The sequence below is a fragment of the Peromyscus californicus genome, unplaced genomic scaffold, assembly GCF_007827085.1.
Source record: "Peromyscus californicus insignis strain IS unplaced genomic scaffold, ASM782708v3 Scaffold_12__1_contigs__length_115047231, whole genome shotgun sequence".
Taxonomy (NCBI): Eukaryota; Metazoa; Chordata; class Mammalia; order Rodentia; family Cricetidae; genus Peromyscus; species Peromyscus californicus.
This window is the reverse complement of record NW_026294413.1, coordinates 74,561,290-74,705,468: the sequence shown is the minus strand read 5'-3', so window position 1 is coordinate 74,705,468 and position 144,179 is coordinate 74,561,290. Positions and strand designations below refer to the sequence as shown.

Below are 144,179 nucleotides of genomic sequence, written 5' to 3'. Positions count from 1 at the left end.
TCAGAAAGCCATCACTGAGACCCTTCAGTAGTTCAGGATGCCCTCTAAAATGACTACCCCAAAGCAGTGGCCTGAGGTCATTTAAACGACAAACACAGCGTCCCCACCACACACACACCTAGGTTTAAAGCCCCACTCATCTGGTTTCTGTGGAAGAAGCTGCTAATGGCTCTGCCTTTTCCAGCTGAAGCAGAGAAGGAAAACATTTGCAGTCTGAGGAGTCCCTCCCACTGTTTGTAGATCAAACACAAACAGAAACTGTGGGAGGCTGGGCCATCTCTCACTGAGAGAATCAATATCGATGAAACAGACAAAATCCCAAAATCTCAAAATAACGAAAACAAAGATATCCAAGTCATAAAATCTGCTAGAATCACAAAGACAGCACAACTCCCATCTCAGCTGGCTCAAAGAAAGTGTCCATTAACAAGGGATTAACACAAGGGAAGTACACAACCAGTCAATGGGAAATGAAAACATTTCACACAGCCTGGTCCATTTGAGTCCGCCATAGGTGTAGAGATGGGGGTGTATTGAGATGATGGGGTTTTAACTACAGAAAGGGGTCTCAGAAACCACCGGCCATGTTTCAACTTAAAGGGACACACCGTGGGACTGAAAATTTGGGAATTTCAGCCAAGTAGATAAGAGAAAGTACTGACTAGTGGCCCCTTTTAATCTTGTCCTTGCATTTTTTTCAAGGAGGCCCTTTCAGGAAAAGACACGCAGGCTCACTACGATAGCTTTTTAAGTGTGGAGTTTAGTCAAAATCCTCACATGCCAGAGCGAGCATTGCGGGTGAAGGAAGGGCAACAAACCCCACAAGAATGAATTAAAAATAAAGTGGTGGAATGCAGCTTTCCTAGGCTATCACAGAATACATAAAATAGCATTTTCCATGCCCCATAAGAAGACACTGTAGGGGGCTGAAGAATGGCCCAGCAGTTAAGAGTGTGTGCTACTCTTCCAGAAGACTCAGGTTTGGTTCCTAGCACCTCCACTGGGCAGTTTGCAACAGCCCAGAATTACAGCTCCAGGGATCCAACACTCTTCTCTGGCCTCTACTCACATCATCGCCCTGCCCGTGCCCCCCCCCCAACACATGTACATACTCACATGCAGATACACGCAGAGATGAATAACTTAAAATAATTTTAAAAAAAGATATTGATGATGCAATGATCCAAATGCCGTATCCCTCCCAAATTTATGGAGCGCATCTGCCAGGGCATCAGTGTTAAAAATGCAGAGCCTTTTGGAAACGGAATAAACCATGAGGGCTCTGTGCTGATACATCAGATTCATGTTCTTATAAAAAACACTTTGGGACCTGGGAGATGGCTCAGCAGGTAAAGACACTCGCTGCCAAGCCTGCCAATGTGAGTTTGATCCCTAGGTCCCATGTGATACAAGGAGAGAACCAGCTCGCATGAAGTTGTCCTCTGACCTCTACGCATGTGCCGTGGTGTGTACGGATCCCCTTCCCAATAAATAAATGTAAAAAGTATTTAAATAAACAAAACACTCTGGATAGCCACCTCCCCTTCCCATGTCTTCTGCATGTGGGGACAGAGAAGTTACCATCTCCATCTCAGAGGCAGAGTCTGAGTCCTCACCACGCCCCAAATCCAAACCTCTAGAATGCTGAGAAATACATGTCTAAGACATGTTATCTGGCCTAAGGTATTTTAGAATAGTCTTGGAACAGATGGAGGTAGTGGGCATTTTTCTTTTCATTTTAAAAATATCTGCTTAGATGAGATCAGAAGCAAATACCAGAATAAATATAGCAGCCCACTGAGTGGAAAAGACTATAATAATTATGATTTTCAATAACTGTGATTTTCTTAGTAGCCAATTAACCTATAGAGTTCAATTACATACATGCCATGTCTATGGTAAAAGTCAAATGTGCCTGTAAGGGTTAACACTTATAAAATGTAAAAATTCCATTTTCCAAAATTTATGTTGCCTAAAAGTTGTAACTATATACATTTGATGAGCATATCTGTAATCAGATGCAATGATTGCAAATGAAACCATTTATTTGCTAATCATTATCAACCCCAAGAAGGTTTTGAATTTTAAAGCTGGCCCCATGGGCATAGCAACCTGGGGGATTGGACTGTGACTGGACCTGGAATCTCTCTCCCAGACTCACGTTACAAAGAACAGAAAGGAGCAGAATTAATCCTCACTTTTGTCAAATCCAAAAAACCATTTAGATGTTTGGAATAGAAAACAGTCGGCAACGACTTACAGCTTTAGGACCATACCATGGTACACATGACACGTCACCAAATATCTCATATGCTTTGGGGCAGAATATTGAAAGCTGAGACTATCCTCAAAAGTACGACCATCTGCAACAGTTTCCCATAATATGGGTTCTGTCACTGTCTTAGTTAGGGTTTCTATTGGTGTGAAGAGATACCAGGACCATGGCAACTCTTATAAAGGAAAAACATTTAATTGGGATGGCTTACATTTTCAGAGGTTTAGTCCATTATCATCATGGTGTGACTGGTGGCATGCAGGCAGACATGGTGCTGGAGCAGGAGCTGGAGCTGAGAGTCCTTACATCTTGACTCACAGGCAACAGGACGTGATCTAAGACACTGGGTATGGCTTGAGCATATATGAGACCTCAAAGCCCACCTCCACAGTGTCACACTTCCTCCAACAAGACCACACCTACTCCAACAAGGTCATGCTTCCTAATAGTGCGGCTCTCTATGGGGGCCATTTTCTTTCCAACCACCACAGACACCATCCTGGGAGAAAGTCATGCTTTAATGGCTGCCCTGGCCATCAAGGGTGCCCTGCATGAACTGTTGGCTTCAGAACTGCTGGTACCCACAGCCTCCATGACCACATAGGTACATATTTAGGCTTGCATACTTGCAGAGTCTACCTGATTTCTGACTGTCAAAATCTTCCTAAGTTCATGAACTACTAGCATCTCACTTTTCCTAAGGAAAACACGTGATTTTAGTGCAGACACAAAGCTCATAAATCTGCAATTACAGGCAGAAGATTTGATACAAATGGGGAATATAAAACACATGAGTGAAAGCTAATGTAGAGGAAGAGCCAAGGACAATCTGGAGACAGTTTTCCTGTATCTAGCTTGGAAGAAGTCTTTTCTTGAAAGGTCTTCAAGCCTTTTAAGATCACCACTTAGCAAAGCAGTAATAAGGCTCAGCCTCTCTGAGCAGAGACTGTTTTCATGTAGTGCCCCGAAGCCACTTGCCTGTGGCAGGTTGTAAGGTACTCACTCTTTAAGGGAGGCTCTCTGAGCTTCTCTATTGGGTGGGGTTTCAACACAGTTCCTAGACTCAACAAATCTTCTGTGGCAACCATATGACAGTCACCAGGCATATGTATGCCGGGGTCCTCAGGAGCTACAGGACACTTATGGCCTGAGCAAGGATTTTGGGGTCAGAGCCACTAAAATCCAGTCCCATAGTGGTAGATCCTGCTCCAGATGCTGTGATCAGAGGAAAATGCTGATTTGTGCCATTCCCTGCAAACACTAAGTCATGAGACACTGAGATGCTGAACTGGATTCTGGGAAATCTTGGATTAAGACTGGCAGCCTGTGCTGAAAGGTCCCTTTGCCCCACTGTCTCTCACTTCTTCCTCTTGAACTGTGACAGTCCATAGAAATGATGAATCCAAAGACAAGCCATCACATCACAAAGGGCAGAGTGGAAAGATATAAGGAGCCTGGGTTCCCGAGGTCTCTGATCCAGTACATCAAGCTCAGACCGCCTCTCCCAGGTCTTGTGGATTGAGCCCAATTTGCTGTATCGTCAGTGGTCAAGTACTGTCGTTTTTACCGCCAAATACATTTCTGAATGAGAAACCAGCGGTGGGTTTGCGCTTCATTTTGCTCATCCACAAAGCAGGTATCTACCCTCTACCAACTCTCGGGCTTTGCTGTCAAGACCAGTTGGTGGAGACATGGGTCCTGGTCCAACATCTGGCTCTGAGTAACAGCATCCTTCCAGCTGTTACCCAGAGCCAAGTATCTTTTTCTGTGGGAGACCTTGAAGGAAGGAGCAGAGCTTTCCCTGAGGAGAGCACTGACTTTGGGAAGTTCTGTTTTATAAAGACCTTCACCTGTGTCCCTCTACCTCCCTGCAAGAAATCCCTGCTTTACTAACCTGCGCTGGTTATTACTAACACTTGGAGAGAGCCTTTGCTCTGTTTTTGTGTAGCTAAATCCCTTGCCTGCATTTCATGCTGAGCATCAGCCATGCCAGCTTCTACTAGAGCAAGTCAATAAACTCAGACATACAGTCCTTGGATACACGAGCTTTGTCCCCAGACAGTGGGTCCCACCATCTATGTTCTCATTCTTGGTGGTTGTTGTTTTCTGAGTACACAGAAGAATCAGAATCCTGATTAATTTTATGTGATGTACAATTGTCCTTCGATTCTGCGGACAACCCAATCAGTTGTTGTTCATTTTTTAAACCTATAATTAGCTTTAGTTGAAGTCTCCATATTTCGGTCAAGGGAAAGCAATGAATATGGGCTGAAACACATATTCTGTGTAATGATTGAGAGCCTCCGCTACCACAAACAGCACACGATCTTAGAGTGCTGCCCCAGCTCAGGCCCTCTTCCTACTGTCTCTAACTCAGCTCCACAAAGAGAAAGTGGCCTGTGCACACAATGGAGCTGTATTCAGCCATACATGAATTGACTCCCAGCTGCTGCAGGTGGCACATACTTGTAATCCCAGCACTTGGGATAGGGAGTCAGGAGGGTCAGAAGTTGAAGGTCATCCACAGCTACATGGTGAGTTCAAGGCCACCTTGGGCTACCGGAGACCCTGGGGGTGGGGAGAAAGAAAGAAGAAAAATCTTGTCATTTACAGCATCCTAGATGAACCTGGAGGGTGTTGTGCTAAGTGAGGAAGCCAGGAATAAAGTGATAAATACCACTCCATGGTCTCATTCACACATGGAGACTAAATCCTAAAGGCAGTAATGCTTATCAGAGCCTAGTAAGGGAGGGGACAGAGAAGTTATCTAATGTGTAGAAAACTGCAGTTAGATGGAAGGACTAAGCCCGAGTGTTCTATAGCACCGAGAGTTAGTAATTTGTTACATACTTAAAATAACTGGAGTGGGGACTGGAGAGATGGCTCAGCAGTTCAGAACCCTTGCTGCTCTTGCAGAAGACTTGGGTTCAGTTCTCAAACATCCGTGCAACAGCTGTCGGTAACTTCAGTTCCCAGGGATCCAATACTCCTGATCTGACAGGTACCACACACAGAGTACACCTATGTACATGCAGGCACACACGTGTAACATAAACAAATCTTCAAAAAAAAAAAACTAGAAGAGAGAATTTGTTCTCGACACAATATGAAAGTATGCTAATTACCTTGGCTTACTCATTATGGATGCATACATTGCATACCACCCTGTCCCTCATAGGCATGCACAATTATTACCAACTGTAAAAGAAACACAATCTAGGAGAGATCTAGGGCCACATTAATAACAGTGAAACTTCCTTCTCTAAACTTCTGTTAAGCAAATTTACTAGTAAATGAAAACTAAGTTTCAGTCAGCAGCAGCAGGAGGTAGGGGATTGTGGGAAGGTGTTGTGGGGGCTGTTGAGGCTCATCTCCCCAGACCCTTCTCTAGTTACTTTAAATATATAATAAATCACCAACCTCACTTGTTATAGAACACTAAGGCTTCTTCCTCCCATCTAACTGTATTGAATAAGGGTGCTGGCCACTGAGCCTGACAACTGCTGTTCCAGGAGACGAGAACTTGCTCTCTGACCTCCACACATGAATCGTGTGTGTGTGTGTGTGTGTGTGTGTGTGTGTGTGTGTGTGTGTACAGTAAATAAATGATTTTTAAAGAATACACCTGACAGGGGCCCATCTAAGCAGTGATAATCAGAATAAATGGCTAAAAAACGTACCTCTTTGTGCAAGTAGACGCTTTTGTCGTTGGATTCTTACTACAAAGACTTCCATCAACTCTTCCTTTGTGTTTTGCCATTCCCAGGTTTTTGGAGGACGAAGGCCTATGCCAGTGTCGTCCAACAGAAACAGAAGGTGAACTACAAATATGAATCTTACACATTACTTTAACTTTTCTTGCAGTGACTTTTAAAATATGCCTTCCTTTTCCTTTTTCTTGACAGGGTCTTATGTACCCAGTCTATCCTCAGACTCACTGTGTAGGCAAGGATGAGTATGAACTTCTGATCCACCTGCCTTTACATTGTGAGTACTGGAATTACAGGGGTACGCTAGCCACCACATCCAGCTATGCAGTGCTAGGGCTGGCCCCAGTCAGTGTTTTGTGCGTGGTAGACAAGCACTCTAAGAGCTGAGCTGCATCCCCTGCACGAGTGACATTTTCTAAAATCTAAAAAGACGTAGGTAAAATTAAGTTCAGTAAGATATTTTTCTTATCCCCAAAATGTATCCAAAATATAATCAACTTAAAAATTAAGCCGGGCGGTGGTGGCCCACGCCTTTAATCCCAGCACTCGGGAGGCAGAGCCAGGCGGATCTCTGTGAGTTCGAGGCCAGCCTGGGCTACCAAGTGAGTTCCAGGAGAGGCGCAAAGCTACACAGAGAAACCCTGTCTCGAAAAACAAACAAACAAAAAAATTAATGAAATGCTTTTACATTCTCTTTTCACACTAAGCCCATAATTCTGCTTTACATTTAGTTGTTGTGATATTTTTGTACACTGTGAAGATGTGTCTTTTGCCAAGGTGCCTTCTGATTGGTTTAATAAAGAGCTGAATGGCCAGTAGCTAGGCAGGAGGTACAGGTGGGACTTCCAGGCACAGAGAGGACTCTGAGAAGCAGAGAGGCAGACATGGAAGGAAACAGGAGATTCAAGATGAAGGCGAGTTAAAAGCCACATGGTAGAATGTAGATTAATTTTAAAAAATGGATTGATTTAAGTTAGAAGAGCTAGTGAGACAAACTTAAGCTACAACTGAGCTTTCATATTTAATAATAAGTATCTGTGTCATTATTTGGGAGCTAGCTGGCCGGACAGAGAAAGGCTCATTACAGTTAGTATTTACAACATATCTTGGCTCAGTATTTTGTACATTTCATGATGTGTTCGATAGCTACATGTGGTCGGGGGTGATATATAACACAACTTGCTTATAAGGCCTAACATGGAATTTCATGGTCAGCCTTGGCATGTGTGATGGTTAACAATGATGCATTTGTGTGTCAAATCGACGAGAGATGACTCATAATGTGTAATCTTCACTGTCAATTTGACTGGATTTGTGAGAATGCTTCCAGGAAAACCACAGCAGAAGAGCTACCCAAAACAGAGGTGGTATCATCTCCCGGTCTAGGGTCTTAGACTGAATGGGGGAATGGGATGGCACAGAAAGTGAGCTGAGTGCCAGCATTGATCTCCCTCCACTTTCTGACGGCAGACACAATGTGACCAACCACTTCTGATTCCTCCTTCCTCTAAGCCTGTCTCGCCATAGTGGACTGTTCCACAGAACCGTGAACCAAAATTAAACTCCCAATTCCTTGTTGGCTTTGTCAGGCATTTTTGTCACAGCAGTGAAAATATGTAATCAATAAAGCATCTTTAGACTTCAGAAGCCCCCAAAGCCTGACTATGAGAACTCGGATCCACTCCCCATCCAGCTAGCGCCCCCTACTGCCAGGCCCATCACTCTCCTCTTGAATCTCACCTACGCTATTATTTTGCTGCCAGTCTGTGGGATAATTCAGCTAAACCAACCATTCATTCCCTCCTGTGAGAATCAGAAGCTGTTTCACTCTCTTGCTCCGACAAAGTCAGCCTGCCATAGGTCACTTGGCCCAAGTGCCACTGTCATACAGTTCTGCATGATGGGCGATGCCCCCCCCCCCACATCCTCAGTGTATACCTATGAGTCCGTTGTCAATCTCGTACATGGAACGCCCTGAATGCTGTATGCATCCAGTCTTCCTCTAGGATGGGACTCCTTTCCCATCTGCAGGGTAAAAAGACAAACAAGACCCTAGTGTGGTCTATATTTGATTTTGAGTTTCAAAAAGATCTGGAAAATTTTGGTCTCGTCTCTTGTTGTTCCTACATGTAACGCTGTCGAAGAGTTCGGCAGTAGCTCCGTCAGTGACTCATTTTCTTATTTTGTTGGGGCTCTTAGTCTTCCGCGATGTTTATTTTTTGGCTCAGCTTTGTAGCTGACCGGTTCACTGGACGTTCTCATTCATTTGGGGATGGTTTTAAAGTTACAGACCCCTGAGACGGCCAGAAACCTCTGTACCTCTCACCAGGTCTTACCAAGCACTGTGCCTTTGTCTCCGGAGAGGTGGCCAGCCACAGTTCCTTGAGATATGAGCATCTCAGACAAGACAGAGACAGGTTTCACTCATCCAAGATGCATCTTCACAAATCCAGGAACAAGATTAAAGAGGAACATCCCCTCTCCCACCTCCAAAAACATGGTTCTTCAGAGTATTTATCTGAATCAATAATAAATAATTTCTTTTTTTTAATATTTATTTATTTATTATCTATACAGCATGTATCCCTGCAGGCCAGAAGAGGGCACCAGATCTCATTACAGATGGTTGTGAGCCACCATGTGGTTGCTGGGAATTGAACTCAGGACCTCTGAAAGAGCAGTCAGTGCTCTTAACCTCTAAGCCATCTCTCCAGCCCCAATAAATAATTTCTTTAAAGATAGAGAAGTTAGGTTGTTAGCTAGTTACATGAGTGACTACTTAATTAAAAGCACTAAAGCAAACTTCTGCTTCCCGGGTACTCGTCTGCACATTCCTTAGGCGAAGCTCTTCGGCGAGCCCCCAACCCGGCTGAGTTCATCCACTAGCCATGTAATCAACCCTTTAAGTCAGCTGCACCAGCAGCCATAAGTCTGTACAAGCCAGAGGCAGCTCTGACTCCACAGCCGCCCCAGCAGCTGGATTTGTGGGATCTGCTTAACAATGCGAGACACTACAAGGAAAGGTTTACAAAAACACAGTGAAATCCGAACTGGATTTAACTTCATGTAGTTCTGAGGCTGAGCTGTGTGGGAAGGGAGGGGGGGGAAAGAATCCCACTGTTGGTTAATGGCCTGTGTGAAGAGTGAGAACTAGAATAAAATGGCTGCAATGAACCTCTTGACTTGTTCACATAAAAGATGAAAATATTGGCCATCGTTTAACACAAAACATTTAATATAAAAATACAATTAATATAAAACTTTTCCAGGTGTGTTTGATCCCAGTACTCTAGAGGAAAAGGCAGAGTCTCTGAGTTAGAAGCCAGCTTGGTCTACAGAGCGAGCTCCAGGCCAGCCTAGTCTACGTAGTGAGACCCTGTCTCAGCAACAACAACAATAACAAAATATATCTTTACAGTTTATATGAAACAACCTTAGGTATTAATTATTAGATCCTAACCATTGGACAGGCATCATGCTAGTTGCTGGGAGTGGATAATTTGTCCGTGCTAATCTCAAGGTAAGGTTATAAGTATGAAAATGGTCATTTCTACCTCACAGAGAAAAACAGCAACTCCGTGTGTAATTAGGCCAAGATCAGCTCATTGCTTACTTTCACTCCAGCTGGAGCTAAACATGGAGGGCACGTGGCTCTGTGTGTCTGTGTGTTGATTTTCTCACACCGTGGTACCTCACAGGATGAAAAAATCTGCATGGGAGACATCACTGTGTTCTGTTATCCTTAATATGGCCAGCTCTCCTTGGACCTAGCACTAATAGTAAGTGCTCAGTAAATGTTTATAGTGCCTAACAGTGGAGAAAGGCCAGAGGAAGGGAGGTCTAGAGTATTAATGCATTGCAAACTGAGCAAGAAAGGGAAGCAGAAAGGGAAACGTGACTATCCTTCATAATTCACAGCGATGCCACGTGCCACTCTGCGCCGTTCTTGATGGCTACATTTAATGATACCCATATGTGATTTACATGGTCAGAAATAAAGTCAGCAGCAGCGACCATCATTCCGTGAGCCTGGCTGGACTCTTCATACCTGCTGGTTTCCATTAAATGCCGCTTAGAAAAATAATTGTATGACTGGACCCTGTTGGCATTAAACATCAATCATTGGTCTGGCTGATAAAATACATCGTTCAAGGTGTGCAGAGAGACAAGCAGCCTTTCCTTTCTTCTTCATCTTTTTTTTTCCTTTCCTTCCAAGATACTTTAAGTGAAGACAGGAGAAGCTGATGGTCCCCACTGCAATTGGCCACCCGTGAGCAACCGCTCTGTGGGTGATGCCAAGCCATCCATGTCACAGAGACATCAGTCACAGATTCTGGCTGCAAGGGGCGGCCCAGTTTAATCTCATTTTTGAATGAATTAATATTATTAGTTTTGACGAATTAATGGTATTAAACGTTTGAGGTTAGTATGAATTATGCCCACATCTACCTATTACTAAATTGCCTCATTTGCGGGTAAGAAAGCCTGTTGAATCAGTCCTGGGAAAGGCCACCAGATCTTAAGTTTTCTAAAGTGTTGGGCTGATGTACCTGTGGACAAGGAATTTTTATATACAAATTGGGACTGAGGTCTACACTGAAAGTGACTATAATTTGATGGCCAGACAGAGGAAGCACTCACTTTGTGGTGGTTTTAAACTGTGATCACAGTTTAATCCATGCAAGAAAAGCTTTCTGGAAAGCCTGGAGTCTTCCACTCTTCTTTCTCCTTCCCAATACCTATTAGAGAGAGAGAGAATCCTGTACTTACATGTATCTTTTTCAATCGGAAGTCCCTTTTGCCTAAGTTCTATTATTAGAATCATGTGACAAAATTCATATCTGCAGTTCAAATTTTAGAGGAAATGATAGTCAAATGGGAATGGGTACAAGGATTTTTTTTCTGAATGATACTTTGTATATTTAAAGCTGTGAACATATATAACAAATATATCTCATTCATATTGTTATTCGCTTTGTGCTTAACACTGGGGTAAGGGGTGAAAACTTCATCCTTCTCCTTGTATTTCATCAGCCAAAATTTGGTCCTTGATCATAGCAAAGGATATTGAATTATCTCACAAATTTGGGAGTAAGAGTCTTTTCTTAAAATTAGGGCACCTCAGTCTTATGACCAAACAAAATCTAAGTTGTTTAATCAGCTAATAGAGGCGCATCAATCATTCTGTGCCACAATGTCTAAGTTCAAGTTCCATTTCCTTTGCTACAACAAAGTACCTGAGGCTGGGAACTTTATAAAGCAAAGAGGTTTATTTAGCTCACAGATCTGGAAGCTGATCATCTAAATGGCATGGTACTGGCTCTGCTGAGGACCTCATAGAGGATGGCTTCATGGAGGGAGCACAGGAGGGAAAATCATGGTGAGATGGTCAGACCAGCTGAGGAAGGACCATGCTCACTTCTTGGAGGGCTCACAGTAGCTCATGAGAATGTCTTCCAAGGTGAGAGCTCTCAGTGATCTAATGACTTACAACCAGGCCCCACTTCTTAAGGGTTCTACCACAGCTTACATCTTTGTAGTGGGGACCAAGCTTCCACCATAATCTCTTGACAGCCACACTCAAACTACATACAAACTGGAGCCGTGTCCAGTATAATTTCATTTCAGCATATAATCAGCATTTAGAAATTGCTGTGGTATTTGACCTGATCATTATTAAACCTCCGTCTTAGTATGTGTTTTGTGCCTACAGAGTATCTCAATCTGAATGGCCATTACTAACCAGCCTCACTAACTTCTTCCCACTATTATGGCTCATCCTAGATGATTAATTTCATATCACACTATTTTAAGATGTGTGATTTCTACTGCTTACAAAATGCCTGCTCAGTTGGCCTTTCTATTTGCCGAGGAGTCATGATTTGGTGCCTATTAAGAAAGGAAGGAGGTGTTTCCTGCCTTTGAGCCATCTATGGAGGGAGGGCCACGGTCAGAACCACAGAGCCTTTTCTGTCACGTAGCATCCTCCTGCTATGCACCTCTTTTGTGGCTGTTGTTAGCTCCTCGTGTACAGGGAATGGCTAAGGAGACAGCCCAGCTTCCACTTATAGAGGGGATTTTGACTGTGTACTCATGATAACTAGGGTTTTTATATCACAGAGGTTTGGATTGGAAGGGACTTCAGATGAGGGTGGGGGTGATGGTTGATTTTATGTGTCAACTTCACTGGGTCACAGGATACCCAGATACTTGGTCAAACATTATTCTGAGTGTTTCTGTGAGGGAGGTTTTAGATAGGATTAACATTTAAATAAGTAGACTGAGTGAAAAGCAGATTCCCCTCCAGAATGCAGACGGTCCTCATCTAAACACCTGACTAGAACAAAAGGGCTTACTGTTCTGCAAAAGAGAGAATTCTTCCTTCCAGAGAGGATTATTTTAACTGCTAACTTGACACAATCTAAAGTCATCAATCAACTTGACAAGGGACTGTCTGGATCAAAGTGGCTGAAGGATATGTCGGCGAGAGATTATCTTGATTAACTGGTGTAAGAAAACCTGACCACTGTAAGAGAGACCATTCTCTGGGCTGGTGGTTCCCAGGAAGGATAAGTGTAGTGAAGGGACTGAGCACTAGTAAGCATGCATGCATTCATTCTTTCTCTGCCCTTGACTGCATGTGACCAGCTGCTTCAAGTTCCTATCGCCCTGCCCTTCAGGCTATGATGGACATAACCTGAAATTAGGAGCTAGAACTAACTCTTTTTCCCTTAAATTGTTTTTGTCAGGGTGTTTTCTCACACAACAGGAAATGAAACCAATACCCTGAGACATGCTTCTTCCTGCCTTTAGAGTTGAGTGGAAACATCAGCTCTTCCTGAGTTTGGAACACCCTCCCCCACTTTCAGGCTGAAGCCACTGCATCAGCTATCTGGGTCTCAAACTTGCCAGTACACCTGCAGACACCAGCCCCAGTAATTGCAAGACTTAATCTGTGGGGGCCCACAGAGGCTCCCTGGTAAGGCTTTACTCAAGGTCAGAGAATCTGAGCTTGCTTTACCCAGCAGGGCTGCATAGTAGTATGATTTGGGCAGGGGCATGGTTACCAGGTGTTTTGAAGGGTCTATACTTGGTACTTTATACCTCGACCTTGAAAGGGGGAGATCTTTTGTTCCTCCCCTTGCTGATGTATAAAATGCCCATCATGATTAAAGTCGAGGCCACTGGGCCCTCCCAAAGCTATTCTATTTTTCTGTCTTTCTCATCATTGTCTTGGTCTATATTTCTATCTAATACTTCCTCATTCCTCTCTCCTTCCCCCAAGAACCCTTAGACCAGTTGGAGTTGGACTCTTACATTAATCCCAATCTATACACACATATCTTTACACACACATAACAGGTAGATAGATAGATGGATGGAAAGATAGATAGATAGATGCTGTGGATATCGTTCTGTATAAATAAAATACTGATTGGCCAGTGACTAGGCAGGAAGTAGGCGGGACAAGGAGAGAGGAGAATTCTGGGAAGGGGAAGGCAGAGTGAGGGAGACACTGCCAGCTGCCGCCATGACAAGCAGCATGTGAAGATGCCGGTAAGCCACGAGCCATGTGGCAAGGTATAGATTTATAGAAATGGATTAATTTAAGATATAAGAACAGTTAGCAAGAAGCCTGCCACGGCCATACAGTTTGTAAATAATATAAGCGTCTGTGTGTTTATTTTATAAGTTGGCTGTTGGACTGCCAGGGCTCGACGGGACCCGGAGAGAAGCTCTCCAGCTACAAATGGCGCCCAACGTGTTGACAAGAGTTTCCACCTAAAACCTGAGTAAAAAGATTCTAAAACGGAGCTAAAAACAGTTCCTAGTTGTCTCTTTCAAGCTAGCGGCAACCTGCGTGTTTGAGCTACTATACTATCTACTATGGTGGGTTCCTGGCGTGCACGCTTGACCTGCAGTATGGCGGGAATGAGGCCTCTGCAAGTAGCACATTAAGCTGCGTGGTGGATTTAGCCCTTGCTAGTACAAAAAAAAAAAAAGAGGTTTCTGGGCTACACACTGATTTGATAGAAGCATAGACCCACTATTTCTGAGAGTTGATGGCTCCCAGAGCTGGCGGAAAACGTACCACTGCCAGGTTGGGAAGCTGAAGTGGGCGGAGCCAGCAGCCACAGCACCAGCACCGTTTCAGTCTTGGAATGCTGCAGTTTAAAGCAATAGGCTCAAGGTAATATAAAAAATAAGCCACGTAAAGATGGCTACCACACAGAGAATCTGGATTATATTCTTTTTGATATTCATAACTGAAGAAAAACATTTGCTCGTAAAAGCTGTTGAGTTAAACCAACATGGATATTTTAAAGGTACCTTGACTTCAAATTTTGGATGTAAGGATATGTTGCTTTGGAAAGGAGGCTCTGCTTTTGTTTCCACAGAAAGCCACAGGCTATGGATTTGTTCCAGATTAAGATACATCAGGTTTGACCAGCCAAGACCACCTGAAAGGTCTCCGATGACACCAAGGCCCAGATGATCCAACATCCAGAACCGTTTCAAGGCAACTGGCTCAGACGATACACCCTCATGGACTACTCCATGATCCTAAAATTTTCTTTATGTCCCCATGAGATACAGCGCCCCCCTCCAGCAGGAAGTAGTAAGAGAAGCTATGCCCAAATTCCCAAATATACCAAGCTGACTTTGGAGATGTGTAAAAGTTAAAACCTTACTTTTTAAAAAAAAAAAAAGAAAGAAAGAAAAGGGGAAGTGCTGTGGATATCGTTCTGTATAAATAAAACACTGATTGGCCAGTGGCCAGGCAGGAAGTAGGCGGGACAAGGAGAGGAGAATTCTGGGAAGTGGAAGGCAGAGTGAGGGAGACACTGCCAGCTGCTGCCATGACAAGCAGCATGTGAAGATGCCGGTAAGTCACGAGCCACGCGGCAAGGTATAGATTTATAGAAATGGATTAATTTAAGATGTAAGTACTAGATAGCTAGAAGCCTGAGCCATTAGGCCAAACAGTTTAAACAATATAAGTCTCTGTGTTTACTTGGTTGGGTCTGAGCGGCTGTGGGACTGGCGGGTGACAGAGATTTGTCCTGACTGTGGGCCAGGCAGGAAAACTCTAGTTATAGATAGATAGATATAGATAGATAAGAGAGAGAGAGAGAGAGAGAGAGAGAGAGAGAGAGAGAGAGAGATCTCAATAGGCAGCTAAAGCAGGGCTGCAGATAGTTGTGAATGTAGCTGGGGTCTTGACTCAATAGCAAGCTCTGACAAATACAATATCAGTTACTTTTCTAAATACCTGATAAGAAGCAACTGGAGGTAGGGAGGTTATTTCCAACTCCACTTTGAGGAGGCACGAGACACCATGGTGCATCATGGTAGGGAAGTCTGGGGCAGGAGCTTGAGGCCCCTGACTACACTGCATCTGTAGTTCAAAAGCAGAGAAGGAAGAGTGTTTATGCTCAGCTCTCTTCCTCTCTTTTGTGCAGCCTAGAACCCCAGCCCACCAGACATACTGGGATGGTGTTTCCCACCTCAACTAGCCCAATTGAGAAACTCCCTCATAGACATGTCCAGAGATCTGTCTCCTAAATGACTTTAGATACCATCAAGTGGACAAGATGAGCCATCACAGAGACTTTTCATCCAGCTGTCTTCATGTCCCTCAGCATGAGCAGGACATTGGTTATAGGACAGTCCACCCTCCTGTCCTCGTGGATACCCAAGCCTTAGAAAGGTCATATCCCTTCCATACAGTGGTATAGAATTTGCATGTAACCTATGTAATCATCCCATAAAATTTAATACTCACTATAATGTAAATTTTATATAAATGATCATTATGCCATATAGTTTAAGGATTAATGAAAAAAAGTCTGTATATGTTTCAGTAAAGACGCAGGGTTTTTTTCTTTGAATAGATTTAATCTGTTTGTTTGGATCTACGGAACCCTTGAATATGGAGAGCCATCTATATTCCTGGAAGTGACATGAATATGGAATACGGAAGGTTTTGATTAGGGAGCCACCAATGCCATAGTTTGCTTTAGCAATAGTCCAGCAAAAACTGTTTGTCACAGCGAATCTGAGACTGTAATTTCAGGCTCAGCTCTGGCACCAGCAACCCCTGTGACCTGGCCTGCTTATTGTCAGGAGAACGACAATGTTTAGACCCTTTAGTTTTCTTACCAATGTAATGAGGACGCTGTGAGCAGGGTCTCTTAGGAATGGCTCTGTTCCCTGGGCCCTGTCCCTAGTGTGGACTGCTCGAAGCAGCTGTGTCTGAAGGGAGCCCTCCCTCTCAGCATCGTCCACAGTTCCATGGGACGTAGTAGTGAAGGTGGACCTTTCAGGGCTGGGGACGCAGCTCAGCGGCAGAGCATTTGCCTTGCATGTACAAAGCCCTAGTTTTAATCCCTAACTGTACCATAACAACAACAACAAAAGTTGCATCTGAATAATATTCAGAAAAGGCAAAGGATGTGATTCCTCTTACTGCCTCCCAAAGTCTCAGCACAAGACTCAGGAGTGGATGCCCCAGGACTAATGTGAGACACTTTGGGCAAAGGAAGGCTCTGCTAGTGTGAATGTTTCCCTCAGCACAGGACACTCATTCATGTTTTCAATTACTCTTAACATACTCCCCCCCCCAACCCCAAGCAGAGCTGCCATCACCTCTATATTTTGATTCATTTGCCCCATTAATGTGGAAGCTCCTTTGGGCTTTACTTAGACCTATCCCCCAGTTCCATCTAACTCAACCTGCCCCTTTCAGTACAATTCACCTTGAATGTACTTTCTGAAGCAGCTGGACTCCAGCCTGCCTCTCTATTCCCTTGATCTGGGTGGGGCCTTGGGTGGAGCCGCTCGGCCATCCCTGAGAATGAACATTTCTTCATAATGCTGTCCCAATTCCAGAAACCAAAACCAAACCAACCAAACAAACAAACAAACAAAAAACCCTTTTCAGATAGCTCCTCCAAAAAAACAGATTCCACAGTGAATACCACAGTAAATACAGGCAGCTGATCTGTGTGTGTGTGTGTGTGTGTGTGTGTCTGTCTGTCTCTGTCTCTCTCTCCCTCTGCGTCTCAAAACATCTTTTCCAACACTGCAATTCTTTTTTTTTTTTTTTTGGTTTTTCGAGACAGGGTTTCTCTGTGTAGCTTTGCGCCTTTCCTGGAACTCACTTGGTAGTCCAGGCTGGCCTCGAACTCACAGAGATCCGCCTGGCTCTGCCTCCCGAGTGCTGGGATTAAAGGCGTGCGCCACCACCGCCCGGCTGCAATTCTTTTTTAAAAATTTGTTTTTATTTATATTTCTGTGTATGAGTGTGAGCCTGTGCATGCATGCTGTGGGATGGTCTGTATGTCAAATGTGTTGCTGATTGGTCAATGAATAAATCACTGATTGGTCAGTGGCTGGGCAGGAAGTATAGGCGGGACTAACAGAGAGGAGAATTGAGAGAACAGGAAGCTGGGTGAGGGAGACACTGCCAGCCGCCATCAGGACAAGGAAGATGTAAAGTACCAGTAAGCCACAAGCCATGTGGCAAGGTATAGATTAATGGAAATGGATTAATTTAAGCTGTAAGAACAGTTAGCAAGAAGTCTGCCACGGCCATATAGTTTGTAACCAATATAAGTCTCTGTGTTTACTTGGTCGGGTCTGAGTGGCTGTGGGACTGGCGGGTGAGAGAGATTTGTCCTGACTGTGGGTCAGGCAGGAAAACTTAAGCTACACATGCATGCTTGCAGAGGCTGGAAGAGGGTGTTGGATCTCCTGGAGCTAGCGTTACAGGTTTGTAGGCCACCTGATGTGGGTGATAGGCACCGAACTCTGATCCTCTGGAAGAATAGCAAACACTCTTAAGTGCTCAGCCATCTCTCCAGCTCTCTAGTGATGCAGTTCTTACACATCTTTTCCTGTCCTTCCCCAGAGACCCTGAGAGTTCTTTTTGTACCGGTGTATTTTGTACCACTCCTACCAACTGCCAAGTAGTCTCTAATCTCCCACAGTAATTAGCCCTAACCAATGTTTAAGTGCTTAATTTTTTTCAAGTTCTGTTTGTTTTGCCCATGACACTAATTTATGGTTAGGTTATAGTGACGGCAACCACCATCATTTAAATTTCTAAGAAATGCGTAAGCTTCTAGGGACCTTATTTTGGGGAGGGGGAAAACCTTAAGGTGTTGTTTATTTTTTGTATTATTATTATTACTTTAAAATGGTCCCAGGATTCTTCTTTCTACGCTTTACTTCATTCTAGGGTCCTTAGGAATAAGCAGCAGTGAGCCTGTGTGCGTCAAACGGCCCTGAGCTATTCTTTAAGTTAATTATCACTTCTTTTGGTGCTGTGAATGCCTGTTCAGTGACACTGTCAGCAAGTGGAAGGAACCAAATTACTTTAATTATGGAGTAATTGCACAGAGTGATGGTAATTAAATCTTGATCAGTTTAAGTGAGTGAATTAATTGCTCTAACTTGGAATGCACACCACCACAAGAGGAGTTGTTTTGTCGTTTAATTAACACCATCCACTAAAGTCTTATCATATTGAAAATGTAGGCAATTAATGAGTCTGATATCACTCTCACCTTCACAGGAGCCGGGGAAGGATGTGCTGACAGAGGTGGTGTGCTCAGTACTCAGTACTCAGTACTCAGTACTCCCGCCACTTCTCTAGACGCGCTGCTTGTAATCTCTACTCCGCCTTGCGGAGAAATGTGCAAATAGAAATATTTCCATATATTAGCCTCTGGCCCCATCTCATTTCAATGTCCCCGGATCTAGGCAACACATATATTTAATTTTTTAATGTTTTAAATTCTACAGCTTCAGTTTTGCTGTGAATCTGAACATTGTTTACTTCCTTTGTATTTGGGAGAGGTTGGTGCCTGTACAGGCACACTAGGGCTTCATAAAACGTCATCACTTATCAGTCATTAGTTATTGAAACTTTTGCTTCAATGTATTTCTACCTTCCACAATGTGTGCTCTAATTAGTTATTGATAGCTTTTCTATCTCTTTTTATTAGCCATTTTTCGTGTTGAGAACTATTTTGTGTTTTTAAAGCAAGTAAAATCCTTCCTGGACCTAGACCACCAGTGTTTGCCCTTTACTATGAAAACTTTTGAACATTGTCGGTGCCCAAGTCCTGTGCAGAATTTAGAGGGGTGAGAAACAAGCGTAGATACGTTTTCATACTCCTTAGGTGGTTCTACTATATACCACAGGCTGAAGACAACTGATCTAGAAAGTTCCAATAAAGAAAAGGTGACCTTCACTGAGCTGAGCTGTTAACGTGTGTGCAATGGGGTTCACAGGCATCCCTTTAAGCATCAGTGGGGAGTAACGGCTGGCATCATTTTTAGATGGCATTTGCTAGCTCAGCCTGATGTGGGTAATAAGCAAGCTTCTTCAGACCAGGCATCGCCAAATCCAGAACTGGAACTCATCTACAATTTCCACCCACAGATGTTGAACCTCTGCACAGGCTCCAGCCAGAGCTACTACAAGGCACAGGAGATTGAACCAAGACAACATGTAGGCTCTTAGAAGTTTTTACATATGACTTGACATGAGAGATGGGTTTGGGATATTATGGCCAGGGGAAGTTCCTTCAAGCCAGTGATACTTGTATGCTAAAGGGTATGTTCGGCTTATTGCACACAGCATTGCTGTGTATGATTAGAGTACACATTGTGGAAGGTAGAAATACATTGAAGCAAATGGTCCAGCACCAGTGATAATCACTCCTAAGCTGGATAGATAAATGTATTCAGCGTATTGCTGGAAGAGTCCGTGAAGAGCAGGTATACCGAACAGTTCAGTGTCAGGGAGCTGGGAGGCAGGACCAGGGCTGTTGCTGGGTGGTCCTAGGGAGGTCTAAGTAAGCACAAATCCATTCTGGATTAAATGCAAACAAGAACAGGGGTGATTTTACAATTGGAGGTTCAGTCGTTGGATGGAGGAGCTGAGAGGATGAAGGCAGGCTAGCTGGGCCAAGAGTAAAGTTTTTTGCTTTGTTTTAGTTAGAAAAGAGGGCTAGCCTCGTTATTTCTGTCTACAGACCCTTTTTGTCTTTGCTTGAACATGGTCCATAGTCAGGAAGGACTAACCCAAGTTAGCTGCCAATCACACTCTGCTTTCTCAAGGGACAGGCTCTTGACCACCACTTTAAGGAAGCAGGACTTAAATATTGAAGACTTTTAAGGAGTGGAATAACCTAGTAAAGTTTCCATTTTGAAAAGCTCCTTGGGTTCCTGTATGGAGGATAGTCTCGAATATGGCAAAAATGGATAGAGATAATTCAACAGGGGCAGAGGAGAGCTCCAGGCAGTGAGGATAGGGAGGAGTGAGAAGGATGGGGTGAGAGGGTGTGATGGAGAAGACAGGAAGGAGGGAGTGGACAAAGATGGTGGATGAGGAGGGACTAGAAAGGGTAGAGAGGATGGGGGGAAATGGGGGGGGAGAAAGTGGGAGAGGAGAAAATGGGGGGGAGAGTGGGAGGAAAAGGGGGAGAAGAGGGTGGAGGGAGAGGGTGGGGGGAAAGGGTGGGGGGAAAGGGTGGGGGGCAGAGTAGGAAGGAGAGCATGAGGGACAGGAGGGAGGGAGAGGAAGAAACACACTTTTTTTTTTTTTTTGGTTTTTCAAGACAGGGTTTCTCTGTGTAGCTTTGCGCCTTTCCTGGAACTCACTTGGTAGTCCAGGCTGGCCTCGAACTCACAGAGATCCACCTGCCTCTGCCTCCCGAGTGCTGGGATTAAAGGCGTGAGCCACCACCGCCCGGCGAAACACACTTTTGAAGCACATAGTCCATCTCCATCATTTAACTGGGGGAAACAGTTTGACATTACAGACTTTCTTTTTCCCAGAAAAGGAAAACTCCAATGTTTAAAGTTGCGCCCTGGACAAATATAACTCTCTCGGGGCATCTGAAGCATGAAGCCCTTCTGTTCCAGCTCCAGGAACACCCTTCAGTAGCCTTGTCTCACTTCAGATGGAAAGAGCTCGCAGTGTTCATGCGGTTATGATTCAAAGTGGTCACCCTGGAACAGACCGCGCTGGCTCTTGGTTTTCTGGAGAGAACGGCTGCCTGTCTGTCCAGGTCTGTGAGTCACAGATAGCAAGGCCAGGTGGTGGAAAGTGACAGGGAACCCTCCTGAAGCTCAGTTCTCTAAGGCTAGCTCATCCCAGTCGGTCCGGAAGGAAGTGTAAGTGGGCAATCCTGAAACACGAAACTACCAGAGAGCAACAAAACCCTGGAAACCAGGAGGGAAATAAGAAACTCCCTTTGGTGTTAAGTAGGATGCTACAGTAACTGAGCACAAAAGATGGTTGATTGTCCAGTTTTTAAAAACTAAGGTGATAATCATATTTCTCTCTGGACTGCAGTGTGTGTGTGTGTGTGTGTGTGTGTGTGTGTGTGTGTGTGTGTGCGCGCGCGCGCACACACACGCACGCAGGGAGTGGGTGCATGTCTGTGTGCAGAAGCCACAGGAGGACATCAGGTGTCCTCCATCACTCTCTGTCTTATTCCCTGGGATAGGGGCTCTTTTCAGTGAGGCTCACTGGCCAGCAAGCCTCAGCAATGCTTCTGCCTCCCCCTACTTGGATCCCCAAGGGCCAGCATTACAGGCACTTGTCACCCCGCTTGGCTGTTTATATGGATGCTGGATACGAACTCAGTGAGGCTTAGCAAGTGCTTTTACCCTCTAAACCAGCGGTTCTCAACCTCTGGACTGCGAGCCCATTTGGGATTGAACGACCTTTTCACAGGGGTCGTATATCAGATATCCTGTGTATCAGATATTTACATTATGATTCATAACAGTAACAAAATTACAGTTCTAAGGTAACAATGAAAATAATTTATGGTGTGTTGGGGGGCACATCATCACAATATGAGGAACTGTATTAAAGGGTAGCAGCATTAGGAAGGCTCTAAGCCATCTATCCAGGCTCCTGGACTTTTTTATTTTTCTTAATCCATGAAATGGTGATTCACTGCTATGAAAAACAGATGGATAGCAGAAACTCATGATAGAGGACGAGACGATAAACTGAGCAATGAAATCAGTGGCAGAAACTCCCATAGGTTTGCAGTTACTAATGATTACAAGGTTGACATTGTAATCCTCTGGGGTGGGGAGAAGACATGAAAAGGTCTGAACATCTCTTTCCTTTTAATCTCTTCTTGGGGGTGGGGATTGCCTCAAATAGCTTCATTTTAATCGGTGACAGCGCGGTTACGTAAGTGGCTTGAAGCAGAGTGCTTCTTAACGTTTGCCTCTGTTCCATTTCCCACAGATGCTCTGAGGAGCACACGCACGGGGTTGATGCGTTTCGTAAGAATTCGGATGACTTGTTTACCTAGTACTTCTACAGGCCTACTCTGCAGATTACCGAAACCCTCAGAAAAATGAGGATTCTGTTAGTTCGTGACCTTGTGTTTTAGTCGGAGGAAAGTGGCTTTGCAACCCATAAAATGTGTTAATGTGGGGATAAAAATCTTTATCCTTCTACGCATACTCAGTCCAATCAACAGGAAGGATTAGGTCCTAAATAATCTGACATTAGTATTAAAACAAACATTTACAAACATATGTGCCCATTACTGGCTATTATGGATGGGGCTTTAGTTCTTTATCCCCCAACCTTTTACTAGGAGGCGTCACTGTATGTGACACTGGGTAGGGAATGCTAATTAAGACTTAGGTCACTTTTTCATTTAGTAGCAGAGGAAAAACCTGATGGCCATTTGAGAAACGACAGGCAAACAGTGTGTCACACAAGAGGGGCCCTGAGGCCAGCTTTGCTTTGCCCTCTTTGCTTCTGACGTCCTGGGGTGCTGAAGGGCATCTGCGGCGAGCGCATCACGCATCTGTATACTGAGTTCCCGACTGAGCGAGATCATAGTTCCACGCCCAGCCAGTTGAGAGTGGCACAGCAGACAGCCATAGCTGTCCTGTGGACTAGTTACTTCCGTCACTGCTCTAATCAGATACTGACAGACCCAACTTAAGGGTTTTGTTTTGTGTGCATTTTGAAAGGCATGGTCCATCATGCTGGGGAAGTTATAGAGCTTCACTATGAGGCGGCTGGTCACATGGCCTCTGCAGTCAGGAGACAGAGAGCTATGAATGTAGGTAGATTTCTTTGTTTTAACCAGCTGCTGACTCCAGCCCTCTCACATTTGGGTGGCTCTTCCGAGCTAAATGAGACCTCATAGACACACCAAAGGTGTGTTTCCATTATGACTCAAGATTACAGATTGAACTGGCAATCCAGATTAATTATCACATCTTGCTATGACCCTGAGAACTTGTTCCAGGGTCCCCATTACCTGACCATCTATTACCACAGACACGCACAGCAAAATCCTTGGATGCTCAAATTTCTTCTATAAAATGACAAAGTATTTGCATATGACAGATGTGCATCACCCCACATTCCCCAACTAAACCATCCCCAGCTTACTTATACATCATGCATGGTAGATGCCCTGTAAATGGTTATTTTGGATCACTAGAGAATATTGACAAGGAAAAACTCTGTGTGATTAGTATAGATGGAGATTTGTTTTTAATAATTTCAATTCATAGTTGTTGATTGACTAAAGATGTGGGACTTGTGAATGCAGAGGGCAGACTGCAGATGATTTATTTCATTTTAATTACTTTTGAAAATAAGAATTTACTTATTAAAAACGTGTCTCTCATTTTTCATTCAGTTGAATACAGATTTTTTTAAGTATCTGTTATTAACTCATTTCTTGAGCCTTTACATTAACATCTGCCGTTTGTTTTCATTCTAACAAAAAACAGTTACCACACAGAAGTGTAGTCCCTGCACCTGCCCTCCTGAAGCTTGGAGTCTGCAGGACTCCTCACAGGTTAAATGATGGTAGGTGAAGAACGCGACACTACCAGGGTTTAACCAGGGTATGTTGCCCAGGTGCCAAATGAACGGAATCACTTCCTTGAGTTCTTCCGGCAGGCGGGGAACCATCCCTAGATGGATGTAGTCTGTTGAAGTTTTAACTGAGCACAGGCATTAAGTCAGCTCACGAAAGATGAGTAAGGCCGGTGGTATGCTGGCAAAAAAAACCCTGTTGGAATGGAGACATTGCTTAGTTGTTACTATTTGTTGATTTCCACGCATACCCCGACTGTGGCTGGTTTGAAACTAGAAAGCTAATGTCCTGAATTCAAAGCAGGAAAATTGCTCACTGATCTCAGCTAGTTCATACTGTCCTGAAAATAGGTGACCAGGAGCCTGACAAGCATAGAGGAGTCATCTGCTTCAACAAGAAAGGGCGATGTAATTTTACGTTCTTCTAAGAAGTAAAGTATCACTTGGCCCGTTAACCCTGCCTCCCCAGTTCCTAACTCAAGCATGGGTCCAATTATCAAGTGTATACCTTTGAACACTGGGGGCTTTTCCTGCTAACAGTGACAGTGCTGTCCTGGTGCCAACAATGCTTTGAGATGCTGCTCCCAGGGCCAGTCGAGGTTCGGGAGGAATGGTTTTACCTCAGCTTGTTTCTCAGCATCTCTTATGAGCACATGTTTCTTTCCAAAGGGCTGGACTTGGATACACAGGCTGCAGCCCCAGAACTGATCACAGTTTATACAAGCGGAGTTAGACTGGGTAGAACTTGCCTGGTTTGCTTTCTTGGCTACCTGTTTCTAAGTGCTCCGTGGGGACACCAAGTCCAAATCCCATTGTCAAGGAAATGTTAAAACGGCTCTGGTGAGTCTGACTTTAATTCCGTGACTGCCAAAACAGTGGCTTTGGGATCAATGTAGAAGTGACTCCCATCACCGGCAGCGGCTTTAAACACGTTTGCGGCTAATGAAATTAGCATGACTTGAGTGTTTCTAGCAACTGGCTAGGTGCAAATCCCTGGCTGAGGAGGGAGATGGGAGGTTGCTCACTGACTCACTCGATTCTTAAAGAATTAAATAGGTCTTGGTGGTTCTAACTTCCCCTCTTGCATATTCTCCCCTCCTCTCTCGCCTCTGCCCTTCCCTGTTCCTCGGCATGAGCCTTCGTCAGCAAACACCCCACAAGCTCACAGAAGCAGCCTTGAAAGAGCAGTTGTGCCAGCAGCTGAGATGCAACTGTTGCAGCGACCTCAAGCACGAGGCATAAAGACCCCAAGCAATTTACTGCTGCTCCAGAGGTAAATTCTGCAGCAGCTGGAGACCAGTAGCCAACAGCCTAGACACTGACCCTCTCTTTTTTTTTTTGTGGATGCCCCTGATCCTGCTTCATCCAGGTCTTCAGATTCAGGGCCACCTCAGGAGAATAAAGACTTTAAACTCTACATGAATCATTTGGACTATTCTCTTGGCACAACAAACATTCCTCATTGGATTCCCTAGCCAGGTGTTAACCCTCAAATGGTCAATGAAAAGAACAAAGGCTCCTGCCCTCTGGAATCTGTGCTCCATCCACCCACTAAACCAGGGGCTGCCTGACTTTGTTTGGGACTGTAGGTTATATAAGGGACCACAAGAGGGAAGGCTGACAGAGTCATTCTGGGGCTCTATCATTCTAGACTCATTCCCCAAAATGTTGTGTGTGCCCATAGTCTTCTTTGTGACTTCCCATATTCATTCTAAATTGGAAGCGTGTTTTCCAGAAAGGACTCCCAGAAAGCACAAGACTCTCAGCATTGTGATTGGAATATGAAGTGCTCCACCCCCGCACCAAAGGTCATGTATTAAATGCTTGTCCTCCAGTCGGTGGTGGTATCTGAAAGGTGCGGAAAGCTTTGGGAAGACAGGCCTAGCTGGAAGAAGTAGGCCTCTGGGAGTAAGTCCTTGGACGTATCTTGTTCCTGGCCTCTTCCTTGTCTGTCCCTGTGCTTCCTGTCTGCCATGAAGTGGAGAAGCCTCTGCCACAGGCTCCTGCCATCGTTATACCCTGCCACACCATGAAGTGTGAAGCGACAGGCGCAAATCTTCATTGTCATGACAGAGCAATGGGAGTTCAAACACTTAGGACAAAAAGATGGCTGACCTGTCCGTGCGCCTGTAAAGGACTGAGCTCACACTGAAGCAGCAGTAGATCACAGAGCTAACAGGACAGTCTTGTGAGTTCTAGAGCTGTGCGTGGTGAGAATAAACAGTGCGCCGCCTTTTGCCTGGTCCCCTTCACTTTGCCGGTGCCCCAATGTGACCTTTGCCGTGTTTCTCTCATGTAGGACACTTGTGCCTTTCTTGAAGAAATTTTCTTAGATCTATGTCACATGAAATGTCTTCTTAGACTTTTCTTTTTTTTTTTTTTTTCAAGACAGGGTTTCTCTGTGTAGTCCTGGATATCTGGCTGTCCTAAACTTGTTCTGTAGATCAGGCTAGCCTCCAGCTCAGAGATCCTCCTGCCTCTGCCTCCCAAGTGCTGGGATTAAAGGTCTGTGGCACCAAGCCTTGCTTCAAGCTGTTTCTTATATGGTCTTTTATTGCCATTATACCCCATAGTTCTGAATTAGTCCTTATTTAAATGTCAAGCTATTTCTCACCTACCAAATGACAGTAATTATTCATCATTAGTAGTGAAAGATGGCACCTGTAACAGATCACTGGCCCTTAAAGGCCTAGCTCCCTTGTGGTTGGCAAGCACCTCAATGGTCCATTTAGGGCCCAGATTGAATTCCTTGAAGAGGCACCTGTATCTAGCAATGTCTGATGATGCTATGCAGCTGGTCCCCCTGAGTCCTCCCAGGGAGGATATGGAGAGTGAGCCAGGAAGCATGGTCTGGAAGCCACATGTTAGGAATAGGGGCAGAATAGTTCTAGTATAAAGTTGGGCTTATTCTTGGGTCAGTGGAAGAAAAGGGAAAGAGCGGGCTTAGTGAGATGCTAGAGCTCCCAAGAGCACTGCCTGGGATCTCAATGCCTTTGTACAGATCTCTGTGCCACTCCTGCCACATGATCTGCAGACAACAACGTGAGCAGCAACAAGCAGTCTGACATGGAACCCAACCTGTAAGGGAGGAGCCAGAGAGGCTAGCAAGGGTAGCACCTGGCCAGGGTGACCACACACTGCAGCGGCCACCTACTGATCCCAAAGCCCGGATACTAATCAAACATGCCTGGTAAGGTACACTGAGTTAATGAACTATTTTATTTACTAGTCACTGTCCCTCAGCAGACTCAGGTGATTGGAAGGGTCTGCACTTGGCTGTGCTGGGGGGAGGTATTTTGCTCCAGCCTTCGACATTTCTATAAAGAGCCCTTTAGCAGAGACAGAAGGGGCCAGTGGATTACAATCCAGGCTCCCCCGAGGTTACTCTGTGTTTCTATCTGTCTCTCTCCTCTATATTTCTAATTAAATATTTCCCACTTCTCCCTGCTCTAGAGTACCTTGGGGGAAAAAGTGGGAGCAGGTGCCCCGCAATAGGGGGATGAGCCCATGCCTGTAAACCCAGCATTTAAGGAGCTGAGAGGGAAGGATTGATTGTAAGTTCCATGCACTATGTTACAGTGCATGGCGCTACACCTTCTAAAAACAGAGAGAAAATAGGAAACCCATATGAGATACATCTCAGTAAGACCAAATATACTTGGGGTGAATTCTTGGGGGCTCAACATCTATGAGTTTTTCTGGAGTTTTTTTTTTTTTCATTGTGACTGTTTTATTCATGAAAGTTCATTTAATTTCACAGATTGGTGAAACCCTGAAAAAAAATGTGGATGAGAATAATAAAATAATCATACTGGGTTACGGAGAACGGATGTGACTAAACATGAATCACAACTAAAACAAGAGGCCCACTCAAATACCTGGAAGTATGTGACTATGGTCTAGAGAGAAAGGCTGGCCAGCACCAGCTGCTGGAGATTATTGTCCCATCCAGGGTGAGAAGAGAGAAGACAAGCCTTGGGGACGCTGAAGACACGCTTTTTACCTTCCTCCAGCATCCGTACTGCCCCTGTCTAATTAGCCACCAAAGTAGATGTCCACTAACGGAAAGAAATTACTGTGATTGCTCACTTAGTTACAGTTAGACGGGCCTTCTCAACCTGAGCTGCAGGCATGGGGCTTCCTAAGTGATGATCTTCACTTGCCTTGCTCAGACATTCATTCGTGAGTCAAGGGTACGCCCTGGAGAAGACGGGGCTTTTTGAAAGTGCCCCAGGTCATTCCAGTGCGCCACTAACGGCTAAGGTGAGAAGTCCTGGCTAGAGCAAACACAGATGAGAGTGAGCGCCCATCACTCACTGAGCTGCTACCATGCTTCACAGGGGTGCGCCCTCCCTCCTGTGATACCGGGGCTTGAACCTGGGACCTTGTGCATGCTGGAAAGTGCCCTGCCATTGGACTATATCAGCCTTTTTATTTCTGAACAGAGTCTGCTAATTCGCCCAGCCTTCCTTGAACTCACTCCATAGCCCAGGCAGGACTGCACCTTGCGATTCTCTTGTATCAGCCCCTGATTGGCTAGAATTACAAGCTTACATCACCAGGCTTATCCTTTCTAATCCTTTAGATCCACTCCCAGGTAGGACTGTTCATTTTTTAAGGCTGAATTAAGGTCACAGAGGGCCCTCCCACTGCGAATCCAGTCTTTCCTGCCACACCTGCTGCCTCTCCTGGGAGATGGCAGGGACAGCGCAGAGGGATACAGAGGCAGGAGGAGGCCAGGGATTGTATTCTCAAAATGAAACTGACTGTCAAGTCATGAACGAGGTTCTAGAACACGTTTTCCTGGAAGCGAAGTCTCCCTTCTGGCACTTACACAGCCAACACCTCTGCAAAGAGTCTCCTGTTAGCACCGTTCTCGCCGTGCTGTGCCAGGAGCGTAGGGACCCACCAAGGGAACACACTGTACGACGCTTGTCTCCAAGAAAATCTCTTCCTGAGCTGAGTAGCCGGTGTAACTGTGACGGGCAAATGGATGGAAAGGCAATGAATTGCTCCAGTCCCTGTTTCGGCTGCACCCACACCACATGGGAGCTTGTTAGAAATGCAGAATCCCAGGCCCCACCCCTGAGCTGGAATCTGCATCTTCAGTGAACTCCCTTGGGATGAATTTGTACACTTCGGTTGAGAAGCCGAAGTCGCGAGCGGTTGCAGCAAGCCTCACGTCCCCTTTTGTAGCTTTCGGAACAGCTGTTTTTGCCTTTCTTTTCCATGAGAGTTCCTGCCATGCACACCCTTTTTGCTTTGCACAGAGCCTGGTTGCAGCCTTCCCTGCACTTCTTAAATCAGAGGAAACCCAGAGAAGCAGAGAGCTAGGATCCTCCTGTTCATCACCGAGTCCCTTGAAAGGCTTCTTTCTATGGCCCCAGGTGCCCTGGCGCAGCTGCTGGTATTTAGTTACGTTCTGCACCAGCAGTTCCAGCATTTGGGAAGTGAAATTCATTTTTTTTTTCTCATTGGATTATGAAAACCCAGGGCAAAGGAGGTAAAGAAAGCAGCAGCCAGAGGAAATCGGTATTGGAAGCATCAGGTGGAGCGAGGAGGTCAGAACTGTTCTGTTTTCAGTTATGGCGTTGGATTTCAGCCTTGGCAATCTTCTCCGTGAATGGGAACGGCAGAGTTGCTTTCATAAAGACGGGAACAAAGGTTTACAGTTCTAGAGAGCTCAACATCGGACTCACAAGTCCTTATATTGGGTTGCACCCCGAACAGAGGCTTTCTCTCTATTCAGAATAATTACTTTCGGAAACAGTCAATGAAGTCCTCTTGACCACGATCTTAAGACACGTGTGATATGAACTTAATCGAACCATTTAATAAGGGAACCACAGTCCCATTTAACTTTACACCAGGGCATGCTCTTTATTTTATTAATAAAGCCAAATGCTTTCTCGGGGTCTAGATCTCCTTTGCAATAAACCTGTTCGGTTCCTTGTTTTAGTATTAATAATAAAGGCCCACCTTTGTCAATGAACATTGTCCAAAGGAAAAACTACTCAAAAGGAGGAAGGAATTTGTACATAGAGGTGAACTCTTCAGAGTTTAAAGTGTGTGGGTGACCTTGAAGCAAATTGTGCTTATTGTTGCAAAATTGCAAAATTATGCTACATAATGTTTGCATTTGGAGAAATTAATTATGATCCCAAGTCATAGGTTAGAAATATAATTAAACTGATTAGTGTCATAGGACAAAAATGAAAAGGCCCATCACAGCTTCCCGACTCTCCCACCCCCAGAAAGGCTCTTAAGAGAACATTTAAAACACAAGCTTTTGTTCCCTCAAGCTCTGGAGCTTGGGTCAGGTGGACCCTGCAGTGTGGCTGAAATGTCTCAAAGAGTCACTCCCGAATGTGTCATTTGACCCGCTGTTCTTCCAAAGAGGTGTGAAAAATGTGTTTCTTGCTGAGATAACTTGAAATCAAATAAACATAATCTCTTTAATTTGTCCTAAATAGTTCTATATTTTAAGTCTAAACACAATAGTACACAAAGCAGCTGGCTTAAGAGAGTCTCTTTTCTTTCTTAAGTGTGTAGTGGAGGTGTGCAGTGAATTTTCTTCTTCCAGTTTATGTGAGTTTGATTTTAAGAATAGAATTTACATTTAAAACGAAGGGCACATATCCCTTCAGTTTGGAGAGACACACACAAGATGACAATGTTGTTGCCTGGTTAAATGTTTGGATGTGATTTTCTAAGGGCGCTATCACTAAGCAAAAACAAACATTCTTATTTATAATTAACTATCACTCCACAGACCAGAGGAGACTTCAGCAAAGCTGGCAACAAATTGAACAGGATCTCCTTATGTAAAATTGGTTCTGGTCCATTGTTTTTATTTATCTAAAATAATGGTACTCACTCAAGTCTGTAATAACAGTCATGGCTGAAGGGAGTTTGCTTTCTGTATTACACCTCCTATCTGCTCCCTCTCCCTTCCAAACATTTCCAAGGAGGAAAGCTGAATGGGGCTTGGATTTAAGAGGAAAAGCAGAAGAGGAGCTTCTCTGAAACCTCACTATGTGGGATGCCATTTTAGATTGTCGAAAGATATTTAATAATTCTTATTTGTTTGCTCTTGGCATTGAACAAAGGGTAGGAGCGGATTTGCCTCATTCTTTAAGGACTGTGAGGCTTGGGGATCCTTATTCTGAGGTGGGGAGTTGTCTCGAGATGGTCTATTAACGCTCTTTTTTTTTTAAAACAAGCCCTCCTGACCTCTGCCCACCAGGAGTCTATCCTTGCTAGGACTCCCCAGCAGTGAAGGAGGGGTGCGGTTTGGGGGATACTGCTTTTCCTGGCCACCACTAGAGTATGCTGTAGTGCTGCAAGATCACAGGGTCTCTCTCACAGTGGGCAAGGTGAGTGGGTGAGATGCCTAGAAAAGAGTCCGTCCCTCTAATTACAGACGCGTCTTTTAATGATCTTGGTTAGACTGGCTTATGCACACAGGTTGATAATAGCAGAACTTAAAGGCTTTTGCCTAAGCAGTCACACGTGACAATATTATCAGCAACTTCATGTTTTGGTCATTGAATTAGCTTCACTTAGCTCTAGCAAGGTGGAAGGGGGTATTATTTCTCTCCATCTACAAACTATAATTTCAGGCACCAAGTCTTTTACTTTTATAATGGTTTTAAACCCCCAGTAGTCCCAGCACGTGGATGTAGAGTTACGTGGACAGAACTGGCTGCTTTGGAGAGAGAGGACTCTGCAAGGAAGGCCACAGCTACCATTTTTGTTGGCATCATCTTTTTGTCATTTTTTATCTCAACCACGCATTCCTTCTCAGTCTTTTGGTCCTTCTCAGCCACCATCTGAGGAGCTGAGATTTCCCAATGCCAATACATTGCCCAGAAGGAAAAGGTTTGGCTTGAGTATCTTCTGTCCTTGTCCCCAGTTCCTGGGAGGAGACCTTCACTGAATCTTCAGTGGTAACAGTATAGTCCTAGCATGCTCAGTGGACATGTTGGGGTAGCACTATGCTTAGCTACATGGTTCCAGAAGCATTTCCCCCTGCACTCTTCTTGGAGAACACAACGTCAGCTTTCACCTTTCTGTTTCCAGGATTATACAGGTCAAGAAGGTTCCACAAGCCCTATGGCCCTTCAGTTTCCCTTATATCTCCAGGGATGTGTAGTCCTTTTAATCCTAGACCTTTGAAAGCTTCACATCCCTAAACATCTTTCTCCTCCAGAATGCCGGTCATACCTGCTTTTACAGTATGTTCCCAAACATGATTCTTGCATCCGGGATCATTTGTCTTTGTGGATATCCAAGTCTTTCCACTCGGGGTTGAGTGATCACCGCCTCTGAGGCTCACATTCTCTTTCTCACCAGAAGGCTGCTCAGGTTCCACTTTCACAGAAGCGTGTCACTGGTTCTGCCTGGACAGTGAAGGTCTAGTTCAGAAACCAGCTCTATGAGTTATTCTGACACAGATTAGCCCTGGAGATCTCACAGAAGACACTCAGCTGGAGTAGCCAAGTGTGCTGGGCTTCCTTTGCCATTGATGGGTCTGATCCCCAAAGGTGTCTACCATGTGTGTTTTACTTGATTCCCCACTATTCCCAGCAACCTTGAGTTTGATTTAGAAGATGGTGAGGCAGTTGTGGGGCATACCTGTAATCCCAGCAACTGGGAGGCAGAGGCAGGGGGACTCTGACATTGAAGCCAGTCTGGGCTACACAGTGATCACAACAGTATACTCTGGTCAGCTGTGGGTGATAGTAGCCAATACTCCTCAGTTGAAGGTTTCTCTTTCATAAAGGAGCCTTAGAGAACTAGCCTGAACCCCCTTGAATAATCTCTACTAGCCCTTTCAAAGGAACACCAAGTAAAAACAGAATGGAACTCAAAGTACACTTGTTAAGTAGGTAGGACTTTAAGCCAAATCATGAACTACCCTTGTGAGTCAAGACACAAGACACAAGTTCAACATATGCTAATTGGTGAGTATAGCATGACAAATAAAAAGACAAGGACAGAGATCACATGACCATTTATTTCAATCAATGTAGGAAAGCCTTCAACAAAGTTCAACGAAGTTCAACATATTTTCGTAGTAAAAGCCCTAGGGGGCAAAAAACTAAGACTAAAAGTGACATTCCTCAACATGATAATACTGTACACAAAGAGCCTGGAGTCAGCAACCTTCAATACAATAAGGCCATACATAATGAGCCTAGAGTCAACATTACACTAATTGGGGAAAACAGAGTATTTCCCCTAAAGTCTGGAAGGAGAGAAGCATCTTACCCTTACCACTATTGTTTAATATAGTGTTTGAAGTCTTAGCTATAGCAATAAAACAGGAGAAAGATTTAAAAGAGACATAAATAGGAAGAAATCAAATTATCCTTATTTTCAGACAACATGATCCTAAAGTGCTTCTCTTGTTTGTTTGGTTGGTTGGTTTTTTGTTTTTGTTTTTGTTTTTTCGAGACAGGGTTTCTCTGTGTAGTTTTGGTGCCTGTCTTGGATCTCACTCTGTAGACCAGGCTGGCTTCGAACTCACAGAGATCCACCTGGCTCTGCCTCCCGAGTGCTGGGATTAAAGGTATGTTACCACCACAGCCCGACCTCCTAAAGTGCTTCTTATCAAAGCACTTTCAGCAATGTTGAAAGATGCAAGACCATTGCACAGAATCAATAACTTTCCTATGTACCAATTATTAACTCACTTTGGGAGAATTCAAGGGAGAAAAATCCTATTCACAGTAACTTCTACCCCCAAAATACTTAGGTATAAATCTCACCAAGGAGGTAAAGTCTATATAATGAAAACTTTGAAATACTGAAGGAAAAAACTCCAGGAAACACTGGAAGATGGGAAGACCTCTCAGGCACACCTAATACTGTGAAAATGGCAAAATTACAGAACAGTATCTAAAAGTTCCATGCGGTGACATTCCATAGATCTGGAAAAACATCCTAAAATTCATGTAGAAGAACAAAAGACCCTGAATAACCACAGCAACTTCAACAGAAAGAACAGTGCTGGAGTTAGCACGATGCCTGATCTCAAATTATATCAGTGAGCCATGGTGACAGAACCTCATGGTGACAGCGTATGACAGACATGTAGATCAATGGAACAGAACAGAGGACTGAGAAATAAACCCGGCAGCCTTAGCCCGGTAAGTCTGACACGGCAGTTAAACACACGGGAGAAAAGGCAGCCTAGTTAACCGTCAGTGCTGAGAAAACAGGTCTCCACATGCAGAAGAATGGAATGTAGTTCATAGCTCTCATCCTTCACAAAAACCCACTCAAGGTAGGCCAAAGACCTTGATGCAAGCCCTGAAGAGTGGAAGTTTCTAGAAGAAAACACAGGTTAAAAAAAACAAGCAAACAAAAAAAATGTTTCAGTATATGGCATAAACAAAGACTTTCTGAAAAGACTCCAAAAGCATGAGGAAAAACTCTAAGAATTAACAAATGAGATTACAAGACATTAAGATTTCCTGCGTGGCAAAGGAAACCATCGCCAGGAGGAAGAGGCAGCCTGAAGAATAAGGAAAAACAACTTTGCCCACTACACATCAAATAGGCATTCCTACATAAGATATATTAAGAACTGTGAAATTTAAACACCAAGAAACAAAATCACCCAATCAATAAACGGGTTAAAGAACTGAGTAAATAGATGGTTCTCAAAGAAGTTTGGGTAGCTGATAGACACGAAGAGGAGTTTACCATCCACAGGCAGCAGGGTAACACGAATTCACACTACTGTGAGGTCTATCACACCCCAGTGACAGGGCTGTCATTGAGAAAACAAAGGACAACAGATGCTGGCAAGGATGTGGAGGAAGAGGGGCCCTTATTCAGGGCTGGTGAGAAGGTAAACTTGTGTAGCCACTGTGGAAATCAGTGTGGAGCTTCCTCAGAAATGAGGAGAACTACCATATAATCAGCCATACCACACTCCTGGGTATGCATACAAAAGACTGGAGTCAATATGCCACAGAAATACTGACTTAAAGATGTGTGGGTGCTGGCTTGAATATGTGTGTGCTATGGGCACACTGGCATATCCATGTGTATTGCTGCACTATTCATGTATACATGGATATACGTATTCTCTCTCTCTCTCTCTCTCTCTCTCTCTCTCTCTCTCTCTCTCTCTCTCTCTCTCTCTCTGTGTGTGTGTGTGTGTGTGTGTGTGTGTGTGTGTGTGTGTGTGTGTGTGTGTCTTGGCCATGAATCTAGAATGGAGATTACTAGTGGAGAGGAAGAAATTTTAAGGAAAGTTGGGAAAAGGGAAGGTAATACATGTGACATGAAAACAGAAGGAAACTATTTTGGAGGAGGAGGAAACTATCCAGGGGCGGCAGGGGGCATGAGGGAGGACAATGAGAGAGGGGATGTGCTGGAACAAAATGTAGCACGAATCTGGCCAACTTCTCAGCTGGTCTTCTTTCCTCAAACTGGAGGCCTCTGAGTCCTCATCCAGAATGAATCTCAGCTTAACTGTGCTGCTCCAAAGCCTGAAAGCTTAACCAGCCAAATGCTTAACCAGTCCAAATGCTTCTAGTTTCTGGTCCTCACGCCTTATATGCCTTTCTGCTTTCTACCACCACTCCCTGGGATTAAAGGCTCGCTTTCTGGGATTAAAGGCATGATGAGTCACCATCCTGTCTGTATCCTTGAACACATGGATTTCTGCTTCTGGAATGCTAGGATTAAAGGCGTGTGCTACCACTGCCTATCCTTTATGTTTAATATTGTAGCTGCTCTGTCTCTGACCCCAGATAAGTTTATTAGCATGCACAATATTTGGGGGAATACAATACCACAACAAAAATATCATGACAGATGCATATCAAACCGTCAGAAAGACCCATTAGTTAGAGTAGTATGAAAATTGATTTATAAAGAATAAATAACATGTGAAACAGGGTAAATCCTGGAATAATTATGCTAGATGAAAACCGCACGTGAAAACAGTGATAAGGTAACAGTTCAGCCACGGAAGGCAGACAGTTGCACCTACCTGCAGTGTGAGGATACGGTGCATCTGGGGATGGGAAGAAAGGATCACCAAGGAACACAACCAAAATCAATAGTTAAGATGGTAAACTTTGTATGTATCTTGTCACCATTAGGAATGAAAACAGAGCCTTGAGATACGCCTTAGATGCTAAGAGCACTGACTGCTCTTGCAGAGGACCCCGGTTAGGTTCCCAGAAGCTTACAACTGCCTGTAACTCCAGCTCCGGGATCTCTGATGCCCTCTTCCCACCTCTGTGGACACCACAGTGTACATGCATACATGCAGGCACTCCGCATCTTTAATCAGTCTTTAAAATAATATAAAAACGAAAAGCAATAATTTAAAAGGTGAAAAAATGTGTATACTATCCCCAGATTTATCAGACGCTCTAGCCAGGAGCCTGTCTATAACTGAAAACTCAGACTATATCTCAAAACATAATTCAGAGAGATAAGACATGTAAAATAATGAAGAGAATGGAAGCAGGGAGAAGCCCTGAGAGCCTCCAGGAGAAAATGGAAGGTAACAGAGAAGTAGTCTGGGAAGGTGCTGGCTCAGCGTCTTCTGAAACTGAAAGACGGGAGTTTTCAAACAAGAAACAAGTGCCATGGAGGAAGAAACCTACGCATTGCAGAAAATTTTAAACAAAGAAAAAATAATCCTAAAAGGTTCAAGAGGGAAAATGCAAATAGTTTAAAGGAATGGTACATTACGTGATAACAGATTTCTTATCAGCAAAGAGAAACAGAGGTTCCCAGGCAGAAAAAGGTGAATCCAGAAAATAATTTTTAATGTATTTATTTACTGGTTGTTTGAAACAGGGTAGCTCAGGCTGGCCTCAAGCTCATTGAGTTGCCAAGGGTAACCCTGAACTCCTGATCTCCTGCCTCTACCTCCCAAATGCTGGGACCACAAGGTGTGCCCCAGCACACCAGGACCGAAACTAAAAAGTTGTATCCAGACAAATCATTGTTCAGAATCAGAGTGAGGAAGACTCAGGTTCAGACATCCATAGATTCAGAAATGACTAACTGCTCTATATAAAAGGGTCTTTTGGGGGAAAAAATAAGCTACTTAGGAGGAAGTAACCGTTTAAAGTCCCAAAAGGGGGGCGGGACATTTGGTCATCTCAGATAGTCTGAAAAAAAAAAAAAAAAACAGCATTTTTAAATGAGTGTCATAACACATTAATCCAGGTTCCTGACCTCTCTACCACGCAAGTCAGCTCTGCCTACATTACCACGGTGGCTACTCCCAACCACCTTCCCTACCTCCAGCTCTTCTTCTCCACTCTACAAAGTAAACGCTTCAAACGTGGCTCGTGGCTCGCAGCCCTTGGAAACTGCCCCAGTGTCGAGATTAAAGGCTATGGGATCCAGCACAGCAAGATGAGACTTAGTTGAGTTGTAACTTTTCTGTTACATGTGTTTTCCTTCCCCCAACTCAAAAAGGTAACTAGGTTCTTGTTATTATTACACTTAACCTTTAAACAATTCTTTAAATCACATGTATGTGTATGGGGTGGGGGACTACGGCCACCTGTGTGCAGGTACCAACAGAGGCCAGAAGAGGGCGTCAAGTCTGATGGAACTGGAGTCCCAGGTAGGTAATCATGAGGGTGAAGGGAACTTGGGTCCCCTGAAAAAGCAGTACATGATCTTAATCACCGAGGCATCCCTCCAGCCACTTCACTGTACCTTGAGTTCCAATTTATGTGGGTGGCACTATTCTCTTGTCATGTTTCAGATAAGCAATAAGATGACTGGAGAATTTAACCATCTTGTCCAAGAGCTGGGGTGCTTAGAGTGCTTGGCTAGCATGTGAGGTCTTGGCTTCCATCCCTGGTCCCTCCAACATGAAAAAAAAAGGAAAAGACAAAGAAATGTGTTCAACATCACAAAGATAATGAGCAGAAACAGAATTTGAACATGGGTCATTCTTTGAACTACTATAAAAATGCTGAGTATTTTATTTTACAAGCTCTACAGTTACCTTCCAAACTCTACACTCACATGATCTGACATTTCTTTTGTCATTTGTCATCTCTCTAGGCTTTAGATGTATGTTAGGTGCTGTCTTCCTTAGGGTGAGAGGCTCAGATACAATCTTCCCCGAAAACAGCAAGCTCGGATGTGCTTTCCACATTCTTTCAGCCATCAGGTAACTGTTGAGAACTTACATTCTGGATCCACAGTCCTGGTATTCAAGATGCATTTTCCATATGATAGGTCATTTTGTCATCTTCTTACAGACTTTTTAAATGTCTCTCAATGTGACCTCGAATAAAAGGTTCTTGAAATACCATATTTTAACAATCTAATTGATTATTCAAGAATAAATTCGCTGATGTTTTGCAAAAGCAGTGCCTTACTATATATCACAAGACTCTTTCTTCTCTGGTGGCCAGACAAACCATCCTAATGTAGGTGGTAACATCCAAAAGGCTGGGATCTAGATGGACAACAGGAGGAGGAAGCCAGCCAGCATGCACGGTTGCTTCTTCCTAAGGGGGCGCAACTATTGCTGCTGTCATCACCTGTGGACACTGGACCCCAATCCAGTGTCCCCTCAATCCAGACTCACGGCCACGGCTCTTTAGGAAGCTTCCAGTTGTTTAGCTTTGGACTGGGGCTGCAACATTGTTCTTCTGTTATGGGGTTTACAGTTTCTTCAGCTGAGCAGATAGCCACACAAGTAAGCCAATATAAGTTGGGCCACGTAGGTAGATTGCTCTGTGGGTGAAGAAGGTACTAGCTGCCCATGCCTGACAATCCAAGTTCGACCCCTGGAACCCATGTAAAAAGCCAGAGGTGGCAGTGTACCTGTAATCCCAACACTCCTATGGCAAGACAGAGGCAGAGACAGGAGCTTTCGGGCCAGCTAGCGTGGAGTGTGCAGAAGAGCAACGGGAATGAGAGAGATGTTCAGCAGGGGAAGAAGGTGAGAACCAAGTCTCAAAAGTTGTGTTTTGACCTCCACATAAGCATCAGGGCGCACACAGCCACATACACACGTGAAATGAGTAAATAACTAAACTTTCTTATAATCCCTTTTGTAATCCTCTTATGTGATTATGCATGCATACATGTAAGCGTGTGTGCCCCTGTGCCTGCACCCACTGGTGCACACACACCCCATTGGTTCTGTCCCTAAAAAGGACCTTGGCCAATACAGTAGGCAGGCATTCCAGAATCTTTATTCTTGTCTATTTTTCTCAGAATGTATCCTAACATCAACAGATGGATTCATAAAAGCATTTATAAATGGTTTAAAGAATAATTTCGGGGCTGATGAGACACTCTGCAGATGGAAGTGCTTGCTGCCAAGGCTGCTGATCCGAGTTTGGTCCCTAGAACCCACGTGTCGAAGGTGAGAACCAGCACTGTCCAGGTGTCCTCTGACTTCCACACGTATGCTGTGGTTCCTGTATTACCCCCATAAACACGCACAAATAAATACATGTATGCAAAAATTTCAAAGGATGCACCCATACAGCTGTAGCCTAAGTCAAGAACACACACTGGCAGTGTCCTAAGGCTCACATGGACCCTCTCCATCACAGCTCCACTGTCCTGGCTGAAGCAACTGTGGTTCTCTCACCGTTTAGGATCGTTCTTTTCTTGTGTTCTCTACAGTTCTAATCAACCATGGAGAGGGCTGGAGAGACAGCTGGTTCAGCAGTTCATGCATTTAGACATGAGTCTGGTTCCCAGCACTCATTTTGACTTGCTCATAACTGCCTGTAACCTAAGCTCCAGGGGATCCACACCTCTAGCTTCTGTGTGCACCTGCACTCATGTGAACATAATCACACAACACACACACACAATTAAAATGAACAAAAATATACTCTTTAAACAATACAGATGTATGTCTGGATCATTACCTTTTAGTGTTTTGAAAACTAGAATCATTCTATGTTTTTTATAACTTTTTCCCTTTGCAGAATATTTTCTTTCTCATAGTTATCTGTAATACTCCACTAGTTTGGCTTGTGGGTTTTTCTGTTGTATACCATTGCACTGTGTATTCTATATAAGAATGTATATAAGACTAGCGGTTTGGGGCTGTTCCTGTTCGGTATCTATGAGCAACAATGCTATAGATATTTGTGTCTGTCTCCTGTCTTCTCTAGCTAGAAGCCTCACCTGTCGTGTCTAGACTGTAGGCTTTGTGCAGCTTCATCTCTGTCAGAAAAAAGTCTGTTTTCTCAAGTGCTTGCAACAATTCACATCTCTAGTATCTATTGTTCCTACACTTACCAACATTATATCTTTTCAGACTTTGATTTTTGCAAACCCAGTAGGTACACAGTGTGCCACTATCGTTTTTAATTTGCATTTCTCTGATCACCATTTTTGTATGCTCACTGACAATTCTAGATAAAATTACATTATTGTCTTGACAGATTTTTTGATAAACATAGTTAAGTTGATCTCTCAAATGTTATACCAGTTTTCTTTATTGCTTATACTTTATAGATATTAAATATCTCTGAGAATTAGAAAGGTGAAAACTAGGCTTTATTTTTCCAATTCTTTGTTTGAATTTTAAATATTTTTCTTAAGGCAATTGACAGGGATGCTTGTGTCTCTTGAGTTATTCTATTGTAGAAGGTTTATGCAAGAATATTCCAGATCTCTAATTTCCAATCTAAAGCTTTTAATACAAAGTATCGCCATGTTAGGGAGATAAAGACATATCTTACTTTGTATCAGTTGGGGTTGGGAATGATCAGACTGGATTTTTTATTGAATTTCAGTGCATTAACATCTGCAAAACTGCTCTTTAAAAAAAAAGAAATGTGTGTGTGTGTGTGTGTGTGTGTGTGAGAGAGAGAGAGAGAGAGAGAGAGAGAGAGAGAGAGAGAGAGAGAGAGAAAGAGAGAGAGAGAGAGAGAGAGAGAGAGAGAGAGATCATATGCGCATGCAGTCCTTGTGTGGTACACGTGTGGAGGTCAGAGGACAGCATTTGTAAGTCATTTTCTCCCTCTGTTTGTTTGTTTGTTTGTTTTCCAGAGAAGGTCTTGGTTGTTTCTTGCTGCTGTGCTGTGTACTCCAGGGAAGGTGGTCCCCTGCCTCTGTCTCCATCTCTGTGTAGAAGCGCTCGGGCTCCAGATTCGATTCACCACACCACTGCACCTGCAGTTGCAGTGGGCTTGTGGGTGTGAACTCTTGCTGTCCAGCTTGTGTGACAAACATCTTTACCTGCTGAACCCTCATCTCTCTAGCCCCTGCAAAGCGACTCCTTAATGCTTGGAGAGAATGAAACGAGGGGAAGCGACTTCTGCTACCGGACAGGAGACAAGCATGCCTTTTCCTTGGTTCCTCTTGCTGGGTACAAGTAAATGCCTGACACTGAAACGTGAGATGGACAAAACGCACAGAGAGCGGACAGCTTTGCGCTTGGAAGAATGACACAGTAGTGAGATCCTGGGGAGGTTTTGAGTTTGTTGTTTGCCTTATTTTCCCCAGACTGGTGGCTAGAGGGGTTGGCAACCCAGAGATACCAATGGGCACAGATAAAAGCAAGCAAACAACAAGTATGAACCAATCAAAGGCTACTCTTTAATCAATGGACCAAGGAAGTGAAGGAAATAAAAAAGACACATTTAGAAAACTTCTCCACTGTAACCTAAAATCACAGTGAAAGCTAGGACAAGAGCTGAGTGAGGAGTCAGTTTAGACCTTTGCTATCTCCAAGGACCCCAATATAACCAACAGAATGGTACCAAAGAGGGATGAGGAAGGAGCCAGTTGTGTTCTCCTTAGGTAATAAATGAGGCCCTCATTTTCCATGGCATCATTGGAGACCACTTCTGTAGCTAGAGTTTTCCTGCCTGACCCACAGTCAGGACAAATCTCTCTCACCTGCCAGTCCCACAGCTGCTCAGACCCGACCAAGTAAACACAGAGACTTATATTGGTTACAAACTATATGGCCGTGGCAGGCTTCTTGCTAACTGTTCTTACAGCTTAAATTAATCCATTTCTATAAATCTATACCTTGCCACATGGCTCGTGGCTTACCGGCATCTTCACATGCTGTTTGTCATCGTGGTGACTGGCAGTGTCTCTCTGACTCAGCCTTCCACTTCCCAGCTTTATTCTCCTCCTTGTCCCACCTACACTTCCTGCGTAGCCACTGGCCAATCAGTGTTTTATTTATTGACCAATCAGCAACACACTTGCCATACAGAACATTCCACAGCACACTTCCTAGACGTCTGTCCCCACACAGCAGTGATGGAGTGCCCTCCTCCCTCACTGATGGATAGAGTCAGAGAAGTCTAGAGAACCATCCCATAGAAAAAGAGGGCCCCTCCTCTTGTGCCTCACTCACACTGTGTTGCCAGTGGATGTCACAAGAAAACAGGAGAGGGCCATTTCTACCCCTCCCAGCTAGAGATGGAGCAGCAGAGGCTGAAGGCGCCATGGGAGGCCCAACAGGAATAAGTAGCAGAAACCCCCTTGGGTTTTCATAGTTTATGTAAGTGCCAAGGGAAAAGTCTTTCCCTGGGGATCTGAGTCAGTTCATATGACCTGTTTGGCTTTCAAGACACTCGGGGTCACATTTGGGACACCAAAGAATCTTAGTGCTATGTACAAGTTAAACACCCGAAAGTCCAAATTCTGAAATGCTCTAAAACCAGAAAACATTGTATGCCAACAAGATGCTCAAAAATGTTTGGATTTTGGCTGCTGGGAATAGTGGAGAATGTTTTTAATCTCAGAGTTCAGGATGCTGAGGCAAGAGGGTCACAGGTTTGAGGTCAAGTTAGGCTACATAGATTCTGTTAAAAAAAAAAGTCTTTGGATTTTAGAGCATTTTTAGATTTTTATATTAGGGATACTCAACTAATGGAGTCTATATAAATATTCCAAAACGTGGGAAAAAAACCCTCTGAAATATTAAATACTTCTAATCTTAAGCATTTTTTTTTGCAGGCTTTAAAATAAAGTATTTTCTTTTTAAGTATGTGTATGTCTTTGCCTGTGTGTGGGCATGTGTAGGTGAATGCAGATCCCCATGCAGGCCAGGAAGGAGTTCCTGCCCCCCCCCCCCCCCCCCGGGAGCTGGAGTTACAGGCAGTTGTGAGCTGCCTGATGTGGGTGCTGGGAACCCATCACAGATCCTCTACAAGCGTGACAAGTGTTTTAACAGATGAGCCACCTCTCCAGAATCCCTTGCCTTAAGCATTTTAAATAAAGGATAGTTACTTGGAAGTGACTTTCCTTCAGCCTGATGCTGTTTCTGACTCACATGTCCCATGACCTCAATGGTGTTACTGGATATGACAGCTTGGCTCTAGCTATGACCCCCCACATTTAGATTGAACAGTAGGCTTCCACTCAACCCTGAGTCCAGCCTGCATTCTCTGATGGCCTTTCCTATGGGTTCCACACCTGCTTAGTCAGCTCCGACAGTCACATCAGACAATGATCTGGAAAAATAAATAAATAAAACACCTCACAACGTACATGTCCTAGTAACGCCGCTCCTTGGCTCCGTCCTGTGATTTGCATGTTTTTCTCTTTTGTAGTTTTTATCGTAGTGGTCTCCAACTACCGTGGGATGAAGTAGAGCATGAACAATAAGGTCCTTCCATATCTTGTGGTCTACCCCAGAATCAAGCCCAGCTGTCATGTGTAAGCTAAAGTGCTATCTAAGAGCTCTGGCTGTCCTGGAACTTGTTTTGTAGACCAGGCTGGCCTCGAATTCACAGAGATCTGCCTGCCTCTGCGTCCCACGCTCTGGGATTAAAGGCGTGCGCCACCGCCGCCCGGCTTGAACGTGCTCTGCTGTCCCTTCCTCCCCTCCTAACTTCAAGCCTCTTCTGTTTTCCCTGACTTCACCCCTAACAGCCTCCCTTTTCCAGATCCTCCTCCTTTAAACTACAAGACAAAACAAAATGAACCTCTCCTGGCACTTCAGTGAATTTCCACGCTTCTTCCTTTCTCTTTAAACTTCTTACAAATGTATTCTATTTTCAATCTTCTATTTTTTAACCCACTGGTACCTGGTTTCCATATCTACCACTCTACTGAAACTGAACCCTTGACCATCCAAGGGTCAGATATGCACAGGTCATCAAACTGAATTATAAGGGCTTGCTAGTTAGCTCCCAGCGTGTACTCTCCCTTTACTCATTGTAAGAGAATCCTGAGTGTAGCGGTTTGAATGAGAATGGTCTTCATAGGCTCAAATTTTTGCATACTTGGTCCCCAGTTCCGGAACTGCTGAAGGATTAGGGGGTGTGTCCTTACTGGAGGAGGTGTGTCCTTGTCCAAGGAGGTGTGTCACTGGGCGTGGGCTTTTGCCAGGTCCCTGTCTCACTCTCTTTGCCTGTCTGCCTGTGGATGAGGGCTTAATGCTCTCAGTTACTGGTCCAGCACCTGCTTGCGTGCAACCACGCTCCCCCACCATGGTGATAATGGACAAACCTTCTGGAACTGCAAGCAAGCCCCTAAATAAATGTTTTCTTTTATAAACGTTGCTGAGGTCATGGCGTCTCTTCACAGCAGTAGCAGTGTGACTTAGACACTGGGGCTGGGAAGAGGAGCCAGCGGGTAAGCTGCTTACTGTGCAAAATTGAGGTCCTGAGTTTGGGTCTCCAGCACTCATGTAAAATTCAGTCATGGTGTTGGTATTTGTAACTCCAGAACTGGTGTGCGTGACGGGGTGGGGGCAGAGATAGTTGGGTTTTGTGGGCTCCTTCTGTGGGTTTACTGAGAAATGCAGCTACTACTCAAAACAAGAACAAAAAAACCAACAAAACCCCAAACCAGCCAACAAACAAACAAACAAAAAAAACCCAAGGTGGACAGCCATAGTGGAAGACATTGACCTCTGGTCTCCACATGCACAGACATGGACACACACACACACACAGAGAGAGAGAGAGAGAGAGAGAGAGAGAGAGAGAGAGAGAGAGAGAGAGAGAGAGAGAGAGAGAGATCTGGACAAGCTGCCTGTTGAAAGGTATATTTCCCAGCATCTTTTGCTTCTAGGAAAGGCATGCTACTCACTCAATCGAGGTGAAAGAAATACAGAAGACTCATGCAATGCCATTTCCAGAACACTCTTTTGAAAGAGTGAAGGATGGGACGATAGAGCTCGATCAGTGGTTAGAAGCTTTTGTAGGGGACCCAAGTTTAAGTTCCTGGCACTCATCTGTTGGCTCACAAATACCTATAATTCCAGATCCAGGGGAATCTGAGGCCTTCTTCTGAACTCCATGGGCACTAGACATGCATGTGGTGCACATACATACACACAAGCAAAAACACTCATACACATAAAATATTAACTGCTGAAACAACAATCGACTCATGCTCTTTTCTTCTTGCCCTTTTTTCTTTATTTTCTTAAGCTTTTGGAGATCCTTCACTCTCTTCCACTGTTCTCAGTTTGTCATTCCCTACATTAATACATAGGTTAGCATTCATATATATATATATATATATATATATATATATATATATATATATATAAAATTGTATTCTCCTCACACTATCCCTTTGTCACATCATTCCTATCATTCTTATATGAGCAAATTTCACATTTATAGTCCTAGCATTGATCTCTGCCACCCAAACACAGAAGAATAATTATTCCCTTTTGAAATAATATGTCATTTTATAAAAGCAAAAAGATGAAGTGGATAAAGGAGAAAGCAGCGTGTCCTTGGATCTGAATTATTTATTGATATGCTCTTTCAGAAAAGAAACAGAAGTCTTTCTGAAGCTTAAAGCTCCAATATCCACTGCCTCACACCTTCCACTGGACAGTAATCAGGACGATTGTTAGTTGGGTCCTGGGCTTCCAGGGCTTTCACAGGCTGCCGTGAAGGTCTCCGTGAGTTGTACTTACTGTGAGGATAACATGAGGGAAAGATCCACTTTTTAACTCCTTCCTATGGAATTAGCTGCATTCAGTTCTTTGAAGTCTACCAAGAGCCTCAGTTTCTCCCTGGCTGATGGCTGGAGGGTCCTCCTTCTTTCACCGTGTAGACCTTTCCAAAGAGCAGTTCACAATGCAGTAGTTGGCTTTGTTGGAAAGAACACGATGAGAAGTATTGGAGTGAGAGCAGGCTTAACAGTCTTTCATGATCTAATCTCAAAAGAGGATGGCCATCGCTTTCTGTTATTCTCTTGACGAGGTGCCGCCCTGTACCTACGCAAGCGGCCAGTACTAGGATACAGGGATGCTGAGAGTCATTTTCCAAGCAGCGTGTCCCAGATGGTGGTTTAAATGAGATGTCCCCGCAGCCTCAGCATTTGGAGACATGGTCTCCAGTTGGTGGCGCTTTCAGAGGAGGTTTAGAAAAGGTTTGGAGGAGGGCTTGGAGAGTTCAAAGTCTCACGCCACTTTGAGTTTGCTCTGTTTCCTGCTTGGAGTTGAAACTTAAATCGCCATATGCTGTACTTAATATGCAGAGCCAGGGATCCAGAAATGAGCCCTCTGTTTCCTGCTCTGACCTCCATGCTGCTTGCTTGTTGCCATGCCGACCTGCCATGACGAACTCATCCCTCTTGAGCTGTAACTCCAAATAAACTGTTTCTTCTCTCGGTTTCCTTGGCCACAGTGTTTTCTCACAGCCATAGGAAAGCACACCACACAACTCCAGTGTCCCAGGAGCTTGGGTGGCAGAGCATTTTATAAACACCAGGAAAAGACTAAGACAGGTGGGCACAGTCACTGCCAATCAGTTCTACAGCTGGGACACTTTGTCCTTGTCAGACTGGATGTAGCACATATGAGAACGTTGTGCATTTTTCCTGTCTCTTGAAATACATTCTATGGAGGTTGCCCCCTCCCTTCCCAGTCTGAAAAACTGCTATAATAAAGCAAACTGTTAGCTTAAAATGTTTACTAAGGGCTGGGAAGACAGCTCAGTGGCAGCGTGTGAGGCCCTAGGTTCCATTCCCAGCAGTGTGCTGCGAGGTTGTCCAGTAGCTCCCGTCCCTTTTTGCATTTCATTTGCATTATTTACGTGATGTCTCCATTTCATTTCCCACTTTCAGAGCAAGTCTCCACCAAAACATTCCTCTTTATTTAAGAAAGAGACACTTTTATCACGAAGAATTATTTTTCTTAGGGCCCAGAACTCAAGCATTCCAACTTACCTTCCACGTTCTCATGTTATAAGAAAATAAGACAAACTGGTACATTTTGATATCTTAAGATTAGTGAACTAATAGTTATCACATGGATTTACGCTAATTTTAGTGAGGCAAATTGTTATACATAGCCGTGATCAATGTGTTCCAATGAAAAACATTAACAGCAACTAGGTAGTTCTTGGACTCCTAAAGGGTTTTTTGTGCAGTTCCACTCCAGGCCGTGGGGGGCAGAGCGGCGCTTTCTGGCTCGCCATTTTCGTCTCCGCTTCCTTCTCTGTTGGAACCGACCAAGTCAGAGCGGGAGGGGGGGACAGTACTACATAGGGTCAGTAGGCCTGTCGCAGGCTTGCTGTAGTAAGGAATTATGCACCCTTGTGATTCATTACTTCAAAGCACACTGAGGCAAGCACACTGCCACGCGTGGTGTCTCCAAGAAAACTCCTAGGCCGTGCGGGGGCGCACCCACCATTTCCTCCTCCCCCGTCGGACGGGCAAAGGTGTGGTCCGCTCCGCCTTGCTAGACCGGAAGCCGCCGCAGGCTGCGCGCGCCTCTCGGCCGGGAAGGTCCGTGCCGCGGCGAGTGTGCGCTGTCCGCGGGGCTGGCGCGCGTCCGGGCCCATGGGTCGCCATGGCGACGGCGGCGGGGGCCCGGCAGCCCGAGCGGGGCCGTGGCATTCCGGGGGCCTCCGCGGCAGCGTGGCCGTGTTCGCCGCCGTGGCTGCCGTGTTCACCCTCACGCTGCCCCGCTCGCTGCCGGGGGGAGACTCGGGTAAAGTACTCGCAGGCCGCCCCCCTCCCAGCCCCCCTGTCCCCGGGTGCGGCTCCCGCGCCCGCGTCCCATCGCCGGAGCTCAGCGCCGGGTTCTGAGTTCCAGAACTAGTCCCCACTTCCGTTTCTGGATCTCTGGCCTCTGTGTTCTCGAGCTGTCCAGCTTCTGTGGCTTTCGGCTGATGAAACTTAACCACCTGTCCGCTTACCCCTCATCAGTTTTACTTTCCGTACCGTTTTGGTCCATAGATATCACCCATCGAGCCCTTACAGTGGTACAGGCGAAAAGATTGGCAGTAGTGAACAAAATAGCTAGAGCGTTTTAGTGTGCTTACACACGACACAACAAGTTACTAAGTTACATTTTAAGTGGTGGTAGATTACGGAGGCCCTAAGAGAAATGTGGTTGGGAGTGGGAGCCGTTCAGAAGATCAGGAAGGGCTTCGCAGGCAGTGATAATAGTTAGAACCTGAGTATTAAGAGGGAAACTCTTAAAAGGGGGGTGGGGTGGGAGGTGGTGCAGCTTAAAGCACTCCTCTGTGGGAAAAGAAAAGCATGTCTCACCTAGATGAAGACAGGGGCATAATTGTTACATATTTGAATCCAGAAACAAATTTCCTGGTGTGTTTTACAGCCAGATCAAGTGACTAATAATACCTCAAAATAACCAGCAAGGTTTCAGAATGGTGCTGTAACAACATAATGAACCTATTTCCTGAAGAATCCATGAGCTGTTTGTCATTTCACTACCTGATAAGTTCACCCGGATTTGGTGGCTGAAGCAGGGAACGTTTGTCATCGCCCGGTCTGTGGATCAGTAGCTCTTGGTGCAGTTTAGCTGGGTCACTAAGGTGTGGGCTGGAGTTGCAGACCTCTCAGCCCTATTTGGGGAGCATTTACTTCAAACTCAGTCTAGTTCTCTGCTGTGTGACTCTTTCCAGAGATAGCTGACTCCCGTCAAAAGAAAGAGATAGAGCATTCTGTGTGACATTCTGTCTGTCACTTTTGAAACCTAATCCTGGAAGTGATATGCCACTGCCCTGTTTTATTTGAGGGAGTCAGGAAATCTAGACCAGTTCAAAGGGGAGAGGATTACACGCCAAGACAGCCAGGAGATGGGGATTACCAGGACTGGTGTCAGGATTGCCTGACAGGTGAAGAATCCTTGATGCTCCATTTTCAGGTCATCTCCTCTTTCTGGATCCCCTGAGAAGTTCCTGGGGGTGGTGTTTGGGGATGGAGTTACCCACTTTCCAAGATTAATATTAAATAATGAAGTAGTTTTAGGGTGGCAAGAGGTTTGATATTGGAGAGTGTTATTTAGAGGTTAGGTAGCTCTGTACCTGTTAAAAGATATCTACAATTTATGGTTGTTAGAGCCACAAATGTGGGATCAGAAGCATAATAACACTGCATTTACTATATCCCACTCATTGTCCTAAGTGCCTTTTATGGATTTTTGCCCTTCCAACTGCCCTAAGAGGTAGGTGCTATTCTCTTCTTTTGCAGATGAGTAAAATAAGGCTAACTAGAGTCACAGCGAGTGAGGGGCACCCAAAAAGAACCTAAGCAGATTGACTTTAGAACACTCTTCTTAATGCCTACTCAAAAGAATTTGGGGACATTGTTAAATTCTCCATCACCCATAGTGATAGTCTTTTTAAACTGTTGCCTTCCTTCTTCTATGACACTGTATCTCATGTGTTACCAAAAGAATAAAATTGTGTATTCATCTGAATTACCAGACTTCTTACATGTTCTGATTTGTTTGGTTGGTTGGTTGCTTCTGATATCTTGTGATCATTTTTGGGAATCATCAAGAGCTATTTTCAACTATATGCCAATGTGGAAATTTTGTTTAAGCTTACCTTTGATCATGTTGTTTTTGTGTTGAATGTACTTGAATGTTTATGAAATATATATTCTGTCAATAAACAGAACACATCTCAAAACCAAATAAAGCACTGGTCAAAAGTTTTACTCGAAAGATCTACCACATTGTGTGGCATTGCCTTTTTTTTTTTTTTTTCACTACTAGACATGCGTATTCGTTCATGGACAGTTCTCACGATCCTTGAGAGAAAGAATTCACTTATCGGTGGATTAATATATGTTAAATATGGTGACTTTAATGGACGGTACATGGGTGTGTGTACATTTGAAACAACTACAGGCAGCTCTGGGCTTGCTCCGAGTTTGCATCTGGGACAACCAAGTTGTGTGTGTGAAACCTGAATCTACTTCAGAATTGCCCAGCAAGTTTGAGTGCTAATGTCAGAAGACCTTCAGGAAGTTTTGTTCTGATACAAGTAGCCCTTCAATGTAGCTGAGGAAACCCCGCTGACGGGCTGGGAGAAAGCAAGAACTCGGGAGGCACTGAGTTTAGTGTTTCCTTTTGTCTTCCTCTTTCACATTCCCTTTAAGAGCATTCCCTTTGCCCTTGACCATGGAGACATTAGAGATTTTGAACAGCGGCATATTTTTCTTTAGATTGAACATTGCCAAGAATTGATAGGATTTTGTCAAATTCCAGATTTGTCTTTATAGCAACAGAATTACAGGGGTAAAGATACAGCTTATTTATTTTGGCAAAAAGCAGTTAGAGGGATGGTATTAAAGTGTGGTTTGAATACAGTCTGAATGGAAGAGATGGTGACCTTGAAAGCTGGAACTTATGGTATACTTTGTCCCACAAATAAAAGCAAAAATAGATCAAAACTGAGCTAAATCATGGAGTAAAGTTGTAAGATCCTGTCTTGGAGTAGTTACATAGGAAATAGTTTCATGCATTTTTTTAGGGTATAAACAAATTCTCTAAAAGAGGTGTTCAAGATATGAAAAATACTTAAGATTCTGAGATGTCAATATCAGTAATTGACCTAAGTAAGCACTATGTTATCTGGTTGTCCTTCAGGGGCTTCTGTGAATTAGTCACTCACTGGAGAAAAGTTTCTGAGTGGTAAGGATGACAATGTGATATGTCTTCATACCCTCTGCAGAGGATTGGTGGTTGATTCTTTGTGGGTGGCCAGAGGGGACGGGTGGTGTTTTCTTGGCAGGATTCTGAAGTGACTCCGATGATGTTCTCAGACTTAGTGAGAGAGAGAAATGAAAACAACCAGCTAGAATAGAATCAATCCTATATTGGAAAGTACTGAATAGTTGGAGGCATGTTCTGTGGAGGAGAGGAAATGATTAACTGATAGAGGATGCTGGGCCTGTGTAAGGAAAGGTGTTATTCCCAAGTGGCAATCGAACTGGGCCTTGGCAGATTTGGGGAAGAAAGGTGGAGAAGTATTCCAGGGTGAGAAGATGAGTGATGGAGCTTTGAAAACAGGCCACCCCCGTGGAAGGCTGGTGTTCAGACTTGGGGCACATAGGCAGTGTGGGAACAAGGCTGCCAAGGGACCTTGAAGCCATTAGACCTGACTGGAGAAGCGCTTATTCTTGCTAAGCTATCTGAATTTAGTTAGTGACAGCAGCCATTGAAAAATTATAGACTAGGGATAGGCTCCAGCTTCTTGGTTTTGTATAAATTGGGGAAGGGTGTTGCAGTCAAGAATAGTTTCAGAACATTAAAGTAGGTTAGTTAAGTCTTGCTATAGTCCAGGCCAGGGAAGGTGGAGGTAGTTACTTTTGTAATGAGGACAGTAGGGAGTTGATACCTGTCGAGGACCAGAACATGGACACTAGTGCCTTTCCTAATAAGCAGAAGTGACCACAAGTCACTGTTCCAGACTGTCTCACAGTGCTGCTGTGCTGAGCCATGAGTTAGACGTGCTCTAGTTACAGGAACAGACATTGGATTACTTCCTGTGCTGTAAGCTTAGAAAGAATCACTAGCACTGAGGAGCTATGGGTAAAGAATAGAGTGATGTAGTGAGTGCTGTAAAAAGACATATTCTGGGAGAGCTTACCAAAACAATGCAGATTGTTTAAAGATACGTAACTTAATGTAGACAAGGTATCCAAAGGCCAGCATTTGGGTAGCATGGCACCTTTGACAATGTCCAAACCTCAAACCTCTGCTCATTTTTTATGTCAGACAGCTGCATCTTTTTTTGTTGTAGGAGGGGCAGTCTCACTAGGTTTCCTAGGCTGGCCTTGGACTTACGGTAATCCTCCTGCCTCTGCCTCCCAAGTACTAAGATAACAGACCCAAACTATTGCCACCCCCCTTTTTACAGTTGCACCTTTATAAGCCATGCTACGTTCTTGAGAGAACACAGATTATCACATTCATGCTCGGTTAGTGTGTTTGTATATTTGCAAGTAAATACAGCTTTCAGGAAAGAAAAACGATTTTTTAAAATGAGAATTCACTTGTATTTCCACTGACCAGTTACTTAAAACTATGGGAGATAGTTTGTTAATAAGACCTAAGGGAGAAAGTACTCTTAGACTATTTCATGCTGTTAAATCTCTCCAGATTTACAGTTTTATCCAGTCAAATTAATGCAAAACCCCAATGCAAGCATCCGGATTTTGAAAACTTTGGAGGAGTGTCATTCTGTAATAGTAATTATTGGTTTTACATTATTTTTTCACAGGGGAACTGATCACAGCCGCACATGAGCTTGGGGTAAGTATTAGTTTTATTGTTTAATCAATGCTCTCATTAGCAGTTTTAGGAATTAAGAAAGTTTAATTAAGCATGGAATAAAGTAGATTAATTTATTTTCAAGCCCTAGTTTTTAGTAACTTATAAGTACAGTACATGACAATTTACTTTAAGTTTTAAATCCAATTAACTGAAATTATAAAGCAAAGCCTTTACTATATATACAGTAGCTGGCTTATTATCATCCCAAATTTTGTATAAGCTGTGGAGAATAAATCGGGTTAACAATTTTAATAAGTTTATTATTTAATAAACTTTATTATAGTGTGTGATCCCTTTAGTCAAGACCTTACGACTGTCAGCATGGTGGTAATCCGGTAGCAGTGTGGTCTTTCAACTCTTACCAAGACGATGTTTCAGGACCTGCCTGCTATCGGTAACCTTTGAAATGACCCGAATGTACTGTAAACCTAGAGCACAAACTGCTTAAGGACTGACAGTGTACTATGTCACCTTGTCTGTAGGTGACGTCCCATATGATAGGCACAGCAGATCCACTAGAGAAAATAGCCATATTGACACAAGAAGATTACAGTAGGAAGCTGCTATTCAGACAGTTAGTCATCAAGGCACAGTCCTCATGCTTGCCTGAGAAAAGGGCTTCTTGTCAGTGAAAGCCAGTGAGACACATCTTTCCAGATGAGCGCATCTGACCGTTGCCTCTTTTTCCCGTAGGTTGCCCACCCTCCCGGCTACCCTTTGTTCACACTGGTGGCTAGCCTGGCGATCACACTCTTTCCATTTGGTCCCGTTGCCTACCGAGTCAATCTTCTCTGTGGCTTATTTGGAGCGGTTGCTGCTTCCCTCCTTTTCTTCACCGTCTTCAGGTAAAGTAGTTGATTAGTTAATTTTGAGAATGAGAGATGTGGGTTCCTCATGGCCAGCTACATACGTTTGTAGAATCTTTTGTTGCTGAAGTGGCTTCCCTAAGTCACATGATCTCACTTTCTTATGGGAATTTCATAGCCCCTCAGATGCTCACACAGTTGGCTCTGCTTTGTACAGTGGGATGAAGGTGTCACCCGTCCGTTATCACAGTTCTCTGGTCAGGCAGGACTAATGAGGACTGTCATTTTACAAAGATGAGGATGGGCTGACTTAGCGACACAAAGCTTGTCTTTTGTAGATGGTAAATTCACTTAATTACTCACCATGCTGCAGATGGGCAGCTGCCTCTCAGGCTGGGCCTGAGAGCTGATTCTATAAATATGAGCATACTGCGTGCTTGTGGAAAGGAGGCCGTCACATTTGGGGTGTGGTTTGAGAGCTGATTATATTATAAATATGAACATAACCTGTCACATTTGGGGTGTGGTTTGAGAGCTGATTATATTATAAATATGAACATAACTTTATGCTTGTGGAAACCAGGCTGTCACATTTGGTTTTTAGTGAGGTTTCACATTGTCCCACTGTAGCCCTAGGCAAGGGAGACACAATAGACCCCACTGACTTCAGGGATCGAGGTGTTCATAGTTGAAAGCTACTGTGCTTTTAATAGATTGGCAACTAGTTTAGGACGTTAGTGACTTCTTTGCCTCTGATGCTTCTGTCTCCATTCTTAACTTAGTCTAAACCTGTTTCCTAAGAGGATGACACCAAAAAATACAAGTTGGACTTTGTGGACAAATGGGAAAAAACAAAGTCCTGCATCCAAAAGCTCTTGTAAGCTTTTCTTAAGTTAAAAAAAAAAAAAAATTTAATGTAAGTATAGTATAATTTAAGTAGATTCAATTTCCAATGTTCATATTGCCAACTAGCATTTTTAATGTAATAGTTATAGTTTTGCCCTTTAAATTCCACGTTTCTTTTGCGTTACTTATAGAAGTGAAAAAGCTAACATAATAACTCTAAAGTTTACTTTTAAACCTATTTGCAGAAAGGATTCAGAATCAACTATTATAGTTCTGACAGTTTACTAAGTTTTATCCATATCACTTGATGTATTTCTATATAATCTTATATATTTTCATTGATAGTCCTCTAATAGTCAGTGTTTAAAATAAGGTCCTTGCCTGGGTTGCTTAGTGTTATGGATATTTTTTTCTAAAAGGTTGGAAAAGGTTATTTCTTCTGAATCTTCTGACTAAGTTCCTGCCAGTTTCCATTAAGAGAAAAATTGATTTTTTATTTTTAAATATCTAGGTTGAAATTTGGAACTTAACCTGTTAAATATTAAAAACATGAGTTATTAATTTTCACAAGAAACTTTAAGATAGACACTTTAGTGCTATGAATTGTGTGTCTGAGTGTGTGTGTGTGTGCGCGTGTGTATGTGTGTGTGTGCGCACGCGCATGTACACACACGTGTGCTCTGAAGCAAGTAAGGCAATTGGTACTCGATAACTTTTCATATTTCTCACATATTGTTGATGGCATTCCACAGAGAGTTACTGTTTTTAAAAATCATACAAAAACTTCTTCCAAGTCCAAATAGTTTCAGACAATAATTTTCCTTTAGTTGTCCAGTTTAAAAATAGATTTTATTGCTAATTGTGTTTGATTATATGAGTTTCAGATGAGCATGTGACGCCTTGATTTAATGTACACAACTGTGGATGAATCATTACACTTGCTGACGTTTTGAATCAGAGCTCTAATACTACTAAAATGGCTATGTGAGTGGTTTGCTAATACAGTACTTCAGAAAAGTTGTTTTCTCCCTGAAAAAGAAGCTAACAACACTATTGCTCACATGTACTTTAATATGAAAATATTTCATTATTTTGAATACAAATAACTGACAAGGTACACGTCCTTTGGGAACAACCCAGTTCAAGTGGCAAATCTGTTTTGTCAAACAATAGACACCCTTCAGAAAGGAGAAGCCATCTCTATGGTAATAGGACTAACAGTAGCCTATTGATTGAGTGGAAGAAGACATTATACAATGTCAGCTGGCTTGTTACAATTTCATTTGTTGTATGACCTGAACTTGACCTCTGGAACCTTTCTTCTGTGAATGTAAACCCAACAGCAGGAGAGGTTTTGTGCAGCCTTACAGCGGTGGCTTTCTTCAGCCCTGGCATACAGTGAATATATTCTGTTCCAGGTTGCCTCCTTGCTCAGAATTTGTTCAGGAGACATTTCAGTGCTTTATTCATTTACAGACCAAACCATCTTTCTGTTTTGTTGTTGACTGTTGAAGGCTTTAGTCCAGGAAGCAGTTTGTTTCTTTCTTTCTCCCATCACTTAAGAGTGCATTACTGTACATGTAGGGTTAGAGCTGACTGGTGTGCAGTAAATTAATTCTTTTTCAGGTAATTGTTCACATAGCATTCACTATATTTAGCTCTTGGGGTGGACATAAAGACCTTCTGTACCTTTTAAACAAAGATTGTGTTTCAAAAGCAAATTTCTGTTTAAATGTGTTGATGTAAAAAGCTCCATTTTTTTCCCAGTAAACATGACTTAGATTGAAAGAACAATTTGTTCGTTGTTTCCAATTACCATGTAATTTTTGCTTTTCTTGTATCCTTCTCTTGCTTTTAAAAGCTGTAAGATGTCATTAACACTGCATTTTTTTGTCAATCTTTCTTAATGGTTGGCAGGAACTCAGTTTTATTTGATTTGCTCTAATGTGGAAAGCATAGGAGTAAAATAGCACACGGAAAGCAGTGTGTGTCATTGTAGTTCATTGAACTAAAGTGGTAAGAGTGTGGTAAGAGTGTGGCTCTTCTGAAATAGGGTTCCCTTTGGGGCGTTTGAAAGCCGGCATCTTGTTAGAGGAATTTAATCTTTCATTTCTATGATATACACAGTTCAGCCCTATATCTTTATATTAAGGCTATGTAATTAAGTTAGTGTTTTAAAAGAACAATGGTTCTTTTAGGTCACTGAAGTAAATCATTTTTAAATTTGATAATATGTAATTTAAAATATTCTATTTATAATTCATAGATGCTATATATAAAATTTTAAAAAGTTATGGGTAACTTAAATCATAAATATGAATGCCATCTAATTTTGCTTACTATTATTATTTCAAAGTTATTTTTCCAGGAAACATCAAACTAGATCCTATTGTAGTGAATCAGGAAGAATGCTAAGTCACAATCAAACATCTCCGTCAAACACATTTCCTGTGTACTGCTAGCACTAACAGGGAAACGTCCTGACAGCGTCGTATTAAAATGCTGTCCCTCAGAAGGCTTAACTGTTTACAGTCTCTGGTGAGGGCACATCTTAGAGCATTTGTGTGAGGAGCTACAAGGTAAGAAATACATTCTCAACAGCCTTGAAAGTCAGCAAATGAGGGTGAGGATGATGATTTCCAACTGTTAGTGGCCAAATGGAACGACAGAAAAATCTGTGCCGGGTGAAGTGAAAGTAAATTGCTTCTAGTTTTTATTTAAAAAAAAAAATCACTTTAAAGAAAGATAAACCATCCACTAAATAAGCAGATTTTCAGGGATTCCTAAAGTCTCTGTTTTGGAAATTTATAAAAACAGTAAGACCATTAGCACTGTATGATAAGAAACCAGATCTCTCAGTGTCAAATATGTTATATAGACTCTGTGTGTATCAATAATCAGTGGTATGTTGGAACTACAAAGAAATTGCCATCAATTGCAGCAATAATAATTGAATATCTTCTGACAGGTTATTTTGTGTCCATGTTTTATGCATGGAATTTTGTCATTTTTTTATATTATGTGTTTCTAAACATCAATTCACTGCTAAAATTAATTTGATTATAGTTTTGGAAAGTGCTTGATTCTGAGCAGTGTGTCTGCTATTCTTACAGTTTCCATTAAGATTCCACTCAATAAAGAATAGAAAATTAAAATGCCATACCTTGGAGAATGCGGAATCTCCTGCTTAAGGGACATTTGGATTTTCCAGCTCAAAAGAGTGTTTTAGATTATTGCCATAGAGAATAATGTGAAGTGCTTCCTAATTTCCGAAGTAACTATGCCTAAGTAACAAATCGTCACCAAGCTTTCATCCTTGGAGAAGAATGGGAGGTACCAGAGCATTCAGTCCCATTCAGGGGAATATCTGTCTTGATCCCTGGTTAATTGATCATATATTTTTCTCATACTTGTATTAAAATTGCATTGACTCAGGCTGGTTAAGCATATTAAGAGCCTAGTTCATTTGCATTTTCTTCTAAGTTGAGGGACATATTAGGCTCAAATAGCAGTGCTTCATTTTGAAGGGAGAAAAGCAGGGCAAAACTCTTTTAAGACTGTAGAGTCTTTTCTGACAGCTAGTCAGAGTTAGAATTAGTTCAAGGAGATGTTAATAATGCACTGCCTGGCCTAATCCCTTTGATATCACCAGGTACCCTCCTGTTCATGGGTTAATTGCTTTAAAAGCGAAGGCAATATTCTGAGCGGTGGGCCGCTTCACCTTTTCACAGCTGTTACCATTGAGTGACAACTAAATCCCATGTGTAAGATGAGGAAGAGCTCAATCTCCAATTGGGAGAAAATTTATGTAAACCGCAATCCCTTCAGAATGTGCGGAAGTCATAGACTTTCTTGATTTACTCTGCTTTTCCCAGAAAGCTCTATTGTTCACTTTCCTAAGTCCCATCAACCCTTTGTAGCAGAATATCACAGCGGCAGCAGATAGCTTGAAATATATAAATGCTATCATAGCTCTGATTAATAGCAGTGCTTATGAGTCAAGCCTGATAACAGTGCGGCTCTCCACTCAATTTCAGATACTGCTAATGGAATCTGTCTTCTCCAATTGTAATATGAGAAGGCCTAATTTGCCATGGAGCTTGGAGCTGTCACCAGTAGGGGATTGTGGGGTCAGATGGGAGCTGCCAGGTTTTTGCCCTGCAGCTTGTATCTCCCACTTTGAATAGAGCAGCCCCCTGCCTGCCAGTTAGCTGATAGGCCGCCGTGGGGCTTATGCCACTATGTACAATAGGAAAGGGCTACATAGGCTGACTTTATAATTGTGAAGCTAGCTCATATTTCCACAGCTACTGTGCTGCATAATTTCTAATAAGTGGTTTTAACAAATGTCAGATTATGAAAAGTTTCCTCAATTACAAAAACTTATAAAACATTTAAATTGCTAAATCTGTTTCCTGCCGAGATTCTTGCCACTGGAACTAGTCATCAGTTATTACTGCTTGGCTAATAAATGTACATAGTTCTTAAAATTATAAATAAATTGATAACTTCTAACTCACACAGACTTGCAGCTTTTCAAACTTATAAAGATGGATGACGACCTTAACGAATTGAATATAAAATGCACTTCACAACTTTGGGTAATTCAGCTACTTCATATTCAGTTTCTTGTTTTTCATGTTTGGTGGTGGTGCTGTAGCTTAGTACCCTCATTTTGTTGATTTTAGTTATTTGGATGTTTTGTGTTTACTTTCTACACTTGTAAAGTCTTAACGGTGTGGAAATGAGGCCACACCTTCTACATTTTCAGTTAAAAGGACCTTGGGTGTCGAGTTAGATACCTGAGATCGGTGCCTTGACCTGTGCCTTTGACAGTGATGGGCTGGAACAGACTTGGAGTCCGTTTCCTTCCTGCTCCTGAACGCCAAGTACACTGTCGAGACTGAGCAGCAAGCTGATTTCAAGGTCTTACACGTTTGTACATATCGCAAACATAACCAGCTGTGATTTAACTGGGCCACTGTTTGGAACGAGGCAGCCCCTCAGCAGGTGCTGGCCTCTCATTGTGCAAGTTAGTGGACGTAGTAGAACAGTGGGAACATGAAAGCCTAGCAAAGCTCTCTCTTCTAGATAATTCAGGTATGAGATAGTGAAGTACAAAAAAATGATTGTTTTAGATTTTATTGTAGAGCTTTGTTGTATAGCTTTATTTTAGTTAATTGTTTCTGAAAAAAAAACCATTTTGTGGGGGTTGAGGAGGCATGCCCATGCCTCAGCGCACCTATGGAGGTCCAAGAACAGCTTGAGGGAATTGCTTCTCTCCCTTCACCACACAGGTCCTGGGGCTCAAACCCAGGTTTTCAGGCTTGGTCGCAAGTCCCTTTACCTGCTGAACCCTCTTGCTGGCCTGTAAATCTCAATTCTCATGGAAATTGATTGGTTACATTTGTTTATGGAAGCTGTTCATAATCTTATTCCTTCCATTTAGTTTAGTTTTTCCTTTTCGAAGGCTTTAGAAATCCCTCTATTTTATACAGTTTTAAATCATGAGAAGATGTGGCAGTTTTCCCTTCAGAGTGTCTGTAGTTAGCGCAGGCCGAAATGGTAGTCTAGACCAACTCTCGTGAAGTGAAAGTAACCTTCGTATGGTGTTCTCAGGAGTGACAACACAATTATAGAATGTGGGAGAAGGACTTACTTGCACATTTATTAAAGATGGGGGGATTATAATTCTTGAGGCCCAGTGGTGCTGGCTAAAGAGCTACAACTTGATATACCATGTCATCAGTTACTGGTTTTTGTTCATGAGGTCTGAACTTGGAAATGAGAAGGCTTGGCTCCCCCCATCAGACTCCTGAGTAGAACTTGACACGTTAGATGCCCCGAGCATATTTGCTTCAAGAATGTTGAGTGATACCAAAAGAACGAAGTGTAACAGTGCTAGGTGTTTGGTTGCCAAAATCCTAGTTTGACCATTCTCGTAGGCTGGAGAGATGAAAAACGTGATGTTGATTATGTGAACGAGCCGGAGAGATAAATGGAAGGATAAGAATGGTTCATGTGCAGTTGATTGTGTCCGGCTTTAGCATATTTCCTTCCTCTAATCCATTGTGCCTTCTTAGTTATCAGTAAAGAGTGACACTAATAGTAATTTAGTTACCACTAATGTCCATCTGCTGCTGCATGGCCTGTCTGCTTCCAGTTGGACTTACTTCAAGGAGGAGAGCTCAGTATAGGTGAAAGCTAGTATACTCCCCCAGTGGGGTTCTTTGTATGCAAGTAACACTGAAGTCAAACACATTCATGAATTTTATGAGGCACATCGAATGTGTGTTTGGAATGAATGTCTGGTTTCTGTTATTTGCCTTCTGATTGAGGGTTAGACAAATATGTGACGATACATGAAAATCCATGTAGTGGAAAGAAAAATGCACATTATCATTGGTAGCAAACCAGTGTCAGTGGTATAAATTAGAACCTCCTGATTTATCCATCATGTCAACAGATGAATACTTTTCTATCAGTCTCATGGACCAAAGGAAGGCAGTTATGTTTTAACCAAAGAATTATGATGCTTGGACTTATTAGGATGGACTTTCTTAGCACCGTTACCGCTGCTGTATCGCAGTGGAGCATTTCTGCCATTTGCATTACTCAGTGAAACTGAAAAGACTTGAGCATCCTTCTCATATTGTCTTTGTATGTCTGTCTGTGCTGTACTGTACCACTGCGTTCTCCTAAAATGTGAACCACATGATTTTTAGTGATAACCCAAGCAAAAAAAAAAAAAAATCAAGATTCATATATTACAAATATATCATATATTTTTAAAAATAAAACAAACTGAGCCTGACAATGCAGGCCTATAATCTGCTACTCAGGAGGATAGGGTAGGAATACAGCAAGTCCAAGACTTGTCTGGGATATAAAGTAAGTTCAAGGCCTGTCTGGGAACTTAAAGAGACCTCATTCCCAAAATAAAAACTTACAGAGGCCTGGGTATGTAGCTCAGTATATGCAAGACCTTGAGTTCAATCCCCAGTAAAGACACACACACACACACACACACACGCAGTAAATAAAGCAATGGAATTTAAAAAGGGCTGGATGCCTATATAACTTAGTGGTGGTTCACTTGTTTACTGTGTCTATAACCCTGTGTTCAACCCCTAGTACTACAAGAATAAAACAAAACGTACTTCCATGACTTGAATCCAGTATGTTAAGTCATCTTTATCTTTGTTTTTCTTTAGTTAGTGTGAGACCTTAGAATTAAGTGTACCTCTTCAGCAGTATAAAAACTTGGTTTTGGTTATTGATATTTGGCTACCCTTTACAACATAGTGGTTGTATTTAAATGATCACAGCAGTGGTGTTCACAGTGTGTAACTTCAACATAGCTCATAAGGTTTACCTTTCTGTAAGTCAGAGTAAATTCTAAGAATGTGTAGTTCATTTGAAGCAATACCTTCTTTGACTTCACATTATAAAAAAACTGAATTAAGAATGGGAAACAGGCTGGGCAGTGGTAGTGCACGCTTTTAATCCCAGCACTTGGGCAGCAGAGCCAGGCGGATCTCTGTGAGTTCGAGGCCAGCCTGGGCTACAGAGTGAGTTCCAGGAAAGGCGCCAAAGCTACACAGAGAATCCCTGTCTCGAAAAAAAAAAAAAAAAAAAAAAATGGGAAACAGTTTTTTTATACTATAGTTAACTCATCAGAAAATGTTCTTAAGTTAAAATGGAAAATAGTGTCTGTAGACTGTTTAAATATCTTAGCTCGTTTACAACCTCATTTTAACGCCCGTCCCTCCTGTTTACAATTGGTGGGATCAAGTATCATAAATCATTCATACATTTTTGTATGTCTTAATTTTTACTAAATTTTAATTTTAAGATTCTACCAAGATTATTAACTATTTGCTTTTTGGAAAGATTACTTATACAGATTTGTTCAAGAAAATAAAAGAAATTTTGAGATAGGATTCATGGATTGCCAAATGCAAACACAATGGAGCTTTTGAGAGAGAGAGTGTGTGTGTGTGTGTGTGTGTGTGTGTGTGTGTGTGTGTGTGTGTGTGTGAGATTATAATGTGTTTGGGTGCTTTTCCTGCATGTCTGTGTACCACATGCATGCAGTGCCTGTGGAGGCCAGAAGAGAGTGTTAGGTGACCTGGAACTGGAGTTAAAGTTGTTAGCTCCCACATGGGTGCTGAGAATCAAACTTATGTCCTTTGGGAGAACAGCCAGTGCTCTTTAGCTACTGAGCCATCTCTCCAGCCCCACAGTGGGGCTTTTGGTTAAGTAATTTTTATTATTTTTTTCAATCATCATACTTCATCTATGGATTTGTGACAATTGTTTTGCCTTTATCTAGGAAAATAGTCCTAGTTTATGTGCTATATAGACTTTATGGATAGTACATGACAGCTTGTTTTATGGGCTTAGATCAATAATTTCATTTAAAAGTCATTCAAATATTAATATCAGATTAGACATCCTCTCTCCTTTCTTTTTTGCTTTGTTTTTTGAGAGAAGGTCTTCTTGTTATGTAGCTCAGACAGACTTTGAACTCACTTTTCTCCTGCCTCCCAAGTGCTAGAATTACAAAAGTACACCATTGTGCCCAGTTTCCGCCCATTTATATTTGAAAGGAAGACTCCTTAGCAAGACATTAGGACTGTTAATTCATTAAGCAGTTATTATATGTAGAAGGATTTATTAATGATATTTTATTCTACTTACATAACAACTCAACTGAAAAAAATTACATGTTATAGCTTTGTAGGGCAGAGGGCATATATAGAGTGTGTTCCGATTCAAGTTTCTTTCTGAAAGAGATTTCAGCTAACTCACCTAATTACTCACAAGACACTTCCTCATTGTGAGCAGTGACAATTACAGGGCTCAATAATCAAACAGGACAGTGAATTCATTGGAGACTTGAGGGATTCCATAGACTCCTAGAAAGCCCTTTCACTCTCAGAAGCAGATTCTCAGTCACTTTCCTTGTAAAGCACATTTAACAGCACACCCACTTTCAGAAAGTTGCACTATTAAGAGTTTTGTGGCACCACCTAGAAAACCCTTCTGCACACTTAATATTCGTCTATCTCTACTGTGCTGGGCCTTTTTGATGTGGAGTGTTCATTGATATTTGATTCAGTAAAACAGACAATGGAAAAACTGTTGAACTTTGTCCAAACATTGGGAAAATGTAAGGAACTTTTTCCCACATCTGTATGTGAAAGACAGTGTAACTGTGACCTTCTGTATTTATTATTCCCTTGGAAGTAAAGAGTAAATTAAGTAATGTGAAAGCCAAAGTTCTCTTACATAAATTATTTCAGTAGTCTTTCCAAAAGAATAAAGATTAAAGTACAGAATGATGAAATGAGTATTCCTTAGTTTCTAGAAGATGGATTTATATGTACATCATATTAATTTTTAAAAATTAATGTAACAAAAAATAAATCCTTTAATTTTCCACTTGTTGCCAAGATATCATTTTTATAGTTGTAGAAGACAAATGCATCGTTCTTTTTAAGTTTTTAGAATTATTTTATTTTACATGTATGAGTGTTTTGCCTGAACGTATGTATGTGTACCACATGCATGCCTGGTTCCTACCAAGTTCCCACAAATAGGGCATTGGATCCCCAGGAACTGGATTCAGAGTGGTTGTGAGCCTCCTTGTGGGTTCTGGGAACTGAACCCAGGTAGGTCCTCAGCAAGATCAACAAATGCTCTTAGCTACTGAGCTGTCTCTCCAGCCCCCAAGGGCATGATTCCTAAAAGAACAAAATTTACCCCAAACCTAAAATACCTTTTGTGTGCGTGCATGTGTGCATGTGTGCATGCATAAGGATGTCCTGGTGTACTTTACATGTGGAAGTCAGGACAACGTGAGGGACTTAGTTCTCTTTCCACCATGTAGGCTACAGGAATCAAACTTAGCTCATCAGTCTTGGCGTCAAGCTTAACCACTGAGCCATCTCACCAGACCAAGACTTCTTTCTAAATAATGGAATAATTACAAGCTTGATTTGAAAGATATTTTGATGGGAGTATATCTCAATGGTAGAGAATTTGCCTAGCATTTGCAGAATCCTGGGTTCAATCCCCAATAGTAAGAGAAGGAAAAAAAAGAATGAAAGAAAAATTCCTGGACTTAGGTTGAGGTAATTAGAACCATTGCTCTTTGGAGCCCATTGGAAGTTTAATATTGTGTATTAAATATAAAATACACAAACATTTATCTTAAAAAATTAAGTAGCTTTTCTCCAAACATATATATACTAGAGATGTATGTGATACACTATTATGTTGACATGATTATCTAATGTTATCAGTAGTACAACATTTCTTTGGCTTTGTAATACATTGTATAGAGGATTCTAAGTTATCCAACTCTGGTTTTCTTATCTTTTGATTGTTTACAGTAAAAGTTTATATTCCTAAGAATCATTTATTTTTAGAAATATTAAAAACTCTGTACTTAATATATTTTAATTATTGACCTTCTGGAGGAAGGCAGCTAGTCTCAGTAAGAGTACTTTAGGGAAAACTTAGAAAATAAATAAAATATTCAGTGAGTTAGCCAAGTGAAGGCCATCTGTGCTTCAGAGAAAGAGACACTGAAGAAACCCAGACTTGGGGAAACAGTCTGTCTTATGATTTGACTCTAAAATGCTGCCTAGTTGTTCATGTGGTGAAGGCCAGCTGATGGACTTTAATTATTTTTAATTAATTTGCTGTTTGATAATTTCCTCCATTTATGTAATGTATTTTGATCCTATCCATGCCCCTGTATCACCTTCTCTTATGTCCTTCCCTCCCCGCTCTGAACCCTTTCTTCCCCACTAGTCCTGATGGAAAGACTCTGACATCATCTGTGGCTTATTCCATTGATGGATTCATCGTTTGATGGCATTATCTGTAGCTGATGGGAACCAGGAGGTGAGACCTGGTAGGAGGAAGTAGGTCACTAGACACATGCTTTTGGAGGGTCTGTCTCCTTCTGGCCTCTTCTGGTCTTGCTGCTGCCTATCTGCCACGATAGCAGCAGCTTTCCATTCCCATGTCCTTCTGCAGGATGTCCTGTTTCAGCTTAGCCCAGAAACAGTGGAAAGTGGAGCGGGCAGGGGAAGGGAGCAGAAAGAAGGAAGAGAGAAGGAGAAGGAAGAGGGAAAGAAGGCAGAAGATGCGTATAGATTGACACCAAATCATTATAGAGTTCAACTATGGTCATGATCTTATATTATGGTTGTGATGGAAGAAGAGCCATTTAAGGGTTAGGTGCCAGCAGATGCACGATTGAATTTGTTCTGAACCCTTCACTCAGGTGGTGATGGTGGGTTGGTTTAAGTTCAGGATGATTACTAACAGCTGGAATAGGGCTGTAATGGTATAGATGGAGGGAAATAAGTTTAATAGTGATGGCGGGGGTGTGGCTAAAGAGATTACTCAGCAATTAAGAGTGCTTGCTGCTCTTGCAGATGGCCCAGGTTCAGTTCTCATACATGGCAGTTCACAGCTGTCAGTAACTCTAGTTCCAGGCATCTGACATCCTCTTCTGGCCTCCATGGGTACTATATGTACTTGGTTACATATATGCATGGCAAACATCATACATGCAAAATAAAAATAAATAGTTTTAAAGTGGTTAGGACATAAAATTGGCAAGTTGTGAAATGTTCATGAGGGAGAGAGGAAGAGGAAACGTTGACCCTCATTTATCTTACACAACTAAAGTAAATAATGAAAATCTTGAAGATAGACAATGAAATAGCAGGAGTTGTGGTTGGCAGAGAGGATGAAAGATTCATTTTGTTTAGGTTGGCATTGACTGACTGTGACATCTGATTTGGGGCAACACAGCAGTCAGTTGGTTGTACATAGTTTGGAACTAAGGGGATGAAATATGCTAGGGTATTTTTTTCAGTACATAGTTGTTAGTTGAAATCAAGATAACAAACAAAATCAGTCCAACTATATAAAGTGAGAAGAGGAATCACCTAAGTAGCCGGACAGCAGTGGTGCACACCTTTAATCTCAGCATTCGGGAGGCAGAGCCAGGTGGATCTCTGTGAGTTCGAGGCCAATCTGGTCTACAGAGCAAGATCCAGGACAGGCACTAAAACTACACAGAGAAACACTGTCTCAAAACAACAACAACAACAACAACAACAACAACAACAAAAACCACCAGAAATCACCTAGGCATGAAGAGAATGGAATTATGGCAAATATCAGTGTTGAGTTCATGGGAAAACTAGAAACACTGAGATAAAACACCAAGGGAGGATCCAAAACTATTCAAGGGAGCAGAGCAGTATGGGATCCCAGAAATCAGCCTGACAGAGTGTGCCTGGAAGAGTTATTGTAGCCACGACAGCACTGGAGAGGTCCAGAAAGCTAATGCTGTTGGGGTTGTGGGTGGGAGCCGTTTGCAGTGGTGTACTGAGTGTGGAAGAAGAACAAGGCGGGTGTGCGAGTGGGACACTACTGCTGAGCCCAGTCGTGGCCCTGCAGTGACTCCTGAATGCATCCTGAGGTCAGTGTGCTTTTCAGGGGCTTCTCTCTGTTGTCCTGGGGTGAGATGAAGCACTTCAGGAAGTGTAATGAGCCGGCTGCCCTGCAGAAGCAGCAAAGGAGTCCATCTCCGAAGCCTGGAGAGAGCCCAGTCCTTAACTTGACTGGCTTGCCAGCAGAGCTCTGACTCCACTTGCCTCGTGCTGGAGAAAGCCCATCTCTTTCACAGCCACGTGAACCTTGGCTTTCAGGACAAATGTTAATGTTAATGAAATCTTAGAAATATGAGAATTCCTTGTTAGACTCTTTTCTATCCTGGATACCTTCAGCAAGAACCCAGTTTTTTTTTTTTTTTTTTTTTGTTTTTTGAGACAGGGTTTCTCTGTGTAGCTTTGCGCCTTTCCTGGAACTCGCTTTGGAGACCAGGCTGGCCTCGAACTCACAGAGATCCACCTGGCTCTGCCTCCCGAGTGCTGGGATTAAAGGCGTGCGCCACCACCGCCCGGCAGAACCCAGTTTTTAATAACTGGCCTACCCTGCCTGGCCTCTGACAATCAGATAGCTTCTTTTGCAGCAGGACTTTGCTTCCTAGCATACTTTAGTTTTCAGTTGGCCCGTTTCTCTCATGCCCCCCAGTGTCCTCAGCCCTTTGCTCTCATGACTGTCTTTACCTCCTCCCCTCACCAAACAGGTTTCCATCTCCTCCCTCCTCTACTTGAACTCTGTCCTTGTCCGTCTGCTCTTCCTTTCCAGTGCTCCTACTCCATAGGCATAGGCTCAGTAGTCTCCAAACTCAGCTGCTGTTCACCTCATCACTGTGGACAAAGCCTGTTTTCAGCTGGGGATGGAGCTTCCCAACACTGAGAGTGTGCATGTGTGAGCAGGGGGTGGGGTGTAGTCCTGTATGTATCACTCCTGAGTGCTGACATTTCTCACAGCAGGTATGTCAAATTACCCCGTTTTCTCAATCTACCATTTCATGCATGCTGCAAAATTATGCAGTCAGTAATGCTGATTCTGAATCTTAGCATTAAAAACAGTGTTAAAATATGTGCATTTTAGGGGAAATTCAGAATTTGATTCAAAAAATGTTATTGAAATCAAAGAAATGCATATAATATGGTTCAGCCTACATAGATTATTTTATGAAAAATGAAATTAATAGTCAATGATAAGTCCTCCAAAATGGTTACTATTCTATGCTTTTCCCCTTTGATTTTCTTTTTTTTTTTTTTTTTTTTTTTTGAGATGTGGCCTTGCTTGCAGCTCAGGCTGGCCTGGAACTAACTATAGAGCCCAGCTGGCCTCTTAAGTCGTGACTCTCTTGCCTCTGCTTCCTGAGTGCTGGGATTTCAGGCCTGTTCCATCATGCCTGGCATATTCTATGTTGGAATATGTATAGAAATAATTAAAGAGACTTTAAAAACTAGATGTGGTTGCATACATAATTCCAGCACTTAGGAATCTGAGGCAGGAGAATCACAGATTCAAAGGCCAATGTGAGCTACATAACAGCCTATTTCGAAAAGAAAAAAAGAATCCAATAATTTTATGGCTATACATATGACTTCCTGCCCTTCAACGTGCACTTCCTGTCTCTGCTTTCCACAGTTTTCTCACAGTTGCACTGAAAACAGTGGCAGTTGTTAAAAAAAAGGGGGGGTTGGGGTGGGGGAGGCATGTCTTGTTGAGATTCTTGGTTGTAAGCAATTGATTGACTGTATTTAGTAGAAAAGAAATGTATTTTTAAAAAGTCAGGGTCAGACAAGATGAAGCATGCCTTCAATCTTAGCACTTGGAAGGCAGAGGCAAGTGGATCTCTGTGAGTTCAAGGCCAGCCTGGTACACACAGAGAAAGTTTTGGGCCAGCCAGGGCTCTATAGTAAAACCCTGTCTAAAACAATGGAAGAAGCTGAGAAGAACTCTACAGTTTGGTGTAAAAAGGCAAATGACCCAATGTTAAGAATTGCGACAGGGCCAATAAGACGGCACAGAGAGTAGAAGTATGCACATGGTAGACAAACACAGAAAAGGATGCATGACATCATTAGTCCTTGGAGATATACAAATCAAATCCTCACTGCTTCACAGTATCTAGACTGGCTAGAATTACAAAATTGGATGAGAAAGCTGAGCATCATGGCACACAACCTTTAATCCCAGCATTAAGGAGGTAGAGGCAAGTGATCTCTGAGATCAGGCCAGCCTGGTCTACAGAGCAAGTTCCAGGACAGCCAGGGCTGCACAGAGAAACCCTGTCTTAAAACAGCAGAAGTTGGATGATAGGCATTCACACTGTGCTGCTGAGAAACAGACTAACTCAAGGCCCGTAGCCCTTCCGTTTTCAGCGACTTCAGAGCTACAGCCCCAATCCACTAGGAGGAGTTCTGAGCAAGGTCCTTGGATGCTAAAGATGAAGATTATAGATCTGATTTCTGTCACTCTTTTTATAACAAGTACTTACTTGTTGGTATATAACTTTACCCAAAAGTTTCATACATTATTTCTCTAACACCGAGGAAAATTCAGGATAAGACTGTACAGTTCATTGCAAAACCACTCTGGTCTGAGGTTGGGAATACTCAGATTTTGCTGGTATGAGGTTAATCTTGAATAAAAGCTAATATTCCCAACCATGCATAAGTCTAAGGTGACTAGATACATTTTCTTAATGAAGTCAATAATTTTACTTTGTTCAATATTTTAATCCTTGAAAAAGCAGCTAACACAGTGTATAATTCTAATATTGATGTCAGCAGTTCCAGTATGTTGGACATCTCCTTGAGCATGACAGCATAGGTTTAAAATGATTGATTGTACATTGTGGAATCTTTGGCTTTCTTCCTGAGGGTCTGCTGACATCAATACTTTCTTTTTTATTCTATTTAATTATGCATCTGGTGGTTTTCAACTTTGGCAAACTTTCCTTTAAGAAAAAGTAGACTGAAACCTGTCAACAGAGATTTGGAATATGTTTAGTCTTTCTTAATAGTATGTTTATTCCATGTAATGTGGAAACAAACACAATTCTATTAACTATCAAAACTTCATTCTAGTTCATTCCTCATTCCAGAAGGTACATATTTAATCAAGTACAGTTTGTCATTAGTTCAGAATTAATTATTTTGTACTAAACCCAAACACCTGTCTTTGAATCCACACCATAACAGCATTAGGCTGCTCTGCTATGGTGTTAAGCCTGGTCCAGCCATCAGTTACCACAAGATTTTAGAAAATAACCTAACCTGTCTGGGCCCCAATTTCTCTGTGTGAAAAGAGAAATTATAGAACTTTAAGCACATTGTATTTATGGCACAAAATGATGGACTTCATAGTGACAGTTGCCCGCAGGTAGAGCGTCTATTTTGATCTTATTGACCCTTCCTCGTTGCTCTCTTCTGCTCCCCACCCAGCTTTCATGTAGTCCCCCTCTAGTGCCAACTCTTTTTTTTTTTTTAATAAGTAATTTTTTTTTTCGAGATGGGGTTTCTCTTTGTAGCCCTGGCTGTCCTAGAATTTGCTTTGTAGACCAGACTGGTCTTGAACTCAGAGATCTGCTTGCTTCTGCCTCCTGAGTGCTGGGATTAAAATACCGGGCATGTGTACCATCGTGCCCAGCTGTCTTTTATTTTTTAAGTCTAAAATTCTGTGTAAAAAAATGTGCTATTTATATTTATGGGCTTGACTTATTTTTGTATAACATAGTGACCCTAGTCCCAACATTTTTTCTGCAAGAACATGATTTCATTCTTGTTTATGGTTGATAAATACTCACTGTGTACATAAGCCATACTTTGATCACTCATATAGTGATAGTTGTAGGCCCACTCCATAGCTTAGGTGTTGTGCAGGGGTCTCAGACTTGGACTTCTGTGCTAGTTCTAGTTTGAGGTTTTGAGGAATGTCTGTACATTTTCCATAGTGACTACTAATTTACATTCATATTTACATATAGAGACCCTCCTCCTTCATCCTCCAGTGTCTGTTGTTGTTGTTATAGTATATAGAGGCCTTCCTCCTTCATCCTCCAGTGTCTGTTGTTGTTATTATAGTATATAGAGACCCTCCTCCTTCATCCTCCAGTGTCTGTTGTTATTATGGTATATAGAGACCCTCCTCCTTCATCCTCCAGTGTCTGTTGTTGTTATTATGGTATATAGAGACCCTCCTCCTTCATCCTCCAGTGTCTGTTGTTGTTATTATAGTATATAGAGACCTTCCTCCTCCAGTGTCTGTTGTTGTTATAGTATATAGAGACCTTCCTCCTTCATCCTCCAGTGTCTGTTGTTGTTATTATAGTATATAGAGACCCTCCTCCTTCATCCTCCAGTGTCTGTTGTTGTTATTATAGTATATAGAGACCTTCCTCCTTCATCCTCCAGTGTCTGTTGTTGTTATTATAGTATATAGAGACCCTCCTCCTTCATCCTCCAGTGTCTGTTGTTGTTGTTATAGTATATAGAGGACCCTCCTCCTTCATCCTCCAGTGTCTGTTGTTGTTGTTATAGTATATAGAGACCTTCTCCTTCATCCTCCAGTGTCTGTTGTTGTTATTATAGTATATAGAGACCCTCCTCCTTCATCCTCCAGTGTCTGTTGTTGTTGTTATAGTATATAGAGACCTTCCTCCTCCAGTGTCTGTTGTTGTTGTTATAGTATATAGAGGACCCTCCTCCTTCATCCTCCAGTGTCTGTTGTTGTTATTATAGTATATAGAGACCCTCCTCCTTCATCCTCCAGTGTCTGTTGTTGTTATAGTATATAGAGACCTTCCTCCTCCAGTGTCTGTTGTTGTTGTTATAGTATATAGAGACCCTCCTCCTTCATCCTCCAGTGTCTGTTGTTGTTGTTATAGTATATAGAGACCTTCCTCCTCCAGTGTCTGTTGTTGTTGTTATAGTATATAGAGGACCCTCCTCCTTCATCCTCCAGTGTCTGTTGTTGTTATTATAGTATATAGAGACCTTCCTCCTCCAGTGTCTGTTGTTGTTGTTATAGTATATAGAGGACCCTCCTCCTTCATCCTCCAGTGTCTGTTGTTGTTGTTATAGTATATAGAGACCTTCCTCCTTCATCCTCCAGTGTCTGTTGTTGTTATTATAGTATATAGAGACCTTCCTCCTCCAGTGTCTGTTGTTGTTGTTATAGTATATAGAGGACCCTCCTCCTTCATCCTCCAGTGTCTGTTGTTGTTATTATAGTATATAGAGACCTTCCTCCTCCAGTGTCTGTTGTTGTTGTTATAGTATATAGAGGACCCTCCTCCTTCATCCTCCAGTGTCTGTTGTTGTTGTTATAGTATATAGAGGACCCTCCTCCTTTGTCCTCCAGTGTCTGTTGTTCTTTTTATTATAGGCACAACGACCAGGTGAGATGAAATCTCAATTTAATCTTGATCTATACTTTGCAACTGGCAAAAAATGGTGAACTTTTTCATAGTTTATTGACATTTGTACTTCTTCATTTAAGGATCTTTCATTCATTTGCCCACTTATTGATTGGTATCTAGAATATACAAAGAACTTTTAAGAAATGAATTTGTTTCACACTCATTCTATTCTTTGAATCTGTCATTTCTCTCAGGATGCTAATTTATATCTTAAGTCAAGGAAGGATGCTATGTCTTATGACAACTTTCCAAAATTGAATTGATAGATGATATTAAGTTCCATTAAAATGTTAGAAATAAAGCCAGCTGTAGTGATGCACATCTATAATCACAGCAGGCAGGAGATGGAGGCAGGAGGATTATAGTGAGTTTGAGATTAGCCTGGGCTACATTGTGAGACCCTGTTTCAAAAAACAAAACCCAGAAATACTTTTCAGGCTAATTCACTCTCTCCTTGTTTCCTTTGTGTGCTTGGAACTGGGTGCTTCTACTATCAATGCAGACAGTTCCAGATAGAGGGAATCCGGGATGGACCAGAGACCTGAGAACTGAAGAGAAGTTTGAGGAAAGAGGGCATATGAATGTAGAGAAGGGAATGGAGGACATTGTGTTTACAGGTACACCAGGAGCCCCAACGTGTGCTGGGAATGGAATGTCACGTTAGGGAGTTTTGAGGCACACCTAAGTCAGCAGAGATCAGAATGCTGGTGTTAGCCAAAGGATAGGATCCAGGTTATTGGAAGAATGGATACAGGCTGGTTCGTTTCTGACAACATACAGACAACAAAGAGTTTGGAAGTTGGGTCCTGGTAGTCATGAAGGGTATGTTTCTAAGAAAATTTAATATAATAAGTTGCAGAATAGATTAGAAAACAGAAGACAAGCTAGGGAAGTATTAAATGATTGGGTCTGAAACAGTAGAAACTCAATCCAAAAGTAGAGAACAGATAGGAAACTCATCGAAAAGGAAGAAGTAACTTTGTGTGTTGAATCAGGACCTCTGGGAACGTGAGAAACTCTAAACAACATGGGAAGTTCTCTCTCTTTTTTAAATTTTTTTTTTTGAAAAAGGGTTTCTCTGTGTAGCTCTGGCTGTCCTGGAACTCACTCTGTAGACCAGGCTGGCCTTGAACTCACAGAGATCCACTTGTCTCTGCCTCTTGAGTACTGGGATTAAAGTGCCTGGTGGAATTCTGCTTTTTATAAGAGAAAGAACAGAAATCAATCACAAATAGAAATTAGAAAATAAGTTTGATGAGAGTAGATTGTATTTCTTATTTTTGGTTCTATGTGTCAAACTTGGGGCTTTGTGCAGACTAAGAATGTGTTCTATCACTGAACTAAATCCCAGGCCCCTATGATATTGACATTTTTAAAAAGATTGATTTATTATTTATGTTTTATGTGCATGCAGTGCCTGAGGAGGCCAGAAGAGGGCATTGGGTACCCTGCATCTGATCCCTTGGAGCTGGAGTTGAGATGGTTATGAGCAGCCGTGTGGGTGCTGGGAACTGAACTCAGGTCCTCTGGAAGAACAGTCAGCACTCTTAACCACTGAGCCATCTTTCCAGCTCCAATGGCGAAAATTTTATTTAGCTATTTTTCTAAAGTGGTTCATTAAAATTACTTCATTTTTTTAAGATATTTTTTTCAAGACAGGGTTTCTCTATGTAGCCTAGGCTGTCTTGGAATTTACTCTGTAGACCAGGCTGGCCTTGAACTCAGAGATCCACCTGTCTCTGCCTCCTTGAGTGCTGGGATTAAAAGCCTGTGCCACTTCATAATTTTTGTACAAAACAAGATATCTGAAAATTAATGGCTTAGAGGAATTGCTACCATATAATTGTTAGGCCTAGTAATGGTTACTGGATTTCCTAGTACAATTGAAATACTCAGTAATGGTTAATGGATTGCCTAATATTGTTGAAAAACTCAATTACTAGATTTCCCAAACTCCTGAAATATTCAGTAGTTGTTTTAATCTTTGTAGTTGTAGATTTCTAGTAATGTGGGAATTGTTCTGGCCTGATAATGCTCTGGTGTGTTGGGTTATATTACTGATCACAAGTCATATCCCTGAGTTAGGATGCAGAGTCCCCATGGAGTCGCTGTGTGGCTCTTGTTGGCATTTAGCGAGCAGTGTCCAAGTGTATCATTTCATTCCTTATGTTTCTTGAAATTGATATTCCCGTTTACCTCTTGAGAAAAACAGAATTTATCTTCAACTTTGTCTAAAGCACAAAACAGTTCAAAATTAAGAACATAGCTGTGTAAGATCTTAAGACCATCAAGTACTTTGACCAAGACCTCCTTGGTCTCACACTGGGAGGTAAGGTAGAAGGCCCTAGAATCTAACATCCATGAGATATGCGAATTGAAGGTTCCCGAATAGGTGTCTTGCCATTTCATTAGCTTCACAGTTAAGTGCATCTCAGTTTCAGCTATGCTGTCTTTCTTTGTAGATGTTCAGGAAAATGGCAGGTTTATCTGTAGCTGCTATCTCTTTGGGTTTTCTGACCTGGTTCCAGTCCTACAGTTTGATCTGAGAACTAAACCTCATTCTGTCTATAGGCTTGTCGATTTGGTAACATTTGGGCCTCCTAACTAAAATCTGTTGGAATTATATGAAGACTGTGTTGGTTATAGTTGTTGGGAGAGGGCTGGGTAATTGTCATAATTTCTGCTGGTAGAGTTTCTGAAAGGAAAATCAAGTCAGCTCCTTTTGTTGGGAAAGAGATTTCATGTTATCTGTGTTTGCAGGCTTTCTGGCTCACATGCTGGAGGAATCCTTGCTGCGGGGGTGTTTTCATTTTCTCGCCTAACATGGCAGTGGTCCATTGCAGCCGAGGTTTTTAGCTTAAACAATCTGTTTGTGGGGCTGCTCATGGCGCTTACTGTGCGTTTTGAGGAGGCGGCAGCCGCAAAGGAAAGATCAAAGGTAAGCTATTTTGATCAAAGTGAAATCAGTTTTGTTTCAATTTTTAGACAGAAATGTATTTCTTTTTAACTTTGGTTTAGACGCATTTATCTATTCTGATCCCTATAGGCTGGTCTGGGCAGGTGGGGAGACTGACCTCGGTCCTTTGTTAGGAGTGGAGGCATAGTGGCTCTCAAGCATGTCACGTCCCCCTCTGGAGTTCAGAAGGTTTGGGAGAATGGGAATTAGGACATTTTTAGTGCGTCCTGAAAGAGGGATGGGATTGGTTCATATATGTACAGTGTGTGTGTGTGTGTGTGTGTGTGTGTGTGTGTGTGTGTGTGTAGTAGGTCAAGCTGTGAGTGAACCTCCTTAAGATATATACTATGGTAGTACTTTGATTTCTCACTAATCACAGGGAAGATCACAGTTATAAATTATTTTTAGGCAGAAGAAGAGCATTAAATGTAAAAACCCAAGTTGTTCAAGTTGTTCAGAGGAGGTCACTGCCACAGTCATCTCAAGTGTGAAAGAGCCTTGTCTTCTAAGCCCTTAGCCTCTACACCTCGGAGGGGTTACATCTTCCTAGTCCAGGCTGCCTTGTTGTTAGAGTTCAGAAACCAAAGAGACCATGGTTTATTTGTGGTTCCCATAAATCTCCAATGCTATTAGAGTGTTGTTTTTTTTTTTTTTTTTAAAAAAAAAAAGGCCTTCTTTTCTGATTATGTCAAAGAAAAGAAAAAAAAAACTATGATATATACGTGCCGTGTCCTTGTTAAGGGACGTAAGGAGACTTTCTTGGATTCAGTCATATAGGTACCATGGTAGCAGACTGAACTCCAAATATAAAGAAAAGTAGAAATTTCTAACTAAGGAGCCAGCAGGAAAACAGTGAAAGATTACTGCCAGGACACGTAAGGATAAAGGGGGATTTGGGCCAAACCAAATGCACGAGATTCTTGGGAGGGGGCAGGCCCTTGATGAGATGTGGAGCTGTGATGGGATGTGTAGGTGTGGAGCTCAGTAGATGCAGAGCGGGTGGACAATGGAGAAGAGATTGAAGGAGCCTGACTGCAGTGTGGTCAAGGAGAGAACCAGTTATGAAACAACTACATGTTCAGTAACAACTAAAAGTCCCCTCCGAGATAACCAGAGTTCTAAATAAAATTGTATTTAATTAGTAGGGGAAAAGTAAAGCAGAATTGCTGAACTTCAATGACAGATTTCAGTTAGGAATTATACAGTTCCCCATCGTAGTAAGGGGCTTCCCAGGAGTCAGTTTGCAGATAGTCTTAAGGTCAAACTGTAGGGTTTTATGAGAATGGGGAAAAATGACCCAGAACTACTGCTGATAAACATTAGTGACTATTAATGTGGCTGTTTGCATCTCAGGGCTTGGTGTTAATCGGGCCTGGCATGCCAAACCTTCATAGGTGCATTGGGGGCTTTTTACTGGTATGTTTAGAGTTTTAAGGGAAGTTTTGATTAGTGTTTCTTTTTGCTTTCTCAGATAGCAGTCATTGGTGCTTTCTGCTGTGGCCTTAGCTTGTGTAATCAGCACACAATAGTACTCTATGTTTTATGCATAATACCCTGGATTCTCTTCCGGCTTCTGAAAGAAAAGGTAGGGTTTTTTTTTTAATTACAAAAATTAAAATTCATACTATTTCATATAGGTTCAATTCAGCATTTGTGTTATCTGAAAAAATTAGGGCTTTAATGTTTCTTGAGTTTTATGTAAAGCATAAATGACCTGAGGCTTTAATGATATTGACTTTAAAAAGAGGATTTACAGAATTATGCAATATTGATTGTGGTGGCATCTGGCCGACTTCATAATTTTCCTCGTGATTCTTGACAGTACCTCAGTGGGAAGAGGCAGAAGGGACTGAGAGCCACAATATCAAGTCTCCTAAATGTTTTTCTTGCACGTCCTAAGATTCAAGGCAGTCAAGCACCACTGCTTTATTCCTTCATTCAAGTGCTGAGTGTTGCCTGTGCTCCCTCCAGGTGCTGGAGACTATCCCAACAGACAGCATCACTGCTGACGTGAACTCCGTGAAGTTAGAAATGATAGTCCTGTTTCCTCAGAATCCATAGAATTCCTCCTTCTGGTTGAAAACTGCTCATTTCCCTTTTATCTTTCTCTGGGAGAAAACAGTAATGTTAATTAAAATGACAGAGAGAAGCAATGCAGAATTTTCTTTGTTAGACACTGGGAGAGTCAGGTAGGAAAAGGCAGCGAGTGAGTTAGTCATGAACTGTGGGAGATAAATGTCCTTAATTCTGTCTAAGTTCTTCTAGAGCTGTAGCTTCTTTGTAAAGCAGTACTGGGTGGTCACTTTATTTATTGGTTCTTTGTTAACAAACTCAGTGATATTTATTTCTCATTATTTGTTAATTATGCTCAACTACAATTGGAATTATACTAGAAAACAACATAAAGCATATAATAAAATTATTAGGAAATAAGAAAATAATTATACTAAAGCTTTAAATAATTGTATTTACTATGCTTTATCACATCTTGGTAACAAAGCAAAAAAAAGGGTAATGTGGAGATTATAAAATTCTTATTATGTGATTATAAAAAGGAAACAATAGTTGACAAAGAACAACTTTTTCTTAGAATTTAGTCCAGTGACGTCAATCATATAAGTCCTTACATGGGGGACATTAAACAGCTTAACCAGCAGCTTGTTTTTAGATTGTTATTTACTGATGTTTGGTTCTTTGACCTAAGGTCTCTGTGCTTAAAAGTGGTTTAATAGAGTATGCAGAAAGTTCTTTATGTAAGTCTTGGATGATAGATGAGGACATATCTAGATGGGATGGTGCATGCTTGTACTCCCAACATTCAGGAGTCTTGAGCGGAAGGTTGGAGAGTCTGAGGCCAATCTAAGCTACACAGAGTTTAAAGCCAGCCAGGTTTATATCCCAAAATATATGAATTTAAGACCAAGAGTTAACATTAAAAAGTGTAATTCACCAAAGGCTTTTGTATGGGATATAAAACTGAGGTAGCACACATACTTTTCCTGAGTCAGTGGGTACCTGGATAGGGTAGACAGGCAGCCCAGCCTGCTCTCGTTTCCGACTTCTGACCTCAGCAGAGTCAGGTTTATTTTATGGAAAGCACCTGCTGGTTGATTTGAAGACAAGCCATATAATTTGTGTAAAATGTTCAGGACTCAAGAGTTAATACTATAGAGCCTGGGCTAAGGACTATTGCCCTGTCCTGGAGTAGGTTACAGACAAGTGCTCAGATTTGGGCAAATGTGACTCTTAAATGTAGCTCTTTCATTTCCATTAAATAGGGAACATGGACAGTAATTGTGTGTGTGTGTGTGTGTGTGTGTGTGTGTGTGTGTGTGTGTGTGTGTGATTCTATATGTATACGTAGGCATATGTATATATGTGTATTTATATTGAAACTCTATTCCACCACCAAACCATTCTATGTTTGCAGGGGGAAAATCCCTGTCAGGTGACCACAGCATCCAGCTAGGACAGGAAAGCTCTGCCCCATCCATCTGGAACAGCCCTCATGGAATTGTCCCTGCTTACTTCTTATACAAAAGGAGAACAATATAGTAACTGTTTCTTTCCATCCAAATTCAACTTTATAACGTGCAGTACCTCCAAAACTGTAAGCGCCGACTTCCCTAGACCCACTTTTAAGAACAGCAGCTGCCGGTTGTCAGATTAGATAGTTCTGCACGCTTTCATGCCATCACTTTTATGCATATTGTTTCTGCTGTAGAAATCACAAATGAGATCAGTGCTTAAGAAAACACTTCATTTTCAATTAAGAATGTTTGTTTGAAAATGCAAAGAGAAGTTGGCTGCTTGTTCTACTTCTGCCGGATGAGTCCTGACTCTTATATTCATTCTCACAGATAAATTTCTCATTTTCGTCAGGGAAAAAGTTGGCAGTTGCCAGTTATAATGTTTGTAAGAGATCCCTTTTCCCAGTTATTAGAGCAAACAAGGCTTGGCTGTTTCTAGAATGCCAGAATTCACATTGTTGGGACTTAGTCTTTGTAATTATTCTCATATTGTTTTGTTTTAGACACGTACAGGTGAGGAATTCCTCCAGGGAGAGCATATGAAACAACATATGTTTGTTGCACATAACAGCAAATTTCTTTTGTATTCCATTAAACATAGAGGAGAGAAATGTGGATGCACCTGGAGGTCTATAAAAGATAGCTTTGTTTACACCAAACACTTCCATGAAATGTCCAAAGCTCTTGGAAAGAATTACATCATCACTGTGTAATTGTAAGGAAATATACAGTTAAAGCCACTTATGATGATGATGAAGTGAATTAGCATTAAAATAGTATTAGGGGCCAAATAACATGCAGTCACTTCCAAGTGGGTCATCTCAGCAGTGCAATGCTGCATGTCGTGACATGGTTTAAATGTAAAAGATGCAGCACACTTGATGCTTATATGTCTTTGCTAATATTTGCTCCACTCAGGTTTTGCCATGAAAAGGAATCCAGGCTGATGCAATTTTCTAGTAATCCTCAGTAATCAGAAGGTTTAGCATAGTATCTGTGGTGACTTAATATAAATTGAGAGATCAGCTTTAAGCAAACACATTTGACGTTTCCCTTTATGTGTTTTTGAAGTTCCAGGGATGGGCTAGAATAAACATGTCCGCCACTGTGTGCTTCTGTGCAGGAACTCGCCTTCAGCTCTCTGTTGAAGCTGATTCTGGCTTTCTCTGCCGGCCTGCTGCCCTATGTCTACCTGCCTGTGTCATCCTATCTCAATCACGCCCGCTGGACCTGGGGAGACCAGACGACACTTCGAGGTTTCCTGACGCATTTTCTCCGGGAAGAATATGGAACATTCAGCCTGGTAAACTCATATTTAGAGTCCTGCCAAGGACACGTGTGGCACAACTTGGACCTTGACTGAAAGAGCAGCAGATAGGACTGTCATTTAGTTACTTGTGGAGCAGATTAGTCCCTTGGAGTGTGGCTCATCACATGGGCTGTTCACTGTGACAATAGTAGCCCCGCCACACACACACACACACACACACACACACACACACACACTTTTTGTTCGTTTAGTTTTTTAAATTTATGAGTCAGTGTCTTAGCATAGGCTTGCTTCCAACTTATGATCTCCATGCCTCCACTTCCTGGGTGCAGAAGTTATAAATGTGTACCCACATTCGACTTAACATTTCCTTTTCATTTATGTATAATTCAATTTTTAAAACTTGGGGGGTTTAATGTGCGTGGATGTTTTGCCTTAATGTATATCTGTCTGCCATGTGTGGTTACTGCCCTTGGAGACCAGAAGAGGATGTTGGATCTCCTGGGACCAGAGTTGCAGGCAGTTGTGAACCAACATGTGGGTGCTGGGAGTCAACCTGGGTCCTCTCTTAAGCACTGAGCCATTTTCTCCAGCCCCGAGATTTCTTTTACTTGATGAATAGTATTTATGTTACTGCTTAGTGTTAAATGGAAAAGCTGTCTATAAAGCTTCAGAAAAGGTAAGTTTACTAAATTAGAGGTGTGTACTTAAAAAATTCAACAGGCTTGCTTTCCCTGAGGCATGGTAGGGAAAAATTAAATGTAATTGCAGTAAAGGATAAAAGAAAGGGAAAATAGAAGATAATATTATTTTAATGTAGACAGTGGGATTAGAGTTTTCTCTGATGGCTTGTATTCTATGTTTTGCTTAAGAAAATAAATTTCAGAAGAATCTGTAGTGATACCATTGACAAACTTCCAAACCCCTCAAAAACTGACATTATTGTTCAAGGCTACCTGCAAAAGGAGTGGAGCTTCCTGAAAGGGGGAAGAGAGGCCAGGCAAGATGGCACACAAGGTCACAAGTTCTAGGCCAGCTGTCAGTAGTGAGACTTCTAAATGAATAAAGAAACAAACACATAATGAAGTGGGGAATTGTTAGGGAAGGAGGGGCCTTCAAGAGTCTGTGGGGTTCCCGATAGTATTGATGAGGTTTTGTTTCTTTGTCGCTTTTTCGTTTGTCAACTTTTAAAGACAGGGTCCCTGTGTAGCCCAGGCTGGCCTAGACCTCCCAGTTCTGGGTTAAAAGCCTGTGCTCTCATAACCAGCTAGGTTTTGTTTCCTTAATGGTTAATTTGAAGATTTCTTTCTTTATCCTTCAAGTATGCATTATGTGTGTATACATATATAATATATCTAGGAAATATTTCATTATAAAAGAGATTAATAAAAGAATAATTGTTAATTACTATTTGAGGTAGAGAGTTTAATTCTTAAAATTTATACTCTTGTTTACTTAATATTGGTTTAATCTATAAAATGTAGATTGAAGCTAGCAAGATGAGGGTGCTTGCTGCCAACCCTGTCGATCTGAGTTCTTCCCTAGAACCAACTCATGTGGGGAGAGAGATAATTGACCCCCATAGGGTTGTCCCCTGACCTGCACATGCAGGCCTTTGTGTCATGTGTGGGCACGCATGCATGATAAATACATGCAAAAAAGATTTTTGTTTTTTAGAGGCAGACACTTCATTTGAATTCAGGTCTTCTGGTTGCTCCAAGTTGGCTTTTTAAAAAGTGTAGGTTGAGGATACTTTCAGATGTAAGATTAGTATCATCCACACAGTGTTGAGAAATGTGAGCTATCAGATTATACTGAACTCTCACTGAAGCCCTGAGAACCTAGAAAGGCTGCAACAGACATGCAAGAGAGTGTGATTTCTCTGCGTGCCAGTCACTCCTTCCAGAACAGTTGAACTGATTTTTAACCAGTTATTCTAAAAGTTTCCTAGTGGGGACCCAAGTTTAATTTTCTCTGGTTCTGAAATGTAGCAAAGCTTCAAAGCCTGAGTAAGGAAAAATGTTGGGTTGTATATTTAAAATATGAAGCTCTTAAGTCAAGAACATTTAAAATGCAGTCGTCTAACAAAGAAAGCCTCAGCAGTTTACTGCTTGTGCAAGTGAACTTTCCTGTTTTTAGGCCAAGTCTGAAATAGGATCCAGTGTGTCTACAATACTGCTGTGAGTATGATTTTACAATTATATCAAATGAATTTTCTATTACCTATTTCAAATGATTTGGGGAGATTTTTTATTAGTTCCCTTCTTTATTAAGACATATGGCTGAGAAGTAGTTTTCACCTCCACAATTAATAGCTGCATATGCACACTGTATTGCCAAGTGCTTTAGCTTTTCACTAAGAGAGCTCAAGACAAGCAGTAAACACAGCAGTGTGTGAGGCCAGCAGGGGACTGGCTGGGCCTGAAACCACATATTTCACCTGGTTGCAAAATTGCCCATAGGGTGTCCTTCTGAAAGTGACTTGTTCTTCCCTCTTTTTCCTCTTATCTTTCTCTTAGGGATGTTGTAGAATGTTGCATTCATCATGATGTGAACAATTTTTTTTTTTTTATTTTGGGTTGAATTCTGCTCATTTAATCCTTCAGAGCTGGGTATATATATGTGTGTGTGTGTGTATATATATATATAGTCTCTTATGACTTCCTTTTGGTTGTCATAAGCTGTGTTTTTGACTTTCGTATTTTAACATCCAAACTTATTAGAGCCAGCTTAAGCAAATATATGTCATACGTATTAACCAATAGTTTTCTTTGAAGAATGGATTAATGTTTGCTTTAAAGCCTCCAGAGATTAAAGCACTTGAAAACTATCCATGTCAACTTTAAAAATTATCTGTACCAATTATAATTCTTCAAATATAAACTTTTAGAATAAAAGTAAGTTTTTATAATATTAAAATGATCTTCTTTTAATTTCTAGTTTGGAACCCTCTAGACTGTGTAAAAGAAAGATCCACCTATCTACATCTGTGTCTGTCTGTCATTCATCCATCTCTTAACCATCCATCCCTCTATCTTAGACAAGGCCTAGCTTTGTCGCCCAAGCTAGCTTGCAACAACCAATCCTCCTGCCTCAGCTAGAATTACATACCTGTGTCCCCCATGGTCAGTCATTCCCACCAGATCCCTCTCTACCTTTTAGAGTTAGGGTGTTAGTGTGTAACCCAAGCTGGCCCTTGAATTCACAATCTTCCTGTCTTAGCCTCCAAATTGCTTGTGTAGCACTATGCTTGATATTCTTCCTTTGTTTTTAAACTTTTTCCCTCTTCCAAAATAGGATACATAATCATAGAAGTTTTTGAAATACAAATAAGCAAAAATAAGAAAGTTAAAATGGCCTTTCATTTCAACATACAGGGATAACCACTGTTACTAATATGTTAATATTTTATACATATTTTTGTATTCTTTTATAATTTGTTTTTTAAACGGATTCATAAGCTACACTTTTGTTAGTCAGTTTTCAGTTTACAGCAGATCTTGAAAATATTTCTCTGCCATTGTTACTTTTCTCACAACTGATTTACAATATTTCCTTGAATGTTTGACCCAGACTTTTACATCACTTCCTTCTGTTCTGTTATGGCGAAGGTGGAGAAGGTAGAGAAGGTGGAGAAGGAGGAGAAGGTGGAGAAGGAGAAGGTGGAGAAGGAGGAGAAGGTGGAGAAGGAGAAGGTGGAGAAGGAGAAGGTGGAGAAGGAGGAGAAGATGGAGAAGGTAGAGAAGGAGGAGAAGATGGAGAAGGAGGAGAAGGTGGAGAACATAGAGAGGATGGAGAAGGTGGAGAACATAGAGAGGGTGGAGAAGATGGAGAAGGTGGAGAACATAGAGAGGGTGGAGAAGATGGAGAAGGTGGAGAACATAGAGAGGGTGGAGAAGATGGAGAAGGTGGAGAACAGAGAGAGGGTGGAGAAGATGGAGAAGGTGGAGAACAGAGAGAGGGTGGAGAAGATGGAGAAGGTGGAGAACAGAGAGAGGGTGGAGAAGATGGAGAACAGAGAGAGGGTGGAGAAGATGGAGAGGGTGGAGAAGGTGAGAAAGTGGAGAAGGTGAGACGGTGGAGAAAGCTGACTTCCTCTTTAGACAGACAACTAATCAGTAGCTCTGAGCTTTCCCTACCTCCTGCTTCTTCCCAAGTAGAAAGACTCGCTACTTGCTCTTTTCTGACTTCCCAGGATTACTGCTGTATTTTACCTCAAGTCCTACATGAACTCTGAAGAATTCTCAACCATGTATCAGCTTGTATGAGTTGCATGTAAATGTCATCTCTTGGTGACTTCCATTAAATAAGAGCATTAGGTGTTGGGTGCAGAATAAAGACTGCACAGGAAATGAGTCCACACCATGAACCATCAGCATGCAAGCTGGAGACACAACCCTCACACTCTGAGGGAAGAATTCCTGGATTTAAGTTGTTTCAGGTAGATGGGTTGTTGAGAAAGGAGATGCATAATTTACTTACAAGAAAGGCCTTCAAAATGATGGAACATAATCAGCTACCCTTTTCCAGTCAAGCAAATTAAATTCTTTCCCCATGCATATCGCTAAATTGCAATCCTGTACAGGGAAATTACTGAATCTAACCTTAGGCAGTGGACATCTTTTAGAGTTTACATTTAAGCAACAGATCTCTAAGAATTAATTTTGAGACTGACTTCATTTCTTTTGAAGAAACGGACCTCATACCAGAATCAATTTTTCAAGTGTATTTGTAAATGAGTGAGGGTAGCTTCTCATAGTAGATGTGTCTCCATTAGTAAAGTACTCATTGTATGGCTTCCATAATCGTGCCATGACATTTTCTCCAGGAAAATTGCCAGTAGGAAAATGAAGTTTCCTTAGTTTGTAGACATATTTCTTCTTATAGAAATTAAATAGTGTGGCAATTTTAGAACTCAGATAACACTTGAAGTGCTCATTAGTTAATGGAAGAATTTAACACAATTATACAAAATACGATGAACACATTTCTCTGAGACTGCCTAAATGTTTTCCAAAACAAATAATGTGGAAGACAAGAAGCTGCTTTGGGAAGAAGATAACTCAGAAAGAATGGTAAAACCCTTCTCTTGGCCTTTTTTCTCCTTCAGAACTGGATCTTCAGAAAACAGTTTAGATTAATTTTTATTTCAGTCATACCAGTGACTATGTCTGTACTAGCAACAAAAACTGTCTAAAGTTCCCGTCAAAATAACTTCTCATCTAAGTCACTAGGAAGCTCTTACGCTATATACTAATGTCAACCCTAAATTGTATGTACTGAAAACCAAATACTGCAATCAGAAAATGTCTTAGAACTGACTGACTTTTTCAATGGTATTTCTCACCCCCTTTCAAAATTTGAAAGAAGAAAAAATAATTTTAAAATATAACCACAGTCCTTAGAGCAGTTCAATGTATAATTGAATGTTTTATTGGTAAAATATTTTGTTTGAAATTTCCTGAACTTTTATGCCAACAATAAAATATTTGTTTTTTGTTTTTCAGTTCACAAATAATAAATATGAAGACTGAACTTTCATTTAACATCCAAGCTCTTGCAGTTTGGGCAAATGTATGTTTAGCTAGAAAGTGAGTAATGTTCCCTTTGTTGCTATGTTTCCCATGTTCTTGTGTTGAATCTGTGTTTTATATGTTGTAGAGTGCTGCCAGCATTGTCTTGTATTTAGGATAACTCCTAATCATTTCTGTCTTAATCAGAGTTTCTATTGCTGTGAAGAGACACCATGACCATGACAACTCTTATGAAGGGAAACATTTAATTAGGGTTGCTTACAGTTTCAGAGATTTCGTCTATTATCATCATGGTGGGACATGGTGGCGTGCAGGCAGACATGGTGCTGGAGAAGGAGCTGAGAGTTCTACATCTTGATCTGCAGGCAGCAGGAATCTGTGCCCACACTGGGTGTAGCTTGAGCATAGGAAACCTCAAGGCCTGCCCCCAGTGTGACACACCTACTCCAACAAAGCCAAACTCCTAATAGTGCCACTCCGTTAGGGAGCCATTTTCTTTCAGCCACCACAATTTCTATTAAGGCAAATATCTGCTGTTTCTTGATGTCTTATTTTATCTTATGATTTGAAAGATGGGCTATTTGGTTATCTCAAACCTTGGATTTGATCTTTTACTCTGCCCATAGCTAATTATATATAGCCTGCAACTATATAATTCCTCCAATAATTTAAAGAAGAAGAAGGAGGAGGAGGAGAAGGAGAAGGAGAAGGAGAAGGAGACGAAGAAGAAGAAGAAGAAGAAGAAGAAGAAGAAGAAGAAGAAGAAGAAGAAGAAGAAGAAGAAGAAGAAGAAGAAGAAGAAGGAGAAGAAGAAGAAGAAGAAAAGGGAGAAGGAGAAGAAGAAGAAGAAGAAGAAGAAGAAGAAGAAGAAGAAGAAGAAGAAGAAGAAGAAGAAGAAGAAGAAGAAAAGGGAGAAGGAGAAGGAGAAGGAGAAGGAGAAGGAGAAGGAGAAGGAGAAGGAGAAGGAGAAGAAGAAGAAGAAGAAGAAGAAGAAGAAGAAGAAGAAGAAGAAGAAGAAGAAGAAGAAGAAGAAGAAGAAGAAGAAGGAAGAAGGAAGAAGACTGTTTGTCAGGTGCAGGACTGTAAGCCCAACAGAACCTGGGGCAGAACCACCAGAAGTTTGAAGGCAGATTATATCATCAAACTGTTTATTTTCATTTGTTTACTTTCTGTTCTGTTGGATATATTTGTTTGTAAATACACATATATCTGTAGTTCTATTTGCCTAACAATTAACATTATAAAATAATGTTAGCAACATTTTCCCATACTAAAAAAAAAAACCTTATTGTTGAAATGTCTACATAATGTCTTCCATCATGTTGTCATGGAAAAAATAATTTATGTATCATGTGTGGTGCTGAGGATTGAACCCAGCGTCTTGTACATGCACAGCAAGTGTTCTACCACTGGGCTGAGCTGTAGCTGAAGATGTACTGGGAAATTAAATGTTCTCCTGTTTGAGGGCCATTAAATTGCTCCCACTTTTCCACTATTATAAGTGGTACTAAAGCATTCAAGGATTAATATTTATTTGCGTTTCTGGTTATTGCTTGAAGATGTATGTATGTCTGCATGCCAGATTGCTGAGTTAGTGATTGTATATTAAGGGGATCGGTAGAGATTACTAAATTACCCTTTCTCAAGGGTTGCACTAGTTTACTTTGTCATGTCACTGCTGAATTCTTTTTTTGACAAATTTGCCGTTTTAAACCTTAATTTTTAAACATGAAACTGCGTTTTTATTTTGCCTATGCTTGATGACTTCTCCGAGTTGACAGGATTGCTAGTGTGTGTTTCTGTGAGTTCCTCTCTGCTGCTGCACCATTGCAAGTTAACTTGGCTGCAGTATGTAATTGTGTTTGCTATCATCCTGCTGTCAGCTACTCACAGAGATGCAGGAAAGTTTGCTCTTCCTTCTTAAAAATAGAAAGTGTTAAAGCTGCAGATACTGCCCGATACTCTAAAGCTATGTATGTTATTGATATTTACACACAGGTAATTTTGGACACATCTCTGTTTTTGTAGGGACAGACGGCAGTCTTCATTAGTGTGGCTTTTCACTGGAATGCTTTGCATTTACTCCTTATTCTTTGCTTGGAGAGCAAATTTAGATATTTCAAAACCACTTTTCATGGGTGTGGTAAGTTTTACTTTGATAGATCTTTTAAACAGTAAGTTTGTGAAGATTGTGCAGATTTGCCCTTCATGAATTTTGTGAAAGGACAAACTAGTTAAAAAATAGTGCTGGAGAGATGGCTCAGTGGTTAAGAGCACTGACTGCTGTTCCAGAGGTCCTGAGTTCAATTCCCAGAAACCACATGGTGGCTCATAACCACTTGTAATGAGATCTGGTGCCCTCTTCTGGCCTGCAGGGATACACGCAGGCAGAGTACTGTACACTAAATAAATAGATAGATAGATAGATAGTAAAAATCTAATATATATATATATATATATAATATATATATATATATAATATATATATATTATATATATATATATATATGTATGTATGTATGTATACACCACCCCAGCTCTAGGGAGGCTGAGTCAGAGGACCAGGAGGTCAAGGCCAGTGTTCGTCACATAGCCAGTTTGAGTTAAGTAGGGAGGAGGGGGAGGGAGTTCCTACCATGTCCTCTTAGGTCACCCTTCATAAGCCTGTGCAGATAACCTTGATCCTTGTGTTGCCATCTCTACGACTGAGATAAGGATTTTTGTTTATATTTTGTTTTGTTTGAGATAGTCTTTCTATAGTGCATGGCCCAGTCTTTCTATAGTGCATGGTTCTCAGCCTTCCTAATGCTGTGACCCTTTAATACAGTTCCTCATGTTGTAGTGACCCCCAACCATGAAATTATTTCATGGCAGCCGGGCAGCGGTGGTGCATGGCTTTAATCCCAGCACTCAGGAGGTAGAGCCAGACAGAGCTCTGTGAGTTTGAGGCAGGCCTGCTCTACAGAGTGAGATCTAGAACAGGCACCAAAACTACATGGAGAAACCTTATCTCTAAAAAAAATAAAACAAAACAAAACAAAATTATTTCATGGCTACTTCATAATTGTAATTTTGCTACTATGATGAATTGTAATGTAAATATCTGATATGCAAAATAACTGATACGTGACCCCTGTGAAAAGGTCGTTTGAACCCCAGGGGTCACAATCCACAGGTTGAGAACTGCTGCTGTAGTGAATTCAGTATCTTCCTGCCTCAGTTTCCTGAGTTCTAGTGTGACAGTCAGGAGCCACCATCCCTCCTTTTAGTTCTCACACTAGAAACCAGAGATGAAAGTAACCCCTTTTTGAAAGCTGATCCCACATGGTCTTTTTGTGTGTATGTTCATGAAACCTAATAAATGATGCTCTGCTTGGCCCTCTAAGCTTTGAAGCAAGTGGGAGCGAAGATAAGCTACTCTAAGATGGTGGGTGAGCACCATTAGGATGCTGTGGTTGGGGAATGTAACTTCTTCCCGTGAGCAAGGGGCTCCGTCTGCTGTCTTCCAAAACAGGCAGGCCTAGTTTGCTCACCATTTGGCCCTACCAACTGGAGCCTCCAGGAGAGTCCACTGTGGACCCGTACTTCTTGTGGGTGGCTCCCTTGCAATAGAACAGAGAGGAAAAGAGAAGGTTGTGTTGGCCCAGTGGAAGCTGCCAGTTCTGTTATCAGATTAGTCCCCTTGTCCTACAAAAAGGCATCGGGGAGGTGTGGGGGAAAGGATGTGTAGTAGAGTAAAGCCCAAACATTTCTTTATCTTTTTCACCTACATATTGCTGGAGCAGAGATGAAGCCTGTAGTTCTGAGGTGAATGGGTAGGCACATGCCAAATTAGGAAGGAGGAACAATGGAAAATTGGAAAATAAATTGACCTAGAACTGAGCTAGAGAAGTGAATTAATAAGGCCTAACTAACGATAATAGGTGTGAGCAGCTACGTGTAAGTGATAAATGTTTCTGAAAACATGTAAGTTCTGATTGATGACATAAACCTGTCAGCTGGACATACTGTCTGCGTGTTTCCTTCCCAGGTGGAGCGGTTCTGGATGCAGAGCAATGCAGTGGTGGCGGTTCTCGCTGGCCTCGGTCTGGCCACACTTGTGTCTGAGACTAACCGAGTGCTGAGCTGTAAAGGGATTCGGTATCTGGAGTGGCTGTCAGCAGCCCTTTTTGTAGCTTATCAAATATACTCAAATTACAGGTAACGACATAGGGTTAGTTTCCTGAAAAGCAGTACTTAACACTAGAGACATTTGGCCATGTATGTTCTAGGACTATTTTGTTTTGTCTGCTGCTTTCTGAGATGAGTGGGAACCGCTGTGAGTGGGGCCTGGGTTGTAAACTCTGACATTTGTTATGCTTCTGGTCGGGGTATTGTTGGAAGCCATCACAGTGAGTGGAAGCCGCACATGTAGACCCTGGATTTTCCTCTAAAGAACTCAAGAAATACAGTGAAGAATCTAGATATATATAAAATTTCATAATTCAAATACCCTTAGATGGAAAATGAAAAGATTTGAGGTTCTTATATATTCTTCATGCTTCAACATTTTTATCTTTTGAGTAATTCTAGCCATTTTCTGATTAACATGTTGTTGAGAGTATTCATTATTTTAAAGTTAAATTCTAAAAGTTAGCTATCATAGACTATAAGTATTATAGATTTTTCTCGAAATTTTTAAATAGCCTTACAATGAAAACCTGGGAGTAAACAAAGGTTTCAAGTATTCGATGACAGTTGATGGATTTTTCTAGCAGAACCGTGTTCCAGAAGCAGAAGAGCGAACCCTTTCAATGATTTGTTAGAGTGATTTTGACCAGTATAATTTTAAAACATTACATTCTCTTTTGCAACTTAACTTTTTAAAATTAATTCTTGCGGGGCCAGGGAGCTGGCTCAGCAGTTAAAAGCACTGACTGCCCTTCCAGAGGACCTGGGTTCAATTCCCAGCACTCACATGGTAGCTCATAACTGTCTGTAACTCCAGTTCCAGGTGATCCAACACCCTCACACAGGCATGCATGCAGGCAAAACACCAATGCACACAAAATAAAAATAAATAAATTAAAAGAAATTAATCCTTGCTGGGGCCTGGTGGCACATGCTTTTAATACCAGCACTTGGGAGGCAGAAGCAGGCAGATCTCTGTAAGTTCAAGGACAGCCTGTTCTGCATAGGGAGTTCCAGGATAGCCAGAGCGACATAGTTAAGACTCTGTCTCTAAATAAATAAATTAATAAATACATAAATTCTGTAGGTCAGCATACCAGAAGTGGGCTTCGTTCAGCATGGTCACACTAGGCCCCATCGCGCTGTCTCATGCTCCCCGCCCCACTGCTTCTCCCCATCTGGGTGCTCCCCCCTCTGTTATCCTCTCTATTCTCACCTTCCTTAAGACCTACCCCATTGACCCCATTTCTGGTTGTGTGACTTACAAACACTTGCCCACATAGACATCCGTACATTCTTGCATACATACACATGTATACATATGCATGTGCATATATACACATATGTACATACATGCACACACATAATTTTATATCTCAGATTCACTTATGAGAGAAAACTAGAGTTTTCTCTAGTATTTAGTTATAATAATTTACAGTTGCATCCATCCTCTTGAAAATGTCATGATTTGATTTTTATTGCTGTATATAATCCCAGTGTATATTTATACCATGTTTTGATTATCTACCTCCATGTTGATGAAGTTTGCTGGTTCCATGTCCTGACTAGTGTGCATAGTGCAAACACAGCATGTCTGTTGTGATCATATAGAGTCCTTTAGATAAATGCTGAAGAGTGATACAGCTGAGTAACATAGGAATTCTGTTTTCAGTTCTTAGGACCTGCCACACTTCCTTCCTTTATGGCTTCACAAGCTGACTTTTGAAGCAGTGGCAAAGACCCTCTTTCCTTGCATCCTTGCCGTTTGTTGTCTGTTTTCTTCGTGACAGCAGTTCTGACTGGAGTGAGATGGGATGTCTAAGCAGTTTTCATCTGCATTTCCCTTGTGGTTAAAGATGTTAGACCCTTTTTTAAGGATTTGTATTTCTTCTTTTGAACACTGTGTATTCAATTTATTCATCCACTTATTGATTACAATTCTTGTATCTCTCATGTATTAATCCCCAGTCCAATGTGTAGTTGGTGAAGATTGGTTTTCAGTTCTGATGATTGTTTTCTTGACTGTACAGAGCTTCTTAGTTTCATGTAATTCCACTCATCACCTCTTGGGATTGCTTCCTGTGCTAATGGATCCTGTTCAGAAAATCCTTGCCTGTGCCTATATTGTGAAGTCTGAAGTCCTACATAAAGGGCTTCGTTCGACACATCTTGAATTTTGTGTGTGTGTGTGTGTGTGTGTGTGTGTGTGTGTGTGTGTGTGTGTGTAGGAGAAGTACGGATCTAGTTTCGTTCTTCTCATATGGAGGTCTGGCTTTTCCAGCATCATTTGTTAAGCAAGCTATCTTTTTTTCAAATTGGTTTCTGACAGTTTTGTCAAAATTTGGTGACTGTAACAATGTGGATTTATTTTTGAATCTTCTTTCTGTCCTACTGGTCTACCTGTCTGTTTTTGTTCCAGTACCATGTTTTGTTTTGTTTTGACTGTGGCTCAGTAATATAGTATGAGACCAGTATTGTGATGGGATCAACACTGTTCTTTCTGCCTGGGATTGCTTTAGTTATTTTCAGGGTCCTTGTGCTTCTCTGTGGATTTTAGTGCTTTTATCTGTTTTGTGAAAAAAGACATTGGAGTTTTGATAGGGATTATGCAGAATCAAGTAGTTGTTTTAGATACTATAGCCATTTTCACTATATTAATTCTGCCTAATTGTGAACATAGGAGATCTTCCCATCTTCGAGTATCTCCTTAAAGTTCATCGGTGTTTTAAATTTTTTACTGTAGAGTCTCTTACTTTCTTGATTAGGTTTGTTCCTAGACAGTTTTTAAAAAGATTGTGAATGAGAATTTTTTTTCACTGATTTCTTTCTCAGCAAGTTCATTATTGGCATATAGAAAACTGGTAGTGTTTATATTCTGATTTTGTATCCTGATACTTGGCTGAAAGTGTTTATCAGGCTTAAGTTTTCAGGTAGAATTAAGGTTTTTTAAATAAAGCATCATGTTGTCTGCAATAGGAATAAATTGACTTCTTTCTTCCTGTTTGTATGCCGTTTATTTGTTACTGTTTTCTTATTGGTCTAGCTAAGACTTCAAGAATTACATTGAATAAGACTGGAGAGGAGAGAGTGGGTGCCCTTGTCTTGCAGGTTTTAGAGTATAATATTCCCTATGGGTTTGTCATATGTGGCCTTTATTATGTTGAGGTATGCTCCTTCTATTCTTAATGACTTCATGGCTTTTATTATGGAGGAATGTTGAACATTGATGAAGACTTTTTATGCATCAGTTAAGATGCACAATACATCTTAAGATCATTATTAAGATGATCATATAATTTCTGTCCTTGTATTTATGTACTCAATTATACTTATTGATTTGTGTATGTTGAAACAGTCTTACATCTCTGCGGTTAAAAAAAAAACTCAGTCATGGTACATGATTTTCTTAATGTGTTCTTGAGTTCAATTTCTAAGAATTTAAAAGATTTATAATTTTATTTTAAATTTTGTATATGTGGGGGGATATATGCATGTGAGTGCAAATACCCACAGATACCAGAGACATTGGATCACCCTGGAGCTACAGCTATAGGGGTTTGTGAGCCACCATTTTGGGTCCTCTGGAAGAGCAGTATGTGTTCTTTACTAAGCCCGTTTCAAAAACAATTATTGGGATTTTGGCATCCTTGATCACCAGAGAAATTTCTCTACAGTTTTTTTTTTTGCTGTGTCTTTATCTGGTTTTAGTTTGGTAGCACTTGCTGCCTTTCTGTCTTTCAGAACAGTTTAAGGAACATTGGTTGTTAAAGATTTGGTAGAATTCCCCCAATGAATTCATATGGACAGGACTTTTCTTGATAGTAGGATTTTTATTACCATTTTAATCTTTATTTTTATGGATCTGTTTAAGTTTATATACTCTTGATTTAATTTTAGTAGGTCATATGTGCCTAAGAATTTGATCTATTTTTTCTAGATTTTCTCATTTTTTAAAGTAAGTTTTCAAAGTGCTCCATGACAATTCTCTGGATCTACCTGGGATCCGTGGTAATCTTCCTCTGATTACATTAATTCCGGCCGGTCAGTCCCCACCTCTTGATAGGTTTGCCTGGGGCTTAGTCTTTATATAAAGGTTCTGATAATTGTGCTTTCATTTTTATTTGATTTTAGGAACTCTTTCATTTCTACCCTGATTTCTTAAATGACCTACTGTTCGTTAAAGAATGTAATGTTCAGTCTCCATGTATTTGTGGCTTCTATAATTTTTCTTGTATTGATTTCTAGTTTTATTATACTGTGATCTGGTAGATATAAGAGGGGTTTTGTTATTTTGTATTTGGTAAGTCTTGATTTATGGTCTAGATTGTGACCTATTTTGGAGAAGATTCGATGAGTTGCTGAGATGAATATGTATTCTGTTTTGTTGCAGTATATCTGTTAAGTCCATTTGGCCTGTGATGTGTGACATTTCTTTTTGAGTTTCACTTTGAATGACCTATCTAGCAGAGGGACACTGAAGTCACCTCCTGTCATTAGCTCCGGACTTTTATGTCAATGCTTGTTTTTGAAATTTTTGAAATTGGGACTCCTCCAACACTTGATGTCTGTATTTACAGTTGTTTCAATTCGCTTGATGAATTGCTCTCAGTTAATCATCAGTAGCCACTTTTATCTCTTCGGAGTAATTTGGGTTTGAAGTCCACTTTACTGAACATCAGGATAGCTATGCTGGCTTTTTTTTCTTTTTCTTTTTCTTTTTTTTTTTTTGCTTCCATTTACTTCTGTCCCTTGGCTCTGTCTGTGGGTGTCTTTCCCACTGTGTCTGTCTTCTGTCACAGTGTATAGTGCCCTTTAAGTATCTTCTACTACACCTGTGTGGCAGCCGGGAACTACATTACTTTGTGCTTACCTCGACATATCTTTATTTCTTCACCAATTTTATTTATTTGTTCGTTTGTTTTGAGGCAGGGTTTCTCTGTATATCCCTGGCTGTCCTAGAACTCACTTTACAAGACCAGGCTGGCTTTGAACTCAGAGATCTGCCTGCCTCTGCCTCCCCAGTGTTAGGATTAAAGGTGTGCGCTGCCATCAATTTGAAAGGCATCTTTGCTGCACAGAGCAGTTTTGCTTGGGCAGTTACTTTCTTTAGGAACTTGAAAGCTTTTCTGGCTTTGAGCTGTTGATGAAAGAGCTGATGTTGTTCTGATGGCTCTACCTTTATGGTCGAGTTGCCGTGTTTCCTTTACAGCTGTTTTTCACTGCTGCTTTGCTTCAAGTTTTGACATCTTGACTTTAATATGTTTTTGAGAGGTTCTTCTTTGGTCGTGTGTGTGCGTTCTTGATGCTTCTTGTGTTTGGATGTCCATTTCTTTCTCTGGATTTAGGAAATGTTCTGCTATAATTTTATCCAATAGGTTTTCTGTGTCTTTAGTGTTTATTATTTCATCTCCTTCTTCTGTCCTGTGAGTTCTTAGATTTGGCCTCTTGATTGTATCCCAGAGTTCATGGATAGTCTGGCCATGTTTGTTTACATTTTTTTCCTTATTGATATTTGAATGCCATAGTTCACTAACTTGGACTTCTACCTCCAATAGCACTTCCTGGCCTTGGGCCAATCTGCAGGTGACGTTTTCCAGCACGCTTTTCTTTGATTCACTGAGTTTTGCTCTTCCAACCTTTCTGCTTGTTTTCTTTCCCTGCCTGCCAAGTCTCAGTGTTCTTGCTGTGTTTTCCTTCCATGTCGCTCATTTTCTTGTCCTTTTTGCTTCCTTTTTCCTCCGGGTTGCTCACTTTCCTCTCGAGGTTTGTATTAAATTCTTCTGCTTGTTGGTGTCCTCTTCTAGATCATCGATGTTACCAGAAAACCTTTGAAATCTTTGCCTGGCACTTCACCTCTCTCAGTGTCTGTGAGTTCACTGGTGGCGGAATTAGGATCTTTTGGGGGGTCATACTGTTTTGACGTTCATGTTTTTTGCATTTCTCCAATGAATTTCATTAGCTATTGGTTTGAGTATCTCTTCTGGATTCCGGCGAGGATCTTATTGAGAAGCCTGCTCTTGAAGACTCAGTCCTCAGGACCACTTAGTGAGGAAGCAGCAGACTGCCATAGCAGTAAAATCAAATCATGCAGAACCTATAAATACATGTAAAACCACTGAGTCCGCTGCAGCGTCGCCAGTGACCACAGACCTGAACATATACGTACATGTAAAACCGCTGAGTCCGCTGCAGCGTTACCAGTGACCACAGACCTGAACATATACATACATGTAAAACCGCTGAGTCTGCTGCAGCGTTACCAGTGACCACAGACCTGAAAAGGACAAAACTATGGAAAATGGACAGTAAAGTAAAAAATTATTTAGAGTAAGTGTGGAAATAGTACAGGAAGGAAATCAGGAAGAGACAAAAGTGGGGGCAAGACTGAACAAAGAGCAGAGGAAGGGGAGTGGAGACGACAGTATGGGGGAGAAGAGAAGGAAGAGACAGCTGCAGAGATTCCTCAGTACTGAGGAGGCTCGGACAGGACTTAGACAGGTGTGAGAACGGATAAAAATAAAGACACAGAGAATGGTTTGGTTTGGTTTTGAGACACAGTTTCTCTGTGTAGCCCTGGCTGTCCAGGATCTCCCTCTGTAGCCCAGGCTGGCCTCGAACTCACAGAGATCCACCTGCTTCTGCCTCCCGAGTGCTGGGATTAAAGGCGTGCGCCACCACTGCCAGCTGAGAATGTTTTAAATGCTAGTAATGTAAACAGAGCGAGCGAGAGAGAGAGAGAGGAGATAAAAAACCCAACTAAGAAAGAGAAAATATATTGCCCCCAGTGAAAAAATATGTAATCAAAATTATATGAATGTTTAAAGGGAGATAAGAAAAACATTGTTCATTTCTTTAAGGAGATTGTAATTACATTTTATTTATTTTGAATTGGGAGGTGGTACGCACATGCCACAGCATAAAGGTGGAGGTTAGAAGACAGCTTGAAGGAGTTGGTTCTCTGCTTCCATCATATCTTAGGGCACCAGGGGTCAGACTCAGGTCATCAGGCTTGGTAGCAAGTCCTTTACCCTCAGAGCCATCTTGCCAGCCCATTAAAAATATTTGAAAATTCTTAAACTACAGTAAGAATCCAGCTAAATGTGCAGGAAAAGGGAAAAGAACCATGTGAGAGTGGGGCCTGAGGTGTGTTACAACAGCTTCTTTGGGGGTCCTTGAGAGTTGGAGACTTCTCTTATGCATAGGGCAGGGGCCATTTGAACTTGTAGGCTTCCGTGTTTGCTCATTCATGCTGTGGAGGAGTCTGTATTGAACAAGTGTCCAGTGTCCACCAGAGCTGTCCTCTCAGCAGCCATCTTCCTTCTTTGTGCATTAGGGCCCTCTGCTGGCCACACTTGACATTGCATTCTGTGTGCTGGGAAGATTCCCTCCCCCTGAGACTCCCTGGATGATGCTCCCATGGATCTCGACAATGTGGGAAGCAGCCACAGTACTGGCATGAACACAGGCAGAGGGCCTGCCTTCCTCCTTTCACAGCCTTCTGAGTTTGAGGCTCCCTGCTGGAGGGGTACAGCTGTGGGTATCGTGTACACCCCTGGAACCTGGGAGTTCTCAGGCTCTACAGCAATGAGCAAAGATAGGGGACTCCAGATCTTCACCTCCCTGATCACCCCAGACTCAGAACTATCAAACTCCAGGGTAATTCTGTTGATGGGTTCCACCCCTGACACAACATGCCCCCTCCTCCCTCCCTCCCTCCCTTTCCCACCATTTCCCAGCCTGAGCCCTAGCCTCCTGCCACTCCCACTTCCCTTTCCAGTGTCTGTCTGTTCCTCCTTTTCTCCATGGCTGCCGCTCTCACCTTCTCTCACCCACAAGCTGTGGCAGGTCACATTAAGTCTCCTGACCTGTGGATGTTTCGTGACCTCTAGTTTACAGTGTAGCTCAGATTTTTAAGGATGGATTCTCTGTCACAGTGCCCAGCCAGTGCCCCTTGAGTCATACAGTATGACAAAATGAGATTTTTCTTCTCCGCTGATCAGTTTGCTGGGAGAATTACTGTCTTACCAAAACCCCACACCTGGATTTGAGGCTCATGGGGGTTGTGGGCCTTCCTGCGGCAGGCTGCCCAGGTTGTGCTGGCTTACCTTTGGAAGTGCCTTGTGAGCCTCATCCCACATCAGGGTGCTGAGTGGCCAGAACCATTCTGCTAGCTTTTGTGTGCTGCATATCTTTGCTTCTGCCCTTTGCCAGGACTTTCTTTGAAGGTTTCTGAAGCTCTCTGTTTCTGTTTTGGGATAAAGTCTGATTTTTGTTTTGTTTTATTGTTTTGTTCTGAATCTCCCCTTCAGCACCCTTCATAGAGGTGGCAGCCTCCAGTGTGCCATCTTATGCAATACAACGTTACGACCTCACTTTAAATACTAAGTCTCTTTTTAATCCCAGGCTGAAGGCTGCATAAGGAAGCCTTCTTCACCATTCCTTGTGAGATGGGCTACACATCCCATCAGTGGTCCCAAGGAGAAATCTCTAAGTCTCATATGTTCCAACCTTGTGCAACCCAGTCTCAATCTTGCATGTCCATCTTCTCCTGGTCTTTGAGGGATGTCCAGCTTCAGCAACAGTGATGTATACAGACTGGGCAGTTTTTCTTTTATTTGCCCCCAGAGAATGGAATGAATAGCAACTTTGCTGGTGACAGATGTGAGCTATGACATACTGGTAGGAAACTGTAGCACGAATCTTAAAAGGGTTTATTGATAAAAGCAAACCAGGTATTAGGGTGAACACTGGAAGATCAGAGAAGCAGAACAAGCCACAGCTTCCTCACCTTGCCAATTCCTCAGCTGATCCTGTTTCCTCAGACTGGATGCCTCTCAGCTGAACTGTGCTGCTCATATGCCTTTCTGCTTTCTGCCATCACTCCCTGGGATTAAAGGCTCACTTCCTGGCATTAAAGGTGTGAGTCACCATGCCTGGCTGTTTCCAGTGTGGCCTTGAACTCACAAAGATCCAGACGAATCTCTGCCTTCAGAATGCTAGGATTAAAGGCGTGTGTGCCACCATTTTCTGGCCTCTGTATCTAGTGGCTGTTCTGTTCTCTGACCCCAGATAAGTTTATTAGGGTGCACAATATTTTGGGGAACACAATATCACCACAGGAAACAGTCACTGCTGTATGGATTGCAAGGACAGGGGTGGTGCTCTTGTCTAGAAGAGGGTCTGTCTTGTGATACGAACCTAGTGGTTCAACTTAGCACCGCCTCAGCCCAGACAATGGCTGGCTAGAAAGACAGGAATCACAGAGAATGACATCGCTTGTTTTTGGTTTTGTTATGCTTTGATGCTTTTTCCTCTCACAGTCTTTTCTTCTTTCATAGACTGTTCTCTGAACTCATTCACCTTTTCTTTGACATTAGAAAGGCCACTTCTTTCTTGAGAAGAGGTATACTGCAGTAGCTACCATTGGTAGATAACAGCTGAGGGGCTGCGGGCAGCTCAGCAAATGCAGTCCCTTCCTTCTCAGTGTTCCTGACCCCCAGGGAAAGGGCACCTCAGGAAGCCTTAAGGTGGAGGAAGGTGGGGGGAAGGTGGGGGGAAGCCTCAGTGCTGCACGTGCCCTAGTCACACAGGTGCATGTCAACTCCTGTCGGAAAGAGCAGATTTCCGCTCTATTTCTGACTATTCCTTTGGAGGAGATGGAATTAAGATGAAATTACCTTCATTCTGCATGATGCAAAACTACTTTGATAACTGATATTGGAGTACTTGGGTGAAGAATTATGCATGAGACAGACTGTTTGCTTTTCCCAGACTTGTTTATAAACTGGTAGAAGGAATGTAGTGAGCCTTTCTTTCTCCTTTAGTTTCACTTAGCACCTCTGACAAAGCCAAGATGATGCCAGGCAGAGAGGAGGCAGAGGCAAGCAGATCTCTGAGCTTGATGTCAGCCTGGTCTACACATCCAGTTACAGAACAGCCAGGGCTACCCAGAGAAACCCTGTCTCAAAAAACACAGTAAAATAAATGAACAAAAAGCTGAGTGGATGAACTGTTCTCCAGTGGTGTGCCTTCTCCAAGGGCAGCTGATGGGATGCTCTGAAGCACTAAGTGTGGATGCCTGGGGAAGGGAGGGAAAGGTGAGCACAGAGAAGAAGCCAGGCCTGTTCAAGCTGTGGAAACGTGCGCTGTTTTAATTTGCTGAAAAATCTTTTTATTTAGCATTTGTGACCAAAGAACCAATAATGTGATCGATCAGTTTGCACGAAATCTTCTGGACTCCATGCCTCGTGATGCAATCGTCTTACTCAGGGGAGATTTGCCAGGGAATTCTCTCCGCTACTTGCATTACTGTGAGGGGCTGAGGCCAGATGTTTCCCTAGTGGATCAAGAAGTAAGTATAAGAAAAATATTTTCAGCAATATAGCAACCCTTAAACACATTCATGGTGGTGTACGCCTGTGACTTGAGTCCAAGATTTTGAAACAAGTCTGGGCAAATAGTATGATCCATTCACATAAACAGATAGATAAGCATTATTCTTTTAAAATATGATTGAGTAAACTTTTCATAATCATTCTTTTCGTGGTTTTTTATGGGAAGAGGAAATTGTTTTTTGCTTCTCACAGGGTCTCACAGTATAGAACAGGTGGCCTGGAATTCTCTGTACTCCTTCCTTGGCCTCACGAGTGCTGGGATTACCAGTGGGCACCACCAGCTGTAATCATTCTTAGAATATCGGATATACCACAGTCCTGTTTATTTGGGGCTAATTCATAACTTGTTTCTTCCTCATTTAAGCTGTTTTATCAATATGCTTCATTTTAGAGTCAAGAAATAGACTACATTTTTTATGTTTAGCCAGTTTACCAAGCAGATGACATTGCACACTGGCCTAACTATGAAAATTAAATTAATTGAATATAAAAAAAAATGTGAGAAAGTAAACATTTAAATTGGAAATTATTAATTATAATGCTGCTATAGAATTTTCTTAGAAACTATTGATCCTATGACAGAAATGTGTTAGGAGGAGCCTTGTAAGAACTGGGATGTCTGAACAGAACAGGTGATGGTTCACTTTTTAGGACCACTACTGGCTGCTCTTCCAAGGGATCCAGACTGGATTCCCAAGACCTGTCTATACAACTCACAACCATCTATAACTTCAGGTCCATAGAATCCAATGCCTGTTTCTGGTTTTTATGGGTACTAGACATGTACATGGTACAGGCATACATGCAGGCGAAATACACATACACATAAAATTAAGTTTTAAAAAAGAAGAAAGTGATTACTTTAAAAAAAAAAAAGTGCTATTAAAACGGTTTTCCTGGACTGGGAGTGTAGCTGAGTTGGTAGAGAGCTTGCCTAGCTCACACAGATACCCTGAGCACCATATTATTGGAGGTGTATACCTGTAATCCCAGCACTTAGGAGGAAAAGCTGGAGGATCGGAAGTTAAAGGAAGTTAAAGCTAATCCTTAGCTACTCAGAGAGGTCAGGGCCAGCCTCATGTACAAAGACTATGTCTCAAAAGAAACATACAAATTACAAAACAAAGTAAATTTCTGAAACTGAAAAACTATACTTAATTATAAGATTTATTATTTTAATCATAAATGCCAAAAAGAGAGCAAATCTAGTTTTTTGAGTAGTCCTTAGGGAAGAGAGAAACCCTCAATGGTGAAGGAGTAATGTGACTTGTCCAGCTGAGCAGGCCATCTGGCTCTTTTAGTAAATGATGGGAACCTCAAGAAAATAGGTTTGCAGTTGCCTTGTGTGGGGATGTGGCACATTGTGCATATGAGCAGTTTGCTCAGGTGTGAGCTGTACCGACAGGCAGACTTGAGTGTCAGTTCCACTTCTGAGAACTAGGTCTGTGTTGATAACTTGGCTCTGTGAGAAAACACTGACTAAAACCAAGTTGGGAGAAGAAAGGATTTGTTTGGCTTACAGGTTATCGTCCATCAGGGCAAGGGAAGCCAGGACACAGACTCAAGGCAGGAGCTCAAGCAGAGATCACGAGGAGCACAGCTTACTGGCTTGCTTTCCATGGCTTGCTCACTGCTTGCTTCTACCACTCAGGACCACCTGCCCAGGACTGGTATCACCCATAGTGGGTTGGGCCTTCCCACGTCAATCTCAGTTGAAAGTGACACATTTTTCAGAGCTTCCAAAGACTTCATAATGCTCACTCCTAAAACACTCACTAGCGAACGGGAGTCACTAGGCCTGAGCACATTGCTGCCTGAGAGAGGTGATTGTAATCAAGAGTGTGTTTGTAAAAAAAAAAAGACGACAGTAGCTATTGCTGGGCCAACAATGGTACCTGATAGAATTATAGTAAGGCTACCATGAGAATTAACTGAGAAATATTAAGTTCACAGCATATTACTCGATGGATGTGAATGTCCCAAGTATTGAAACTATTGGGTAATAAAACATTTGAATTGTATAATATATGCATTTAAAATTAATTTGTCATTTGTTAATTGAATGGCTTGTACAAGGTAAGTAAGATATGAGCACAATTGCCTAGATGATCATATTCAAGATGTAAATAGGAGTCTTTTCTATGAAATACAGAATTAAGTATATAATTAAGAAAAGTGATTTTTTTTTATTATTTTAATGAAAAGACATGTGAATCTAGTTGTGGTGACACATACCTGTAATCTCAGTCAGTTCTCAGGAGCCACCAGCAGGAGGATCAAGAGTGTAGTTGGAAGGTTTCTCTAGTCCTGCAGCCACTTACAAAATAATCACTCAGAGGCTTAATATTATTTACAAACTGTATGGCTTATGGCAGGCCTCTTGCTAGCTAGCTCTTACATCTTAAATTGACCCATTTCTATTGATCTATGTTTTGCCACATGTTCCATGGCTTACCGGTCTGCTGGCATGTTATTCCTTCAGCTGCAGGCTGGCGTCTCCCCAGACTCTGCCTTTCTTTTTCCTGTCTCTCTCCTTGGATTTCCTGCCAGCCTCTAAGCTGCCTTGCCATAGGCTAAAGCAGGTTATTTATTAACCAGTGGGAACAACATTTATTCACAGCATACAGAAAGACATCTCCCAGCAGAAGAGTTTGAGGCCATCTGGGCGATGATGGAACATACCTTTAATCCCAGCATTTGGGAGGCAGAGACAGAAGATCTCTGTGAGTTCAAGGCCAGCCTGATCTACAAAGTGAATTCTAGACCAGCCAGGGTGACATAGTAAGACCGTCTCAACAAAAAGAAACAAAACAAAAGTTTGAAGCTAGCCTATGTCACCAGTGAGATTATCTTTGTAATTAAAGACACTGCCTCAAAAATCAAAACAAAATAAAAAAATGTATAAGGATATGTGATTAATTGGGGACTACTAATAAATTCAGATTATTTAGCCAAAAAGGTTTTCAGCTTTGAGGCCTAGGTTATTATATAATTGAGTTTCTCAAGGGCAGAGATTATATCTTATTCGTCATAAGTGAGCAACACTAAGAAGATAAGAATGTAGTAATGATACATTTGTGTATTTTGTCTAGGTTATTTGGTCTGTCCATCAAAGACATTTCAACTACAACTAAAATAATTGGAGCACTGTTGTGTGCTATGCAGTGTGCTAGGTGCACAGAGATGAAAAGACACAGTACCTTCCCTCTGGGAGCTCAGGCTAGTGAGGAGTAGGCCTAGAACTATACCAGAGGTAGGTACAGAGGCTGGGGAGGGGGAGGGCTCCCGAGGGCTGTGTCTTTGCTGGTTCTGAGAATTGAGTTCCATTCTCTAAGACTGGGGATCATCATCCGGGAGTTGGCACATTCATGGAGTTGAAGTAGAGTCAGGGTAGTGGTCATCTCTTCAGACATGAGACCTGAGAATTAAGTCATTCTTAAGGCACAGCAGTGCGGCATCCCTCAGTTTGCCAGAAAGTATTTTTCCCAATTATTTAATTAGAACCTGTCCTTGGCTGTCGGTGGACCTGAAACTTTGCACATGAGCTGAGGTGTGGCTCCCTGTGATCTTTCTGACAGATGATGACTTATGAGTGGTATTTACCCAAGATGGCAAGGCACCTACCAGGAGTGCACTTTCCTGGGGACCGGTGGAACCCTGTGGAAGGAGTCTTACCTGGTGGGATGGTCACATTCAATCTTCATCACTTCCTTGAAATGAATAAACAGTAAGCATTCTTTTCATATTATAGCTTTTCTAAAATTGTTTCTGAAGCAGCTGTGCCTCATCCAAATGACCAATTTTCTACCTATTTCCCCGTCACCGGTGAGATTATCTTTGTAATTAAATTGAATATCTGTGCATAAATGAGGCCAGGCAGAAATAAATGTTATTGTTCTGGGTAAAAGAAAAATAAAGACAGATTAGCAAGAACAGCAAATAAGATCTTAGCACAATTCTGAGAAATTGGAGATGTGCCTGCCTACTTGAAATCATTGCAGGTGGATCGCAAGCAATTACGGTTCCCTCCTGATCAGCACTGTGGCCCCCTTTTAAGTGTAAAGCAGTTTTTCCAGGAATAATCACTGTATAAAAATAGCTTAGGCATTTTTATAAAGGATTAAACATTTTTATAAATAAGAAAAACACCTACAGTTTATGCTAGCTGAGGATAAAATAAGAGAATTGTGAATTCTGTACTTGAGAACATGAAATGATTTGCAGTTAAGGTCAAGAACAAGTGAGTCCTCGGTGGTGAGTCCTGAGCATTGCTTCTTTCTGAGATGCTTGGGACTGTCCCCAGCTTGAAAAAGAGGCATTGATTTCATGGTTTGTTTTTTTGGTTTTTTTTTTCTTGTGAAGAGGACTTAAAAAAATTTTTTTTTATAAATTCCAATGTCAAGCTATTCGTTGGTAGGGAAACAAAATGCAGTTTTTCAGTGTGCTGCTGAGCCTATCCTCAGTGGCTCATGAATGATAGAAAGGGGATGGGTACAAATGTGCTGTGAGAATAGCATTCAGTTATGATATTCAGAAGGAAGACACGACAAGCCAATAGCATCCCCAAACGGGCATTTTTGTGAGTTTCATTTAATTCTGCTTCAAAAATTTCCAAATATTTGCTCTGTTATAGCTTGTGTTAGGTCCTGGCAATAAAAAGAGACGTGAGGATCAGGTCCAAATCCCAGTGGACCATGGTCTAGTTGGCTGTATACAGTGATGTGAATATAACTAGCCAGAGTGTGGGAAGTTCTCACTAGCAAGTGTGAAACATGCCATAAGTGCCGACTGAGTAGATTATTTGACTACCTAAGCTAAGCATCCTGGGAACATAGACAAGAAGCCATTAATTTTGCCTGTGGGTGTTCACTCAGCATTTGTTAAGAAATGAAAGTTGGGATTGGAGAGAGAGCTCAGCAGTTAAGAGGACTTACCTGCTGCTCTTCTAGAGGACTTAGAAGACCTAGTTCAGTTTCCCATTCCCAGTTTACAGTAGCTTACAATAACTCCAGGTCCAAGGGATCCAAGCCCTCTTCTGACTCACAGGCCCCCTTACACACAGGAGCATACACACACAATATACACATAGAAAGAAAAGAAATGACAGTCTAACGTGACCCGAGAACAATATTGTAGGAATGTCACAACTCCCTGGGAAATGAGACACTACGAAAAGCTGTCAAGGGTACCATGGTCCTGCTGTTGTCATTTTGATAACTGGCTTTGAACTCTGGATGTTTTTAGCATAAGTTACTTATTTACATACACTGTACATGTAACCACACATATGGTATATTTTGTGGAGAGGATAATCCAGCTTCTTTTACCTCATATATCATAAACATTTTCTGTGTAGTCAGTCTCATAAACTCACAAGATGAAATTCACAGATAATAGATTCGGTTTCAAAACAGAATTTTGTTGTAGGTAAGTGCTTGAGAGAGAGAAAGCAAGCAGAGGTCCTGTCTAGCAAGAGCAGTCTCAGGCAAGGGTTGTCACTGGGTGTCCTGCTCTAAGGGCTACTAAAGCTTTGTCGTGTGGAGGCATTGGGTGGGGAGAGCTGGTCAGTCCAGTTGTCCTACCCACAGGTGTTCATGCACTTCTCCATCCTGGGGTCTGAACTGGAGTGTGGGCACACCTAAGGGATCTGATTCCTCACGGCATCCAGGCAGCTGTGTTCGTTAGGTTGCTATGTAAAAGGAGAGAGATTAAAACACACACCAGTGCCCTTAAACGTTTTTGGTATTTTTGTCCTCTGGCCAGGATAGAAGTACCAGTAAAACCAAGGACGTTTCTGGCTTCTGTTTTGGAGTCCTCATCTCTGACCAGTTTTTTGCTTTTCACATCACTAGCCAGAGGAACTGGTTGTGTCCTCCTCATCAGGGCCTCAGATGGCTGCTGCGGGTTCCTCCCAGAGCCTGGCTGAGTGCCCCTGGGAGCACTGCATCTTCCCAAGAGTGACTTGTTTCACTGGAGGCTGAACTTCCTTCACCAGCCCTAGGACCAGGCAGATGAGAAGACACAGGGAGCTAAATAACTTCCCAAATCATGGAGTAGCAAGTGTGAAGGGAAAATATGAAGTCTAAGCTGACAAATTGTCTTCTTTCAAAGTTATCCAAGTCATTTACTTTCCAATAACTTCTAATACTCTGCTGTTTCCCCTTTCTACTAAACAACCTCAAATAGGAAGAGAACCACTGTTAAAGCCATTTCTGTTTCTAACTTTTGTAGGCTCTAAGGTTCCTAACACTTATTCAAATCTGATTAATTTAATTCCAGCCAGTATTTATTATGTGTTAACCTCATGCTGTGCGGCATTCAAAGTTAATGCGGGGACAGAGGGCCTATCCTCAGGATGTTCTAGGCTTCTCAGGGAGACTTACAAATGCAAATAATAAGCATAGAAATGACAAAAGAGATAATAAAGCACAATGGACGTGTGGGGAATGGGGAGACTTAGAATTCTACCTGTAAAATAAGAAGGGATCGCAAAGAAAGCGTTTGTTTACATGTGACACAATGCCATGCCAGTGTTCCTGGTGATAAGGTCCCCATTTCAGAATGAGAGGCAGGAAGATTTTTCTCACCGGTTTCTGTTTGTTGCTTCCTGCAGTTTTCTGTTTTGTCTTGTTTTACAGTAAATAAATTTCTAGCACTATACCTGGGAAAGATTTAAATAAACCAACATGCTCACAAACGGCATGTTCGCAAATGGCGTATAAATAACTAAGGCTTATGGAGGCCAAAATGACCTTCTGTGAACTAAAGAAATATGACATTTTGAATTGTATGCTTTTCTGTTTTGGGTAGAAGAGAAACATTTGTTTGCATAGGAATTCATGAAGGTGACCCAACTTGGAAAATGAACTATTCACTTTGGCCATGGGGATCTTGTGACAAGTTGGTTCCTTCAAGGACTGTGTTCAACCCCGAAGAGTGGATTAAACACACACGAAGTCTTTATAACTGGACTGAAGAATACGGAAGGTATGAGCAGCAGGTGTGTTTTTAGGCAAATACCAGTTTTGTGTGTCTAAAAGCAAAGATGGCTACATTTTGAGAGACCTTGTCTGTTGTTTGGGGTTTTGAGACAAGTTCTTACTATCCAGGCTGGCCTCAAACTCAGGGTCCTCCTGCCTCAGCCTGCAGTGCTGGGGTCACAGGCCTGCCCCCTGCCTCAGCCTGCAGTGCTGGGGTCACAGGCCTGCCCCACCATACTTGGCTCTTGAGATGCCTTTTAATTTTTTGTTGAGTTTTCTAATATCATTTTCTGCCCACAAAAGATCATCAAACATCAGCAGAAAGAGATGGTTTCTTTCTTCTCCTGTCCAGGAGATCAGAGGGAAGGAGACTTTGGGGGAGTGGGTTCCCTAAGAGTTCGGTATGTGGTAGCCTCTGCTTTCAGGCCACGACACTGTAGTTTGCTCTGAGTGGAGGCACTCGTGAGCTGTGGGTAAGCTCTAGAAGCACTCTGTTGCCCAGGATGGTTCCTTTGGTGTGAACTTGCTGTGTTTAGCAATGTAGCTGAGTGATACAGCACTTTCCCAGCATGTGGCTGGAGTGGGGAATTCAGTCCCCAGCACAAAAACAGCAGACAAGCCACAGGTTCTGTAAGACAGGCGGAGCCGGAGAACCTTTTTCCGTGGCTGTCATCAACCATTGTGTTAACATCGCTTAGGATATTGTTAGCTCTTCTTGAGCATCTCTACATAAAGTTTACCTTACCTTTGGAAAATAAGTCCATCGAGACAAATTGCCCCCGTCATCTTTTTTAAATTCTGAGTTATTGAGCTGGAGAAATGACTCATGGGTTAAGAGCCTGTACCACTCTTGCAGAAGACCCAACTCAGTTCCCAGCACCCACAAACTGTGGCTTCATAACGACCTGTAACTCCAGCTCCAGGGGATCCAACATTCTCTTCCGGCTTCCACAGCCATCTGCACTCGCGTACAAAACACCCCACACACAGTTAAATACAAATATTTTTAAATTAATGGATTGTTTCACATCAGATAGCCTAGTGTTTATAATTTAGGCACAAGAGGAAAAATCATATTAACAAGTGCTATGAAAGTTTTTTGAGACAGTATGAGCTAACAGCACATTGTTATATGATTCATAAGAAAAGTTAAAAAAAAAATAATGGTCTGCTGGATATGGTAGTGCATGCCTCAGATCCCCGCACTCAGGAGGCTTAAGTCAGAAGGATTGTGAGTTTAAGACCATCCTGATAGACATGGTGAAAATTACATTTTCTTCAGATAGCTGATGAAAAATACATGTACATATTGTTCCTTAGCTCCATTCTATTTAAACAGATACATAATAAGAAATTTTAATTATAAATTTCTTATCTTAATTTTTATTATAAATTTTTAATTATAAAATTCTGGGCCAGGCGGTGGTGGCGCACGCCTTTAATCCCAGCACTCGGGAGGCAGAGGCAGGCGGATCTCTGTGAGTTCAAGGCCAGCCTGGTCTACAGAGTGAGTTCAAGGCCAGCCTGGGCTACAGAGTGAGTTCAAGGCCAGCCTGGGCTACAGAGTGAGTTCAAGGCCAGCCTGGGCTACAGAGTGAGTTCCAGGACAGGAGCAAAGGGAGCAAAGCTACACAGAGAAACCCTGTCTCGAAAAACCAAAAATAAATAAATAAATAAATAAATTCTGGCTAGCAGTTGTTGTTCAGAATTCTTCAAGCAGCCCATAGCCCAGCAGGGTTTAGTGAAGCTTCTCTTCACACGTGCTCTTGGCTGTGTCCTAGTGTGACCTATGTGTCCCCTCATAGGCTCAGGGATGGTTGCCCAACACCTGTGCCTCTTCCCTCTGTCCTCTGCTCCCTTGAGGTCCGATTAAGAGTTAGTAGATGCACTTACTAAATGCAAAACTCTCTGGTGTACTCACTATCAATACGTCAAGAGCCAGCCTGTTTCAATGGCCTTAGAAGATCATAAAACAGACATTGTGCGTCATAATGTAATGTGGCTGATGGAAGGATACTGTTTCTCTTGTAATTACAGATTTGATCCATCTTCTTGGGAATCGGTGGCTAATGAGGAGATGTGGCAAGCAAGGTGACTGATCTGCCACATTTTAGCATTTGTCGACTGTTTTTAACATAGCAAAGAAATAGCCCATGGCACTTTTCATTCTGGGAATATAGACAAGTGGAAATAAAAATGACTTAAGGGCAGCTGTCTTGTTCAGGACATTGTATTGTTATGTGTGCATAATCTCATCTCATCTTCATAACCCGTGAGGCTCTGTTATCTCCATTTTATAAAAGAGTGAGGTAGATGGATTTCTGAGGGCACTTAATGACAGTGACGGAATCCGAAGCTCACTATAGCCCTGAGGCACTCCTCACTCCATACTTCTGCTCCAGCTAAGCCAGTAGAAGGAGGAGAGACTGGGCAGAAGTGAGCTTTAAAGCCCTGTCTCTATGTGCCATGCCAGTCTGTTGTTAAAGCATCAGTTAACACTTACCAGAGGCCAGGCCCTGTGCCTGGCCAGAAGCTACACATGAGTACAACCCAGTTCCTGCCCTCACAGGGCACAGCCTGTTGCGGGAGACTTTGTGAAAAGATATTATCCCTTACTGTGGCGGATGCTATAGCTTCCTGTTGTTCAGAGAGAGGGGTCATACTGCTCCATATGGATTACTTCTTAGTGAAACGACTGCTTCTCTTGGTCCCTGTCATTATTTTTAAATAATCAACCAACAGGGGCCTGCAAGACGGCTGGCTGAGCAGGTAAAGGCACTTGTCAAGCCCGGAGACCTGAGCTTGATCCTTGGAACCCACAGGTTGGAAAGAGAACTGACTTCTATAAATTGTCCTCTGATCAACACATTAGAGATAGGACATGCACGTTCACACAGACGAAAGATAAATCAGTGTCAAAACTTCAAATCAACTCACACTAGTAAACTTTGGCCAAAACATCAGTACAAAAGTCCTAAGTAATACAGAAAGGTGTCCCTCAAGCCTGGGGAGTTCATCCTTCTGCAAAAATACACTGGTGCCCAGTCTATTCCAGAGATTACGTTCTGACAATTGAGTTATGGTACAGAGCATTTACATATGTTTAAAGATTTATTAAGAATTATATGGGGCTGGAGAAATGGCTCAATGGTTTAGAGCACTTACTGCTCTTCCAGAGGACCTGGGCTCAATTCCCAGCACCCACATGGCTGTTCATGTCTGCTGTAACTCCAGTTTCAAGGGCCCTGACATCATCACCCAGACATACATGCAGGCAAAACACCAATACACATAAAATTTTAAATTAAATAAATTTTAAAAAAAAGAATTACAAAGAAATACAGCTGTCAGGCAGTGGTGGTGCATGCCTTTAATCCCAGCACTTGGGAGGCAGAGGCACTTGGATGTCTTTGAGTTCAAGGCCAGCCTGATCTACAAAGAGTTAGTTCCAGGACAGCTAGAACTTGTTACACAGAGAAACACTGTCTCAGGGAAAAAAAGAAAAAGGAAAAAAAAAGGAAAAGAAATACAGTTCCTTGGGCCAGCAAGACGACTCAGGAGGTAAAAGTGTATCAATGTGAGTTTGATCCTCACTACTTATGTGGAAGAAAGAGAAAACTGATTGCTGCAAGTTGTCCTTTGACCTCTATATTTACAATGTAGCACCTAGAGCCCTGTGCCCTATCACCACATGCACACAAAATAAATAAAATGTTTTTTTAAATAAAGAAATATAACTCCACTATAATCATTACAAAATAGCTGTTTGTGCCAGCATGTTTTTGAGGAAGTTAAAAAATGGCCTAAAGCTGCCAGTCTAGTTCCAGGGACCAACACCTGCTTTAAAAACCGGATCAAAGCTACACTGCACAATTGTTCGTTGTGATTGACTGTGGGAAAGCTGGGAGACAATCACATAAAAGAAGAAATCAGGTTATTATTTAGGCAGGTATTGATTTAATTAGTGTGCTGTACACAATTTGGATGTTTGTGTGCTCAAAGAATCCAGCCCCTTTTGAGACTGGGCACATGACCCAAGCTGCTGGGATGGGCACCTTCAGGGATGCGCTGACAAACCCAGAAGGCCTCCCTGTCCCTGACCACTCTTCCATACAGTGGTGCACATCTGTAGGGACCACATAGTGATGATAGGACCCTTTTCCCCAAAAGCGTCAGTGGTGAGTGTGAGTGCTGTGCCTTGGGAGGCTTTGGTGGTGAGTGTGAGCACTGTGCCTTGGGGGGCTTTGGTGGTGAGTGTGAGCACTGTGCCTTGGGAGGCTTTGGTGGTGAATGTGAGCACTGTGCCTTAGGGGGGCTTGGTGTTGAGTGTGAGCACTGTGCCTTGGGGGGCTTTGGTGGTGAGTGTGAGCACTGTGCTTTGGGGGGCTTGGTGGTGAGTGTGAGCACTGTGCCTTGGGGGGCTTTGGTGTTGAGTGTGAGTGCTGTGCCTTGGGGGGCTTTGGTGTTGAGTGTGAGTGCTGTGCCTTGGGGGGCTTTGGTGTTGAGTGTGAGTGCTGTGCCTTGGGGGGCTTTGGTGGTGAGTGTGAGTGCTGTGCCTTGGGGGGCTTTGGTGTTGAGTGTAAGTACTGTGCCTTGGGGGGCTTTGGTGGTGAGTGTGAGTGCTGTGCCTTGGGAGGCTTTGGCGTTGAGTATGAGTGCTGTGCCTTGGGGGGCTTTGGTGTTGAGTATGAGTACTGTGCCTTGGGGGGCTTTGGTGGTGAGTGTGAGCACTGTGCCTTAGGGGGGCTTGGTGGTGAGTGTGAGCACTGTGCCTTGGGGGGCTTTGGTGTTGAGTGTGAGCACTGTGCCTTGGGGGCTTGGTGTTGAGTGTGAGCACTGTGCCTTGGGGGGGCTTGGTGGTGAGTGTGAGTACTGTGCCTCGGAGGGCCTTGGATCACTGTTGGTTCAGAGTAAATTTCCATGCACACAGGAGAATGAAGACTGCACAAAAAAGGAGTTTGTGCTGTGGTATAATTCTAACGTGAGTTCTTCCTCCCACCCCCAGGATGAAAACACCGTTCTTCATCTTTAACTTGGCAGAGACTGCCACGGTGCCTCCAGACGTGAAGGCACAGCTCTACACTCATGCATATAAAGTATGTCTCAGTTTTGCTGAAGGGCATCTACCGGGAGGTGGAAGTGACTGGAGTGGAGACAGGGTGTGCAACAGAAGGTTTAGTCTCTGCTGTCCAGCTGATCTGGAGCATTATAAAGTAGCACAGATGGGGAAAAAAACCTCAATTTTGCCGGGCGGTGGTGGCGCACGCCTTTAATCCCAGCACTTGGGAGGCAGAGCCAGGTGGATCTCTGCGAGTTCAAGGCCAGCCTGGGCTACCGAGTGAGTTCCAGGAAAGGCGCAAAGCTACACAGAGAAACCCTGTCTCGAAAAACCAAAAAAAAAAAAAAACAAAAAAAACAAAAAAAAAAAAACCTCAATTTCAATTGTGTCATAAGCAGTGTTTAAGGTAAAGGGTCATGGTAATCAAAATAACATCCCCACCCCACAGTGCCTGTACCATTGCCTTCTGTGGCAAAAGGCACTCTGTTGATATGGTTGAGTTAAAGGACGTGAGATCAAGCTTATCCTGGATTAGCCAACTGGGTCCAATATGATCATGGGGGCCTTTAAAAGACACACCAGAGAGAGAGAGAGATTTGGGAATGGTATCCACTGGCCATGAAGATGGAGAAAGGGCTGTGAGTTACAGGTATGGAAGATTCTGGAAACTAGAAAGGGAAGGAACAAATTGTGCAGAGTGCAGGAGTGCAGTGTGGCTGATGTCTCGGCTTCTTCCCCCGATGCAGGACAGTGAGCCTGTCTTGCTTTTAGCCAGTGTCTGTGGTTCTTCGTTGCAGCACCGAGAGGAAACTGACATAATGGCTTTACTAAAACTGCCATGTCACCCTCAGTGCAAAATCCTGCCTGCTCGTGAAATGATAGCCATGGCTGGTAGAGGAGTCCTGGGGACAGAGAAAAGCCACAGAAGGAGTCTGTCTCCTAACTAGCCTTAGGAAGCCCAACACCTTCTGAAGGCATAGCTACACTCTCCTCAGGAAAAGCACACACACTGAGAGGCTTTTGGTGCACTGTTTTGACAAGGCTCTGGTTTCCTGTGACTTTTAACACTGGCCTCTGCTAACACTACAGACTTAGCCAGTTGGCCGTGGAAACATATATCCTGGTAAGGGCCTGTGCACACAGAGCTCAGGCCCTTCCTATGTGAGCAGCCAAGTTCCCCTCTCTCTGGACTGCTGTGGTTCTTCTCAGCCAACACATTTGCTTGCTGCTGACTTAAAGCAGCATAGTGTCCAATTGGCATGACTTATTTGCTGCTTAATTTTGAACATTAGCTCACTTTTATTCATTCTTCACTCACAACATTTATTGAACACCTGCTCAATACTGCATATTGTGTTAGATATGGTCTTGTCTCTGCTGTCACAAAGGTAGCAGGTTACAGCAAGGATGTTGAGGATGAGCCACTCCACAGTCCCAGATCAGTCTTAATATGTGCTGACAGTCAGGCTATGCATAGGACCCAGAGATCTGAGCCTGAGTGCTGGGATGAGGTGCCATGCTGGAATACCAGGATGAGCCAGCCAGATAGATGGTAGAAAGTGACGGGAGGGAGGCTGGTCCAAAAGGAGGTAGCCCCAGGAGCAAAGGCAGAGTCCTCCAGGGCACCCCACTCAAGGGCAGTGAGGGAGTCGATTTTGGAAGGCAGCATGTAGAGTTCTGTCTGGCAGCTAAGAGGGTCAGAGTCTAAGCTCACTCCAACGTAAATGTCAGCTGTGAGTCACCAATGTGAAGGGAAACTGTTCTGAGAAGAAGTTGAAGACAGATGGGGTTTTTAAATCTCCAAGGGACAGTCACAGGCTGTAGAGTTCTTGACAAGGATGCTGTTTTAGTGGGCATTCATTTGGCTCCTTTGGAGGAGAAGGGAAAAGATCATTAACTGGTCTCTGTCCACTACATGATATTGTGAACACAGCCCTACTTCAAAAGCACTGTCTGGTCTGTCTTCAGTCGGCAGGGACACTACTAGTTACCCAGTGCTAACGGGACAGTGAAATTCCTAAAGAAGGAAGCATCACGTTCCATTGTGCAGACTAGTCTCCACTTACCTGTTTATTTGTTAATGTTGATGCATTCCTTCTGGAAAATTTATTATCGAAATTCTGGACTGCTTGTAGATGGCTCAGCAGGTAAAGACATTTGCTAACAAACCTGAGGACCTGATTTGATCCCCAGAACCTACGTGGTGGAAGGAGAGAACCAACTGCCAGAAGTTGTCCTCTGAATGCCACATGTGCACTGTGATGCACGTGCACACACACACACACACACACACACACACACACACACACACACACCAAAAAAAAACTAAATAAATAAATAAATAAATAGATGATAAATAAATAGATGTTTTGATTCTACTTGCGTCCAGTTAACACTGTCTCTGCAGTTGGGAAATCAGAATTCTGAGTTTCTGCGGACAGTGTTTTGGCTATGGCGATGGTAAATTGTAGGGTGTTGTGAAGATTTTCAGCATCGCCCTTTTAGGGGCTCTCTTGATTCTGCTGTGCCAGTACACTTGATAACAATGGAATTGTTGGGATTGGATTGTTGCTAACACTACTGTTGTTCCATGTAGAGAAAAATCCACGTTAATAATGTGAAACAGAAGTTTAATTCTGCCAAGTTCTTTTTCTACACTGTCTATTAAAGATAGATTTTTTTTTTCCAGCAGCTAAATTTAGAGGTTTAGCCGCTCGGCCTGTTGAGTAAATAGCTTTCCTCCAGTTAGAACTAAATCCTTTCCCAGAACATCTTTCTGGAGAAAGAGCACTTTGTCCTGACACAGTGTGTCTTGGGATCCTGCAGCATCCAAAGCCCCAGAAGCAGTTTTGACGAAGCACATCTGCCTCCCGCTACTGTAGTAATTACGTAGCATCCCTGTATTTTCTGCATGGCCTGGCAATGATTAGATTTTTACTGTAGGCTGCTTGGATTTTTTTTTTCCTTGTGTCATTAATTTCTCTCTGTTTTCTGGTTTTGAAACAAGAAAGTCTGTCAGGATAACAATGGACTCCCAACACTTGCTGTCTTCCAGCTTTACAAGGAGATAGTGTACTTGCGTGAGGAGCACCCGGTGAATTGGCATAAGAACTACGCCATCGCCTGCGAGCGGATGCTGCGCCTTCCAGGGACAGACGCAGACCCTGAAGTCCTGCTGTCTGAAACCATCAGACATTTTCGTCTCTACACTCAGAAAGCACAGACTGATCCACAGCGAGCAGACATCATAGCTGCTCTCAAGCACCTCAGAAGAGAACTACAGAGTCTAAAAAATACAAAAAAGGTCTGAGCCAGCAAGTGGAGGCAGTCCTGCTCATGTTCTGCTTCCAGAGTTGCCAAAGTCCACAAGTTTTTCCTTCAAGTAAAGAAGATATATCAAAAAAGTAGAAATCTCAGCTATCTCCTGGACATAAGTAACATGTACAGCAGAAACATGTTAATGGCTAAAATGTATGCCTTATGCAAAGTTATGTTTATCTCATGTTGCCAAATTAGCATTTCCATGAGAAGTGTTCAGAAACATCTGCAGTTTTCATATAGTGACTGTAGGTTCTAGATGAGAAGGAACTGTCTCCACAGACCTGTAATGTTTGACCCTGAGTCTTTTGAGGGCTGTGATTATTGGGATCCATTTAAAAAGATATTCTTAAAATACTCATTCCAGACCAAAGATGTTTTCCAATTCCTGAAAGTGAGATGGTCTCTAAAAACAATTCTTGTTATACCTCGTTAGAATTCCTTTTTTCTTTAGTTAACTATAGTTGTTAGAGCCTGAAACTTTATCCTTTATACCAAGTATGTGGGGTTTTTTTTAAGTTTTGAGTTTTAGTATCTTCATTCTGCAGTCACTGAAAAGGAAAGCTAATTTCATGTTTGCTTGTTTCAATTGCAGAAACAGGCAAATTAAAAGGCATTTAACATGTCCTTAATTAATTTCATATTTATGTTTCACTTCTATTTGGATTCACAGTTCTAGACCCCATAATTAGTAGGGTAGCTAGCTGCCCGGATGCACAAAGGGGCGTGGGCAAGAGTGGGGGTGGGGAGGTTGTTGAGTAAATTCATTTCTGCTACAGGCATCTTTTATACATCTTACTAAAGGGAACATGGTAAGAAATGCAAATAATAATAGTTCTTTATTTATTATGACAGTTAATTAATAGCAACCTGTTTTAATGAATAAAGTCACTCAGAGTCCTTCAGCACTTCCTAAGTAAAGGCCAGAATCTGTAGGGATTCTTTTCCCCGATTGTATAGCTCCTAGACTCCAAGCACTATATAGGCCCCTGTATAGAAATGCTCACTAATGAAGAGGGAGGGCTAGAAGCTTGTCTGCATTCAAAGATCACTGGTGAGTCATTCAGCAAGAAAAGGCCCCTTACCAGGAATAGTCACAGTTCCGTGGCATTGTACTAGCAAAAGGGTCTGATCAAAGGTCTCCCGTGGAGCTTGCATGGTTCCCTTTCATACTACGACCATAATTAAAACCACTAATTCTCTTTTAAAATGCTGCAGGATGCCATGTAGGCATCTGTCTGGAGTGTCCTTTGTGATGTCATAAGCTGTTAAGGACCAGTGCCGAGGGCTTTTGAGTGAAATGCCAGTCATGAAGGTGCTTCAAGACAAGGGTGCCTCTAAAAGCTTGACAGGGCCTTGACTGCACAATTCGAGCTGAATTTGCCCCTTGTCAGCTGCCAGTAAATAAATCTCAAAGGGGAAAAGCTGGAGTTTCATTACCTGATCCATGGGGCTTTGTTGGTTTTGGCATCGCACAGGGGAAGCTCTTGCTCCTCCATTCTCTGGATTTGAAGATGTCCATTGGAGCCTGCAGTGCCTGGACAAGGTTCAGAGCGGAACCTTTTGAAGAGTGTCAATAGTTGTAACAGTTCAGCTGTTAGGAAGACAAATACACGGAGGAGCTCATTAATCCGCTTTTGGCTCTCGGTGCCTTTTGCCCTTTTATCACAGCCTTATTAGGCTCCTGCTCATCTTGAACCAGAAAAAACTGAATTGAAGTTGTTGAGTACTAATTGGCAAAGACTTTTAATCATGGGCCAAGAACTTTCACTGACTTGAAAGTAACTTCTCCACAGGGAAGAGCCAGAAACCTGGTTCACCTTAAAACAAAAACCTGTTGGAGCTCAGTGTGGTGTGAAAATTGAAGGAAGCGTCGATAAATTGTCTCAGTCTACCCGTTCCAAAGAAATTATGTAAGATTATGATTTTCACTTGTCTGGGGGGAGAGGAAAATAAAGTTCAAACATTTCTTAAGAAAGTCTTTATTGGTTCAGAAAAAATGGCTTGAGTATGTGTGGTGACCGAGTTTGCTTCTGAACATCCAGCTGCATGTGTGACTGTTCATCTGGGAGTCTACATATCCATGCAGTATTTTCCGACCCTTATTAAAAGGAATATTTTCTGTTAGTTGCCTTCTGAATGGCAAGCATGGCCTCTGTAAGAACACCTGCCTTTTGAACATGTGTCGTCAGCATAGAGGCAAGTCAGCTTCTGAGTGGGCTCTGCGGACGGCCTGGGTGGTTTGGTATCTGTGCAACAGCGACTTTAGACCACTGTTCTTTGACAAAGCAGCAGTATGTAGTCTGTGGCACATAAAGTCACAACTATTCACATTTCTTAAAACCATTGGGAAATGAAAAAACTAGCAAGTGGAGCTAAGATTTAAGGTCGATTAGCCAGGTTGGCCTTCGTTCCCACGACAGCTGCTTCTGAGGATCCTTTCTCCTGAGTGAAGCTGGGTGCTTTTCCTTGCTTCTCTTCCTTTTCCTTGGCTAGAGCCTAACACCATCAAATTAGATACAGGGCTCCTCCGTTAGTCCAACCCCAGGACTGAGGAGGGCGTGAAGGAGATGACTTCTCATGCAGGATTTGGCCAGCGTCCCCCTCACAGTGTCCCTGGAGTGCTGTGGGTTGGCAGATGGCCAGGAACCCCACAACGCCAGCTTCTGCCTGGAGTTTAGCCTGAGGAGCAAGTGGGAGCTGGCAGAGCTGTCTGTCTCCACACACTGCAGTGCCCTGCTGCCTGGGCCCTGAGGTCAGCCCACACCAGAGGGCACACGATGAAGGCATAGTGGCCTCCATGTTCGCTAGCAAAGCACCAAGCATGTCCCGCTTCCCACCCTTCTCTGGGGTGGGAAGCGTGCACAGTTCCTAGTGCTTTACTTCCTCTTGTTTTTTAAAAGGACCTTTCAAATATACATAGTGTTCTGTTACTCAATGTGTAGCCAAAACAAAATTCATTACTAATGTATTATTTTGAAAGCTGACAATCGAATTTGTAAATGTTACTTCCCTCATATGCTCAGTGTTTTCTGATGATGAAGCTATGATGTTTAGCCATTAAGAGATTTAATTAAAGCCAGTTTGGGGGGGTCAGGTTATTATACTCTGCTGATAACTCGATGTCATCAGATCAGGATATGAAGAGTAGATTTTTAAATTTACATATTAAAAGTTAAACATTGTGACTCCTTAATCATACTTCCCATTAATATCCATCAGCAGTTAAAATGAGTACTTTTAATATTCAGAAAAAAATTTCAATTTCAAAGGTTAAAAAATGAATCTTATTACAGCAAATCCTTTTGTTTTATTTCTGATATAATTTTACAGATGCACTATCATAGGGTAATAAGATTCTGAACTACTCAAGTGCTGTGGCTAGGTAAAGAAAATAATTCCAGATAGACCCCTAAGAGAGTCACACTATTTTCATTTATCCTCATATTTTGTTGTGGATGCGAAACCATTCTGAAGCTCAAACGCCAAACAAGTGATGTTTCCAAGGATGCTGGGAACATTAAAAGCCAAGATCTTGGCACAGCACTGCAGAGCAAACAAGAAGTGGAGGCTTAGCCGCGCTCATGCTCGATGAAGACGTCATTGTCAGGACTCCGAAGGCCTGTTTGATCTGGATCAGCATGGATGATGGCTTGCAAAGCTCAAGGAGTGGTACAGTGTGTTACCTGGGAAAGCAGACGAGCCTGGATGTATCTTGAAAGGGTTGTGTTGTTTTGTTTTGTTTCAGCAAGAAAGAAATAACTTCACCAACGCAACATGTGTTAGAAGGATTAGCTCATGCTGTTAAAAAATAAATGCTGGTTGGTTGGTGGGAAGGGCAGATAGAGGTCCTCAATCCAATGTGAAGCCAACAAGCAATTTGCTAGCCCTTTTTTTTGGCAAAACCAATGTTATGGGTGAAGATGAATTTTCAGTCATAAAGATATTTTGAAGATATTTAATTGTCAGTTGCTGAGATTGCCTCCTTTCATGATAAAAAGAACTGCATGTCAATCCGAGCTGCACTCCTCCCCAATGCTCAGCTTACAGCATCCAAACATACCTAACTCTTCTGTCTATGTGCTGTGACAGGAGTATATGGTAAATCTTCAATTCAGATGTAACAAAAATACAGAGAACTAAGCCAAAGCCAAGAGCCCATCCTCTCATAACTGAGTTGTTTAGAATTGTTATGTCTGCAGTATGTCTTGTTAGAACAGAAAAATACAATAGATCAAAACATAATACAGCCCAGCTCCCTCCACTCAGCCCCAGCCCTAGAATCAAGTCTTTATGTTGGTATATGTTACATATTATAAACTAATAATACACATTATAAATTTTGTCCTTTTTATCAAAGTCAACATCTATTTGGAAGTGTTGCCTTAAAAGGATTATTTTGTAAGGAAATCTGTTAAAATGGAAATTTAAAATTTCCTTCAACTAAATATTCCCTTACATGGCTGAACTACTAGACGTTGTCTTAATACCTGTAGATGTTGCTCATCTGTGAAAGTCTATGCTAAAAACTAAAGAGGTCACGTTTGGAAAATCAGACCACTTCTCAACCCTGATGAATTGCCCACTACCTAGAACTTAGGATACTTCCTGGAAGTATCATGAAAGACAAGAATATCCCACAATCCTAGTATACTAAGTCTTGAACCCCAAATCTGCAAGAGTGGAAACAATGAAGATTTTGAGAACATAAATCATGTTATCATGTCTTCCCTCAAGATCAGCTTTGAAAGTAGAAAGGAAACAATGCAAGATTGTTATATTAATAATAGCATTTTTAAACATAATTCTTTATTGATTTTTTGGGAATTTCACATTGTGCACCACAATCTTGCTCATGTCCCAGTCTGTCTATATCCATCCCTCACCCAGCATCCTCCCCCAGCATCCTCTCAGAAAGAACCCCCCCAAAAAATTAAAAACAACCACCTAGTTCCTCCATCTTTGCTGCTTCTCCAACACCTCTTCATTGATCCTAGTGGAATTTGAGGCTGTGGTGTGTCATGTAGTAAACATTTGGTCCAATCAGTCCCACCAGTACACAAGACCAAGCACCCTTTGTAGATGCTCTAGAAACAGGTACAAAAGTGCCTTTAAGGAATTTCTCATCAAGTGGAAAAGGATTCACTCATCGAAAAACTCAGGTTCTTTTGGTAGAAGAGTTAAATCAAGCAGGTAGAAGGAAGTTGAAAAAAAAAACAAAAAGGATGGATGGATGGATGGATGGATGGATGGATGGATGGATGGATGGATGGGAGTCTAGAGAGATGGCTCTGAAGTTAAGAGCATTTGCTGTTAAAGGACCTTGGTTCAGTTCCCAGCACCCACTTGGCAAGTTGAACAATATAATTCCAGTTCCTGGGATCTGATGCCTTCTGACATCCCACACCAGGCATGTACATGGTGCACTGACATGCATGCAGACAAAACACTCACACACATAAAGATAAATCTTGGAAAAATAGTTACATATAGAAGAACAGAAAAGCAAGGACCAGTATAAAGTAGTGTGACTCCTTACGGAGAGGGTTGTACCTGGTGGTGGTTCTTATCCAGCTTGCTGTGTTTTAAGTCATAGCATATTCATTTTCTATGACTGGTTTTAACACCACCTTTTATCTTTCAGCAATCAGAACATGAACCACTAACCTGTGCACATAGCTGCCTTGGTGGGGGACAGTCTCTTGCTGTGCAGGGCTGTGCCTGGCTGGAGCAGCTGTCACCCTGTGGATCATAAAGTTCACTTCAGTAATAACTGACCAGCTGTTTTCTATGAAATAGAAGGAAAAGAGAAGAAAGCATCTGAACTAACATGAGGGAGGAGAATTTCATAAAACTCAGTTCACTTTGTGTACATGCAAATGGAATATATATCATACTAAATGTAGGTATAATGTTCACATCTAAATGTGTAGATTGGGCAATAGAGAATTTGCCTCTTGCAGAGCATGATGGTACCCATCTGTAATTCCAGCACTCAGGAGACCGGAAGTAGAAGACTCATGAGTTTGAGGTTAGCCTGGGCTACACAGCAAAGACACTGCCTTAAAAAGAAGAGAGTCTATTTCTTATTAAGGGTCATGGTAAAGATAAATACATTTCAAAGATACTGGCTTTGGAAAACTTCAGGCCAGGATGACTAGTGAGGGATCACTGAATACAGACTACCACAGTTTATCCATCACCTAAGCCAGGAGTGGTACTTCACACCTGTAATCCCAGCACTAGGGAGGAGGCAGGAGGACCACCAAGAGTTGGAGAATAGACTGGGCTATGTAGTTCCAGGCCATCCTGCACTAGAGTGAGACAACAAAGTTCCATGTTGGTGAGAATGTTATTTCCAAATTTGGCTGAGTTTTACATATGATTTGTAATAGTGTGTGTGTATATATATATATATATATATATTAGTAAAGACTATTATAACAGTAATCTTGATGACATTAGCCATCTGTTGAGTTGCCTCAGTGAGCACTTTAGTTTTTTATTGACTCAGAGTTGGAAGTAATCTGACCTTTCATCTTCGGGAGGAAAGTCAATTTGGTGCCTCCCATGAAATTCAGACCTGTCCTCTGTAACCATACCATCTGTACTGTGTGCTTCCTGCATATTTGAGAAAGACGTAAAGCTAGCCTACTTCACAGGGCTAGCATCGAGTAGCACAGTGTTTCCCCTCTCGCTTGTTCTCTCATGAGCAAACCAGCACTTGCTTTAAAGAGCCCCGTTCTGTTGAATGTTGTGAGCTAATCTGTACCAAGAAAAGGTATGGACTTGTATAAGCATAAAACCAAACTGGAGTTTTATTTCATACCAGTCTCCACAGACCGCACAATAATAGTGCTAATGTAGTTGAGATGAATCCTGTGACTTGCCTGCAATTTTGATGGAGACTGTATTCTTTTTAATAGTGCACTTGGTTTGATAAAATACCTCCATAAACACCTTTGTCTCAGCCTTAAAGCTTCCATAGCCAGGTGCTCTTTCCTGCAGGCAGCCCCTGTGATGGTCTTAGGCCAGGTAAAGATTTGAGCTCATGCTGACTACTGCTTGAAGAAGCACACGAAATGGCATGTACCTGATGTGTTCATGGTGCCTCCATTGGAGCCAAGAACAAAAAGCTAACCCTCCCCAGCTCCCCTGTTCACAGTCCCAGGGGGTGAACTGTTCTAGGCCTTTTCTGGGACTGTTCTAGAAGCAGCTGGAGCTAGACTCCCAGGTCTCCACTTAAGAGCAGGTTATTCAAGCTCTGTGTGTTTTAATTCTCTTCTTTGTGGGGTTTTATGTGCAATTCTGTGCATATAGGTTTTGACTGCTTTTTTGGCTATTAGTTAAAATGGTTATTTGCTTTATGTCCCTTAGTAACATAGGTCTTCAGAACCTCCTTGTGGCCAGGCATGATGGCGAGTTGGAGGTCAACCTGGACTATAGAGCAAAACCCCATCTTAATAAAAGAATAGAAAAGAAAAGGGGGGGATAAAGGCCTCTTAGTACTTTACTTCTCATATGTTTAAAAATGTACCCACAAAATACACACTTGGAAATTTGTACATGGCGGGGGCTGCCTGCTCATGTGTATGCAGGTACACATGTATGTATGTATGTGTGGAAACTAGAGGTCAGCCTCAAGTGTTGATACTCAAGATCTGTCCGTCTTAGCTATTTGAAACAAGTTCTGTCCCTGGGACCTGGGTCTGTCAATAAAGCTAGGCTGGCTGGCCTGCTCCCCAGGGGTCTGCCTGTCTCTGTCCCTCCAGTGGTAGGGATTACATGTGGGTAGTGTACCCAATGTTTTACATGAATGCTGGGGATCAAATCAGGTCACCCCAACTCTATGTGGAAATTGTTAATGATTCAGTTTAAAGTGCAATAAGCTCTATAAATAGCTGGACAGTGGTGGCGCATGCCTTTACAGCACTCGAGAGGCAGAGTCAGGTGGATCCCTGTGAGTTCGAGGCCAGCTTGGTCTACAGAGTGAGATCCAGGACAGGCACAAAAACTACATGGAGAAACCCTGTCTCGAAAAACCAAAAAAAAAAAAAAAAAAAAAAAAAAAAAAAAAAAAAAAACCAAAACTATAAATAATGTTGTTGAGATTATATAGATAATTGGCAATCTTGAAAGAGTAACCAAAAATCACTGAGCAAATAAAGAAACCAGTCTCAATGAGACATGTCTCAGTCTTGCATGTGTGTGAAGATAAACACACACACAGGAGGGGGGTGGGGGGGTTGGAATGTGTGCACACGTGTGTGTGTGTGTGTGTGTGTGTGTGTGTGTGTGTGTAAAAACCACATTTCTGATTTATTCCACATGGTCCCATTCCCATGACCACCCTTCCCCTATATTTGTTTTCCAAAACTATGGGCTCCCAGAAGGAAATGTCACATGATCACCCTCTATTCCTCTTCCCAATCTCAGAATTTGCCATCTATGTATTCGATACTATTCGGCTCCCTCCAAATGATACAGATTCTGTGGGGCTAAGGGACTTCCCAAAGAACGATCCTTCCCGGCGCAGCCCCTCCACGTTGTGCAGGGTTCACCCAGGGCAGGAAGCTCAAAGTCCCGTGGACATGGCCCTTGTTGGGTTCCCACATCCAGCCTGAGGTGAGGGTCATAGAGTTCTCAATAGGGAAGAGTAGTGTGCTCACGAATCTGTTTGAAAGTGGACACTCCATTCATCACTCATTTTTTAAATGTATTTCCGTAATAAGCATTGTTTTTGAGCTCCTGCAATGAGCCAGGCCTGAGTAATTGCTGTCAGAGAGGCACCGGGCAGATGCGGGCCCTAGCCCCTATGAAGGGAGTTGAAACCCTTTTAAAGAGGTGGAGGGAATAAAAGACAAAACAAAATGTGAGTCTAGCTGGGCGGTGGTGGTACACACCTTCAATCCCAGCACTTGGGAGGCAGAGGCAGGTGGATCTCAGTGAATTTGAGGCCAGCCTGGTCTACAAAATGAGTTCCAGGCCAGGCAGGACTGTTACACAGAGAAATCCTGTCTTAAAAAAAAAAAAAGTGAGTCTAAAAAGTGCCTAAGGATCCCATTACCACTACCAAATCTTACCCGAGCAAGGAAATGCGATGTGCTTTCTAATTGCTGGGAACACTGATTGAGAGATGGTTTCCACTTGCCCTCAACACACATTCACTAGTTTCCACCCACTGAGATGTCTGCATCTCATCCTCGGGTTATCTAGAGCCCCGATGAATCCACAAAGGGCTACACTAGACTCAAAAGGGGTCATTGGTCAGCAAGTTCCTTTCGGTGCATGCTACCGCACACACCCACGGCCTCAATGTCATGCCCTCCTTCGCTGCTTCTTGGCCTTCTGCTGGTCGTCATGCCATCTGATCTTCACAAAACCAATGCTGTCTCCCCACAGCAAAGAAATGTTCCCGCTTCTCCATTTGCCATGATCATGACAGAGAAAGGAGATAAAGAGGGACAAGTGTGTCACTGGCCCAGGGTCATACCTAGGGCTCCTTATAACAACTGACCGGGTTCCTAAAGGGCCCCTGCTCTCGGGTGGCCTTGGCACATGTCCCTGCTCAGCCCTGCTGTAAAGCGGACCCTGATTCCACAGAGCACCAACAGAGAACTCTTGCTGCTGTTGTATTCTTGTCCCAGATGTCTACTCATTGGTTGTGAGAAAACAGCTCACAAACAGGAGACGGTCAACAAAATACTTGACAAGCACTATCCAGATGTGCTGACGTCATGAAAGATGAGAAGAGACAGGGAAAGGTGTCACAGAGCTCAGAAGACTAGAGAGACCCGGCAGCAAAATGCACACGGGTGAGATTAAAGCTGTTGGTGGGGACAACAGCCTTGTGCCGGGGTGCACTCTGTGTAGTTGTGCGAGGCACTCCATTGCGTGAAGCTGGGCGAAGAGGAGATAGGCGCCTCCTGAGTAATTGTGACATTTGCTGTAATTCTGCAGCCTTTCCAAATGAAAAGGATTTCAAAGAAGCTTCCAAACAAAGCAGTCATTTCGCCCTGACTCTTGTCATTCTTTGTCAACTGCTTTGGGGCTTTGGGCAGACAATAGAGAGGACAGTGGTCTTTACTACTTGGGTGCACCAATGATCAAAGAGATAAGATTCTTAAGGATAAAAGCCATAGCCTGCTACCAGCCAGGCCATTAGGGTAGGTGGCCTGCATTGGCCCTGGGCCCAAGCTCCCTCCCAGTGGCCATCCAGATGCCCTGGGTGATGAGGGAACATCTCCAGAAAGCCTGAAGCTCTGTGTCCAGAGCTTGGGGAGGCTCAGAGGAAGCCTCTGGGGTTAAATTCCCCTCAAAGCCAGCAGGCTCATACCCAGCTGGAAGCCGGCAGGATCCACTCTCAGATTAGTCCCTAGGTTCTGGATTCTTCTTCAGGGAGTTGGAGGCGAAGCACCCTTAATATCCTAATTCTTTAAAAAGATGATTCAGACTTTTGTAGCTTCATTAGCATTTGCAGATAAAAATACATTTTAAGTGACATTATGCTAAGTAATTATTCTTACAAGATGTGGAATTAAATACATTTTCCTCAGCATGAAATTATTCCTGCCACGTACTGAGTTGGGCGACAGCTTAAAAAGAATTTGGACAGGGGGGTTGCCATGAAAGGAAGAAGCAATCTATATTCTTGAGGGGGTGGGGGAGCCAACCCAAAATATTCCACCAAAGGTGAAGTCTTTGTAGCGAAATCATTTTTGGCTAGATGGAATATTAAACCTGCTACTCTAAATTTCACGCCTTGCATTCCTTAAGCAGACGTGGAGAAATGATGCCAAAAATTAATCAGAAATAATGCAGCTGGCCTTGCATATTCTTTCCAGTAGGGGGCACAGCAGATAAGACTGTGTGGGCTGGAGACTTCCCGAAGCTGATAATAAGGCGTGTTTGTAATTGCCTCTGTAAAGATATGGAGCCACATGCTTGGATGCTTATTTACATTTTGGGATGTGGTTGAGAATAGATGCTTTCGATTTAGAACTGTGTTTCTGTCTCTAAGTACATGGGAGACTTTCATCTGTCGGGAGCATTGTATTTACCAATGCGTGATGTTCAATTGCTGGATTTAATTGTTACAGTACAGTGAATTATTCTATTATTGCTTACTGTTTTTTATCTGGAGGAAAATTCAAACTTTCCAGGCTTTAGGGCAGGATAAAATGGCTCTGAGCGTGTCAGTGTCTCAAGAGCACATTATTTTCTTATTGGATTGCATTAACTTTACAGATGAAAATTTGAAGGAGAATTAGAAGGCTTAGAGAAGGGAAATTTGGAGAAGAAAAGAATCATGTCTTCAGATTTCTGGAGGGGCTAGCTGGCAAGTCATTCTGAAGGCTGCTGGTACTAATTCCTGTAGGAAGAGACATAGCGACCCGAAGAAATGATCACAGACAGGCACAGAAGGGCATCAATCTCAGAGAACAAGGGAGACGTTGCCAACGCACCGGTTATCCAGGGCTCACCCGCCTCCCTCTTACAACTGGCACCAATTTTTCTCTTGTTTTAAGACTTAGTTGGGCTTTAAAATTATTTATTTATTTATTATTGTATGTATGTGTTGGGGGCATGTACGTAGAGGTCAAAGGACAACTTGGTAACATCCATTCTTTCCTTCCACCTTTTGGTGGACTCCAGGGATCCGATTCGGGTTGCCAGACTCGCACGGCGACAAGTGCCTTTACCGGCTGAGCCGGGGCGTCTACGTGCACTCCTGGCTCCTAACTTCCCACAACCTGGGAGGGGTTTTTGGCAGTTCCACTTAGTTTGAAATACAAACATAGTCTCCTGCCTCAGACGCACAGAGCCACCCCTGAAGGGACAGCTACATGACATATATAAACAAACATTTACCCATAAGTGCTCTAATTGACTGCAGGGGAAAGCCGAAGGGAAACAGAATGTAATAAAAACCCAACAGGCAAAAACCCAAGACAAAAGTTCAGGCCTCCTCCTGCCAGGAACTGACTGTTTCCTGAGTATCTGGTGGCGGGCAAGGGGCAGCCATAGGCTATTCCATCCACGCTGCCTGATCAAAACTCTTGCAGGCATCAGCCTGATGGGCCTGGAATCCTGGCTGTCAACACCCACAACCCCACGAGCCCCTTCCCACCCACTAGAGCTCTGCTATATATCATTCGATGCCACCTCAAGATCTGGGATCAGAGATTCATGGGTGGGGAACTGCCACAGAGCAGGCTTCCAGGCAAGGGAGAAACACCTGACAAAGGGTGGCCAGGGTCCCACTTGTCCCTCTACACCAGCAGTTCTCAACATGTGGGTCGTGACCCTCTTTGGAGCCACATGGTCGATATTTGCATTATGGTTTTTAACAGTAGCAAAATTACAATTATGAAGTAGCAACAAAAATAATTTATGGTTGGAAGTCACCACACCATGAGAAACTGTATTAAAAGGTCACAGCATTAGGAAGGTTGAGAACCACCACTCTTGATGCTCAGACTCAAGCATCTTACTGGTCTTTCTCAGCTCACGCACGTGTACACACACACACACACACACACACATATACACACACACTCTCGCACACACGACAGGGGATGGGCAGGGGCGACAGACAGACAGACGTTACAGAGAACTGCAGTCTGGGCCAGCAAAGGAATGACATGTCTGCTCCCAGACGCAGTTCTGTTTTCTTGCACCCTCCTGGCTGTGAGGATTTCTTTTCCCTTGTGCTTATTGAGAGAGTGAGTCTCCCTTCTAGGGATGTACACCACCGCACATCTTTTAGCCTTGCCCCTTGGAAACTTGACTTTGCTGCTGTAGAGTGTCTTCCTTCATCTGCTCCAGGGTGTGCTAGACGGGGGGAGGGAGGAGTAGAAGTGAAGAAGAAAGAACTGAGCAAAGAGGCTGCTGGTCGACAAGACGGTGGTGTCAGGAGAACCCAGCCTGCAAGATTCTAGGTGTAGGCCCGAGGCTGAGCTCAGAGCATCGTGAAATGAGAGCTCCCAGAGCACCAATGCCCATTTGCCTCAGAATCTTGCCGTTGTTACTGACACATAAAGTTGCATGTGCTCCCCCCAAATCTCAACAGTCCCATTTTGTCTCCCAAAAGCCCCACTTGCCAGGAAAGAATCTGAATGGTGCTTCTCTTCGTAGGCTTTTCTTATCTTAATCATTTCTGTCAGAAGGTGTATTTGATATTGCAGGTGACCCCCCCCACCCCCCCACCCCCCGCTCCATGGCATATATGTAAGGGTTTCCTTGTAAAAGACAGACCTGACCCCAGCTAGTTTGGTAAAAAGGATGTATTCATTAAAGAGGCATCAATGACTGTCGGAACTATCAGGAGGGCTGACTCAGCTCTACGGGACCAGACCATCTGGAATCGCAGTTTCCTACAGCCAGGGAGTCCCATGACACAATGGGAGCCCCTGCTCCAGAGCCTGACACCACTGCTACTCCCAGAAAGCCACCAGGAGCTCCAGAGCCTGACACCACTGCCACTCCCAGGAAGCCACCACAGTCGGCCAGTCCTTGCAAACCACTCCATGCAGAATCAGCTCAGTAGCAGACAGATGCACACCCACAAAACCAAGGACCTGCCTCATCCTTCACCACACTGACAGTGACTAGTCAGCATAGGTGATGTGTGACGCAACTTTTTCTGGGCAGACAACACACAGGATTTCTCACCCCAGATAGAGATCCCACAGTAGACCAAAGTACAGATACCACCAAAGTCAACTTGGTGAACCAATGAGTTTTATTGGAGTTACTTACAGAAATGACTCAAAAGCAGTTGCATTACCAAGGCCCATCCCAGCCTGGGTGACAGCTCACAAAAGCTGGAAAACTTGGAGCACACTGCACAGCCTGAAGACAGGTCAACAGGTGAGAGCATCCTTTCCAAGTGACTCCGATCTAAATCTCTTCCAGGCAGCTCAATTTGTCTGAGTCTTCATTGAAGCTTAGCTCTTCTGAAAATGACTCTCAGCAGCTTTTGTTTACTCTGGGAGGGAGCGGCCTAGTGAATCTGGTCAGTTTCAGGGATTTCCTGAGCTATTTTGAGTTTTTTACCTTCCTTCTTTGTGTGTGTGTGTGTGTGTGTGTGTGTGTGTGTGTGTGTAGTTTTTCCAGACAGGGTTTCTCTGTATAACTGATCTGGCTGTCCTGGAACTCACTCTATGGATCAGGCTGGCCTCAAACTCACAGAAATCCACCCACTTCTGCCTCCTGAGTCCTGGGATCAAAGGTGTGCACCAGCACTGCCCGGTTTCCCTTCCTTAAGTAGCTTCCTTGCAGGATGGAATGTATTCCATCTCAGAGGAAACTTATGTAACAAGGAGACCCAATCTCTCCACCTGTGCTTCCCTGCAAGAAGAACATGCAGGTGTGTGCCACCGCTGTTACCCCTAGATCCCACAGGATGGATCTGAGTGACTGAGTTCTACAGACACCCAAAGCCTCACCGCGGGAATATCTGGGAAGCACAGTTTTAATTTTTCACCCTCTACAGGCACAGGCGGCATCTGGAAGGTGGTTGGATTAAATGTTCTTTAAACATTTGCAGAAATGAAAACACACTTTTTGAAAAGGAATATTTCTAAACAGTGTACAAGAATGAACAGTTCCTTTAGAAGTGGAAACAAATGTGCATTTAGAAACAAATTAGTGAATTTGAGCAAGGTGACACCCACCGATAATGCTATCATTCCCGTTGTACTCAGGAGGCAGAGGTAGGAAAATCAGGAATTCAAGGCCAGCCTGGGCCACATGAGACCCTGACTAAATAAATAAATAAATAAATAAATAAATAAATAGGAAGGGAGGAAAGAGGGAGGGAGAAAGGAAAGCAAGGGTGATGGAAACTCCCTATTTCCTTTATGTAAGTGCTGGAGGATCAAGTAAAGGGTACTATGTAAGTCTGATTTTGTGAGTCCAGAGTACGTTCACCAGTACATTGATAGAAGAGAGAGAGACAGAGACAGAGATAGAGAGACAGGGAGACAGAGAGATAGAGCGCGTGAAAGGCAGTCAACCAAGCTCCTTCTGGTTTTTTACCATGGCTTAAGGGGCCATCCTCTGACACCTGTGTGTGAGTGTACATCTGTCCTCAGGATACTGCAGGCCTGGAGTAAAGTCATGCTACAAGAAGAGAGCAGGCCGGGCAGTGGTGGTGCATGCCTTTAATCCCAGCACTCGGGAGGCAGAAGCAGGCAGATCTCTGTGAGTTCAAGGCCAGCCTGTACTACAGAGTGAGTTCCAGGAAAGGTGCAAAGCTACACAGAGAAACCCTGTCTCAAAAAATAAAAACAAAACAAAACAAAAAGAAGAAGAAGAAGAAGAAGAAGAAGAAGAAGAAGAAGAAGAAGAAGAAGAAGAAGAAGAAGAAGAAGAGAGCAGCTTAAAATAACTTCCAACTTCCAGGCACTTCCGGGACCCAGGAGACTGCAGGAACCACACTGCTCCAAGGCTTGCAGAGGCTGGAGGTCAACAAGAAAGGCCTTGGCTGTGCTAGGACAGCAGGAACCACAGACTGCAGAAGGGACAGGAAGTGCACAGAGGCAGAAATACACATCGAGGCAGGTACCACGCACACCTGCATGCCACTGAGGAAGGACATTCTGGCATCCCCGGAGAGCCACCATGTGAGGCCTGCGGAGGAAGAGGCTGACATCAGCTGGGTCAGGCACCATCTCACTGTGCCCAAGGGGAGCAGGTCAGATGTCCCAAAGTTTTAAGAGCCTCGTGATTTTCACCATGGGCATTGGTCATTTAATCTTATCATTTCTCACTTATTTTTAAGGATTTGCCTCATGTCAGGTCTTATGAAATACAAGGCAGGGGTAGTGGCGTATGCTGCAGTCTCTAGCCCTTGGGACATAGAGACGGGAGGATCAGAGGTCAGAGGTCAGCATCAGCTACATATCCTGGGATACAGTTCTGGGATAGCCTGGGCTAAAGGAGACCTTGTCCAAAAACACAAGCGAAAAGAAAACAAACAAACAACAACAACAAAAACCAGAAAAGAAGCCATAACCTGTGGCTCTGCAGGCATGAGACAGGTAAAAAAGCAATTACAAGCCGGGGGTGGTGGTGGTGCACGCCTTTGATCACAGCACTTGAGAGGCAGAGGCGGGTAGATCTCTGTGAGTTCAGAGCCAGCCTGTTCTAAATATGGAGTTCTAGACCAGCCAGAGATAGAGAATGAGACCCTGTCTCCACAGAAGAAGGAGGAAGAGGCAGAGGAGGAGCAAGAGGAAGCAGCAGCAATTATGGACCAGCCAGCCTAGTGTTGACTCTGAAGGATGAGGTAAGAGAAGTTAGAAGTCCGTCCGAGTGACATCCTAAGACCCCTAAGAAAACGTAAACCAGCCCAAAGGGATGATTGCTTGTGAGGAGGGAGGGTCAAAGGCAGATGAGCAGCGGCAGACAAAATTTACTTCTTGCTTGGGCGTCTGTGAGTAGACTGGGTCAGGCTGACCCCAGTGAGACGCAGCTGGGGCTGGCTGCGGACTTGCTCAGTGTCTCACTCTTCCCCGGTCAACAGAGAGCGCGTCCTTCCCATCACAACAAACAGTCTGCAGGTAAAGACCAACTCTGCCAGCGGCGTGTCTCCAGCCTCTGCCGACGTTCCACTGGCAAAGCATGCCTCTCCGGCCAACTCAAATTCAAGAGTAAGCAAGAAAAACGCCCCGGGAGGCTGTGCCATTCTGTGCTGTGAATCCGGCAGTCGGAGAACTAACTGTGACCCTGCCACCCAGCTTAGGACTATATTGTAACCGTTGGCAGGGATGAGGATGTTCTAAAGAGACACGTGTATCCCTCCCTGTAGCTATCCGACTTTTGAAACGGCGGTCCCTAAGAAATTGGAATTTCCCCCCGGAAATCACGTGCAAAAGGACGAAGGCTGGTGCCAGCCAGAGGGAGAGCTGGTCTCCTGGGAGGAGGCTTTACACAGCTGCCAGCTGCCAAGACCACCTTGGAAAAGACTGGGGATGAGACAGTGACGGGAGGGCTACCTCTGACCAGGACGGATGACAACTATGAGAACCCCTGGCTGCTGCTCAATCTAAACTTCCTGTCAGGAACCGGAAGAAGGGCTTGGGCAGGGGAGAGGGGAGTCACTGGATCTCTGTCCCTCTATCTAGTGTGGCCACTTGAAAAAATACCCGCCTGTTTCCTTGGGGGCTGGGGAGATGGTCCACTGATTAAGAGTACTAGCTGTTCTTCCAGAGTACCTGAGTTCAGTTCCCGGCACTCACATGGCAACTCACAACAGGCCCAGGGATCTAATGACCTCTTATGGCCTCTTCAGACACTACACATATGTGATACACAGACATATGTGGAGACAAAAACTCATACACATAAAACAATAAAATAAATTTTTAAAATCTATCCTTTTTCTGCTTCTTTGCTTATTACTTTTTTCCCTTTAATTCGCTTATTGAAGGTGAGTGGCTGAACCAGGCTAATTAGGATTGTCAGAGCTAAGGCTCTACCCCTACTAACTCTGGTAAAAATATTACTACCATTTTTCTTAGGTCCTCATCTAGACTGTGTATAGTACAATTGCTGCAGCTCCCCTCCCCACTACTCACCAACCCTGCTACGGAAGTGTGAGACTCACCTTGGTATTTAACTCTTGACTTGGGTAGGGGGTAGGAGAGGAGAGGATGCAGCTTCCTGCCTCTTTCCAAAGTGCCTGCAGTCTCCATCACAGCAGTCTGTGTTAGCCTGGCAGGGAGAGCCCACCTGTTCCCTTTGGAGCATCCGGTCTACTTCTAGGCTTGCATGGGTGACCATCCCCACCCAGCGCATCTCCACATTACTGTGTGTTCTGGATGATATTTGAGAGGCTACAGAGCAGAGGGGACCTCAATAGTGTGACACTGATTCTCTGCTACAATTCTTCCTTTCACAGTTTAGAGTCGGGACAGGGTACCCATGACTCAGAAGACTGGCCCACTGTGCCCTTCTTCTCCTGATGGTATGCTTGCTGACCAGACCTCGCAGACATATCTCTGTGAGTTCGAGGCCAACCTGCTCTATAAAGTGGGTTCCAGGACAACCAGGGCTACACAGAGAAACCCTTTCTCAAAGGACCACAAAAAGAAAAAGGAAAAAGTCAGCTGACTGCATGCATTAGTCTGTTTCTCTGTTTCTGTGGCTGAATTCTGTCCTGTTAGCAGTTGTCTGTGTTACATCATGCTGTTTGATTATTACAGAGTTTTACGTGAGTCTGGAGTTCGGTAGCATCAGGTTTCTGTTCTTCTTTAGTGGTGTTGGCTGTTCTTTAGTGTTCTGCCTTTCCATATAAACTTCCTTTCTTTTTTCTTTTCTTTTGGTTTTTTGAGACAGGATTTCTCTGTGTAACAGTTCTGGCTGTCCTGGAACTCGTTCTGTAGACCAGGCTGGCTTTGAGTTCATAGAGATCCTCCTGCCTCTGCCTCCCAAGTGCAGGGCTTAAAGGCATGAGCCACCACTGTCCAGCTTCTCTTTTTTCTTAATGAGCTTTACAATTCTTTAAATATTGTGTGTGTGTGTGTGTGTGTGTGTGTATGTGTGTGTGTGTGTGTGTGTGTGTGTGTGTGTGTGTGTATGTATGTGTACATGGGAACAGTGTTCATGTGACACAGAGTACATGTGAGCTCAGAGGACAACTTGTGAAAGTCTGTTCTTTCCTTTCACTATGTGAGTTCCTAAGATTGGACTCAGACTGCTAATCATGGTGGTAAATGCCTTTATCAGTGAGTCATCTCATTCACTGCCCCCCCCAATAAAATTTCTAATCCATTTGTTGATATTCACAAAATAATTTGCTGTGATTTTAATTGGGTTGAATTATCTTGAATCCAGAAAGAATGAACATCTTAGTACTGAGGCTTCCTATTATGACCATGGGATGCTGCCTATCCATAACCATAGGATGCTGCCTATCCACAACCATGGGATGCTGCCTATCCATAACCATGGGATACTGCCTATCCACGACCATGGGATGCTGCCTATTCATGAGCATCAAATGCTTCCTATCCATGAGCATGGGATACTTCCTATCCATGAGCATAGAATGCTTCCTATTCATGAGCATAAGATGCTTCCTATCTGTGAGCATAAGATGTTTCTTATCCATGAGAATGGAATGCTTCCTATACATGAGCATGGAATACTTTCTATCCGTGAGTATTAGATGTTTCCTATCCATAAGCATGGGATGCTTCCTATCTGTGAGCATGGAATGCTTCTTATCCATGAGCATGAGATGCTTCCTATCCATGTGTATGGAATATTGCTCCATTTACTTAGTTATTCTCTGATTTCTTCCATCAGACTGTTCTGGGATTTTTATGTATATTTGTATATATTTTGTTAGATATAGATAAATATTTCACTTTAAAAATATTACATGCCTTTAATCCCAGAATTTGGGAGGCAGAGACAGGAAGATCTCTATGAGTTCAAGGCTAGCCTGGTCTACAGAGGGAAGTCCAGGACAGTCAGGGGGGTTGCACAGAGAAACCCTGTCTCAAAAACCTCATATATACATGTATATATATGTATATGTATTATATATATTATATATAGTGTATCCATCTTTGCCTGATGTATGTATGTGTACTGAGTGTTTGCCTGGCATGCGTGGAGGCTAGAAGAGGCACCAGATTCTCTGATGGTTATGAGCCTCCATATGGGAGCAGGGAATTGAACCTGGGTCCTCTGGAAGAACAGCAAGAGCGCTTAACCTCTGAGCCATCTCTCCAGGCCCTAAATATTTTATTTTTATGTGACTGCAAAGATGTTTATTTGTAAGTGATGGCATGGCAAATAAGTTGCTAAGTAAGAATATAATATGATGTTCATTTTTAAAAAGTTATTATTCCTCAATTTCATATGCAGACACATATACATTATATGAATGCACACTTTATAAAACCTGTTGACATATAATAGTTTCAGAAATCCACTTAGTTTCTCTTGACTTGGGAAAATAATGTTCTAGAGTTCAGTATACATGATCAGCAACCTTCAACTCTGCTGCTATGGTGGGTATCTTGTTTCCATTTTCTAGGTCTTTGAAGCAGTCTGGCCTGGGTCATGAAGTGGATGACACTTTTCTCTGATGTCACTGTGACTGTTCATGTCCTCAGTTCTTCCAATGATCGTTTTGTACATGATCTGAAGTTTGTCTTGCATCTGCTCCAAGCATGCCTCTACCACCAACGTCACGTCTTGCCTGGCATTGGGGTCTGTCTTGTCCATCTCCCTGGTACCCTGCTTGGAGGCAATGTCTTAGAGTCATCTTCACACTTGAGTTTCTCCAAGCATATGTCTCCTGGCCTCAGCTTCTTGTCATACGTACATACATTTTATATATTCTGTAATATATATTATACATAAAACTTTGAACTCCTTCGCCCAAACACCAAACTCCTTTTTCCTCAAAAGTCCTCCTCCTTGTATGTCTTTTTAAAAAAGATTTATTTTTATCTTTAATTACGTTTATGGGTGTGTCTATGCATGTGTTCAGTGTCCTTGGAGGCCAGAAGAGGGCGACTGTGAGCTGCCCCGCTTTGGTGCTAGGAACTGAATTTTAGTTGGTTGCATGAGCAGGACACACTCTCAACCACTGATTCATCTCTCCAACCCTCCTCCGTATTCTCTCTCTCTCTCTCTCTCTCTCTCTCTCTCTCTCTCTCTCTCTCTCGTGTGTGTGTGTGTGTGTGTGTGTGTGTGTGTGTGTGGTCCCACTGCATCTGATCAGGGTTGCCTGCATGGGTGGTAGGTCACTAGCTTGAGCAGGGTCACCTCGTCAGTGACTGACGAGACCACTGGGGACTCCCCCTCCCCCAGCATAACGTATTCATTTTCAAGAATATTATCCTACTAACGGTGTGTGTGGATGATGAACTAAACGCAGATACAATAAGTTGTTATAGGACGACTTGTTGGTATAGTTTTGTTTCAAAAGCTAGGTGCAAACAGAAATAAAAGTACAGTCAGAAGGGTGCTGTGACGGTTAACCTCGGCTGTCAGTGTGACAGATGATTTGGCATGAACTAACACACATGCGTCTGGGGGAGTCTCTAAGGACATTTCTGGGAGAGAATAACCGAGGAGACTAGACCCTCTTTCCCCAGAGTGGGAAGCACCTTTGGCGGCCCAGATACAAAGACTTTCAAGGAAAAGCAACACCATTTGCCTGCGGGCCTTCGGTTTTTGCTGATACATGTGTCTATCCCATTGCTGCTGCTGCTGCTGCTGCTGCTGCTGCTGCTGCTGGTGATGATGATGGTGGTGGTGGTGATGATGATGATGATGATGGTAGTGATGATGATGATGTGGTGGTGATGATGATGATGTGGTGATGATGGTGGTGGTGGTGATGATGATAATGGTGGCGGTGGTGATGATGATGATGGTGGTGGTGATGATGTTATCTTCCACTGATTTCAGAATCCAGCTTCTTATGCCTTCCAAGAGGAACTTCAGACCAGCCACTCTCCAAGAATCTTCCAGGTCTTCAGCACTAGTTTGGTACTAAAGGTATCCAGTTTCATAGACGGAGCAGCTACCAGTGTGTAGTCAGCCCCCCTGTTGGTTCTAAGTCCTCTTTCATGATACATATGCACACTCTGTCCATTCTGCTTTGCTAAAGAGCCATAACTAATACAGCAGCAAAAAGAAAACCCTGGTGGCACATACCTGTAATCCCAGGACAGTAGGCTAAGGTGGGATGATTGCTGTGAGGTCAAGGTCAGCCTACATTTAAAAAAAAAAAGGAAGATAATTAAATTCAGTTCTAGAAATAGGACAAATAATTAGGATATTCTTTTCGTTGGAGTCAAGCAGACAGGTATTCCAGCAGCCTTGAAGAGTCTTCAGCTACTCACATCTGCATGTTGTCCCAGGGAATCTGTGTGGAAAGACTCAGCAGCTTCAGAGCAAGCAACCTTTCCCAGTAGCCAACCATCGCAGGAAGCTATCGCTAGGTGTGAGCTAATAGATCTAAAGGTGGATCCATTTAGACCAGAGATGGGCAATAAGACAGAAAAGAAGTCTGCTACTTGGAGTAGAGACCAAGCTTCCCCTAACCCAAGAGCACACACGAGGAGAAATCACCTCCCACCTTGCTCTGAATCTTGCCTGCATCTTTGTGTCTCCCAGGACTACTGTGGCCATTTCTCCACTGCAGATTGAAGGCAACAGTGCGGTGGGTAAAGAGAAGGGTAGGCACTGTGAAGCTGCCCAGCCAGAGCCCCACGTATCATTAGTGTTTATTGTGGTCCGCGAGGGATTTCTAAGACTTAAACCTAAAAGCCCCCTGTCTGTTACACCTGCTCGTGTACCCCTCTGGAGACACGGAAGGCTTTTAAGCCTTTGGTTGGCTCACACCCCTCCCTCCAGAGGGTTTTTGCCCACTTCCTTGTTGATCTGTCTAGAACCTGACACTTACCAGGTAGCTCACGCATAGCTAACGAAGCACCAGCAGCCTGCATCATCTTGGTCCAGCTGTCTGCCATCTTTCTCTTTGCTCCTGTTGAGCGCTACCATTACTGAGCTGTGACCGATGCACGCTCTTGGCAAATGCCAACGATTATAGCAAGAAATAGGCACCTCAAGGCCAGGCATCATGGCACACATCTGTAATCCCAGTAGTTGGGAGGGAGGTGGGGTGAGGCAGAAGGATAAGGAGTCGAAGATCATTATAGGCTACATGGTGAGTTCAAAGCCATCCTGGTCTACGTGAGGCCAGGGCAAGACCTGTCTCAAAAACCAAACCCCGAAAGAAACAGGCACACCAGAACAGTTCCTGCATTTGCTGTATAAGAACAGAGCTCTACAATAATAATTTCATGATCTGATTAGAACATGGTTACTTATGATGTGTTCAGAGTCCCCTACACAAATTATCCTAAAACCATGTAGAAAGGGAGAACTCACGTCTTTCAGGAACTACCCTGCTTCCTCCTGGTAGATTGTATAAACCATCCAACAGGGTATCCTTTTTTGCACTGGTTGCCAGGAATCTCTGGGTGTGATCTGATGCTGACTCGTAGGAACTCTGTTACATTTTATCACCAGTCCTTGCTCCTTTCCACAGCTTTCCTTTTTTTAATTGTAGTTGAAGGACCCTATTGTGTTTGCCTTTATTCTAAGTTGTTTCGAATCCTTTTCAGAAAGAGTTGCATATTAAAACACACACACACACACACACACACACACACACACACACACACAAAAAAAAAAAAAAAAAAAAAAAAAAAAAAAAAAAAACAACAACAAACCAGGTCGGTGGTGGGGCACATCTTTAAACCCAGAGACAGAGGCAGGTGAATCTCTGAGTTCCAGGCCAGCCTGGTCTACAGAGCGAGTTCGGGGACAGCCAGGGCAGAGAAACCCGGTCTCCAAACAACAACAAAATAACAGCTCAATTCTGAAAAGCCACACAGAGCCCAGGCTGGCACCATTTGCTTTCTGTAATAGCCTGGGAGGCCCGTAAAGTAGCCCTGTGCTTTATCTTTACAAACACATGTCAGCCGGAACAGTGGTGCTCACCGGAGATCTCGGGAGACAAGGGCAAAAATCACCCGTCATTTTCTACTGAATGGGTGTCTGAAGGACCATTCAGGTTCCCAGAGACTGGATCTGGGGAGGGACTGGATCTGGGGGAGGATTAATGTGAAGAGCCCTTGGAAATCAGCGTCGGCCCTGCCTGCGAGGCTATTGTTCAGAGGTGAGTGTGTGCCTAAGGTTTGAAGATAGAATCTCTCTCCAGCCTGGCCTTCAGCCCCTGGCTTTGTACAGCTCTGCCCTTTCCCCTGCCTCTGGCCCACAGGCCTCCCCAGTCAGTCCTCTGTGCCAGCTGGCAGAGGGTGCTCTTGTACAGCGGATCTGATGCCCTCCCCACTCTCCAGTCTGGAGTCTGGATCTGCTGGGGGCCATGGAACCTTCCAGGCTCGGGAGGTGGGAGGAGGCAGATTACTAGGCTTTTCCCAAAGGCTGATCTAGACCCTCCCCAAAACTACCACTGTGCTGGCCTCATTCACCTTCAAGCTTGTATAATCCTCTCTTCACTCCCACTTCCCTACAGGTCAAACACTGGACGGACGGACAGACACACATATGCATACACACACATATGCATACATACACACATGCATACACACACATACACACACACTTATACACACACATATGCATACACACACATGCATACACACACATGCATACACACACATACACACACACTTATACACACACATATACATATATGAATAATGGTTTGGTTCCTATGTCATATTGCACATGTGTGTGCATTCACAGATGGGTAGAGTTAGTGAGGGAGAGAGTAAGAAGCAGAGGAGACACACTGCTTGCTCAGAGCTCTACAATAATAGATTTGTGGTTTAATTGGAAATTGAGTAAATCTGCTAAAACATTTAGTGGTTGAATTTTTTTCCCCTGTTTGGTAAAGAAACAAAGGCTCCTGGTTTACCCCATGTCTTTCACCAACTTTAATTTCACTCATAGATTATGGTTGGAGGCACTATCTCCGCTCAATCGCACACTGGGCATTAAGGAGACAAAACCCTTCCTTGTTTGCAGCCCTTGGAATTTTTTTCAGACATTAAGCTGTAGGTGGCATTCTTTATACCTGACATCAGAGCACTTTTGTAAGGCATCGAGTTGACAGGATTTACTGCAAGCCCATCCTAGGTGTTCGAAGCCGGGAAAACAAGAAAATATTCCATTCAGGTGGGCAGAGCGAGGAACACACACGGGTGATCGGCCCGATCCGGTGACTGCTGCTTTTCAAACTGTGTAATTAAAGATCTTTAGAGTTCTTCGAAGGGAATTAATTAGCAGAGAAAGGCTGTTTTGTTCATGGCCTTTCCCATCAACATCATCAAAAGCCAACCATGACATGGATGGCAAATTGGACCGAATTCTCTGGAAGCCAAAAACACTTCATGCCCAGCCATTTTTTGTTTGTTTGTTGTTTGCTTCTGAGGTTTGTTGTAAGTGCGTGTTAATTTGCCACTGGGTGTCCTCCAGTGTGAGGAGGACAGAGGAGCAGCATGCACTGTGAATGGGGTAAGGAAGCAGAGTATTGTCAAAACACACTGGGCCGTGCATGATTGTCCCATCACTAATCTTGCACCTGTGTGTGGGGCATTGGCAGGTCATGATTATGTTTAGGGTCACCTGCCTGGCCTGCATGGTTTGTCCATGGGTGATTATGTCTTCTGGTCTGGACCCTTGTACCTGGGAAGCCCTAAAGAAATCACCTCCTAATATTAATGTGTCGTGGGCAGCGTTACTATAGAAGCCTGATGGCACCAGGAACAGCTGGAATGCTTCAGAATAAGTGTAAGTTTCTAAGTCCCACCTAGACCAGCAGCCCCTGGCCTTTGGCTCAGGAATCCATGTGAGCTCACTGCACAGGAGCAGATGTTGGGATGCCGCTGTATTGGGGAATGAATACAATGAGTTAATGAATTAAATGAATGAATTAAACTTTCTGGTGGCTTTAGGGTGGAAGAGCATGGACATCGAGTGTCAGGCCTGGAGATATCCAGGGCGGTTACCTGGAGACAGAAATGTCTAGTCACAGCACCTTATGTCAGAGCTGGAGGCACAGCTGCTCTGCCTTGTCAGCACAGTCTCTCTGGAAGGACAGTTCCATGAAAAGTCTGTAGCATTAGGACCATCTCTGAGGTGATGCTTGCTGCCAAGCCTGAAGGCCTGAGTTCCAGCCTCAAGACCCGCAATGGCGGGAGGATGTAACTTACTCCTTTAAGTTGCCCTTTGACCTCCACATGTGTCCTAATATGTGCACACTTGCATGCTTACACACTCCCACGTGCACGGCCGGGAAAACAAGAAATGTTTTGGAAGTTTATATGGTTAAATTAATACACGTATTTTTTTTTTGAAATGAAAGTGAAGGCATTTAAAGTGAAGAGTGAAAGTTCTCCCTATAATCTCGCCCTTGGGAGATAATCCCCGCTAATGGTGTCAGCCACCTCATTTGAAACATGTGGATGTGGTTGAGAGATCCAACAGAGGGTCTAACAGAGCCAAGGCCAGGGGTTCTGACCCTTTGCCCAGCACTTTTTCGACCTCCTCTTTGAAGAGCCTCTCCTAGCCACCCAGGCTCTTGAACTTTTTGTTGTAGTCTTCAAAGAGATGGCGAACCCCTTGCTGGGGATGTAGCTCAACTGGTGAAGTGCTTGCCTAGCACGCAGGAGCCTCTGGGTTTCATCTCGTGGGGCTAGTGAGAGACGATGAACTCATTTCTGGTGCTTTAGTGAACATGATCATAAATAGGAAGTGCTGTACCAACCCTGGGTGCTTCTAGAATACAGGCAACGCACCCCGTTGATGGAATCTTTCTCCGTCATTTGGCTTCTATGCCCATCAGTTCTCAACACAGAGCTTCAGTTTTCCGGATCAGATTCCTAAAGTGTTAGAACGCTCAACCAGGGAAGCAGCACTGAGCATGCTCTGTAACTTCAGGCTTCCTGGGAAAGAACTGCAGCCATCTTGGAAAGTGACTTGGGGAGAGTGAAGAGAGTAGGTAGTCCAAGTGAGAGCCCTCACACAGACTGGCTGTGTTATTGTGGGAGTTTTCCTATAGGCCTTTTCAATCCACCCCCTACACACACACACACACACACACACACACACACACACACACACACACAGGGAATTACACAAGCCTCCCCATGCTCGCCTTATTTCCCTACAGTGTATACAATTTGATGATGGCATGGGGAGCGGGTAGAGATGTAGAATTAAGTGCCCTTCATCCCCACGTCCTGAGGGGAATCCCGAGCAGTTCAGCCACAATTGGAAGTTTCCAACAGCATGAGTAAAGGTGGCCACCGAAACTTCTGGTAGCCTTTGCTGCTTGCAGAGTCCAAGTTAACAGCAATAAATGTCACAGTGTTGATTTTGGCATATTAACAGCAAATGTGTGCCAGGAGCAAGAGTGAGTGTTTCACATACGTGACCAAGTCCACTCAAGAACGGGCTGCTAACCCTCCGCATCCTAGGAGGAAGGGATTGAGACTCCAAACGTCCCCGGCTGTTGGCACACAGGTTTCCAGTCATGTTGGCTTGGCTACATGCAAAGCCTGAGAGTTTAAGTGTCACACAGGCCTAGTGTCAAATCTTATAGTGCTCCCCACACCTGAAGACAGCTCATGAAAAGCCCAGGCCAGCATCTGGGAAAATTGACTTCATACTCCCCTCCTCCCCCAGCAGCCAGATGCTGATCCTCCTGTTGTGTTGGATAGAACATCTGGGGTCATGGCATGAGCTGAATGCCTGGCAACTGTAGATTCAACAGGGTTTGGGAATCTGTTACTCTGCCCTCCTGATTATTTATTTTGTGTTTAATCCCCCTTTCCCCTAGAAAAAAATGATCCCCACCTCTTTGGGAACTCTTTGCCAATCATTCTGTTGACTGCGGTAACATATACCGACCACGGAGATAAACAGAAATAAAGGCACCTCTCAGATCTCAGGGTGGAGGGAAATGGAGTGCATAGTACTCACCCAGAAGAACCCAGCCAGCTTGAAGTCATTTTCAGGATAGCCGAAAGCCCAGAGTGGTTTCTTACTTTTCTTTTACCATTTCTAAATTCATGTCAATAAAGCTTGGTTCTTCATGCACCCCTCTGAGAAACCTCACTCTGGAAGCTTAGCCTGAATCTTCTCTGGATTTGCCCTGCCATTGTCAGAGGAAACCTTCATTTTCATTCTCTTCTCCCCTGTGGGTCCCTTCTTACCCCTCCCTGCCCCCCCCCAAAAAAAAATGTTTTAGCATCTGTTAATCCCAGTTGGAAATCTTAGCAAGATAAAGTCGTGTTCTGTGTAGATTGCTTCCAGAACAAATACGGGGTGGTAGATAATTCAGCATTTGGTTTCAGGAGGGCTTAGGGTCGGGGCTGCAGAGGACTGCACCTCTTCCTCATAAAACACCCAGTCAAAGCAAAAGCAAAGTAATTCCCAGGCTCAGATGGAATGCATGTAGATCAGGTTCATTCCCAGAGCCGCCGCCTGCGTTTAGGTGATATTAGAAGCTCCCGTGACAGCAAAGTAGTTTTATGCATAGCGGCTTAGCGGGCACTTTGAGAACTAGTTTAGTGAAGCTATCGGGTTGAAAAATACCAAGTCACAAAGTTTTAATGAAAGTAAGTGTGGCTCAGCATATCATAAGGGGCATCCAGGGCGACTTAAAAGATCCGAGGGTGGAAATTAGAATGGATCTTCGGGATTTATTTGGCAAAGCCTGTCTAGTTTGACCTTTTTTCCGTTTCATATTAAGGCTACTGAAAGTGTTTTGTTTGGTGGGGGCTCGGGGAGGACGGCAGCCAGGCTGCCACTGGAGTTTAGCTCCATTCAGGGACTGATAAGGGCCTAGCATCAAATAGCAGCTAGAAAGGCCATCCGAGATTTTCGTGCTTTGTTTCTCTCCCCGCACTTCATTTACATCTTAAGCTATATTGGTGAGTCAGATTTGAATAATAATAATAATAAACCCACAGCTTAGGCAGTGATTAGATCTCCATACTTGGATTTGCTCTGAAGTTGCTGCATTTTTTACTAGACGTATTTAGAAACACTGGTGAAAACTGACACCTTGAGTAACTTTATCATTTAAAATAAGGAGGAGGGGGGGGGGCGTAGAGAAAGCAGCTAAAATAGGGTGTTAGTTGCCGGGCCTTTGACTCAAGTGGTGTCAGGGGTTAGAATTAGACAAAAGCCAAGCTCAGAGTGGCTTGGGCAAGAAAGAATGCAGATCAGCCAGCCTACCTTCCTCTAAGTCTGCTCTCCCCCAAAATGTCAATCGAAGCAGTGATCCCATAACCTGGAGAAAAATAAAGAAGCCAAAGGGAACACACGATGCAATAAGGAGCTTTTTTTTTTTATTCTGAGATTTTTTTTTTTTAATCATAAAGCAATATTTTTAACTCTGAGGTTAACCTGCTAATCCTTAAGCTGGTGACATGGCAGTGTCAACTGTGATGGGATTCTGAGATTCTCATTA

The 144,179-nt window shown here is 42.9% G+C and overlaps 1 protein-coding gene across 3 annotated transcripts; it reads left to right on the top strand.

The window, feature by feature from the left end:
• Window positions 1–47,545: 47,545 nt before the first annotated feature.
• On the top strand, window positions 47,546–117,113 carry Tmem260 (transmembrane protein 260). 3 transcript variants are annotated; one of them, XM_052733402.1, is made up of 16 exons: window positions 47,547–47,786; window positions 52,336–52,367; window positions 53,082–53,233; window positions 74,682–74,859; window positions 76,349–76,462; window positions 79,531–79,710; window positions 81,817–81,857; window positions 85,185–85,268; window positions 87,240–87,354; window positions 89,242–89,411; window positions 99,561–99,732; window positions 103,354–103,502; window positions 106,586–106,762; window positions 108,793–108,846; window positions 111,761–111,851; window positions 114,870–117,113. In XM_052733402.1, the coding sequence occupies exons 1-16, from the start codon at window positions 47,636–47,638 to the stop codon at window positions 115,122–115,124; spliced, it is 2,115 nt and encodes a 704-aa protein (XP_052589362.1). In that variant the 5' UTR covers window positions 47,547–47,635; the 3' UTR covers window positions 115,125–117,113. The 3 variants fall into 3 exon arrangements, with proteins under 3 accessions (XP_052589364.1, XP_052589365.1, XP_052589362.1); XM_052733404.1 differs by lacking the exon at window positions 108,793–108,846 and having other exon boundaries at window positions 47,546–47,786; XM_052733405.1 differs by lacking the exon at window positions 114,870–117,113 and having other exon boundaries at window positions 47,546–47,786; window positions 106,586–106,775; window positions 111,761–111,805.
• The last annotated feature ends 27,066 nt before the right edge of the window (window positions 117,114–144,179 follow it).

Coding starts and splice junctions, on each gene's coding strand:
- Tmem260 (XM_052733402.1), top strand. CDS start 47,636: ATGGGTCGCCATGGCGACGGCGGCGGGGGCCCGGCAGCCCGAGCGGGG. Junction 85,269..87,239: donor AATGTATGTTTAGCTAGAAA/GTGAGTAATGTT, acceptor CTGTTTTTGTAG/GGACAGACGGCAGTCTTCAT. Junction 111,852..114,869: donor TCTACACTCATGCATATAAA/GTATGTCTCAGT, acceptor GCTGTCTTCCAG/CTTTACAAGGAGATAGTGTA.